The sequence below is a fragment of the Crinia signifera genome, unplaced genomic scaffold (genome assembly GCF_055691185.1).
Source record: "Crinia signifera unplaced genomic scaffold, ASM5569118v1 HAP2_SCAFFOLD_106, whole genome shotgun sequence".
Classification (NCBI taxonomy): domain Eukaryota; kingdom Metazoa; phylum Chordata; class Amphibia; order Anura; family Myobatrachidae; genus Crinia; species Crinia signifera.
In genome coordinates this window covers 76214-220392 of record NW_028142000.1, presented here as the reverse complement: position 1 = coordinate 220392, position 144179 = coordinate 76214, and the positions used below count along the sequence as shown (strand labels likewise).

Sequence of the window (144179 nt, the reverse complement as noted above, 5' to 3'; positions counted from 1 at the left end):
AGGAGAACAGGAACATCAGGTAACGGTCACACACCTGCACGCAGTCTGACAACATCACACTTGTACACACACTCACACATTGAACACATGTTGTGGGAGAATAAGTAGAAAATATTGGTACTGCTTTCCTAGCACGGCGCCCGTCTCATTGATTGTATGCCTTAAGTTTAAGGTACTTAAGGCATACAATCAACGCGATCGACCCGATTTTTTTTTTTTTATCTCATGGATCTTATGCATCCATGAGATAAAAAATCGTGAGCCCCCAATAACCATTGTTAACGCCACCAGCACTATCAACGCCAACCCGAAGCGTGGCGAGCACAGCGGTACGCGTCCTCCGACCCTTTCATACCCCCACTATCCACGTCGGCGTGGAGTTGATTTTATATAGTGTGGCGAGCCACCGAGCCCGAAGCGTGGCGTACGGATGCGGACTACTTTACATGTATTCCGCGTCCCCTCGCAGGGCTCGCTGCGCTCGCCACACTATATAAAATCAACTCCACGCTGATGTGGATAGTGGGGGTATGAAAAGGTCGGAGGACGCGTACCGCCGCCCCTCTCGGGCTCGCTGCGCTTGCCACGCTTCGGGTTGGCGTCAAAAGTGGGGTGGCGTTAACAATGGGGAGACCATTTCACCCATGAGGGGGGGTTAGCAATTAAAATTGGGGTTTTGGGGGCTTTTTACATTGATTCCAATGTAAAAATCTTGTTGATCGCGTCGGTTGCATCATCTCATGTATCTTATGCCGCACAAACACATAAGATGCATGAGATGCTTGAGATATCAGCCCCACACATACAATCTAGATCGTGGGCGCCGTGCTAGGAAAGCAGTACCAAAATATTTTTTGATAAATGGGCCCCTAGAAGTAATACAACTGGCAGCTGTATTCATCATTGACAAATGTAGTAAAATAACATTGACTTCCTTGTGAAATGTCCCCACAGAAAGAGCTTCAGAATCCGGAAGATGCCTGTGATGACATCATGATGTTAGAAGATGCCCAGCTTATTCCTTATCAAATTGGCGACGTCTTTATAAGTCATTCCCAGGAGGAAACTCAGGAGATGCTGGAAGCTGCAAAGGTTGGTATCTTGTGGAGGAAGAAGTGAACTGTTCATAGTATGCAGAAGCATTTATTCAGTGTCATTATTAATCATCAAAACACATCTAGAGGTCCTTAAGCTTTATGCAGTTCCTGTGTGTATGCATTTCCTTGTGTTGTATGATATCGCCCAGGCATTATGGAGTTTATCTTTCCTGGTTCATTTGTCTTCAAAGAATACTGCATTGTCCTGCTTACCTGCTGCCTGTCACATATACACTAAAGGGTCATGTTATAAATGGTAGACAATGTCTAGGTCGACACATTGACAAAAGGTCGACATGATTTTTTCACTATTTTTGGTGTCTGTCGACATGGACACCGTATAAGTGTGTGACTTCTGCACTTTTCATGCTTCAGGCACACTATTATATTCCCACTCTATATGAAAACTATTCAAGTTCCCAACCCTGCTCTTCACTGGGGTCAGACCGAGACCCGGAGTTTTTCCAGCTTTATAAAACCGGGCATTTTCCCAGGTCGTCAGTAAAAAAAGGGTATTATTCTTTGTATTGGAAGTGTGCTTTACTGCTGACTCGTTCTCAGAGTATGCGTATCTGAATACACCTGTTTTAGTTCTAGTGATAGACCTACATATACCAGCACTGACTGATACATTTAACATGAAGGCTTATCTGAGGAAGGTGTTACCAAGGATAGAGGAAAATAAAAACTGCTCTGACATGATGGTCAATGCCAAAATTCCATTGGCTTCATTTTCCAAAGACTTTTACAATATCAACCGGTGTCTCTAAGAAAGCCATGGTCATAGAAAATACTTACTGGAAAAAAAAAAAACACATGCATCTCTTATTTCTCTTGAAATATTATCGGGGCTATTGGCTATGCCCCTCCTCTCACTTCCTTTCTGTTCTTATTCGCACCCTGACTATTTTTTTCTCACTTCCTAATTTTTTTTTTCAACTTCCCAACCATTCCCATACTTTCCTTATACCATCTTATAAGTTGCATCAATATACGGTAGAAGCAACACAAATGTTTATACTATTTGGAAATGTACTTTATTTTAGGGATAGCCATCGTTGCCATTGCCATCGATGGCAATTCTGCAACTGACCATCGATTAGTGCTAATCTATGCTATGGATGACCATCGATATTTTTACATATCGATGGTCATCCATTGTGTTCGATTGATTGGTCTGTGAGGCAATCAAAACATGGGGGCTGGGCTTCGTGGGTGTCAGGGGCGGAGCTATGCTCCGTGTCCCGGCACTTTGAAAAAAAAAACGGCAAAACATCGTTTTGCTGTACCATCGATGGATGGAAATCATCTGCTTCTCCCCCACCGATGGCTAAAGTATTCGACATCGGCCATGAACCATCGATGATTTTGAATCATCGATGGCCATCCCTGCTTTATTTTCTATGCTTGTGACAGCATTGCATGCCGGCCTTGTTCTCTATTGCATTGTACACAGACTCACACTCTGTTCACCTGGAATTACCAGTTAATAACCATGACAGGGTATTGTCCAATCGCTGTGCCCAATTATCCCCCCACAAATGACATAACTCTCTTGTTGGATAAAATTGGCCACAGCAGCCATCTTTATTTAAACCATACAAATTTAACAATAAACCAAAACATTTCCCACGGAAGGTGGTCCCCGAGGCCCTCAATAAATCTCTCCACACCTCTGAGCACTTCCAGGAGTTGTTACCCCCAGCCGATAGCGATTGGCTCGAGGGCACCAATTGTCAACACCCAGTGCTCATTAATTAATCTCACCCAGGGGAGTCCAGCCCCCTCATGGGGCCCTCCCCGCCGCATAATTAAGCCTCAATGCCACCAACCTCGAGGACCCCCCTCCGCACAGGCCACTGTGACAAAAAGACATCCTATCAATAATTCTTCCTAAAAAACTATAAAATTAGGGAGGGTGGGTGGGAGCTGTTCAGAAAAATCTCCCAGTGACCCCTATTTCCTGCCTGCACTCAGCTTATATACCCTTACTACACCCCGTTAAGCCCCTCCCCCTATGACCCTCTCCTTAGACACCCCTTCTATGACTGTCTAGCTAGTAGCTCCCTCCAAACCCTGTCAGGGGAGCCTACCCCCAGGCTTTTGCCTCCAGTCCGGCTCCTACATGACAGGGTATTGTCCAATCGCTGTGCCCAATTATCCCCCCACAAATGACATAACTCTCTTGTTGGATAAAATTGGCCACAGCAGCCATCTTTATTTAAACCATACAAATTTAACAATAAACCAAAACATTTCCCACGGAAGGTGGTCCCCGAGGCCCTCAATAAATCTCTCCACACCTCTGAGCACTTCCAGGAGTTGTTACCCCCAGCCGATAGCGATTGGCTCGAGGGCACCAATTGTCAACACCCAGTGCTCATTAATTAATCTCACCCAGGGGAGTCCAGCCCCCTCATGGGGCCCTCCCCGCCGCATAATTAAGCCTCAATGCCACCAACCTCGAGGACCCCCCTCCGCCACCAAGCACGGGGTTAAACCCTTGACCCCGGGCGACCCCCCCACATCCGGAACGCTGTTTCTATTCCTTCCTGTAGTCCTAAGGACCACACATCTATCCCTATAGCGTTCAAATGCACACCGTCCCCTCTCCAAAAGGCACCGGTACCAGACTCGAGTTCCCTGTGCCTCACCACCACCGCGCCGTTTCTAGCCATAAAACGCCCAATTGCCCTGTTGACTTTTATCCGTGCCTTATTGATCTTGTCAGCCGACCTTGCATCTCTCCAATAACGGCGCGGCACAATATCCGACCAAACCGTGATCACTTCCGGGAACATTGCCCATAAACGTAAGAAATCAAACTTGATATCCCGTATCAACTCCCTAAATGGTCTGCCCCCAAGATCATTCCCTCCCACATGCAACACTAGTATGTCGGGAGCCCTATCGAGCCGAACAAAACGATGAAATTCCTGCAACCCTCCACTCCATACCATACCGCGCTTCCCCAGCCAGCGAACCACTGCCTCCTCTCTATCCAAACCTAGCTGGCGGCCGTTCGGTCTGACATCAGCCCGCAAAGCTCCCCAAAAGACATATGAATGTCCTAGAATCCAAATCAGGCACGGGGAATGCCCTGAAATAGAAAGAACACCGTCAGCCTCAACAATCACCTAACCGAACATAGGAACGAAAACGAGATGATTCCCACCGCCCAATACGCTTGATTATCTCATCTCCCAAACCCATCCTAGCAGCCTCAGTTGCGGCCCCAATGCGAAAAGAGTGACCCGCGTAGTCCTCCCCCTTGAGGCCCAACGTCCGCAGGACTGCTCTGAACACGCTAGTGAACTGGAACCGAGATAAAAAGGACCCATTCACACGCATCAGCAGAGGATCCCTCTCTCTGCCCACTCTGACTTCCTTAAATACCCGTACCCGAGCCACCGGGCACATTTCCGAGCCCGGCACAGAGAAAAGAACTAACTTCTTCCCCCTCCCTAATTGATCCGTCTTAGACCTCCTCACCACTAGCTCCACCCTATCCACGTATAAATCCACATCCTCTCCTAACAAACCTCCTGGCCTGGAGACGCTTGGACTCACGAGCTCACCAATCCGCAGTGCCCCAAAGAAGGCAAGCGAAAAAGCTGCCCCAAACAACCTTTCCTCAAAGTTGGAACTACAGACCTCTCTTAGCTTACTGCCCATATTCTGCAACAACTGGAAGGACACCGGCCTCCTCTGATCCTGCACTACATGCCCTTTCCTCCAGCCTTTTAAAGCCTGCGCAATCAGGAAATTCTTTGTGACATCAGGCCTCCCACCTGCACGAAACCCAAAAGCTAAGCCTGCCATACAGCGCGTGATCTTTGCCACTGACCAACCAATCTCCTTACAATGGCCTATGTATAACAAGACAGCCAATTCATCATCCTCCTCTCTAAGACCTACTACCTCACGCCATTCTATCCAGCTACGCCATTCCTGGTTGTATGCCGACCATGTATTTGGGGCCAAGGATTCCCTGATGAGCTGATCGACTACCCGTCCAGCAGAGCCCAGAGCCGACTGGGGAACCCGGTCCCCTCCCTGTCCGCCTCTGGCGCCAACTCCCGGAAACGATCCCACTGTGAACGAGATAAAGAATCCGCAATGCCGTTAGAGACACCGGGAACGTGCCTGGCCACAACCCACAAATTCAAAGCCAGACATTCCAATACCAACTGCTGCAAAATAGCAACCACTGGCGGTGAAGATGCCGACAATTGGTTGATAGCCATGACAACCCCTAAATTATCGCAGTAGAAACAAATCTTCCTATCGCGGAACAGTTCACCCCAAACGACAACTGCAACCAGAATAGGAAACAATTCCAGCAATGCTAAGTTTTTTACCAAGCCTCTCTGCACCCAAGACTCCGGCCACTGGCCCACACACCAATGTCCCTGGCAATAAGCCCCAAAACCGCCACTCCCAGCAGCGTCTGTGAAAAGGTCCAACTCTGTGGCCACGCAAGTGTCTGACATCCACAAGGCCCTGCCGTTAAAGGTTTCCAGAAAAGATGCCCACACCCGCAAGTCCCCTTTCAACTCACTGCCTAACCTGACAAAATGATGAGGAAGTACCACCCCTGCTGTTGCTGCTGCCAGCCTCCTGCTGAAAATGCGGCCCATCGGCATAATGCGACACGCAAAATTCAACTTACCCAGCAAGGACTGTAATTCCCTCAATCTAATTTTCTTCACCAGCAACGCCCTCCTAACTTCGGCCTTCAGACCCAACAATTTTTCCTCAGGCAAGCGGCACTCCATATTCACAGTATCAATGACTATACCCAAAAAACTGATCACCGTCGCAGGGCCCTCCGTCTTGCCTGGAGCAAGCGGGACCCCAAAGTCTGCCGACACCCTTTCAACAGTCCTCAACAATAAGTCACATACCCCGGTCCCCCCAGGACCGATACATAAGAAGTCATCTAGGTAATGAATAACTGAACTGCACCCAGAGACATCCTTAACCACCCACTCCAAAAAGGAACTAAAGGCCTCAAAATAAGCACACGACAAGGAGCACCCCATCGGTAAACATCGATCAACAAAAAACTCCCCATCCCAACAACAACCCAACAAACGCAAACTAGTTGGATGAACAGGCAGCAAACGGAATGCCGATTCAATATCCGTCTTTGCCAACATGGCCCCTTTCCCAAACCGCTTCACCCACTGAACAGCCGCGTCAAACGATGTATAAACCACCGAGCATATGTCGGGGTCAATGCCATCATTGACCGACGCCCCTTTTGGGAAGGACAAATGGTGAATAAGCCGAAATTTGTTCGCCTCCTTCTTTGGCACCACCCCCAACGGAGAGACTATCAAATCTGGCCATGGTGCCGCCTTAAACGGTCCCGCCATACGACCCAGCTGCACTTCCTTAAGCAGTTTTTCTTGTACCACTTCAGGATGCTCCCTAGCAGACTTCAAATTCCTCCTAAAACTCCCTGAAACCTGCACATCAGAAGGTATCTTAAAACCTTCCCTAAACCCCTCCTCCAACAAGGAGGCTGTCTGCTGGTCAGGATACCTACGCAGATAACCCAGCATCCTTTCCAGCCGAACCGGTGTCGCCCCCTTTGGAACTACCGTCTCGTGACTTCCCTCTAAAGCATTTATTTGCCCCATGGTTCCCTCCACAGGAGGAGCATTCATGTTTAAATTTGCATTTTGCTCCAAACCGGCATGCCCCATCATTAAAGGCAAAGCAGAGCCCCTTCTGCACGGCCATCCCACTTGTGGTCTCTCTCGGCCCCCCCCCATCCCCACGAAAGGGCTGCCCACTTTTTATGGGGGCCGTTACCTTCAACCATAAAGCAATGTCTTTATGATCCCAACGAATGTTGGGGCGAACCGCCTTCCTCTGCCTGAACTGTTCATCATACCTGAGCCAGGCCAAGCCCCCGTACACCCTATATGCCTCCCCTATCGCATCCATGTAACAAAATAAGCCTGAACAATTGTCAGGTGCCTTCTCCCCAATCACGCTGGCTAAAATAGCAAAGGCTTGTAACCAATTCGCGAATGACCGCGGTATCAGCCGATACCGCCGCCGTTCCTCCTCCTCTTTTTTCTCCTCCTTGCGGGGCCTATCCAGATTAAAACGCTCTAATGGGAGCAGTGAAAATATATCCACGTATTCCCCTTTCCAAATCTTCTCCCTCACCTCCTGCCTCAGGTGTGCCCCCAATGGCCCCTCAAAGCATACATACACCTCCCCTTTTGCAGTGTCACTAAGCCTTCCACTCTCCTCCTGCGTCACCACACTACCTCCTTCAGCCCCAGGCCCACTGCTCCCAAGCACCACACTGCTAACCGGCATCCCGCTGCTAACTGGCACCACACTGCTAACCGTCACCACACTGCTAACCGGCACCCCGCTGCTAACCGGCGCCCCACTGCTAACCGGCACACTACTACTGACTGGCACACTAATGTTAGCTGGTGTGCCCGAATTCTGTGGCGCCCATGCCGCCGCCGGCGACGGCCCCGCCCCCTGCCGCAAACCCACCAACCAATCTGCAAAACCACTCAATAGCTCAGTAAAGCCCCTATTCATCTCCCCTTGGAGGGCTAACCCTCCCCCCCCCTGACTTTGTGCTAAAGCATTAATAGACATAGAGACAGACTCACCAGGCTGCCTGGGGGCTGTGAACCCAGCAGCCGCAGGTCCAGTGTCCTGACGATTCCCAGCCAATGGGGAAGGACCAGGTATCTCTCCATCATCTGCAGACGCTGCCATCTCTCTTCTCCTGTCATCTCGACCCTCAGGTACAGCACCAGCCGGCGCGACCGCGTTGGGGGCGGAGCCAGCTGTGCGTCTCTCGCTCCGTGTACCAGGCCTGCGGTCCGCAGCCTGTACTTCTGCCCCCCTGGCACGACTCACCCCGCGCTGGGCAGCAGCATGCCCCGCATGCCCCGCCGCTCCCGGTCCAGAACCACGCACCGCCGGATCTTCGCGCACGTGGGGGGGATCCCCCCCACGCGGAGGGTTCCGCCTGCATGTAGGATTCCTCCCAGACCTGGTCCTGCGGGCGGAAGGTGCCCGGCCCGCAGCCTGGCCTGGAGGGTCCCTGACGGGGCTCCTTGAACGGCGCTGAACCCTGGGGGACACAGATGGGCTGAAGCGCTCCGGAGGCCTGGACCTCCGAGGCCGTGCGCCCGCTGGAGCAGCCTCCTGCGTTGCTGCTCCCAGTCCCCCCAGCAGACCTGACATCTGCTGCTGCAGCCACTCTGTCCCTCTGGTACCTGCTGCCTCCCTGAGGGCAGCCAGCGCTGCAGATACCTCAGCATCAGCGTTTGGGGAAGCCATGGGAGATGCAGTGCTGCTTAGCCGTTCAGAAAAATCTCCCAGTGACCCCTATTTCCTGCCTGCACTCAGCTTATATACCCTTACTACACCCCGTTAAGCCCCTCCCCCTATGACCCTCTCCTTAGACACCCCTTCTATGACTGTCTAGCTAGTAGCTCCCTCCAAACCCTGTCAGGGGAGCCTACCCCCAGGCTTTTGCCTCCAGTCCGGCTCCTACATTCTACTAAAAGCTGAACTCCTCCTTTGCAGAATGCTTTTATGTCAGATGTGTTTTCTTTTGTTGCTCAGCAGATAAGATACTTTCCATACATTAGATAACTGTACCTACACTGCAGATCTGTTGCATCTAAGGACAGTGTTAAACTGCAAATAAGCTGAACAATATATTACTATGAAGGGGAAGGCTCCATATACACTTTTATGGACACTTCACCATGATGTACTGCCAGAACCTTACATGATGCAGGGTAGAAAAACATTGCACCAAATGTAATAGGGTGGGAGAATCAGAAAAGTGAGAGATTTTGGGAGCGCTTTCCCTCTTGTTTTTAAAGCGGCAATCAATTACATGGCAAAATCCATGTGGTTTATCAGTGTAAATGATTGCTGCTTTAAAAGAAATGGGAAAACCTCTCTCAAACTCTCCCTTTCTGATTCTCACACCCTATTACATTTGGACCATTGTTTCCTATGTATGCTTCGCATAGTTTGGAGCATAAATAAGCACAATTCTGTTGATTTCTCAATTTTATTAACTCATAGTTGTGTACACACTGTACAAGCGATATATCTGTGAACGGTGGCGTCCACAGATATATCGTGTCAGATGTGCAACACAGCCGATGCCCGATTATATCTGAAGATCTAGGGGCATCCTGCTGTTTTTATGGGCGATCCACCGACTGCCCTTACAGCTGCCCGGGAGCTGCTGGTGATTGTCAGCTCAGTGGGCAAGCGCATGCAAATGTATGGAGAACACACTGCCCAATTGTTCTGCAGATTTATCTACCAGTGGTTACCCAGCTCTACACTACTGAATGGTTTATGTGACTATCTTGCTTTTTGGATGTTAACCCCTAATTGTGCTGACTAATGTCCAATCTACAAAGTTGATTGCTTCAATTTCAAATTAATTTTCATGTAACCATTGCAAAGTCTTGTGCTGTCCTGTGACACCAATAATAAAGTGTAAGTTCAGTTGGTCGGATGTCTTCTGTGATTCATGGCATGGGAGCTGGGCACTGTTATACACCTGGAATGAGTAAATGTGTTTTCTTACAGTTTTTATATCACTCTGTGGGGTTTATCTAGTAAGATGGATTTCTATCGAAGATGGATTGTTGCTATGGGCAGCCAATCAGAATTTATTTATTTAGCACCTTTTAGATCTGGAAGATTATGGTATCTGATTGGCTGTCCATAGCAACATCCCATCTTAGTAAATTAAGCGGTGTGTGTTAACATATTGTTCTTTCTTTCTATACCAGAAAGAATTGGAGGAAGAAATAAAATCTTTGCAGTCGAAAGTAGAATCTATACTTCGGGTTCTTGCAGATCTCAAAGTGCATCTTTACGCCAAGTTTGGAAACAATATCAACCTGGAGGCAGATGAGAGCTAAATAAAGTTTTTTTTTTTCTTTTATTTATTCCTCTTTTATTGATCATACACAAAAAAAAAAAGAATAGCTTATCTTCTTGTGTCTGTGGGATTGTATGATTAGTGCTTCTGCCTAAAAGCTTGTTACAGGTTGAGAATCCCTTATCCAATTTATTCCGAAAACTATGCATTCCAGAATTTTTTTTTTTTGCTGAAAACTTACTGGGGATATGTGTAACAGCACTACTGGGGACATGTGTAACAGCACTACTGGGGACATGTGTAACAGCACTACTGGGGACATGATATGAAACTGGCACTAAATATCTGCAAGGAAATGACTGGTTGGTATTCAGTGTCTGAGATTGTACACAAACTTTGTTTCATGATTTGAAACCTTGTTTTATACACACAAATATATTTTATTTGTGCATTTCATGTGTTTGATATGTTTTACAACATAATGCAAGATCATTGAAATATAAAAATATTCTGAAATATAGAAATAATCCTTTATCCAAAATTCTTCTGGTCCCGAGAATTTTGGATAAGGGTTACTCAACCTGTATCTCCAATGTGCTGACATCAAAAGATGAGTTAGTTCTCAGAGACAATCATTCTGAGGATCTGGCCAATCAATCCTTGAAACACCTGTCATAGCAATGATAACAAAGAATGTATCGGCAGGAAGAAACCTACAGATCCTTCTATCCTCTTTTGTGTGTTTTTTATTGTTTTAGATGAAAGCCCTGACAAATAGCCGTATAAAATCTTATTTTAAATTTCATTTAAAAACCCTCACTACACCCTGCTGGGATACTATTAACCCTTTGAGTGCAAACATAGATTATATTTCCTGTATAAGGTAAACCTTACAGGTCATTAGGTACACCCAGCTTTTGCCCCATTTCTTATGGGGGGGGGGGGGTCTGTGGGTGGGAGGGGTTAATTAGCTAGTATAGATAGTGGGGTAGGGGTAAGATGGGATCCAGGTATGTCTGAGTTGGGGATAGGTTACACAGGGTGGGGGTTATGGGAATTAGGAGCTTTGCTTTGGACAGTGTTTTTTTTTTTTTTGATGGTTAGGAATGTTTTTATAATATCCTGTTATCCTTTGATCTAAGGTACCCAAATGGTGCCTTCGATTACCAGCACTCCTAATTCCCTAATATAATGGACAAGTTACCCCTATATCTGCCATATGTACTTATTTACCAACCATGTATATTGTTAGCGACTACTTGGCTGTTGCATACTGTGTAGCTTTTTTTTTTTTTTTTTTTTTACAATACATCCTTTTATATGTTTGACTTTCCCATCATTGCTTTGCACCAGTACCATACAATATGGTTCTTCATTACAGTAGAACCTTAAGGTGCCCATACGCTACTGCAATGTATCACATCGATGTACAACAATTATGGAACAGTAATTAGCCTAGTCTTTCTATATTGGTGACAGGCGCTTCAAAGAGTGATCGGCCCTTATTCTGCAAAGGCAAATTCCTTCTCAAATGGACAAAACCATGTGCACTGCAGGTGGGGCAGATGTAACATGTGCAGAGAGAGTTACATTTGGGTGAGTTATTTTGTTTCTGTGCAGGGAAAATACTGACTGCTTTATTTTTACACTGCAATATAGATCTCACTTTGAAATAAAACCCCACCCAAATCTAATTCACTCTGCACAAGTGACATCTGCCCCCCCCCCCCCCCCCCCCCCTCTGCAGGGCACACAGTTTTGTCCATTTTCGAAGAAATTTGCCTTCACTGCAACGCCTTAATTAAGAACCTGCAGCTGGAAAAGTTCTGTATAGAGGTGCCATTCTCCTGTGTCTTCTTCCTCATTCCTCTGGTACTACAATGACCTTTAACCTGGGTACACAATGACAGACACCTCGCCCATTCAAGTGCACGTCTGTTATACTGTATATTGCAAGCCCATTGGCAATGTGTACCCCCAGGCTGGATGTAGCTCTACAGCTACCTATTGTAGGCAGAACTAAAGTTTTCATTGAGGTCTATTTTTACTGTAACCCTCACAACATTTGCAAAAAAGGTCATGTACATTGTGTCCATCTCACTGTTTTTGATTATTTAGCTATTGGAGAATGAATGGAACATCGTTCCCCTTGCATGAGTGCCATCTAGAGCAAAATAAATGACCTTGTTGATATGCCCGTTATTTTATAATGTCTATTAACTGTATGACCGTACTGGGAGCCCTTGCATTAGATTGTTCATACATGATGATCCGAGGACTCCATATTCTGTCCTGTAGCGTATACAGTATATGAGAAGCATTAGGAATAGTTTACCCATTTTTATTTTTATTGTTTAGTGACATCTAGGGTTATTCATTGTAAGCTATTACCAGTGCACTCGGTATTTACTAACCCAAGTATGAATGGTTGACATATCATCTTAATGAACAACAGGGTCTTGAGGTCCGTACGTACCACACAGTGCGACTTTGGCTATGAACAATTTGACTGTGTACAATTTCCATGGAACTCCCCAGAGGCCATAACCACTGATACGGACTACACCACTGATAATGACATTACACGCTCTGCAATTTTGACTAGGTACGAATTTGTTTATGTACAATTTTGACTAGATTGTACTATAGATTGTACACTTTCTAGTCAAAATTGTCTGTTTTTTTTTTTTCTTGAGATACCGACCGCACTGTATACACACAGTGCGATATGGACTATATAGTCTGTATCAGTAGTTCATATGATGTGATCAGGAAGTAGGGTACTTGTGTATTATCTGGGCGCCCAATTTTGTCATTGCACACCTAAAAATCGGTCGCATCACATCGCATGCGATGCAACGCGATTGGACCCGATTTTTCATTGTACAGGCACCCAGATGCCTGATTCCTATGGCAAATGCCCACCCAGACCCTGAAGCGTGGCGAGCGAAGCGGTACGCGTCCTCCGACCTTTTCATACCCCCACTATCCACGTCGGCGTGGAGTTGATTTTATATAGTGTGGCGATCCCGAAGCGTGGCGAGCGCACGTGGATTACTTCACATATATTTGCGGGGCTCGCCACGCTTCGGGCTCGGTGGCTCGCTGCGCTTGCCACACTATATAAAATCAACTCCACGCTGACGTGGATAGTGGGGGTATGAAAAGGTCGGAGGACGCATAACGCCGCCCCTCGCGGGATCACTGCACTTGCCACGCTTAGGGTTGGCGTTAACAATGGGGGGGGGGGGCATTTAACATAGTAATTACCCATCAGGGTGGGTGTACAATCAAAAATCGGGTCTGGGGAGGGCATTTAACATGGGAATAAGCCCGAATCGGGTATGATCACGTCGCACGCGACGCAATATAAAAATTGTACAGTCGGGTTTTAAAACCCCTGAAATCGGGTCCCATCGCATGCCTTAGTTAGTGGCATGCGATTCAAAAATCGTGCGCCCAGATAATACACAAGTAATGGAAGTAGTCTGACAATTAAAGACTGTCCTAAAATAGGTGGTTGATTACGTCTAGTGCTAATGGCACATGTGAATAGTATAGAATTGGCATATCCAAACTACGGCCATCCAGCTGTTGTGAAACTACACATCCCAGCATGCTTTGCAATAGTTTTAGCAATCTCTAATAGCAAAACTGTGGCAAGGAATGCTGGGACTTGTAGTTTCACAACAGCTGAAAGGGCCACAGTTTGGACATGCCTGGTATAGAAACATCAATTGTTAAATGGATATATGGGTGTTTTACTTGAGGCACTTCGCTAATTGAGATCTGTAAATATAAACTCTAATCACGTCTCCATTGAAATGAAAAATCAGCCATTGTACCAGGCAATTGGTTTAGCTATATAAATGTAATCCCTCACAAATTCCCACACACATGGGTGAGGGACCCAGAGATGACATTGTCACACCATAATGAGGTTATATTCAAAAAACTAGCAGCAATACAAAAAATATATACATTGTTAAATGTGACATACAGTATCATACATACATACATATATATACTCTTAGTATATCACTAGCATGCCGCACTGGGCTTCCCAGCTTATGATGGTTTTCTGGGGTGCCGCACCCTGCACCTAGATATAGTGCTAGGGACCCCCAATATACAGAGAAGCCTTGACGCGGCTTGGGGGCATAGCATACACCTGCGCAGGTATATGTAACCAATATCTCTGAATTCTATTATCATGTAGTGTTCTAGATTGGTTACTAGCATAGCTCAGTGTGCTGAGGAAAAAATGTCTTGTTTTACTTATCTTTAATGAACCCTTACATCATGAGATAAATACAGTGCTACTGCTTTAATAAGGATTTATTATAATTAATAAAGATAATGCTTTTATCATTGCAACAAGTGTGGTATATTATTTTAAGATCTATAATAAAGGCTAACTATGCCTCACCTCTATGAGGATAAGTATTGTCAATGACCATTAGAGGCAGCTAGATGGACCAAATTACTCCTTTGTGTGCTAAAATAGGTAAACAGAAACTGAAAGCAATTTCTGCAGGGACGCTGATCTGTTTCAAACTGGATATGGAGAGAGGGAGCTGTGAGGACAGATTGGAGGTAGGAGCAGATAGGGACTAGGGGTGGAGCGTTTGTGGGCTAAAAACTGTCACAGCTCAAAGTGAAAGTACATTGCAGAAGCTGTCACTGTGATGGGCTTTTATCTAGTGCAAAATAAGTGTGGTGCAGGCAACTAGCCCTCCCTTTCCCTTCTAACATAGGGACTGCATTCAGGTATACAGTTTAAAGGGAATTCCTCACCCCTATTAATATTACACCTTATGGAATTATAAACCATCTAGGGCAGTTGTTCCCAACCTCTGACCTCAAGTACCCCCAACAGTGCACGTTTTCCAGGTCTCCACACAGAATCACAAGTGAAATCATTAGCTCCACCTGTGGATCATCTAAAATATGTCTGATTAATGAGTGCGCCTTCCGAGAGACCTGGAAAACGTGCACTGTGTGGGGTCCTAAGGACCGACTTTAAGAACCTATGGTCTAGATCAGGGGTGGCCAAACCTGTCCTCGAGATCTACCAACGGTGCATGTTTTCCAGGCAACCTGTGGATCTATAGTACGAATGAATGCAGCAGGTTTTATAACATGGGTCTTCAAACTGCTGACCATAGCCATGTCAGCATTTTGTGTGCACCAAAGTTGTCACCATATGTATGGCAACCTATTGACTGTTAATCTAGGTTAACAGTCAATAGGTTGCCATACATATGGTGACAACTTTGGTGCACACAAAATGCTGACATGGCTATGGTTGACACATGTGTATTATCACGGCGCCCATCACATCGCATAACACTAATTAAGGTATGCGATGGCATGCGATGGGACCCGATTTCAGACTTTCCCCGGGCTGAGTATACAATTTTAATATCGCGTCGCATCGCATGCCATTATAATGGCATGTGATGCGACGCAACGCGATCATGCCAGATTTGGGCTTATTCCCATGTTAAATGCCCCCCCCAGACCCGATTTCGAATTGTATCCCCACCCTGATGGGTAATGAGTATTTTAAATGTTCCCCATTGTTAACGCCACCCCACTATCAACGCCAACCCGAAGCGTGGTGAGCGCAGCGAGCCCGCATGGGGCAGCGGTGCGCGTCCTCCGACCTTTTCATACCCCCACTATCCACGTCGGCGTGGAGTTGATTTTATATAGTGTGGCGAGTGCAGCGAGGGGATGCGCAATATATGTGAAGTCATCCGCGGCCCCTCGACTCCACACCGACGTGAATAGTGGGGGTATGAAAAGGTCGGAAGGACGCGTACCGCCGACCCTCGCGGGCTCGCTGCACTCGCCACGCTTCGGGTTCGCGTTGATAGTTAGGTGGCGTTAACAATGGGGGGGCATTTAACATAGTCATTACCCATCAGGGTGGTTGTACAATCAAAAATCGGGTCTGGTGAGGCATTTAAAATAGGAATCATGCATCTGGGTGCCTGTACAATTAAAGATCGGGTCCAATCGCATCGCATACGATGCAACGCGATTTTTGTTTGTACAATGCCCTACGATGGAAATCGTGGGCGCCGTGATAATACACAAGTACCCTTTTTTTTTACTTTTTCATATTTTACCATCCACATGACTGGGACAAACACAGGTTCATTTACTAAGATGGTATGTTGCTATGGACAACGAATCACATACTGTTCTCTTCTAGAACAGGGAATCAGGGGACTTTTTTACCTTTTACCCCAAAATATATTTAGATACCCGGATTTTACCCCTTAATTTAAAAGGAAGGAAATCATATAATTGTAATACACACTGTACCCCCAGAAATTGATGATATATCCTGCTAGTACAGTACAGAGCCTGGCAGCCATTGATGACCATGATGATGATGATGATTACCATGTATGGCTGTTTGTGGTACATGATAATCACCATCATCATCAATGGCTGCCAGGCTGTGTGTGGTATAGCCATTGATAATATGACCTCCAGGCAACTATTAGTGTCAGTATTACAAGATGATATACTGTAGTGACGGTCTGTTCAAATGTTCTCGACTAGAGATGGATATACCTTGACAGGAGCCTATAATCAGGCAAAGAAAATCGGCGCGGCAGTACATACTAAGCGCTGTCGAGATTGTGTAGCAAATAGTTCACTCTACTGAAGAAGCAAGCGGACTTGGAAGTGGGGCCATTGGTGAATTCAGGGGGGCACCATGGCACATTTCCTTTTGTAGCTGAGGACCCGTATCTCTAGCCCCCCAGGATCCGGAGATATTGCCTGGCAAAGCTGTAACATTTTTCCCATAGGATAATATGGGACCCCCACACCAGAAAATGCAGGGACTAGGCTGGTGTAAAAGGGGCCAACCCGGGAATGCATTTTCTGGTGTGAAAGTAGTATTATTTCATATAGCCGGGACCTGCAGTGCTCTGAATACAGGTAGACTCGGGATGGGGGATCTGTTGCACAAGACTGGGAGGTTTGAGTTGGTTGTAGGATAAATTGGCCCCCTGTTATATTGATTATTAGATATATTAATTCATTTATAAGTATTAGGGGTGTGCTACCACAGACAAACCTTCTTCTTCCAAATTATCCAGTGCTCTGAATACAGCCAGGCTCGGCCACTGTCAGTGGCTGTCACTTCTGCCTGGCGGTGGCTGTCCCCCATTTACCCAGAGCATGTATTCCCCCTTGGCAATGAGCATGGAACCTCTGGCAATGAGCATGGAACCCTTGGCAATGAGCATGTATATAAGCAGCACTTGCTGTATGCATAATTTTTAATAGGCCTTATGGTGTTTGGCATAATACGTAATGGACATAATGCGTGTATCTTAGCGTGTAATGGACATTATGGTGTAACTGTTTAATGCGCACCTTTGGGGCACAATGTCCCTTTTTATGAAGCGTATTGTAAATTTAGGCTTAATCTGTGTGCCATTATGTGAATTCTGGCTCAATCCGTGTGGCATTATGTGAATTCTGGCTCAATCCGTGTGGCATTACGTGAATTTTGGCACAATCTGTGTGGCATTACGTGAATTTTGGTTCCATCCATGAGTCATTATGTGAATTTTGACACAAACCATGTGGCGTTATGTCAATTTTGGCTCAATCCATTTGGCATTATGTGAATTTTGGCTCAATTCATGTGTTATTATGTGAATTTTGGCTCATTCCATTTGGCATCATGTGTAAGGGGCAAGTATAATGGGGTCTCGTATTCTGTTGCATAATGTGTAGAAGTTGTATATGGTGTGGTACACTACACTCAAGGACAAGCCCCCTGTTGGGTGGCCACACCCCCTTTTCTGGAGCGCGCCTTCGGTGCGCGCACAACTACATCCTTCACTTTTGTCGCCATGGTGGGCCTGCATACTTTAAATGCCAGGGCCTATTTTTAATCCTATTCTCACCCGCTCTCTTAGCATGTACACTGGCGCCACTAACACCGCCCCTCCCCCACCTAAACCCTCTTTTATCATGGTGCCCCCCCTGTCATTTTATCCTGGATCCGCCCCTGAGTGGGGCCCTGTTCTACACAAGGGCCTACCACTCTCCACCTCTGCAAGTCTGGACTCCAAGGACTAAACACAGACACACACAGCAGTGGAATTATTTCCTGATTATGTACCTGTTTAAATTGGAAAATTGGTTCTGAAATACCATCTGATGTAATGCTGTGTACACACGGGGGAGATATATTGCTCAGTTTCTCCTGTTTATCAGCGACCAGAGATGGTCGCTGATGAAAAAGAAACTGCCGGGTAAGCCCGGCAGTGGTAATCAGCTGGTCGCAGGTGCATGTTCCTGCGACCAGCGATCACCACAGGGGCAAAAACGGGAGCGCGCACCCGGCGATATATCGCCGGTGCACACTCCCATTGCAGGCAATATGGTCGCTCAGCGACCATATTTCCAGCAATTTTGGACAAAATCGCCCCCGTGTGTACGCACCTTAAGAGTGACAGTTCGAACTCAGAACATAGGGGACCTATTCAAGGCCACTCTTATGATAAAGGCTCTATAATAGAGAATTTTTCTCCTTTTGACCAAATACAAGGTCAAAACCAAATATAAATCTACCGTTAGAGGAATTCATCCCACACCATTGGATAATTAAAGAACATATGAAAATTCCCAGCCTAAAAGAGGCACAAATACATTTAAGATAATAAAAAAAACTCTGATAAAGTTCCTAACCGGAACGAAACACATTGGGTGCTGATCAAAATAAACGGAGAATCATTCCAGAAAATCAGAAGCTACAAGCATTTCTTTCTTTTATTCTGTTTTATTATATATTAGAATGGACATTACATATTGTACATAGAACGCTAGAGACACTATTGTGGGTAGTGGATATATATATATATATATATATATATTTAAACTAAATATATATTTTAAAGCCATAATCAATATTTGACTGAAGTATTAGTATAAAAAAGTAATAGTAAAAATATTAGAGAATTCTAAAAACAAGTAATTACGCTTAGACTGTCAGGCTAAATCTAGTATGGAAATACATTACATGCAGAGGTGTAACTAGAACTTTGTGGGCCCCATAGCAAAATTTATAATGGGGCCCCCCTAACTCAGGTCTCTACCATTGCGCGTCGCACCGTGAGTGAGACACACCGCATTATGAGACACACCGCAAAGCTCATTACACATTATGCGACACACCACAAAGCCCATTACACATTATGCGACACACCGCAAAGCCCGTTACACATTATATGACACACCGCAAAGCCCGTTACACATTATGGGACACACCGCAAATTCCATTACACATTATGCGACACACCGCAAAGCCCATCACACATTAAGCGACACACCGCAAATTCCATTACACATTATGCGACACACCGCAAAGCCCATTACACATTATGCAACAGTTACAAACTTACCAATGTTCTTTCTTCTTCTGTCCCACGCTGTTCCTCAGGCACCGCGGCTCGTCTGCATCACAGGTGTGGGAGTACGAGAGGCCTTTGTACCATCATATTACTGCTGGGCAGTACATGTGGCAGCATGGGGGTCCATTTAATAATGTGACAATAGCTCAGGGCTGGGCAACACCGGCCCTCCAGATGTTGATGAACTATGCATCCCAGCATGCCTTGCATCAGTTTCAGTATGGCCACATACCAAAACTAATGCAAAGCATCCTGGGATGTGTAGTTCATTAACATCTGGAGGGCCGATGTTGCCCAGCCCTGCAATAGCTGGAGTGGGGGAGCAGGTGTACGTGCTGCTGCAGGACCACCATCAGGTGGATAAATGGGACTGGTGCATCAGACCCAAAGACAAGGGGCATGGCAGGAGATTGTGGACCCAGATACAAAGCTCCTGAACTGCAGGAGACTGGAGACTGCTCTGACTGTCTCTGCTCTGAGTCAAGCAGATCGGGGACTGGCAGCCAAACACTTATCCCTTTCACACCACGTTGGTGAACCTGGTTTGTTCCCACATTGTCACCATCAATACAGTATGCTCATACCTCCCAACTTTGAGAGCTCAGCAGGCGGGACGCTGCTGCTGCGCACCGTAGGCGCGGTGAAATTTTCGGGGGCGTGGCCTATACTCGCAGCTCTCCCGCGAGGCCACGCCCCCATTTTGCCGCTATGGGGGCATGACCCAGAGGCTCTGTGAGCCTCTAGCCATGCCCCCAGCCCCCTGGCTGCGGGAATAGACGCTGTGCGCATGCGCACAGCGTTTATTCCCCGCTGCTTAGCAGCTGACAGGGGGGGACTCCCAACAGCCCCCCCACACTGCGGGACACTGCCGCCCGCGGGTGGGACAGCGGGACAGGCCCTGATAATCGGGACTGTCCCGATAAAATCGGGACTGTTGGGAGGTATGTATGCTTGGAGATTACATTATCTACAAGAATCCTTAGTCTGCCAATAAGGAGCCTTTTAGGTATGACCCAGGTCCACCTTTCACACAACAGCTAATCTGATTGTACGACGTGATACGGTCATATTGTCTACAGCATTTAGGTCTACACCACTAGGTCGACCTGCATTAAGGTCGACCTGCATTTAGGTAGACATGCATTTAGGTCGACATGCATTTAGGTCGACATGACTGAAGGTCGGCATGACTTAGGTCGCCAGGGTCATTAGGTCGCCAGGGTCATTAGGTCAACTTTTATAAGGTCATTAGGTCGCCATGGGGAAGGTCGACAAGGAAAAGGTTGACATGGGATCATTTGACTTTTTTTTGAGACGACATGTGCCGTCAGGCGGTATTTCATGCCCTACCATCCACTAGGGCGTGGTGGGAGAATAAAATAGTGTGCCGGAAAAATAACAAATTTCGACTTTTCCACTGTCGACCTAATGACCCTGTCGACCTTATACCTGTCGACCTAATGACCCTGTCGACCTAACACATGTCGACCAAATGATCCTGTCGACCTAATGACCCTGTCGACCTAAATGCAAGTCGACCTAATGGTGTGGACCTAATGCTTGTAGACCTAAATGCAGTCTGACGAATGATCCCATTCCTTGTACGACTGGGTAAACTCTTTCATGCTGAGCCAGGACCAGGGATGCACCAGCTTGTCCTAGCAATTACATGGGTCAGACAGTCAGTGTGAAAGGGGTATTATTGAGACAGCGCTGTGGCATTCGGTTTCCCCGTCAGCCGGCAGGAGGCTGGGGGAGGTGGCGGCCGTGGTGAGTGGCTGTGTCGGACACTGCCATCACAATTCACTGTCAGGATTCCTACCTTGGCTGCCCCTCACTGTCAGTCCCCCACTGCCGTGCCAGAGGCAGCTAGGCAGACTCGGAGACAAGACAATCCCTCGCAGACAGTCTCTCTTCCGGACTCGCATCCCCCTCCCATCCCCCCGCCCGGCTCCTCCCAGTCCTTACTCTCCCCTCCGGCGAGCTGCCCCATACAGGCGGCCGCGGCTCTCTTAAAAAAAAAAAACTTAAGCATGGTGCAGGGGAGTGCTTGCTGTCCATCGGGCCCACTCAGCCACAGAAGTTTATTGGGCGTGCCAGAAAAAGCAGGTGTTTCGAGGCGTTTGAATGGAGGGTGTGTGACGTTAGCTCTGGTTTTGATCAGGCTGATTTCCTTGCTGCCGCTGAGTCCAGGGCTACGCACAGGCTGCCCATAGTGATGAAATCATTTGATGGTGAGTGAGCTGCCCATTAGCAGGTTTGGGAAGGTAGGGATTGTACTCGGCGGCGGCTAACTATTAGCACCGTGCTACTAATTCACTGTCATGTGAGCAGATCTGAATCAGGCCCATGGCAGAGGAGGGAAAAGTTACCGGTGGAGGGATCTGTGCGCTTCTATCTATGTTGGTCACATTGAAGGGAAAGTAACATTGGCCTTATTGCTGCCTAAGAATAGTTCTGTTGCCCTTGGCAATGGTCAGGGGCGTAACTAGATATTCGTAGGCCCCATAGCAAACGTTTGTAAGGGCCCCCTATTTAGTAACTGATGGTAATAAATGTATGTAAAACATATTACTGTTGTGGGCGAGCCTGGTAATGCATATTAAAGATGGGCCCCCTTTAGCTCTGGGCCCCATAGCAGCTGCACCCCTTGCACCTATGTTAGTTATGCCCTTGGCGATGATGCAGCTGTACCCAAACTTTAAGCGCAATGCCGTGTATTTAGGGCCCTGTTATGTGAGATATACAGGGATGTGAACACGCGTGTGTGTGTCATTTCCTCACTTCTGTCATTCACCCATTTCTATACTGTATAACAATCTTTATTTTGTCCCTGATTTATTACCTGAATCCACTGCACCATTATAAAGCACATAGGGAAACAGTTACTAAGATGGGAGTTCGATTCCACATGGGATGTTCTAGAACAGGGGTGGGCAATGATTTTGGCTGGGGGGGCGCTTAATAAAACCAGTAAATATTCGAGGGCCGCATACATGGAAGCCGGGTGCCTTCCAGGTATTCCAGTTAAGGGACCCACATACAATTTTGCAGATGAGGCGGCACTCACAACAGCAAGAAAGTAGTCGACAGCCTTTATGTCGTCATCAAGGTTTCAAGATTTTATTACTTATCTCTTCTTCAGGATACAAATTACAAAGTGAATATAAGCATCTTAAACACCCCACACCATGTGCAAACAGCCACTGCCGTTGGAGCACGTCAGGGGACGACCACAATGACGTCACTTCTGAGCGCTACGCCAGCACGGCTGCATCTAATTACAACTAGATACAACAAAAACAAATACAAACATTTACAAAAGTTTTAAAATACGTAGAGAATTACAACATCAGTACCGGGCATATGCTAATCCATAATGCAACAATTATACATTTAATCATTAAATACGCCCATTTAAGATAGATAATCCAGACAGCTATTATAGGGTATATATTATAATGTGCTCGATTTACTATACGCAATACAAACATTGCGCAAACTGACAAGGTACATCCTGGCTGTACTGTTAGATACTTCATATAAAACAGTGGAGTCCAGCATACTCATTAACCCCTTCCTGACACAGCATGTTTTTGCCTTCCTGACAGAGCCCTTTTTTTCAAATCGGACATGTATCACTTAAGTGTGGATAACTTTTTTTTGCTTTTACTTATCCCAGTGATTTTGAGATTGTTTTCTCGTGACACATTGTACTTCAAGTTAGTGGTAAATTTGGGTCGATACAGTCTGTGTTTTTTTGTGAAAAATACCAAAATGTCGTAAAAAAATGGAAAATTTAGCAATTTGCAAAATGTTAAATTTTCTGCTTGTGAGACAAATAATCATACCACTCAAAATAGTTAATAACTAACATAGACCATATGTCTACTTTATGTTTCCATCATTATTTCAACTTCCTTTTAATTTTTTTGGACACTAGGAGGCTTACAATATGAATAGCAAATTCTCAAATTTTCAAGAAAATTTCAAACACTGATTTTTTTAGGGACCAGTTCAGTTCTGATGTGACTTTGAGGGACTTGTATGTGAGACACCCCCATAAATGATGCCATTTCAAAAACTGCACCCCTCACAGTATTCAAAACAGCATTTTGGAAGTTTGTGAACCCTTTAGGTGTTTCACAGGAATTAAAACAAAGTGTAGGTGAAATTTCAAAACTTCATTTTTTTTGCAGATTTGCAATTTTAATACATTTTTCTAAGGAACACAGTAGATTTTACTAGAGAAATGTGACTAAAAATTGATTCCCCCAATTCTTTTGTTTTCATAAATATCCTATACAGATGGGGCAGGTCCCATCCTTGCTGGCGGGTCGCCAGAACGTATGCGCTGGCGACCCGCCAGCAGCCTCGCCAGCGAGGAGACTGAGACGCGCGTGCGTCTCACGCGCACGCGCGTCTCAGTCTCCGTCGCTAGCGTGGCGGAAACCCTGTCCGTCTCCGCCTCAGGGAGACGGACGGGGTTAGGGGGGGGTTAGGGGGGATGCGGGCAGGCAGGGGGGACCCCGGGTTACCGCCGGCAAGCCGGCGGGGACCCGGGGAAACGTTTGGAAGCGCCGTCGGAAGGGGGCGCGCGCGCCTCTCTTGCGCGCGCGTCCCCTTCTCACGATCGCCATGGCGCTGGCGGGGGATGGCGGCTGGCGACGCCAGCGCCATCCCCTGCAAGGATGGGAACAGACCCATCTGTATGTGGCCCTAGTGTGCACGTTGACCAAACCACAGGCTTCATAATAGAAGGAGCACCTACTTGATTTTGGAGCCTCCTTTTTATGAGATTATTTTTTAGGCACCATGTAGGTTTCTAGGCACCATAAGATGCTAAAAGTTAGGAACCTCCCCCACAAGTGACCCCATTTTGCAAACTACACCCTTCAGGGAATTCATCTAGGGGTATAGTGTACATTTCAAACCCCCAGGGGTTTCACCAATTTTGATACAACTGGGCTGTGAAAATGAAAAAATTTAATTTTTCATTTTCACAGCTCAGTTGTATCAAAATTGGTGAAACCCCTGGGGGTTTGAAATGTACACTATACCCCTAGATGAATTCCCTAAAGGGTGTAGTTTGCAAAATGGGGTCACTTGTGGGGGGGTTCCACTGTATGGGTGCTTCAGGGGTCATTCAACCAGAATCTGTGCTGCAAAATCCAAATATCACTCCTTCCCTTCTGAGTCCTGCCATGCACCCAACTGGTATTTTTTGGTCACATGTGAGGCATTGCCATACTCGGGAGAAATTGGGGCACAGATTTTGGGGTGCTTTGTCTCCTTCATTCCTTGTGAAAATGAAAAATTTTGAGCCAGATCTGCATTTTTGTGTAAAAAAATTTAATTTTTTACACAAAAATGCAGTTCTGGCTCAAAATTTTTCATTTTCACAAGGAATGAAGGAGACAAAGCACCCCAAAATCTGTGCCCCAATTTCTCCCGAGTACGGCAATGCCTCATATGTGACCAGAAAATACCATTTGGGTGCATGGCAGGACTCAGAAGGGAAGGAGTGATATTTGGTGGTGGAATGAATGGTGGGTGCTATGTCACATTAGCAAGACCCCCGAAGCACCAATACAGTGGAACCCCCCACATGTGACCCCATTTTGCTCACCAGCTTTGGGAGGGGGGCTGGCGCTGCGGCTGGTGGGGGGGTGGGAGGGGTGCTGACGCTGCGGCAGCCGGGTGGGTGGGAGGGAGGGGGGGGCTGCCGGGTCGGAGGGGGGGGGGCTGGCGATCGGTGGTGATCGGTGCTGTACTTAACAGCACCGATCACCACCGATCACTGTGTTACCGAGCGGCTTAGCCGTCGGTAACACAGAAAACGCTGCAATTGGCTGTTCACATTTGAACAGCCAATCGCAGCGATCGCCGCGAGGGGGGATGTCTGCTGTCAGGGACAGCAGACATCTCCAAACTGTCACCGCGTCTATAGACGCGGTGACAGTTTAAAACCATGACGTATATATACGTCTTCGGTCGGGAAGTACCTCCCGACCATGACGTATATATACGTCATATGTCGGGAATATCTTTCTATCTATCTGTATATATATATATATATATATGTGTATATATATATATATATATGTGTATATATATATATATATATATATACACATATATATTTGTATATATGTATATATATATATGTGTATATATATATATACACACATATATATATATGTGTATATATATATATATACACACACATATATATATATATAATTCAGTACATTACATGTTAATTTATTTATTTTATTTGTGCTGCGGCTGGCGGGGGGGTGGGAGGGGGGGTGCGCTGCGTGCGCTGCGGCTGCCGGAAGGAGGGACTGCAGGGACTGCCGGGTGAGCTGCCGGGTGAGCTGCCGGGTGAGCTGCCGGGTGGGTGGGAGGGGGGGCTGGCGATCGGTGCTGTACTTAACAGCACCGATCACCACCGATCACTGTGTTACCGAGCGGCTTAGCCGCCGGTAACACAGGAAACGCTGTGATTGACTGTTCACATTTGAACAGCCAATCACAGCGATCGCCGACCGGGGGGGGGGGGCATCCCTGCCCCCCCTGGGCAGCGAGGGGGGATGTCTGCTGTCAGGGACAGCAGACATTTCCAAACTGTCACCGCGTCTATAGACGCGGTGACAGTTTAAAGCCATGACGTACATTTACGCCATGTGTCGGGAAGTACTTCCCGACCATGACGTAAATGTACGTCAAATGTCGGGAAGGGGTTAAGACCGCCCGGGGACAACCGGGATCGGGGTGGGATCCTCATCAAGCAATCTGTAAACCAAATGATCAGATAATTGTCTCTCAATTTCACATTTATAGGCAGAAAGATCTTGAATAACAATCGCCCCGCCTTTATCCACGGGGCGAATAATAATGTCATTGTAGGAGGATAAATCTTTTTAGTGCTTTGAACTCAATCCGGCTCAGATTATTACACCCATATTGCACCCATATTGCTGCTTTAAATGCTTAAATTGCACTACATGTAGATCACTCATTGCCAGGGGCGTAGCTAAGGGTTCATGGGCCCTGGTGCGAAAGGTCACATTGGGGCCCCCCTACATACAACAAAATTAAAATCTCGGTCTGTTTATATTTTAATACATCATTGCCAAGGGGGGTTAATGTCCGTTGCCATGGGTTCTTGCTCGTTGCCAAGGGGTTAATATGTGTTGCCAGGGGTTATTGGATGTTGCCAAGTGGTTAAATTTTTTTTTATCAGGGGTTAATGCTCGTTGCCAAGGGGGGTTTATTCCCATTGCCAGGGGTTCTAGCTCGTTGCCAAGGGGTTAATACGTATGTGCCCACCCCAGCCACCCGCCCGTACGCTGCTGTTGCTACCCCTGCCTTACCCTGCGCAGAGAGAGACAGACGCTAGAGTCATTTTTCACTTCCAGCGTCTCTGACAGGGAGCACAGCTCTGCAGCCGCGTTACCAGGAAGTGCAGAGCTGCGCTTCCTGTCAGACGCTAGAGGGGAATTATGACTTCTAGCGTCTGTCTCTGTTTGCAGGGGAAGGCAGGGGCAGTCGTAGCTGACGGGCTGGTGGCCGGAAACATAGGCGCACCGGCAGCTATTGCAGTGCTGCCGGCAGCCTAGTGAGAGCTGAGATGAGGACTCGGAGCGGAGGTATGACCTCTGAGTAACCAGGCCGGGCAGTGGCGGGGGCTGGGCCCCCTGGCTCAGGGGCCCGGTCACAGGTGCGACCGCTGCGACCCCTGTAGCTACGCCACTGCTCATTGCCGCCTCCAGCTTCAATCACCCCCGCAGTGGTAAGCCTATTAACATCAGGTATAGGGTATCATGCCAAACCAAATTCATTATATATATGATAATTTGCCCATGTAGCCATGTGGGCAAAACTGAATGTACCCTGCGAGAGCGGATGGCGGGCCACCGCTCCGCGATAAAAAAGGCCTTGGAAAAGTAGCCACTAAAAAAGGCCACTAATGTATCGTAGTACTGCCATGCTGTGTCCAGCCTTGGCAAAATGCCTTGCCACAGGCTGGTCACAGGTACTGATGTTGTAATTCTCTACGTATTTTAAAACTTTTGTAAATGTTTGTATTTGTTTTTGTTGTGTGTGTCTATATATAGACACACACACACACACACACACACACACACACAGTGTTACACGTGTGTGTGTGTGTGTATGTGTGTATATATCCAGCCGGCACTCTGCTCAATAAACACAACTTGGTCTGGAGCATGTCATCCACATTACAGCGGTAATATATCCCAGCACTCGGACATGCTTCATACGGACACTCAAAGAAATTAAATACTCAGACACTGAGGCTTGTCAGCAACGTTTCAATGCTCATCAAACATTGTCATCAGGCTGATGCACATAAAATAATTGCCTGTTCCTTACTTTGATTTTATTTATTAATAATTCTCTGTGCGGTGCGGTGTTCCTTGAGAGGGGGAAGCCAGGAGAGAGCTGCGTTTCTGCGTAGCAGCCGTTTTGCTGCCTCAAAGATTTGCCGGCCAAAACCCTACTGCGCCCGCCCTGCACAGAATTTCAGAGAGCCTGGGAGCGGACACGGTGACACTATTACTGCTGCCACCGCCGTTAACATGGCAAGCGGCCCGACTATAGCCGCTTGTCAGCGCCAGGACAGACATAACATAAGCTTTGCATTATGATTAGTTTTTTACTGCTTCCGTCGTTAATGTCCGTCTGTGTCTGCCGGGAGCGTGAGAGGGGACGCGGTGATGCGGCCGTGCCAACCAATGGCGGAGAGGCGGCTGCCGCATCGCCGCGTCCCCTCCCACGCTTCCAGTAATGCTGTGCGCGGCAGGCACAGAAGGGCATTAACGGCGGCGGCAGCAGTAAAAAAGTAATCATATTGCAAAGCTTATGTTATGTCTGTCATGGCGCTGACAAGCGGCTATAGTCGGGCCGCTTGTCATAGTAATATATGTCAGTGCGACGGGCCAGACCTAAGTGTCTCGCGGGCCGGGCCGCCTGTTGCCCACCTCTTTTCTAGAAGATAATAGACAATATCTGATTGGTTTCCCAGAGCAATATTCCATCTGAAATAGATCTCCCATCTTAGTACATGTCCCCTATAGAGTATGACACGATAGGCTACTTCATGTCTTTGTCTTACCTGAGGTCTTCCCGGCATTCTATAAACCTCTGGTGGTCACAGTGGGTGGAAGTGGTTCCTCACTCCATGTGGCATTACGTGAATTTTGGCTCAATCCGTGTGGCATTACGTGAATTTTGGCTCAATCCGTGTGGCATTATGTGAATTTTGGCTCCATCCATGAGTCATTATGTGAATTTTGACACAATCCATGTGGCGTTATGTCAAATTTGGCTCAATCCATTTGGCATTATGTGAATTTTGGCTCAATTCGTGTGTTATTATGTGAATTTTGTCACAATCCTTGTGGCACTATGTGATTTTTGACACAATCCATGTGGCATTATGTGAATTTTGGCTCATTCCATTTGGAATCATGTGTAAGGGGCAAGTATAATGGGGTCTCGTATTCTGTTGCATAATGTGTAGAAGTTGTATATGGTGTGGTACATTACACTCAAGGACACGCCCCCTGTTGGGTGGCCATACCCCCTTTTCTGGAGCGCGCCTTCGGTGCGCGCACAACTACATCCTTCACTTTTGTCGCCATGGTGGGCCTGCCTATTTTAAATGCCAGGGCATATTTTTAATCCTATTCTCACCCTCTCTCTGCCGCTCTCTTAGCATTTACACTGGCGCTACTAACACCGCCCCTCCCCCACCTAAACCCTCTTTTATCACGGTGCCCCCCCTGTTATTTTATCCTGGATCCGCCCCTGAGTGGGGCCCTGTTCTACACAAGGGCCTACCACTCTCCACCTCTGCAAGGCTGGACTCCAAGGACTAAACACAGACACACACAGCAGTGGAATTATTTCCTGATTATGTACCTGTTTAAATTGGAAAATTGGTTCTGAAATACCATCTGATGTAATGCTGTGTACACACGGGAGAGATACTGTATATTGCTCAGCCATATATTGCTGAGCAATATATGGCTGAGCAATATATTGCTCAGTTTCTCCTGTTCATCAGCGACCAGAGATGGTCGCTGATGAAAAAGAAACTGCCCGGGGAGCCGGCAGTGGTAATCAGCTGGTCCCAGGAGCATGTTCCTGCGACCAGCGATCACTACAGGGGTAAAAACGCAAGCGCACACCCGGCGATATATCGCCAGTGCACACTCCCATTGCGGGCAATATGGTCGCTCAGCAACCATATTTCCCTCGATTTTGGACAAAATCGCCCCCGTGTGTACGCACCTTAAGAGTGACAGTTCGAACTCAGAACATAGGGGACCTATTCAAGGCCACTCTTATGATAAAGGCTCTATAATAGAGAATTTTTCTCCTTTTGACCAAATACAAGGTCAAAACCATATATAAATCTACCGTTAGAGGAATTCATCCCACACCATTGGATAATTAAAGAACACATGAAAATTCCCAGCCTAAAAGGCACAAATACATTTAAGATAATAAAAAAACTCTGATAAAGTTCCTAACCGGAACGAAACACATTGGGGGTGACATTCTATGGTTTGCGCTAAATGCACATGTTTTTTTCGCGCACCACATCGCCGCAAATCGCACTTTTTAAAATCGCACTTTTCAGTCAAAATTCGCATATTTAATGTGATGCGTTTTTGAGGCTGAAAAGTGCGAAGTGGTGTGATTTGCGGCGAATTGGTGCGCTGTCTTTAGTCCTGAAAATGTGCGATTTTCATGTCTGAAAATCGCATATTTTCAGGAAAGCGCAAAAAAAAAAAAAAAAAACCAACGCGGGGTCCCCCGCCCGAGCATAACCTGCCCCGGGCTCACTGAGCCGGTGCTGGTGACATAAAATCAGGGTCCCCGACAAATAGGGGTCCCCTTGATTTCATGAAACCAGCACCAGGCTCAAGGTCCGGCGCTGGTTCCCAAAATACGGGGGACAAAATGACTGGGGGTCCCCCGTATTTTAAGAACCAGCACCGGACACAACCAGCCAGCAGGGTAATGCCACAGCCGGGGGAAACTTATTATATAAGCTCCCGCGGCCAAAGCATTAACCCCCTGGCTGGTCAGCATGGGCAGGGGTCCTGGGGAAGTGGGGACCCCCCAAATGAAGGGGTCCCCCCCCTCCAGGACTTACCAGCCCATGCTGATAGTCCGGGGCTGTCCCCGATGCCCCTGGGCGGTGGGCATCGGGCTGATGGCTTGTGTAAAAAAAAAGAATTAAAACTATTGTTTTGTACTGGCGAACTATGAGTCCCAGCAAGCCTACCCCGCATGCTGGGACTTGAAGAACCACAAGTCCCAGCATGCGGGGCATTAAAGGGCCCCTATTTGTCGGGGACCCTGATTTTATGTCACCAGCACCGGCTCAATGAGCCCGGGGCTGGTTATACTCTGGCGGGGGACCCCGCGCTCGTTTTTTTTTTATTTTAACCCTTTATTTTATTTTTTTACAGCAGAACCCTGCACAGAACATTGCGATCTGTGCAGGGTTCTGCCTATTTCGCCAAACAGAACCTGGTCTGAAATACGTGCGCTAATTAGACACCTAAAAAGTGCGATGTGCAAATGCGCATTGCATTAAATAAGCGACTTGTATACTTTTCTGTACGAAAACATCTGGATGCGATAAAAATGCGAATTAATCTCGCACTTTTACTCCGCATACCTTAACGCACATAATATGCGATTTCTGTCCCTTAGCGCATCCTATTAAATATGCGTTTTGATGGAAAAATGCGATATCGCCATTTTGTAGTCTAATTAACGCCAAAAAACGCAAATCGCATCCCATAGAATGTCACCCTGGGTGTTGATCAAAATAAACGGAGAATCATTCCAGAAAATCAGGAGCTACAAGTGTTTCTTTCTTTTATTCTATTTTATTATATATTAGAATGGACATTACATATTGTACATAGAACGCTAGAGACACTATTGTGGGTAGTGGATATATATATATATATATATATATATATATAGTCCACAGTGACCGGTACTCCCTAAGCATCCATCCAATGGTATCTTACCCGGTGCCTTCCTATTAGGAGCAAGTCCTTTGGATACAGGTTTGTAGGCAAGAAGGTGGCACTCCAGGATTTGAATGAGTGAAAAAAAAGCAATTTATTTGCTGTACAAGTCCTCCTGGAGGACGAAGTCCCCAGATGACGAAACCGGTTGGGCGTGGCCTAAACTGACAACGTTGTTTTGGAGTTCCTGACCACGGAGGCCCTGGCGGTGGCGAAAAGGCTGGTCCCGGCTATTCAAGTCGTTGGTGCACCGTGTTGGATATCACTGTGGCAAGCTGTTTGCTGTTATCTATGATGTATGTGAGCCTGCACTTTTAGTAAAATTTGTTTTACACTTTGCTCATATCTGCGCTTTTTCTCCAATTTCTTTCTACATATATATATATATATAAAAACAAATAACGGTGCGCGAATAGTCAATAATTAGAAAAGGTCTCTGCCAATAAGAGCTCAGTCATAAAGGTTTCCACTCAGGGACAAATTCCAAATATTAAAGGGGAACAAATATCCAAGAACAATGTTGTCCGTTTCAAATAGATTGCACTCAGTTCTTTATGGAAAACCGGCTGCTCCGTTTAACCCACGAGGGGTGTCCTGTATCCCACAGTCAAACAAATCTACAATAGAAAAAACGGGCGCTTCATAGTGCGATTATCAAATGTATAAAAAGTGTTTATTTTTTAAAACGATGTCCACCACAAAGGTCAGGGTGAACGTACCAAATATGGCGGTATACAATCACCGCAGAAGATAAAGCATAAAATCGGTGCACAGCACCGGGTTACCACTGCTGGAGCGGTCACTCTCGCCTGGGCTCCACAGTCTGAACTTCGCTAGGCCACGCCCCTACGCGTTTCGTCACGCTGGACTTCGTCAGAGGGCTGGCCTAGCAAAGCTCAGTCTCCTCATTTATAGCCACAACTCAGGTGTCATGTGTTCGAGCTAATGACCTCAGTACAACTCATCAGAGTTTTCTGCTGAGTGAACACCTGAGATTGCTGCTAGCAGCACAAACATTGTGTGTGTATCATCTCATTAATTTGAATGAACATACATTATTAGTACATGGTGAAAACTAACAATAATAATAATCACTGTAAAATACATATAGAAATGCACAGATTACTAGCAGACCCTGTATCGTATGGGATTCTGCCGAGAGACCCCACTAAGGAATACTTGGACGATCTTAGAGATCTCCTTAGGGAAGGCTTAAGAAATTCGGTTCTGTCAAAACAAGAATACGATTATATTTATAATGAGCAACCAAGGATTGCCACAATATATCATCTGCCGAAAGTTCACAAAAGCCAGACCTCACCCCCTGGACGCCCTATTGTATCGGGTGTGGATTCCCTGACGTCAAGGGTTTCCGAATATGTTGATATGCATCTTAACAAATATGTACCATCTTTGAAATCTTATGTTAAAGATTCTACTTCAGTTTTGCAACTTATGAAAAATGTTGTATGGAATGATGATGCCAGTTGGGGGACAATAGACGTTAACTCGTTGTACACATCTATCCCGCATGATAAGGGGTTAGACTGTATCAAAAAGGTTTTGTTGCGCGACAACGGGTTAACAAAAGAAAAAATAACGTTTATCCTACAATGTTTAAGATTTGTGTTAAAATACAATTATTTTACTTTTCTGGGGGTATACTATATACAAAACTGTGGGACGGCGATGGGGACAGTTTGTGCCCCGGGATTCGCTAATTTGTACCTCAGTATATGGGAGGAAGAATTCATTTATGAAAATAACCCATTTTCCATGTATCTTAAAACTTACAAGCGGTATATAGATGATATCGTGATAATATGGTCCGGCACGGAGGTGCAGTTTGGCGAATTTGTACAACACTTGAATATAAATGCGTACAATCTTTCTTTCACATCTAAATATGATAAAAACAGCATTGAGTTTTTAGATCTTACTCTAACGGCAAGGCAAGATACGGCCTCTAACAGTTGGTACATAGAAACATGTACCTTTTTCAAAAAAGTTGATTCCAACAACTATCTGGAATACGACAGTTGCCATTTGAAAAAATGGAAAGACAACTTGCCCTATTCCCAGCTCTTAAGACTTAGGCGCAACTGCAGTACCTTAGAACTGTTTGACCAGCAGACTGAAACTTACAGAATGCGATTTTCTGAGAAAGGGTACCCCACAGATATGGTAGAAGCTGCTGTCAATAAATGTAGAAGATTAGAACGGGCACAATTAATTGAATATAAACCTAAAGAGAAAAAACATTCTCGAGGCGAAGGCTTTTGTCCATTTGTCACAAATTACAACGTAAGAAACAAAGAAATACGTAATATATTAACAAAACACTGGCCTATCATTAAAATGGACCCCTATTTAAAAGATTTAGTAGGATATCGCCCCGAACTAGTCTTTAAACGAGCAAGCACCCTCAAAAACTGTTTAGCTCCAAGTCTGTTGCCTCTTGATATCCCGAAACAGTCCACCATTTACAACATGCCACCACCCCAGGGATTCTTTGAATGCGGGAAGTGCAAGATGTGCGCTCATTGCATCAAAGGAATGAAAGGTATAAAGGATAAAAATGGGAGAGAGATAAAAATCCGTGGTGTGATTAATTGTTTAACAACATATGTTGTCTATCTCCTTCTTTGTCCCTGTGGAGCCAAATATATCGGCCAAACAAAACGTATGCTAAAAATTCGCATACTAGAGCACTACCGCAATGTCAAAAATAAAGTAAGACATCACAGCGTACCACGTCATTTTGAAACCTGCCAGGCAGGTGATCCATCTGGTTTAAGATTCGTGGGTCTGGAGCATGTGAAGCTCGATATACGGGGAGGTAATAGAGATATTCTTCTTGCAAAAAAAGAATCATGGTGGATGTATTATTTAAACACTGTGGCGCCCCATGGAATGAATGATGGTCTAGAAATTACGCCTTTTCTGAAGTAGACAAGGATTGTTGTCGGGAATCTACTTCTTATCTTTCTTATCTTTTATATATATGTACATGCAAAATCGGGATCTATAATTATTTTTAAATAATAATTTTTAAATAATAATTTTTAAATAATCTTTCTTATATATGTTTTTTCTACCATTGATTGACGTGAATATGTAAATTTTATCATTGATATTAATTGTATCGTATGGATATATGCATCTTGCGTGGTATATTTATGCTATATGTATTTTACAGTGATTATTATTATTGTTAGTTTTCACCATGTACTAATAATGTATGTTCATTCAAATTAATGAGATGATACACACACAATGTTTGTGCTGCTAGCAGCAATCTCAGGTGTTCACTCAGCAGAAAACTCTGATGAGTTGTACTGAGGTCATTAGCTCGAACACATGACACCTGAGTTGTGGCTATAAATGAGGAGACTGAGCTTTGCTAGGCCAGCCCTCTGACGAAGTCCAGCGTGACGAAACGCGTAGGGGCGTGGCCTAGCGAAGTACAGACTGTGGAGCCCAGGCGAGAGTGACCGCTCCAGCAGTGGTAACCCGGTGCTGTGCACCGATTTTATGCTTTATCTTCTGCGGTGATTGTATACCGCCATATTTGGTACGTTCACCCTGACCTTTGTGGTGGACATCGTTTTAAAAAATAAACACTTTTTATACATTTGATAATCGCACTATGAAGCGCCCGTTTTTTCTATTGTAGATATATATATATATATTTAAACTAAATATATATTTTAAAGCCATAATCAATATTTGACTGAAGTATTAGTATAAAAAAGTAATACAGGTCGAGTATCCCGTATCCGAATATCCGTTATCCGAATTATTCCGAAATACGGACATTCCAGAAAGTGAAAAAAAAATTTTTTTTTGCTAAAAACTCACTGGGGACATTTGTAACAGCATCACTGGGGACATGATATGTAACTGGCACTACATATGTGCAAGACAATGATTGCTTGGCATTCAAATTCAGTGCTGAGATAGTACACACATTTTGTTTCACGTTTTGAAACCTTGTTTTTTGAACAATTAAAATATATTTGTGTGTATTTTATGTGGTAATAAACTATATTTGTGTGTATATTATGTGTTTATACAGCATAAATGCAAGATACTTCAAAATACATCATTGAAATATTAAAATATTCCGAAATACGGAATAATCCGTTATCCAAAATTCTCCTGGTCCCGAGCATTTTGGATAAGGGATACTCAACCTGTAGTAAAAATATTAGAGAATTCTAAAAACAAGTAATTACCCTTAGACTGTCAGGCGAAATCTAGTATGGAAATACATTACATGCAGAGGTGTAACTAGAACTTTGTGGGCCCCATAGCAAAATTTATAATGGGGCCCCCCTAACTCAGGTCTCTACCATTGCGCGTCGCACCGTGAGTGAGACACACCGCATTATGAAACACACCGCAAAGCTCATTACACATTATGCGACACACCACAAAGTCCATTACACATTATGCGACACACCGCAAAGCCTGTTACACATTATATGACACACCGCAAAGCCCGTTACACATTATGCGACACACCGAAAAGTCCATTACACATTATGCGACACACCACAAAGCCCATTACACATTATGCGACACACCACAAAGCCCATTACACATTATGCGACACACCGCAAAGCCCGTTACACATTATATGACACACTGCAAAGCCCGTTACACATTATGGGACACACCGAAAAGTCCATTACACATTATGCGACACACCGCAAAGCCCGTTACACATTATATGACACACTGCAAAGCCCGTTACACATTATGGGACACACCGAAAAGTCCATTACACATTATGCGACACACCGCAAAGCCCAGCACACATTATGCAACAGTTACAAACTTACCAATGTTCTTTCTTCTTCTGTCCCACGCTGTTCCTCAGGCACCGCGGCTCGTCTGCATCACAGGTGTGGGAGTACGAGAGGCCTTTGCACCATCACATTACTGCTGGGCAGTACATGTGGGAGCATGGGGGTCCATTTAATAATGTGACAATAGCTGGAGTGGGGGAGCAGGTGTACGTGCTGCTGCAGGACCACCATCAGGTGGATAAATGGGACTGGTGCATCAGACCCAAAAACAAGGGGCATGGCAGGAGATTGTGGACCCAGATACAAAGCTCCTGAACTGCAGGAGACTGGAGACTGCTGTTATTTCCGCCCCCCCTAGGACTGTCTCTGCTCTGAGTCAAGCAGATCGGGGACTGGCAGCCAAACACTTATCCCTTTCACACCACCTTGTTGAACCTGGTTTATTCCCACATTGTCACCATCAATACAGTATGCTTGGAGATTACATTATCTCCAAGAATCCTTAGTCTGCCAATAAGGAGCCTTTTAGGTATGACCCAGGTCCACCTTTCACACAACAGCTAATCTGATTGTACGACGTGATACGGTCATATTGTCTACAGCATTTAGGTCTACAAGCATTAGGTCTACACCACTAGGTCGACCTGCATTTAGGTAGACATGCATTTAGGTCGACATGACTGAAGGTCATTAGGTCAACTTTTATAAGGTCATTAGGTTGCCATGGGGAAGATCGGCAGGCAAAAGGTCGACATGGGATCATTTGACTTTTTTTTGAGCCGACATGTGCCGACAGGCGGTATTTCATGCCCTACAATCCACTAGGGCGTGGTGGGAGAATAAAATAGTGTGCCGAAAAAAAAAAACATGTCGACTTTTCCACTGTCGACCTAATGACCCTGTCGACCTAATGACCCTGTCGACCTAACACATGTCGACCTAATGACCCTGTCGACCTAACCCATGTCGACCTTCAGACAGGTCGACCTAAATGCAAGTCGACCTAATGGTGTGGACCTAATGCTTGTAGACCTAAATGCAGTCTGACGAATGATCCCATTCCTTGTACGACTGGGTAAACTCTTTCATGCTGAGCCAGGACCAGGGATGCACCAGCTTGTCCTAGCAATTACATGGGTCAGACAGTCAGTGTGAAAGGGGTATTATTGAGACAGCGCTGTGGCATTTTGAATTTGCAGGTCTCCTGAAGTAAATCGCAGCTCACGGACCGGCAGCCAATCAGGAGCGACTGCCGATCTGCGAGCAGGGATTAGTTCACTGACAGCAGTAGATTCAAAATGCTGCTGCCCTGTTTCTACAAGTGTGACACTACTGGGGAGCAGAGGAGCCTGGAGGGGAGGGGGTGGTTGCCGGGGACCGCAGCATGTGGAGGCGGCGGGGAAGGTTTCACCGTCAGCCGGCAGGAGGCTGGGGGAGGTGGCGGCCGTGGTGAGTGGCTGTGGCGGACACTGCCATCACAATTCACTCTCAGGATTCCTCCCTTGGCTGCCCCTCACTGTCAGTCCCCCACTGCCGTGCCAGAGGCAGCTAGGCAGACTCGTAGACAAGACAATCCCTCCTCGCAGACAGTCTCTCTTCTGGACTCGCGCCCCCTCCCATCCCCCCGCCCGGCTCCTCCCAGTCCTTACTCTCCCCTCCGGCGAGCTGCCCCATACAGGCGGCCGCGGCTCTCTTTAAAAAAAAAACTTAAGCATGGTGCAGGGGAGTGCTTGCTGTCCATCGGGCCCCCTCAGCCGCAGAAGTTCATTGGGAGTGCCAGAAAAAACGCAGGCGTGCCTAGGGAAAAAGCAGGTGTTTCGAGGCGTTTCAATGGAGGGTGTGTGACGTTAGCTCTGGCCTCGATCAGGCTGATTTCCTTGCAGCCGCTGAGTCCAGGGCTACGCACAGGCTGCCCATTGTGATGAAATCATTTGATGGTGAGTGAGCTGCCCATTAGCAGGTTTGGGAAGGTAGGAATTGTACTCGGCGGTGGCGGCTAACTATTAGCACCGTGCTACTAATTCACTGTCATGTGAGCAGATCTGAATCAGGCCCATGGCAGAGGAGGGAAAAGTCAACAGTGGAGGGATCTGTGCGCTTCTATCTATGTTGGTCACATTGAAGGGAAAGTAACATTGGCCTTATTGCTGCCTAAGAATAGTTCTGTTGCCCTTGGCAATGGTCAGGGGCGGAACAAGATATTCGTAGGCCCCATAGCAAACGTTTATAAGGGCCCCCTATTTAGTAACTGATGGTTATAAATGTATGTAAAACATATTACTGTTGTGGGCGAGCCTGGTAATGCATACTAAAGATGGGCAACCTTCATCTCTGGGCCCCATAGCAGCTGCACCCCTTGCACCTATGGTAGTTATGCCCTTGGCGATGATGCAGCTGTACCCAAACCTTAAGCGCAATGCCGTGTATTTAGGGCCCTGTTATGTGAGATATACAGGGATGTGTACACGCGTGTGTGTCATTTCCTCACTACTGTCATTCACCCATTTCTATACTGTATAACAATCTTTATTTTGTCCCTGATTTATTACCTGAATCCACTGCACCATTATAGAGCACATAGGGAAACAGTTACTAAGATGGGAGTTCGATTCCACATGGGATGTTCTAGAACAGGGGTGGGCAATAATTTTGGCTGGGGGGCCGCTTAATAAAACCAGTAAATATTTGAGGGCCGCATACATTATATATTGTATGTGTGTATATATATATATATATATATATATAAATATATATATATATAATACATAGCGAGCAGCACTCCTTCTCCAAATCGTCAGCCGGGTGCCTTCCAGGTATCCCAGCTAAGGGACCCACATACAATTTCGCAGATGAGGCGGCACAACAGCAAGAAAGTAGTCGACAGCCTTTCTGTCGTCATCAACATTTCGAGATTTTATTACTTATCTCTTCTTCAGGATACAAATTACAAAGTGAATATAAGCATCTTAAATACCCCACACCACGTGCAAACAGTCACTGCCATTGGAGCACGTCAGGGGACGCCCACAATGACGTCACTCCTGAGCGCTACGCCAGCACGGCTGCATCTAATTACAACTAGATACAACAAAAACAAATACAAACATTTACAAAAGTTTTAAAATACGTAGAGAATTACAACATCAGTACCGGGCATATGCATTTATAGATATATATAACACACCTCATATGTTGCTAATCCATAATGCAACAATTATACATTTAATCATTAAATACGCCCATTTAAGATAGATAATCCAGACAGCTATTATAGGGTATATATTATAATGTGCTCGATTTACTATACGCAATACAAACATTGCGCAAACTGACAAGGTACATCCTGGCTGTACTGTTAGATACTTCATATAAAACAGTGGAGTCCAGCATACTCATTAAGACTGCCCGGGGACAATGTCCCCAACCTGTGAATCCACATTGATTCACGCTGCAATAATTTCAATCCCCGATCACCCCGTCGCAGACTGCTGAGAATGTGGTCTATTATAATGTATCGTAGTACTGCCATGCTGTGTCCAGCCTCGGCAAAATGCCTTGCCACAGGCTGGTCACCGGTACCCTTTTCCAAGGCCTTTTTTATCGCAGAGCGGTGGCCCGCCATCCGCTCTCGCAGGGTACATTCAGTTTTGCCCACGTAGCATAACCAAATTATCATATATATAATGAATTTGGTTTGGCATGATACCCTATACCTGATGTTAATAGGCTTACCACTGCGGGGGTGATTGAAGCTGGAGGCGGCAATGAGTGATCTACATGTAGTGCAATTTAAGCGACCCCTCCCACGCTTTTAGTAATGCTGTGCGCGGCAGGCACAGAAGGGCATTAACAGCGTCGGCAGCAGTATAAAAGTAATCATATTGCAAAGCTTATGTTATGTCTGTCATGGCGCTGACAAGCGGCTATAGTCGGGCCGCTTGTCATAGTAATATATGTCAGTGTGACGGGCCAGACCTAAGTGTCATGCGGGCCGGGCCGCCTGTTGCCCACCTCTTTTCTAGAAGATAATAGACAATATCTGATTGGTTTCCCAGAGCAATATTCCATCTGAAATAGATCTCCCATCTTAGTAAATGTCCCCCATAGAGTATGACACGATAGGCTACTTCATGTCTTTGTCTTACCTGAGGTCTTCCCGGCATTCTATAAACCTCTGGTGGTCACAGTGGCTGGAAGTGGTTCCTCACTAGTGTTATATTTTGGCAGGAGATCCCATATACCCCATACACCCTCATATACCCTAATATACCCCCAAATACCGCCATACACCTATATATACCACCATACACCCCCATAAACCCTCATATACCGCCATACATGCCATACACCTCTATATACCACCATACACCCCCATAAACCCTCATTTACCGCTATACACCTCTATATACCCCCAAATACCGCCATACACCTCTATATACTATCATACACCCCCATATACCCTAATATACCCTCATATACCGCCATACACCTCTATACCACCATAGACCCTGATAAACCCTTATATACCGCCATACACCTCTATATACCACCATAGACCCCCATAAACCCTCATATACCGCCATACACCTCTATATACCACCATAGACCTGCAGATCTATACACCTGCCTTATTGCCACTTCTCCCCATACCTGGTGGTGTATCTGGCGGTGAGGCCATGGCCAGTTATACACATTATTCTCCTCTTGCTGATAGACCAGTGATGCTGTACATATACTGATGTGCACCACTGGCTGCTGGGGATCCCGCCCTGTCCAACAGATTTGTATTGGATAGAATTGTCTACTCATTGGCCAAATACACTGCACTTAGTGTGAGCGACCCGCCATCTGCTGTGGAACTACACATCCCAGCATGCCCTGCCATAGTTTGCAGTTTATGTGTCTCAGACTGTATGCCAGCTTCACCAACTCATCATGTTGCGAATCAGTTTCCATTGTTGAACAATATTACCAGGGCCGGTTCTAGGGCCATTCCAATGGATCATCACACCTGGATGCAGTGCAGCCAGTGGTGTATTTATAATGGGTGCCTCTGACCAGCATTCTGTACAGCTCCCTCCTCATCTGTTGGTTCCCGGTGTGACTCCGTTGGATCTTACATGGCTGCAGCTACACATGTAGACCTAAGGGCTTCAAGACATTAAAATAGGAGGCCCAGCCTGTGAGTTTGCCTCTAGTTACATACTGTAGGGGCAGATGGATTAAGATGGCTATAACGTTTTTAAAATAACGGGTCCTGCTTCTCCTGCATAACGTGGAGAAGCAGGCACCCGTTATGGGGAAATGTATTGACCCCCCCCTCCAGTCGATAAAGAGAGCCGTTATGCCCAGCGTTAATGGCTCTACTTAGAAACATAGAAACAGAATTTGACGATAGATCAGTACCATTTGGCCCATCTAGTCTGCCCCTTTTTTACCCTTCAGGTAATCTCAACCCTTTTTAATCCTTATTTCTTTGTAAGGATATTCATATGCCTATCCCAAGCATGTTTACATTGTTCTACTGTCTTAGCCTCTACCACCTCTGATGGGAGGCTATTCCACTTATCCACTACCCTTTCTGTGAAGTAATTCTTTCTAACATTTCCCCTGAACCTACCTCCCCCAGTTTCAGTGCATGTCATCGTGTTCTATTACTTCTTTTCCTTTGAAGAAAATTTTCTCTCCTGTACTATGTTAAAACCCTTGATATATTTGAAGATTTCTATCATGTCCCCCCTTTCCCTTCTCTGCTCCAAACTATACATGTTAAGATCTTTTAGTCTTTCCTGGTACGTTTTGTGATGTAGGCCATGCACCATTTTAGTTGCCCTTCTTTGTATTATTTATTTATTTATTTATTTACAGTTTCTTATATAGCGCAGCAGATTCCGTTGCGCTTTACAATAGTAGACAGTGATAAGACAAACTGGGTAACAACAGACAGACTCGGAGGTAGGAGGGCCCTGCTGCAAGCTTACAATCTATAGGGATTTGTACACTCTCTAATGTATTTATATCCTTCTGAAGATATGGTCTCCAGAACTGGACACAGTATTCCAGATGAGGCCGTACCAATGACCTATAAAGTGGCATTATTTCGTCTTTTTTCTGCTACTGATTCCTCTCCCTATGCAACATTGCTTTCCTGCCTTTAAGTCACTTGAAATAGTGACTCCTAGATCTCTTTCCTCCTCAGTAGTTTCCATTATAGTACCCTTGATACTATATTGAGCCTTTTAATACAAAGTTGTTTTTAGTATTGCACTTTTTATTTTTTTCCACCTCTCCTGCACTCCTTTCAAGTTCCTCCAATCCGCCAATGAATTGCTTAAACATCTCCCCATTTTTGCAAAGTCAGCCTTCCTAAAACCCAACACCTTAGTTTTTGTGTGACTGGAGTTGGACCCTGCCTTGATACTAAACCATACCGCTTGATGATCACTGGGTCCCAGGTTCTCACCCACATATACTGTATGTCTGATATCCTAATCCTGTCACCATTTGTGAGTATTAAATCCTTATCAGCAGCCCCGGAGGCGAAGTGCATGTGCACTCGTGCTTTCCCCAGGGCCGGCTCTAATGGGCATGCCAAGATCTCACTTTTATCATGAGATCTCCAGCGCAGCTTGGAGCCAGCAGCAGGGCTAGCGTTGTCCCCGAAGTGGGGGATAGGACAGCGCTAGCCCTGAGCTGGCGAAGCGGCTGTTAATACATCGCCCCGGCCGCTAATCACTGGGGGAATTTCAGGGGACAGCCACGCTGAGCGTAACTCGGCGGGCTGTCACCAGCGCAAATCAGGTGCGCTAGTAATACATTATGGAAAACGTAATTGCCCCCAGTTAACCAGCGTTCAGTGCATTTCTGCATTAACTCTGGTTAGTACATCTGCCCCATAATGATCTACAGACCACTTGTGGATCCTTACAGTATGTCAGTTAGGAATGAATGCAGCACATATTGGGGTAGGTGTATGAAGCAGTGATAAGGGAGATACGATAAGCCAGAGGAGAAGTTGCCCATGGCAACCAATCAGCTGCTCTGTATAATTTCATATTATGCAAATAAAAGATGTGACTTAAGTGACTGGTTGCCATGGGCCACTTCTACTCTGGCTCACTTCTCCTCCCTTATCACTGCTTCATACATCTTCCCCAGAATATGGTGTGAGTTAGTAATGACTGCACCTGTGTACTGGCTAGCATACTTGCCTACCACAACTGTCTCCTCTCTGGGAAAAGCCCGGAGATGAGACTCTCTGCAGCTTGTCTGGGGGGCAGATGCCGTGCCGTAAATGCCGTGATTCGCCGCTCTTCGAGGAGGGGGTGGTAATAAATGATGCGATTTGCGTCATTTTAGCTTCGCCCTCCGGGAGTGGGACCTGAATTTTGGGACCCTCCCAGACATTCCGAGATGGTACGTAAGTATGCTGGCTAGGCTTTGAGGAAAACATGCACTGCTAGGACCCTGAGGACTGACACTCAGGGGCACTGCAGAAGCCTTTCTCCCCAGCTCAGGACATAGTACTAAGCAGCATGTGCTGAGCTGGGGAGAGAGGCAGTTGCAGTGACAGTTGGTTCTCTCTCAACCTGCAATGAAGGAGGAGGAGCAGGACTCTCCAAAAGGCCCAGGTAGAAAGTACCCATCCCCCCCCCCCCCCCCCCACACACACCCTTCTGTGCCACTACTGACACTGAGAAGCACTGCACAGCTAAGGTAGTGACTGGTCTTAGTGTGATGTTGGATATGTGTAGGTATGCGCCAGCAGCGTGAGCACCAGGGTTGTGTCACACACATCACACACACTCGCGGACTGTTATTGTACAGAGTTTTATTGTACATTGGTTATCTATAGATAGATAGATAGATAGATCTATCTATAACTATGTACAATATTTACAATATTTACATATATACAAATATACACAAAGGTATACACTGTCCATGTCACCACCGACCAGCAGTAGAACGGATATATATACACAGTCTGATAAGGCAGTTCTGTATAAGCATCAATATAATGATGTTATAGGGTACATATCCCTCCACTTCTGGTAGCCCGATGTCAGGCGCCAAGTTGCCAATACCCGGGCCAACAGTATCTCAGGCTCCTCCTCCTCTATGGGGGTCAGGCTAGGTGTAAACCTGGGGAGCTTGCGCCTTCTGCTCTTTCTGGTGGTAAACCTATGGCGCTTGAGCCATCTGCTCCTTCTATGGCTAAACGCCGGTGGTGTGGAAATTATCTTCCACTTCCATAACAAATATCTCTGTTCTTCAGTGGGGAAATCGCCATCTCTATCACAGACATCGGCATTCTGGGATCTCGCAGGTGCAGCGCACTGCACATCAGCATCGTCATCACAGCACTTGCTAAGATAACAGCCCATCTTCACGGATAACGTCTTCCTTCATCCAGTTTCCGTGAAGATATGAGCCCAGAGCCAAACAGCTCAGACCATGTGATCAGTAGTGCACTGTGACATCATCACTCTGAGACAGCAGCACTCTCTGAAGCCTCAGAGTTTCTCACATTTGCATATGGCAAAATCCTTTAGATGTTAATGGACAATAGTATTTTGCGGTAGTTTTGTTAATTCATTTGCAGGCTTGCACAGGGTGGGTTCTCTTTCTAGGCAGCAGCCAGTGGTGTAACGATAGAAGGTGCAGGGGGTGCACCTGCCATTTAAGGGGGCCCGTGACCGTGGGCACAGCAAGGAACCCCTTGCACCAAGTATTTTTTTTTATCCACCACCGCGGTGTAGCCGGGTGTACTCCTTGCTAAGAGAAGCACTGCCGTGTCTTTTGTGGCTCCCCCCATCCCTGTCTCTCCGCCGGCGGGTCGGCAGCAGCAGCACCGGAAGATACACACAGTCACATTCACGGTGCTGGCTGCTTACAACCGCTCCGCCCACCTGCAAATAAGGGACAGGAGAGTGAGGTCCAATGAATAGCAGCGCCGGCAACTACAGCGCACCACTAGCTGGGGGGGGGGGGAGGCTACTGTATGCAATGGAGCCTCCTGGGGGAGTGGTGTTAGTGCCATGGAGCCTATTGGGGGGGGGGGGGAGATCAGGAAGTGGGGCTACTGCCATGGACCCTAATGGAGGGGGGGTACTATCTGCCACCCATGGAATTCTGCCCATGTGTTCCCCAGACATTGCTGCACTATATAGGGAGATCATATCATGCATGTACAGGGAGACATTGAATATATGCATGGATGTACGTATATACTGTATGTATGTATGTATGTATATATGTATGTATGTATGTATGAGGGAGACAGTTTATTTATTTATTTGGTACTTGTTTTCTAGCACGGGTCCCGTCGTGGTTAATTGCATACCTTAAGTTAAGGTAACTTAAGGTATGAGATTGACGCGACCGATGCAATATTAGGCTATTTTTAGCCTTTATTGCCGGCATGGATAAAATCTCGTTCATCGCGTCCATCGCATGCCATTATAATGGCATGCAATGCGACCGACGCGATCAACGCGATTTTACATACATGTATGGAACAATATGAAATGGCCCAATGGGCCCGATTTTTGGGTATTAAGTATGTGAAATGGCCCCACATTGTTAATGCCACCCCACTATTGACACCAACCCAAAGCGTGGCGAGCGTAATACCTGTGAAGTAATGCGCGTCCCCTCACAGGGCTCGCTGCGCTCGCCACGATCGCGTCGATTGCATTGCATGCGATTTGGTTGCATGTGATGCGATTAACGCGATTTTTTAGGTCCCGATCAATGCAATTAAAATCGCTGGTGCCGTGCTAGGAAACAAGTACCATTAATTAATTAATTTATTTCTTTATTAGCAGTTTCTTATATAGCGCAGCATATTCCGTTCCACTTTACAAAGGAGACAGGGATACAACAAACAGGGTATTTACAGACAGTCAAAATGTAGGAGGGCCCTGCTCGCAAGCTTACAATCTATAGGATGTAATATGTGTATGTATGTATGTATGTATGTATGAGGGATACAGTGTGTGTATGTATGTATGTATGTATGTATGTATGTATGAGGGAGACAGTGTGGGAGAAATTTACCAATATGAAAAACCTAGTTTTTCGTATTGGTATTTCCCCTACGACTGCATACGACTGTTTCAGTCGTATGCAAAGTCGTGTTCCGGAGGGGAATGTACAAAGCAGTCATATACGACTGCTTTGTAACCCTCCGATGTCGTAGGAATTCGTATTAGCTGGCCATATATACGGCCGCTAATACGAATTCGTACAGGCAGTCTGCACGGATCAGTCAGATCCGTGCAGGCTGCAAGGTGAAAAAAAAAATAGAAAAATTAAATAAATAAAAAAAAACAACAACGTGGGTTCCCCCCCCACAGCTGTAACCAGCACCAGGCTGAAAGAGCCGGGGACGGTAATTAAAAACCAGGGAACCCGACAAATAGGGGTTCCCCGATTTTTAACAACCAGCTCCAGGTCCGGGGCTGGTTCCCAAAATACGGGACACAAAATGAGTAGGGGTCCCCCGTATTTTAAGAAATAGCCCCAGGCCAAACCAGCCAGCAGGGTAATGTCACAGCCGGGGGACACTTATGATATAAGGTTCCGCGGCCAAAACATTAACCCTACCGACCAGTCAGCCTGGCCAGGGGCCCTGGGGGAGTGGGGACCCCCCCCCGATGAAGGGGTCCCCCCCTCCAGGACTTACCTGACCAGGCTGAAGCCTGGTGCTGTCCTCGATGCCCCTGGGCGGTGGGCATCGAGCTGATAGTGGTGTAAAAAAAAAGAATAATCTATTGTCTAATACTGGGGCACTATGAGTCCCAGCAAGCCTTCCCCACAAGCTGGGACTTGGAGAACCACAAGTCCCAGCCTGCGGGGCATTAAAGGGCCCGCTGGGTCTTGTAGGTCCCAGTAGCGCACGCAGGGGGGGGGGGGGTTTGAGTACCCAGAAACCCCCCCAGGAGTCTAAGGACACTAGGCTGAAAGCTGAGTGTCCCCTCTTTCCAAGGGTACAAGAATTTTAAAAATCGTCCCTGGGGAACCAGAGATATCTGACTTCAAAGCAGTGTTAATATCTGACTGCAAAGCCTGTTAATCGCTCTTCCTAGTCAGATATTTCAGGTGCTTTCTGACATAGAGGGTGACATTCTATGCTTTGCGCTAAATGCGCATGTTTTATTCGCGCACCACATCGCCGCAAATCGCATTTTTCTAAATCGCACTTTTCAGTCAAAATTCGATTATTTAATGTGATGCGCATTTGAGGCTGAAAAGTGTGAAGAGGTGCGAATTGCGGCGAAGAGGTGCGATTTTTAGTAACAAAAAAGTGCGATTTAAAGTAACAAAAAAATGCGAGTTCTTCCGCCGGTCATGTGCGAGTTTTGGACCAACCGGAGTGCGATTTACAAAACTGTCTCCGCATGACTAAGAACCCCCAAACCTATTGGCCCACCTATGTCCCCTCCATTATGCATCACACCCCCTATATAAAGGGGCATTGGCGCCATTTCACTCTTTGATAGGAAGTAAGGAGCATGGAGAGGAGCAGTGGAAGCGTGAGTTCAGGAAGAGGTGTTGGTGGCAGAGTGAGGAGTGGCAGAGGGAGCAGTGGCAGAGGGAGCAGTGGCAGAGGAAGCAGTGGCAGAGGGAGCAGTGGCAGAGGGAGCAGTGGCAGCAGCCAGTCAAGTGTGAGAGGCAGCAGTGTGGCAGGCAGCATGGCCACAGCAAGGCCAGCCTCAGCCCAGACCCTGGCCGTCCAGCCCCAGCAGGAGGAGGTGGAGGATCCGCTGGCATCCCCAAGCCCTAGACCATACCCCACACCAGCTGCAGGAGGGCCACATGTCAGAGGTGGAGGAAGATGCTGGTGAGGAGGAGGAAGACACTGGCATGGAGGAGGAGGAGGGCGACATGGCTGGTGGTGAAAATGAGGAGGAGGTGGTAGCTGGTCACACCAAAAGTGGCCGCATGGTCAGGTTTTCCTATGAAGAAAATGTGGCACTTGTCCGGGCTATCATGCCAGTGTTCGAGCGTCTGCTTGGCAAAAGCAATTACAAGACCACTGCCCAGCGCAAGCGGGCTATATGGAAGGACATCACCCAGGCGGTGAACGCTGTGAGTCAGCACAAGCGCCTGGTCCGCAATGTGAAAAAGCGCTTTAATGATATAAAACGCCAGTTAAAGCATAAAATGGCCCTGGAGATGGAGGAGGCCACCAGGACTGGTGGAGGAAGCCCCACCACTGTCAGCTACAATGCTTATGAGGTGAAGCTGAAGCGCATCATCCCCCCTGAGGTCCTGCCTGGCATGCATGTGGCGGATTCCGACAGGCCACAAACGCCACCGCGAGCTGGTAAGTGTGACCCCATGCAAACTTTAACATACATGCCAATGTATTATACCTGTAATGTGCACTTGTATTGTTATGCTTTGTAAAGTGCTGCTGTGGAACTACATAGCCCAGCAAGGTCATGTACAAGAAAATGGCTGCTCCTACTTTGAAATTGCTGATAATGCTGGGCCTTGTAGTTCCACAACTAATCTGATTGATTAACAGTGTACCATTCTTTGCAGCAGACTAACATGTATGTGTACAAAAACCCTGTGGTGTACTGGTGGTTTAGCTTCCATGCCAACATACCACCGATTATCCCATAGTTGTCATGTGTACACTAGTTTACTACTAAGTTTTAAATTAAATATTTGACTTAAAACCAAAAAAAGGGTGGTCCAGATATAATGCTGTCCTTTTCTATTGGGTATTGTCCATTATTGAGAATTCAATGCATGTTTTCAGAAAATGCTTATCCATTGCAAGGTCCATAATGCCTGGCCATCTTTCCTTGTACAGATTGTCCGTCCCGAAGTGCTGCAGCATCCAAGAGAAGAAGGTCCGTTGCTGCGGAATCTGCGGAAGCAGGTAAATGACTAAACAACACCCCATTACACATACAGTACACACACCCATGTCACATCAACAATATCTCACACTACATTCTGCTCCTGCTGCTACATTGCAACGGAAATGAGTGTAATCTGAGCTAGGCATGTGACATATTATTAATGTCAATGTTGCATGCTGTATCGGGGTACATGTGTAAGTGCATAACACCCCTAGGTATGGGCGTCAGCCATCTATAGCCCTATGTAAAAAAGTGTAGACGACAGTGTGGCCTATATATGCATCAATACTTACCTCTTCATCTGTATCCACAGGTGCTATACAACTAGGGAGCAACACAACAGATTCTTCAATAGTGGTGCTAGACGAAATGGACATCATTCTTGATCCGGTCGACACCTTTGCGGCAGAGGAACAAATGCAGACCTCGTCCCAGAGTGATCTTCCCCCAAGTGGGGTGTCTCCCAACCCACCCCCAACCACCCAGCAACCCCATACACCAGCTACAGCTTCCCAAGTAGCTAACTCCTTGGTTAATTTCAAGGACAAACAGCTAGAATTCATGGCCTCCCAAAGCCTCCAAATTGGTAATATACAGGGGTACATGCTTGACACCATCCTTCAGTTACGCAAAATTGCACATAGTGTACGGGTAGGTGTAGGCACTCAAGTGCGCATTGCCAACAGTATTGACACCCGTTTTGCAGAACTAACTGCTGCAATAAGGGAGCAGAATAGCCATATTGGGAGCCTGGCCCAAAGTCTCACAGCACTAACCCAAACATGCACAGCGCAGACCAATGCCCTACTAGCTATGCAGGCCCAAATACAGCAGCAGCAGGAAGGCAATGTGGGAGGTGGCACTACCTCAACCCTCAGCAGTGTATCCAGCACCCCAATAAGTGTCTCCCCCACTTCCCCACCCCGTCGTAGTGTGAGGACCCGTGGTGGGCTTAGTGCCGGCTCTAGAAGTGGTGTAGGGCTGCCTGATGCTGGCCGAAGGTAGCTGCTACATGAGTGTGTATACTTATTAAAATGCCAAAGATCTTTGTACATGGCCCCACAGTTGGTATTTTGCACATGTAAAAATGCAGAATGCTTTACACAAAAAAAAAGTAAAAGTTGCTAACCGCATACCATTGTGTTTGTGTCTTTTTCTCAATATAAATTAATGTGTGAATTATAACATATTGTAATGGTATATGACTATGGGATTGCAGTAAAGTAGTGTGGTATAACTCCTTGCCTGCCAAAGGTTGTGGATCTACATTTTCCAGCAGGCTCTGACACTCATGGTTTGGACTGTAATGGTTGTAGTGTGTCTGGGCATGCTGGCACATGTAGTTCCACAACACCAGTGAGCCATGTTTCACTGCAAACTTCATTCATACATGTACCAAGAGTACTTAGAAGGTAGATATCAGCAAGGGATAGGTCAGCACCACCATGTGCATCCGTTGTGGACTGGTGTTAGGTTAAATGTGGGTGGAAACAGATGGTATTGGTCAATAATTTGTTAATGAGTACACTTACAACACTTGTACATTTTGGAGTACAGGCCACATGTGCTTACCAGAAAAGTTACGCCTGCTGATGTATGTCCGCAACAACTTCTTTATAGCAAGTAACAGTTGAGTCAAATGCTTGGACAAAGTGGCCTGTGATACCACCAAGGCCCATGAGGTCACAGACTGAGTGGAGGCTGTGGACAAATAGGAGAGGGCACACATTAATTAGTGCTGGCCAGACACTACATAGTTGGCACCCACAAAATGGGACAAATCATATCTCACCTGCTCATATAACTCCTACAGGGTAATGGGGTTCAGCGTAACCATCCCCACAACCTGTTGATCCGACAGGTAGTCCAGGTACAGGTGAGCACCATACATACGTGGGGTACCCAGTAGTGGGGGGGCTACCAGCATCTTTTGCCCACCTTCCTCCCTCCTGCGTTGCTCCTCCAAATGGGACACATCACAGATAAGCAACTTTAAAATAGTCATAAAAATCTACATGATTTAAACCCTCACAGGTGTCCTTACTGATGTTGGGGTTAATGTAGGGGGGTTTGTGAGTGATAATGAAGGCACCTGTGTTGAAATTAACCATGTGTGCACTTGACCAAAATGAGTTCTGTGCAAATGGGTAAGAAATTAAAGGCGAGGACATCTAGGGTAATTTTCTCGGAAATATTACCAGTGCCACGCGCTAGCTCAGGGAGGCAGAGGGAGATCAGGGAGGTAAATGTGTGGCTTAAGGATTGGTGTAGGAAAGAGGGATTCGTGTTCATGGAACACTGGGCGGACTTCTCGGTCAGGCGCCATCTTTTTTGCCGTGATGGATTGCACCTGAACGAGGAGGGGGCTGCGGTGCTGGGGGGAAGGATGGTTAGAGGGTTGGAGGAGATTTTAAACTAGGCGATGGGGGGGTGGGGGCAGCAAGACATTATGGGACCATCAGGGAGAGAAGCCGGACTGGGATCAGGAATCATATGGGGGAAGGAGATGGGGGGGGGGGACGGAGACATAGACAAAGTCCTGGGACATAACAAGGGTATAATCGGGGGTAACTCTCAGGGTGCATCAGGAATGTCATGTAATAAAATGTTATGTTGTAACAGTCACGTTACCCCATTACAGTTCTTAGGTACAGATGATCTTAGTATACGGGAAGAAGGGAATGACAGAGGAAAAATTCCCGGAACTATGGAGAGGGCAGGCAGTGTGCATGGTGGGGAGGCCTGTAGAGAGTCTATTGAAGGGGAGAGTGAAAAGAGGAAGCTAGTAAAGAATTCAAATGGGTCCTGGGGCGAAACTAATCACAATATTAGAGCCATATCTAAAAATAAACATAAATTAAAATGCTTACTGGCTAATGCAAGAAGCTTAGTGAGTAAAATCGGGGAGCTTGAAACGGTGATCAGTAGGGATGACTACGACATCATTGGTATTACAGAAACATGGTGTAATGAGTCGCATGACTGGGCATTAAACATGGAGGGATATACACTCTACAGGAAAGACAGGGAAAATAGAAGGGGCGGGGGTGTGTGCCTATATGTAAATAATAACTTAACATCATGTGAGAAAAATATGAGCACAGACCTGGAAGACGACAACTCGGAGACAGTGTGGGCAGAGATAACCGACAATAATAAGAAACCAAAAAACAAATTTATAATAGGGGTATGCTATAGACCAGTGGTCTCCAACCTTTTTTGGGGTGTGAGCTACTCACGGCAAAATAAACCACCCGAAGAGCTACTAACATTAAAAAATAAAAATACGCCTAATAAACAAATATTGCCCTTTACACATTATGCCACACACTAATGTCCCTGACACATAATTCTTGATATATACCGCACTGTGTGCGCGCGCCGCAGGCGCGCCCCCAAAAAATAGGTCTAGCCACATGGCCACGCACCGTCCAATGAACATGGGGGTGTGATACACATATGCCACCAATAGTGCAGAGCCAGATACATGAATGGCCCCCACTGTGCCACATATGCCCTCAATGTTCCACATATGCCCCCACTGTGCCAGGTATGGCTCCCACTGTGCCAGGTATGCCTCCAGTGTGCCAGAAACAGGTATGCCCCCACTGTGCCAGGAATGTCCCCCACTGTGCCAGGTATGTCCCCCACTGTGCCACATATGCCTCCACTGTGCCACATATGCCCCCACTGTCCCAGAAACAGGTATGTCCCCCACTGTGTCAGGTGTGTCTCCCACTGTGCCACGTATGCCCCCAATGTGCCAAATATGCCCCCACTGTGCCAGGTATGGCTCCCACTGTGCCAGGTATGCCTCTAGTGTGCCACATATGCCTCCACTGTGCCAGAAACAGGTATGCCCCCACTGTGCCAGGAATGTCCCCCACTGTGCCAGGTATGTCCCCCACTGTGCCACATATGCCCCCAATGTGCCAAATATGCCCCCACTGTGCCAGGTATGGCTCCCACTGTGCCACGTATGCCCCCAGTGTGCCACATATGCCCCCAGTGTGCCACATATGCCCCCAGTGTGCCAGAAACAGGTATGCCCCCACTGTGCCAATAGCATCCGAACTCATTGTTATTGTTGTTCCTCCCCAACCCGCCAGCCAGCATTTTACTAAATCCCCAAAAAAATGCAGGCCAGCATATTTACCAGTTCCGTGGAATCATTATAATTAGAATCATAGCTGGAAGATAGAGGCTACTGGGAGCTGACACGGGGGTCGGTGATTCAGCTGCAAAGGAGCGCAGCACAAGCAAGTGTGGATAGAAGGCGTTCAATCTCCCGCTCACGCCGCAAAGTGACCTCACTTTACAGCCGGAGGTCACTTTAAAGCCGGAGGTCACTTTACAGACGGAGGTCACTTTACAGACGGAGGTTGACGTCCTGCCGCCTAGCGAGTACCGCTACTCGTCGGCGGATCAGCAGGAGGTCACTTGCCGCCAAGCGAGTTATGCAATCGCGGCAAAGGTCAGGCGAGCTACCGCAAAACACCGGGTGAGCTACCCGTCGCTCGCGAGCGACGGGTTGGCGATCCCTGCTATAGACCACCAAATATAAATGAAAGGGAAGAGTCTCTTCTTTTAAACCAAATCAAACAAGCATCAAATCAGGGTCAGGTATTAATTATGGGGGATTTTAATTTACCCGACATTGATTGGGAAAACGAAACAGGTAAATCAGCAAGAAGCAGTGGGTTCTTAAGCTTACTTAAAGACCAGTTTATTACACAAACGGTAGAAACTCCAACTCGTGATGAGGCGCTCTTGGACTTAGTATTAACAAATAACACAGACTTAGTTTCAAACACAAAAGTAATTGAACAATTAGGGAATAGTGATCACAATATGGTTTCACTGGAAATCAACTTCAGTAAATTACATCAAAAAGGATCTGCAAAAATACTAAACTTCAGAAAAGCGAACTTTGAATTATTCAGGGAAGCCCTAACAGGAATTGGGTGGGAAAAAATGCAGAGGAAATGTGGGATACTCTAAAAAAGGTGCTTGATTCACTAACTATTGAATACATTCCTAAAGTAACTAAAGGTAAATTCAACAAAAAAAAGCCACCATGGTTGGACAAAGAAGTAAGGTCAGCTATCAACAATAAAACCAGAGCCTTTAAATTCTATAAAAATAACTTGAATGAGGAGGCGTTCGCAAAATACAAAGAATCAAACAAAACTTGTAAAGGGGTAATCAAAGCAGCTAAAATATTATATGAAAAGTGCATAGCCACTGAAAGCAAAACCAACCCAAAGAAGTTTTTTAAATACATAAATAGTAAACGATTAATTAAGGAAAACATAGGCCCACTAACTGATACTAGTGGAAAAAGTGTTACTGAGGACAAGGGAAAAGCAAAACTGTTAAATGAGTTCTTCTCATCAGTATTTACTAAGGGAGAGCAGACTGTGGAATGAACATTTACCACAAACGGGACAAATAAGCCAGATCTCATTGTGGATTTCACGCCGAAGGAAATATCACTGAGGCTAAACAAACTCAAAACAAATAAATCACCAGGGCCAGATGGGATTCATCCGAGGGTATTAATGGAATTAAGGGATGAACTAGCTACCCCCCTACATTATATCTTTAGCAAGTCACTATCGTCAGGTATAGTACCAAAAGATTGGAGAATAGCAGAGGTAGTGCCAATATTCAAAAAAGGAAAAAAGGAAGATCCCGCTAATTACAGACCTGTTAGTTTAACATCAATTGTGGGTAAACTATTTGAAGGATTTTTAAGGGATGGTATCCAGGAATATTTAGATCATCACCGTCTACTCAGTACTAACCAACATGGGTTCGTGAAAAATCGTTCATGCCAAACTAATCTACTAGGGTTCTATGAAGAGGTTAGCAAAAACCTCGATAATGGAAATGCTGTAGATGTGATTTTCCTAGATTTCGCTAAAGCATTTGATACTGTCCCACACAAGAGATTGATTAATAAAATGGAAAACCTAGGATTGGCTGAAAATATCTGCAGATGGGTAGGGAATTGGCTATGTAATAGAGAACAAAGAGTGGTTGTGAATGGTGCCGTATCAGATATGATACCGGTACTAAGTGGAGTGCCCCAGGGTTCGGTTTTGGGGCCCATTTTGTTTAACATTTTTATTAACGATATTGGGATAGGGTTACTCAGCAATGTATCCATCTTTGCGGACGATACAAAACTTAGCAAAGTCATCAAATCACCAGAAGATGTCACCATGCTTCAAAATGATCTTGCAATTCTAGATGAGTGGGCAAAAAAATGGAAGATGAGGTTCAATGTAGATAAATGTAAGGTTATGCACCTTGGGAGACACAACCAGTGTGCAAGTTACAACCTTAGCGGAGAGGATCTGGGTAATTCCATACTTGAAAAGGATCTAGGAGTCCAAATAGACAGCAATCTAGGATGTAGTGCCCATTGTAATGTAGCTACAAAAAAGGCCAACAAAATTCTGGCATGTATTAAGAGGGGAATGGAAACTAGGGACTCAATGGTAATTATGCCACTATATAAAGCATTGGTGAGACCTCACCTAGAGTACGGAGTACAGTTCTGGGCCCCACACTATAAAAAGGACATTCGGGAGGCAGAGCCGCATGATGTACACAAACACCGTGCGGCTCATCTGTCCGGTCTGGTTTCGCGTGTCGGTTTGTTTTTTTGCAAAGACCCATCCCTGGACTACGTCGCCCTGGGACAGGTGAGTATGGTTTCCTTCCACAGCTTCCACCATGGATTTCGTCGGACTCCGGACGCCGACGCCATCGCCGACAGGGATGCCGACATGGAGCAGAACGCCGACACAGGACCAGGACATCAGGACCAGGGCTACCTACGGGATGAAGATAGGTAATTATCAGTATGTAAGGGCTTTGTATGTATTAAAGTTTTATTTTAAGTGTGTGTCAGTGTGTTTTATTTTACTATTTTTAATACTGTGGAAATACAAGACCCAACGGGCCCTTTAATGCCCCGCAGGCTGGGACTTGGGGTTCTCCAAGTCCCAGCTTGCGGGGGGAGGCTTGCTGGGACTCATAGTGCCCCAGTATTAGACAATAGATTATTCTTTTTTTTTTACAACACTATCAGCTCGATGCCCACCGCCCAGGGGCATCGAGGACAGCACCAGGCTTCAGCCTGGTCAGGTAAGTCCTGGAGGGAGGGGACCCCTTCATTGGGGGGGTCCCCACTCCCCCAGGGCCCCTGGCCAGGCTGACTGGTCGGTAGGGTTAATGTTTTGGCTGCGGGACCTTATATCATAAGTGTCCCCCAGGTATGGCATTACCCTGCTGGCTGGTTTGGCCTGGGGCTGGTTCTTAAAATATGGGGGATCCCTACTCAATTTGTCCCCCGTATTTTGGGAACCAGCCCCGGACCTGGAGCCTGGGGCTGGTTGTTAAAAATCGGGGAATCCCTATTTGTCGGGTTCCCTGATTTTTAATTACCGGCCCCGGCTCTTTCAGCCTGGTGCTGGTTACAGCTGTGGGGGGGACCCCACGCCGATTTTTTTTTTTCTATTTATTTATTTTTCTATTTTTTTTACACTAAAGCCTGCACGGATCTGAATGATCCGTGCAGGCTTAAAGCAAATACGACAGGGAAAGCAAGGTGTATTTTCCTGTCGTATTTGCGTGGGTGTTTTACACCACTTAGCAGCCGTATTATCAGTACGGCTGCTTAGTAAATCAGGAACCACCATTCTTTGCAGGAGCTGCTGAGTGGGTAGCGCCGGCCCTGTATGTATGTATGTATGTATGAGGGATACAGTTTGTGTATGTATGTATGTATGAGGGATACAGTTTGTCTATATATGTATTAGAGATGAGCGGGTTCGGATCCTAGAGATCCGAACCCCCCCGAACTTACCTGATCCGAGGCCGGATCCAGGGAGTTCGCTGGTTCCCGCCATCTTCCCGGGTCCAAAACAAGGGTGAAACGTCATCACCCTGCGTCGGATTCGGATCTCTATATAAAATCCGGCTCCGGCGCCATCTTTATTCTGCAAGTGGAAGTCAGACAGCACGGATGTGTCCGTGCTGTCTGCACAGGAAAAAAAACCTATGGGGACAAAAAAACACTGTGGGGGGGGGGGATATACTAAGGAGGGGCAATTAATGGGGGAACAATTAATTGGGGCTGCTCAAGGGGGACAATGTCGGAATCTAAAGGTACATTTACTAAGGGGGAACTAATGGTGCAGGAACTTTTGCACATCTACTAAGGGGGAACTAATGAGGGGGAAACTATACTAAGTGGAAACTATTCAGGTTACAACTACTAAGGTGGCATTACTAAGGCTACTACTAAGGGGGGCTGTTACAGTATATGCTACTACTGTTATATGGGACTACTGTGGGGGACATCTAATGGGCTCTCTTAATAAAAAATTTTTTTTTTACATTTATTACAGGGCTGCCCCGAATTAGTCCAGCTGTGCTGCCCAGTGTCCCGTACCCCCATTTTTAAATTGAAATAAAAAAGTTGTTTTTTTTCTTAACCTGCAAGGGGTGTTAAGTGTGCCGTATCAGTCCAGCTGTGATGCCCAGTGTCCCGTATCAGTCCAGGGGTGCGCCCATGTGTGCCGTATAATTAAATGGGTGCCCCCATGTGTTCCGTATCAGTCCAGGGGTGCCCCCATGTGTCCTGTATCAAACCAGGGGAGCTGCCTTTATTTTAATGAAAATAATAAAAAGGTGTTTTTTTTTGTTTGTTTTTTACTGCAAATTTTTACAGTTAAATGTGCTGTATCAGTCCAGGGGTGAGCCAAGAATGCCGTATAATTCAAGTCTGCCATATTATTCCAGGTGTGCTGCTCTTTTTTTTAATTAAAAGAATACAATTTTTTCTTTTTTTCACTGCAGGAATGTTGCCATGTTTGCCGTATAATACTATGTCTGCCGCCATGTGTGCTGTATCAGGTCAGGGGTGCCACCATCTGTGCCGTATAGTTCCTTGGGTAAGCCAAGTCTGCCAATTCATGGGGTGCTGTCAAGAGTGCCATATAAGAAAAAAAAAATTCTCTACTGTGATGACTGCGCCTAGAGCAGCAATAAAGATCACAAACAACAATAAGGGATAGTTCAGTCCCTCTACACAAATGATACAAAACAAGAAATGAGATGTGATCCTCGTGGCGCTCAGAATATATACAGAAAGAAAAAGATAGTCAAAAATAGTTACGTGCTTATATGCTCCATATGGCCCAGATGTAGTGTATGTCAGATTTTCATGGGTAATTCATACATAAAAAAAACAGATAAACAAGGACATATATAGTGTAATTTGTTTCTCAATGGTTCTTATTAGGACTATCTTCCCAGGAAGGACAAAATGAGGTTTTCCTCTGTATAGTGGTGATGTTATTCTTTAAAGGTTCACCTCCTGTGCAGGCAGTAATGAATGATGCTTACAATAAGCTTACACTCATAAAGATGGTACAAAACACATCAAGGTATCTTTCAGATGCTCACTTGTATGCTTACATTAGCCTCATGGTGGATCCTCATGTAACGGTTTCTTTTCAAAGAAGTAACGTCCAGGTAGAAATTAAAAACTTGGTGAAGTTTATTTTTAAAAAATAATTATAAAAGGAAGGGCTTGTTTTATAACAAATGGAGCTCAAACAGCCTTCTCCAACACAATAAAACACCAACGCGTTTCAACAGTGTCTGTCTTTATCAAGTGTGCCATATCAGTCCAGGGGTGATGCTAAATGTGCCGTATCAGTCCAGGGGTGATGCTACCTGTGCCGTATCAGTCCAGGGGTGATGCTAAATGTGCCGTATCAGTCCAGGGGTGATGCTAAATGTGCCGTATCAGTCCAGGGGTGATGCTACCTGTGCCATATCAGTCCAGGGGTGATGCTAGGTGTGCCGTATCAGTCCAGGGGTGATGCTAAATGTGCCGTATCAGTCCAGGGGTGATGCTACCTGTGCCTTATCAGTCCAGGGGTGATGCTAGGTGTGCCGTATCAGACTAGGGGGGATGCTAAGTGTGCTATATCAGTCCAGGGGTGATGCTAAATGTGCCGTATCAGTCCAGGGGTGATGCTACCTGTGCCATATCAGTCCAGGGGTAATTCTAGGTGTGCAGTATCAGCCTAGAGGGGATGCTAAGTGTGCCATATCAGTCTAGTGTTTGTGCCGCACACTTGTGTGGCTTATCATAGTTATCCAGCTACCTCGGTGCAACCTTTTGCCCTAAAAACAATATTGTGAGGTGTGAGCTGTTCAGAATAGACTGGAAATGAGTGTAAATGAATGTTATTGAGGTTAATATAGTGTAGGAGCAAAAAATAAAAACCAAAATTCTGCGATTTTAGCAGTTTTTATGCTTTTTTAACAAAAAATCAGAACCCAAAACCCAAAAAATCCAAACACAAAACATTTAGGAGGTGTTTTGCCAAAACCCATTAGAACCCAAAACCTCAAGGTAATCAGAACCCAAAACCCAAAACCCGGAAAGTGGCCGGTGCACATCTCTAGTTTTAAATCCTGCTTTACTAAATACAGTCACAACACTACATTTTCTAATCATATGAGATATAAGAGAACGTGCTTTCTTAGTGCATGCCACTAGATGGCGCCATTAGAGCAACTATATTTCCCTTCTGCAGCTCTGCTCCTCCTGTACCTTTAGGCATGATGATTTGGAACTAAAACATAAAAGTGACTATACAGTAATGCCCCTTTCAGACCGCACAAATTAAACGGTATATTGCCGTTTCTTTACCGTTTCAAAACGGTAATATGTGCGGTCTGAAAGGTCCAGAGTGAATTTACCGTTTTAAAATAACCGGTATTTTAAAACGGTAAAAAAGCAGGGTCCTACACGTTTCAGACCCGTTTTTTTTTTGTGGTCTGAACGGGTCTGAAACGGTACCCAGGCAGCAGTGAGCACTATTGGTCCCCAGCGCCTGCATATTTAATGAGCCAGCCGTTAATTACATATGGGCATATGTAATTAGCCGATAATTACATATGTGCATATGTAATTAGCCGCTCATTACATATGCGCATATGTAATGCTGGGCCGGCTCGTTAAATATGCAGGCACTGGGGACCAATAGTGCTCACTGCTGCACCCCCCCCCCCCAATGTGTTTAAGAAAACCCGCGTGCCTTACGATCCTGCCGGCTGTCGGCTCCTGTCGGCTTCTGCTGCTTGTAAAAAAAGTGTCTCTCGGAAAATGGCTGCCCCATAGGAAAGACTGTTTGAAAAAACTGTCTTTGGTATGGGGGCAGCCATATAAGCAGCAGGAGTCGGCAGGAGCCGACAGGAGCAGGAGCCGACAGGAGCAGGAGCCGACAGCTGGGGGTTTTCTTAAACACATTGGGGGGGGGGGGGTGTTAACTGTAACACGCTGCCACACAGCGTGTTATGGAGGGGGGGGGGGGGGTTGCTGAAGACCGCACTGGCTTTGATCCTGTTTTTGGAAAGTTTCCAAAAACGGGTCTGCCAGTGTAAAAAAACTGCACTTAAGCGGTAATATCCCGTTTAAGAGATGCGATGTGAAAGGGGTTTTACCTGGCAGACCCGTTTTTAGAAACATTTCAAAATACCTGGTCAAAGCCAGTTTTGCAGTCTGAAACGAGCATAAGTGTGACAGAGGGTGTCGCTATAGAGCTGAATGAGCGAACATCACTGGCATGCAATGCAGCGTAAACAACTTATTGGTATTCGGAAAATCACTCTAATTGTCTTCTAGTGGGCCTTATTCAGATCTGATCGCAGTACAATTGTTTTGGAAAATGGGCAAATGTATAGAGAGAGTTACATTTGTGTGAGTTATTTTGTTTCTGTGCAGGGTAAATACTGGCTGCATTATTCTTACACTGCAATTTAGATTTCAGTTTGAACACATCCCACCCAAATTTAACTCTCTCTGTACATGTTACATCTGCCCCACCTGCAGTGCACACAGTGGCGTAACTATGAATTATGTCTTGCTGGTCCCATCCCGGCTCCCTTGCTGGCTTCATTCTTCTGCTAGTGAGACGGACCAACACAAAATGTCCGCCCCCATACAGCAGACAGTTTCAGAGAACTGTCTGCTATATGGGGCGGACATTTTATTGTGGTCCGTCTCACTAGCAAAAGAATGAAGCCAGCAGGGGAGCCGGGACGGGACTAGTGAAGTCAGGTAAGGCTGCGGGTGGCGGATTGGCGGGCGGAAGATGGGCAGATGGGAGGGGGCTAACTATAGCACCACAGCCCCCCCGGCGCCCACACATGCACAGCGCCCCCCTGCGGCCGCGGGGGCTGCGGTGCTATAGTTACGCCTCTGAGTGCACATGGTTTTGCCCATTTTCCAAACAAATTTGTACTGAGCACAGATCTGAATAAGGCCCACTGTGTAACCTGCTTAACATTTCAGTTACCCTGCATAGAAAAAATATAAATGTATTTGCTCCCCTTGCTTTGCAACATTGTCTTTAACAAATATAAAGTTACTTGGGTACTTGTTTCCTAGCACGGCCACACCGATTCTAATCTGGGGCATCGGTCGCATCGCATGCGTGCTAAAAAATCGCATGCGATGGTCCCGAAGCGATGCCCCCGATTTCCCATAGGGAACAATGTTAAATGCCTCAATTTACCCAAATCAACAGGGAACAATGTTAATTGGTCCAGAAACCCCCCAAAACACCCCATAACAGTGAAATGGCCCCCCAAAATTAGTTAACGCCACCCCACGATCAACGTGAACCCGAAGCGTGGTGAGCGCAGCGAGCCCGCGAGGGGCGGCGGTATGCGTCCTCCGACCTTTTCATACCCCCACTATCCACGTCGGCGTGGAGTTGAGAATAGAAAGTGTGGCGAGCGCAGCGAGCCCGAACCGTGGCGAGCGCAGCGTGCCCCGCAAGTCCCCTCGCGGGCTTCACTGGTGTCCGTGGCGACGCGGACACCTGTGAAGCCCGCGAAGGGACGCGTTTACCTGTGAAGGTATCCGCGTCCCCTCGCGGGGCTCGCCACGCTTCGGGTTCACGTTGATCGTGGGGTGGCGTTAACTAATTTTGGGGGGCCATTTCACTGTTCAGGGGTGTTTTTGGGGGTTTCTGGACCATTTAACATTGTTCCCTGTTGATTTGGGTAAATTGAGGCATTTAACATTGTTCCCTGTGGGAAATCGGGGGCATCGCGTCGGGACCATTTAATGCTTATTTTGCCGCATGCGACGAGACCGACGCGATTTTTTAACTTTTCAATGCATTTCAATGGGAAATCGGGTCCATCGCGTCGGGGGCCATCGCATACCACTATTAAGGGCACAAGATCAATGCGATTGTGGCCGTGCTAGGAAACAAGTACCGTTACTTGCTTTTCCTGCTTTACTTCCAAATCAGAATCACCCTGTAATAATTATAAAAAACAACTGGCGCTAGACTGATATTTAGATATGTGTTGTTATTAGCGAAACACAGGGGCATGATTCAGACATGATCGTTAGGCTGCATATATTTGCAGCATAATGAGCAGGTTAATGCCACCCCGCTTCAGCCAGAAACACGCCAGCTCTGGTTGTGTTGACAAATCGGTTCCAGGTGAGCACCAGGGAGGCCCCTGATGTCAGTGCACGCAACCACATGACTTTGAGCATGAGTTTCGAACAGTTGTGGGTATCATATACTGTTCACTGGGGTACACCACCATGTTCCGTGTATACAGTGTGCAGCACAGGACCACCCAGGCCAGCACACTGCAGGGCCACACCCCCTCCTCAAATGACATGCCCCCCTCATGAGTCCACACCTCCCTGAGCACCCTCCAGGAAAAACACAAATCGGCACCCCTGCAGAGGGGGTGTGAGCAATCGCACCTGATCGCCACCCGATAGCGCCCCCTGTACGTTGTGTGCATGCTTTCTTCCATAAATAGTGGTGATTTTACATTCCTATGTAGAGGGGGCTGGCCACACCTCTCTGCATTACCATTTTTGGTGTGCAGATATGCAACAGGCTCCCTAGCCCTCCACCATTACCATGGCCTGGTACAGCTATAGGTGCCTCTGGACCTGATTGTCAGTTACACACATACACTCAGTATATACACTTGGTATATACACTTGATATACACTAAAGATGGAAAATTAATATTTAATGTAGCCACCCCCCCCCTTATTATAATGAGTATGCTTACTTACCTGATTTGTTTGTAACTATTGAATTTTAAATCATTACCATACTTTAGGAGAGAAGCAGGATATAAACATGCTTGCTTTATTTATAGACCGTTGTTAATTACCTGCAGACACAACTGCTTAATTAATGTATTATGTGGTCAGTAATTGCACAATGTTTGGTACGGGCCGCATTCAGGCGTTACTTGCATTAAAGAGGGAACTTGCCTCTGGCAGTGTTAACAGGGATCTGTTTTATATCACTATATAGTTACTGAGCCAACTGCTCAAATAGTGCGACTGTAAAGACAAGGTTATTGGAAACGGTTATTATCGTGAAGCATAAGACAAGGTGTGATTAAAGCATTGTAACCTGATAATGCTGTCATTAGTGAATTTCTTTTACAAGAATATGAAGAGACTTTAAGATGATAAGAAGGCTACAAAGGTTATTTACTAACAAAGTGCAAGTGTATAAATCCCACTTGTTTCGAGGAATCTCCTATATAGAAGCAAATGTCTGATTTATAGCTACCAGTCAGGGGCAAACGCAGGATTTTCAAAAGGGGGTTTCCAGAGAGGCGGAGCAAAGCACGGAGATGGACACTTAGGTGACCCAGTATATGCCGGGTCAGTTAAAGTATTAAAGATAGACCAAATGTATATAAATAATAATAATAATAATATACATACATACATACACACACACATAGAGGGCATCATACACACACACACACACATAGAGGGCATCAACAGCAGTGTAGACCCCTGGGCATAGCAATGTATTGGGGCACCTACCGATCCACCAGCGGTATCGGTGGGTGAAGCTTTGTTGTCCCGCAGGTGGTACGGGGTATTATATCAACCGCTCAGCATGTAGGGCCTGGATCAGTAATTTTCACTAATTACCCCTTTACTGCACAGATGGTGGGAGATTGGGTGGGAGAAGGGGGCATTGGGCTGAATGAAGGGGCCCTGATACATAACTTCCAGGGTGGTAGAGGATGTTTAATACGCAGAGGAGGGGTGTATAGTGGAGTGGGCTTATTATTCATAATTTTCTGGTGGGAGGACAGCTTGCTTGACTGCAGATATCTCCAGTTCCCAAAACCAGATTTCTTAGCTTTTGGAATTAAAAACAAGAGAATCCCACCTACCAAATGGTATTGGGGACTAGGGGATCAGAGTTCAGAAGGCAGAGCAATCTGCCCACGAGTATATAATACTACATACCAGGTGTGTGGAGCTGGAGCAGTAACCAGCTGCTGGAAGGCTGATATCTCTGGTTCTGGGCACAGTAGAGACCAGCTTCTAGTGTCCCTTAAAGGGGGAGAGTCCCAGATTTTGGGGTATAACCTCAGAAAAACTCTAAGTCAGACAGAACCTGAAATATCTGACTGGGAAGAGCAATTATCAGGCTTGGATGGGGACCACTGCTTTGAAGTCAGATATCTCCGGTTCCCATGGGCCAATTTTAAAAATTCTTGTACCCATGGAAAGAGGGGACCCTAAGCTTTCAGCCTAGGTCCCTTAGACTCCTGGGGGGGTTTCTGGGTACTCAGAAACCCCCCCTGCGTGCGCTACTGGCTCCTGGTCCCCACTGTCCTGTCAAAGATTTACACTAATTTACAAGTCTGTAATATATATATTTTCATCTGCCAGTCTCTTTAATAGGGGCCCCCAGTCTGAAGTGCCCCAGGCCCACATACCCTTAATCCATCTTTGCTCGCACCACAAAGCCCCCCTGCTGTGTCCTGCACCGCCGCCCGCCCTCTGTCTCTCCGCGTCCTGACTCATGCATGCCTTACATGGGCTCTTGCTAGCGACTACTACCTGTGCTCTCCACAGGTCCTCTGCACTGCCGCAAGGACTCAGCAGCTTTGGTGGTACATCAAGCGGCACTGCGCCTCTCTCTTTTCCTACCGCCTGGCCTGTGCACGGCAGGAAGAGAGAGAGAAGCAGCGCCGCTTGTTGTGAGGCAGGAGCAGAGCGAGAGAGATGCAGCACCGCTTAATGCAAGGCAGGAGCAGAGAGAGGCTCAGTGCTGCTTGATGTGTCACTGAAGCTGCTGACTGAAGCTGCAGAGAGACCATGTAGTGGTCGCCCGCAGCGAGCCCAAGTAAGCTGTCACATGTACGGAGACGGGAACAGTAGCACTGTGCACTGTGCAGTATTACATTCACCTCTGCACTGTTATAATTGGGATTTTAATCTCCCATTACATGACACACTGCAAGGAGCATGTGTGTTTATATATGGAGGGGGGGGGGGGGGGGGGCGCCGTGACATGAGCTTGCTCCGGGTGCTATGGCTTCATGCTACACCACTGTCTGGGACCCACAAATTTTTGCACCTAGCACGATCACTGGTTGTGTAAGGGGCGTTACGGTGTTTGGTATAATGTGTAAGGGGCATATTGTTTAAGGATCATTAATAATAATAAACTAACGAGGATAGCATGAATCAGGAATGGAAATATAGGGCTATGGATTGTTTGGTTAATCCCCCAAACCGGTTTCTTGCCTAGGGCCCCATTTATCCTAAATCCGTCTCTGCCTCCTTCCCACCACCCCTTCCTGCTCTCACAATCAAAGGCATGTCCCTCAAAACCTGCACATTCTACCTGCTATAGCATGTATTTGACCCTAAATTGTGGCCTGGAACTCATTTTAAAAAGAAAATTAGGGTCCCCGGTGACGAGCTCTTCTGACCCTGACATGAGCTGGCAATGGCGGGCAGGGGGAGGGAGACATGCAGGAGCGGTTAGGGAGATGGGGAGCAGCGGAGCCAGGCAGATGGTGACAGATTGTCACCTCAATCCATTTCACCTTGCCCCTCGTTACATTACCACATCCCATCGCCCTCTTCAAATCACCACCCCTCTCCCCCCCATCTTCTTGATCTTTCTCGCTCTCTAACACTTCCTTTTTCTCTAGCCTATGCTCTCTCTCTCCAACACTCCGTCACCCTCTCACCCCTTCTGTCTATCCTCTTTTTCTCGCCCCCTGCTCGCCGCTCTCTCCCTCTCTGACAGGCTCTCTCTTCCCCCTCTCTATCTGGTGCAGCCTCTCTCCCTAAAAAACACTTACTCCATCTTTATCCATCAATTGTGCACTGAAAATCTTCATTGAATTCTACTTTTAATTTAAAAAAAAGACTAATAAAAATTATTGTATGGACTTCGTTTTTATACATCATTTGAAATAACAGTTTAAGGAGGGTTGGAAAGATCACGTAACCCCACAAAGTGCCCAGGCCAGGGGCCACCACTAGGCAACTTTAGGCATTTGTCTGGGGCGCTGCCAACTGGAGGGCGGCACTTGGGCACTGGACCCCCCCTGGATCAAGGTAAGCAGTGCAACTCTCCCCCGCCCCCTGCTACCCCCATGGATTAACACAGCTGCCCTCGCCGCATCACATGCCAGCCCCTTTCCCCCGTGGAGCGATGCATCGCCAGCCCCTTCCCTCCCATGGAGCAATGCGGCAGCTGCACCACAACACACACACCCCCCCCCCCGCACGATCGCATAACACCCCCCCTGTGGAGCGACGTGGCGGCGGCTGCATCACCCCCTCCTGGGCCACTTCGGTGCCTTGCACCATCCCTGAAGGTGCCATCCCACAACTGACAGATGTCTGATTCAAACCTCTGGGTATAGGCACACTTGGATTTATACCATTCTTATTTAGAAATATATATCTGTGAAGTGACCCATTTACAACTTTTAAGTAATTTATTGTGCCACATAAACCAATCCGTTACACAATTTGTGTCCCATAGTTCCTTTTGCATCCGTCCCCCATTCTGCCTCCTTGTGCCTTTAAAATCCAAGTCTGACCTGATTACCCTGGCAGCTCCTCGGGAGAGCTCACATACTAAAATCCCTGGAAGCTGCAGGCGGAGGTTTTTTTTATTTCATTCATCCGCCTGGCTCTTAGTGCCCCTCCCTCCCCCTACATTGGATGTGATACGTCGCGGGTGCTGAGAAGCTCCCTCGATGTGCTGCTGATGACTGCACGTAAGATTTATCTTCTGTGCAGCACATATGCTCTCCAGCTCTGATCTGAACGCACGGGACCACGCATTGGATCAGATGTCATTCACATGCAATTTGGGCCGATTTCGCATGATTTCTTGGCCTGATTCGCAAGATTCGAGTGAAATCGGGCCCAAATCACATAGGTTATGGGAGCCTTGAATGTGCCGTTATGACTATCTGTTCCTCTTCTGCTTCTCAGAGCCTTTGTCTGTGCCCCTTCTACCTAAATGTGCCAATATATGTGTCCTTTCTGCCAGTTTTCCTTTCCGTATCCTCTCCTCCTGTTTTTTGTACTATCCTGTCTTTATTTCACTCCCTCTCTTCATGTTCCATCCCTTGCCCCCACCACTTGTATGCAACCTCACCTGTTTCAGTAGCACCCACAGCTTGTTCAATTCCCTGTGGTGCTTCAGTCAGTGCATCCCAATTGCCCGCTATTCAGTGTCCCACTGGTTCCCCATGAGTACAGCTGATACGCTTCTCATCTGTGCTAACCAAGCTAGTCACATAACGGTTTACTGCTGGCAGTGGCACCCGGCGTTAACTAACCTTCCTCCCACCCCCCTGACACCACTGGCCCAAGAGATCCAACTATGCCCATAAGCTCTCCACCTAGAGGAGTGTGGCTGATAGCTTCACCCCGCACTTCTCTTCTGCAAGTCTTATGTATTCACATTAGAAAAGAAAACACGGTTTGTGCGTGGGGGTGTCAGACATTTATGGCGTGCCTGGGCACACAACACACTCTCCCTTTGCCCACTAGGATTTAGCCTAGCTATGTCTAAATGGGCTACAAACTTGTGGTCTAAAGGACCTGGTTCTTTACGCAAGTGTCTTGTAAAATGTGATGTCCTTTTGCCCACTTGGATTTAGCCTGCTTATATAAAATGGGCTATGATCAAGTGGGCTGAAGGACCTGGTCCTTTACACCAGATGCTCATAAAATATCGGGTCCCTTTGCCCACTAGGATTCAGTCTACTTATATAAAATGGGCTATAATCAAGTGGCCTAAAGGACCCGGTCCTTTACACCAGATGCTCATAAAATATCAGGTCCCTTTGCCCACTTGGATTTAGCCTACTTATATAAAATGGGCTATAATCAAGTGGGCTGAAGGACCTGGTCCTTTACACCAGATGCTCATAAAATATCAGGTCCCTTTGCCCACTTGGATTTAGCCTACTTATATAAAATGGGCTATAATCATGTGGCCTAAAGGACCTGGTCCTTTACACCAGATGCTCATAAAATATCGGGTCCCTTTGCCCACTAGGATTCAGTCTACTTATATAAAATGGGCTATAATCAAGTGGCCTAAAGGACCTGGTCCTTTCACCAGATGCTCATAAACTAATTATTAACACTATAGTATCTCACTGGCGTGCCGCACTGGGCCTCCTAGCTTATGATAGTTTTTGGGGTGCCACACCCTGCACCTATATATAGCGCTAGGGACCCCCAATATACAGAGAAGCCTTGACGCGGCTTGGGGGCATATCATACACCTGCGCAGGTATATGTAACCAATATCTCTGAATTCTATTATCATGTAGTGTTCAAGATTGGTTACTATTACTTTTCAGTGTGCTGGAGGCAGGGGCGGATTGGGAATTAAAACCAGCCCGGGAAATATCTTGAGGCAGCCCCGGGGGGGGCGAGGCGGCGGGATGTTGCGCGGCGCAGGCGCGCCCGATTTTTTTTTGAGGCGTGGCCTAGCAATATGGGTGTGTGGCCTCTTTCAATGAGGCCACGCCCCATTTTGACGCTGTGGGGCATGGCTAGTGGCTCTGAGCTGCTGGCTATGTCCCCGGCAAGGACAGAGAGAGTGACAGCAGACAGAGAGTGACAGCGAGGACACAGAGAGAGCCACATATGTATATTGAGCATCACTGTGTGTGGCAAATGTATAATGGGCATCACGGTGTGTGGCCTATGTATAATGAGTCCATTATACATAGGTCACACACCGTGATGCCCATTATACATATGCCATACACCGTGATGCCCATTATACATAATTGAAATGTCAGCCGAGAGGGGAGCATGAGTGCGTTCTGCGCTGCGCTCTCCTCCTGTCCCTGTCTCTCAGCTCATCATCAGTAGTTCAGCTGCTAGCAGCCAGTGGTGGGTAAACGGTGCTGCCAGATGGTGTGCCCACAGTGCATTTGCAAGGCACAACTGGCACACAGATAGTTACGTCCCTGTGTGGGACACAGATCAGGCTGCTTCTGCCTCCACCCATACACATTATTATGTTTTTCACTAGTGTTTAATGACAGGGGGCATGTGTTGGGGTTGGTGCACTGCCCTCCCCTAAAACAACCACTGTCTGCCAAGATAATGATCTTTCTTTTACTTACCATGTTCTTGGTCTTCTTTCTTCTCCTTCTGTCTTTCTCTTTTCTTCTCCTTCTGTCTTCTAGGGCTCCTCGCTGTATGCTCCTCACTGAATGATGCAAAATGTGAAGAGGTGGGAGGGGGTCTCTTTTCAAGTGTAAAGGCCCCCCTCCACTAGTGCACTTTGGAATGTTTAATCCGATGCAGAGCAATCAAATTAAATCAAATTAAAATGTAAAATGGAGGTAGAATCTACCTTCATTTTACATTCCCTCTCCCCCAGGACCCAGATAGCAGCATATTCTACCAGGTACCAGCATCTTCTACATTCATACATACTACACCCACTGCCGCTCTCATTCATACATACTCCACACACTGCCGCCCTCATTCATACATTCTACACACACTGCCACCATCATTTATACATACTCCACACACTGCCGCCCTCATTCATACATACTACACACACACACTGCCGCCGTCATTTATACAAACTACACACACTGACGCCGTCATACATACATACATACTACACACTGCCACCCTCATTCATACATCCTACACACACTGTCGCCCTCATTCATACATACATACTACACCCACTGCCGCTCTCATTCATACATACTACACACACTGCCGCTCTCATACATACATACTACACCCACTGCCGCTCTCATTCATACATACTACACACACTGCCGCTCTCATTCATACATACTACACACACTGACGCTCTCATTTATACATACTACACACACTGCCTCCCTCATTCATACATTCCACACACACTATCACCCTCATTCATACATACTACACACACACACTGCCGCCGTCATTTATACAAACTACACACACTGACGCCGTCATACATACATACATACTACACACTGCCGCCCTCATTCATACATACATACATACTACACACACACACACTGCCGCCATCATTTATACAAACTACACACACTGACGCCATCATACATACATACATACATACTACACACTGCCACCCTCATTCATACATCCTACACACACTGTCGCTCTCATTCATACATACTACACACACTGACGCTCTCATTCATACTTACTACACCCACTGCCGCTCTCATTCATACATACTACATACACTGACGCTCTCATTCATACATACTACACCCACTGCCGCTCTCATTCATAAATACTGCACACACTGCCGCTCTCATTCATACATACTACACACACTGACGCTCTCATTCATACATACTACACACACTGACGCTCTCATTCATACATACTACACACACTGCCGCCATCATTTATACATACTCCACACACTGCTGCCCTCATTCATACATACTACACACACTGTCGCCCTCATTCATACTACACACACACACACTGCCGCCGTCATTTATACAAACTCCACACACTGACGCTGTCATACATACATACATACATACTACACACTGCCACCCTCATTCATACATCCTACACACACTGTCGTCCTCATTCATACATAAATACATACATACTATGTTCACATGTAGGAAGTGGTGCTTCCTCCTGCACCCACAGGAGACGGCGTGCACGAGAGGCAGATTCCTGGCACGGTCAGGAAGCTCCGGGTCCGCCACTGTATCCGGGTCCGACCTCGGCTGTCTTCCGGAGACCCAGCAGCAGCAGTGCTGCAATAAGCCCCACCGCCTTTTCCTACCGCAATAACTTCCCTCCTAGTCCGCCCGGTAGTACACTGCCCCCCCCCATCTGTCAGCCGGAAGGGGGATGACGGGAGCGACGGAGTTCCCATGGGCGGAAACAGACAGCTCCACTGAGCCGCGGCGCTGAGTAGACAGGGGAGCAAAGAAAAATAAGTAAATCAGGGTTGCCGACCCTCCCGGAATTTGCGGGAGTCTCCCGAAAATCGGGTCCTTCCTCCCGGCCCCCGGAAGGGTGGGCAACCCTCCCGGAATCAGGGGGACCCCCACTGAGCCCCCCGATCGCGGCATTTATATGCCGCAATCCGCGGGTCCCAGGGGAGGGGGCGGAGCTAAAACGGCACAATCGTGCCGTTTTAGCCCCGCCCCCTCCATGGATATCAGTTATTTAGGCTATTTCCCGTAATGGGGGCGGGGCTTAATGACGTCACGGTTAAGCCCCACCCCCAAAATTCGTACTGAAAGATTCCTCTCCGGGCTTCTCCCGGAGAGGATTTTTTGAAAGTCGGCAACCCTGAAGTAAATCAGTGCTCGAAGAAAGTGCCGGTGTACACATACACACACACACACACACACACACATATATATATTACACACTTCCCTGAGACCAAAAATTATTATTTCTGGCAGTGCCACTGCCATTTACCTGCCTCCTTTGGCCGCCCTCAGACCTGCTGCTGTCTGCCTGCTTCTAACGCTGCTGCTGACAGTCGGCTCACCTGCTGTTGCTCGAGTCTTCAGCTGCCGGGTGGAGGGGGAACGGGCGCTGGGAGGTGCAGCGCGTGCATGCGCAGCAGCCCTCCCGCGGCCATTTTTTATTTGGGAAAAGTGCCCCTTCAAATGAGTTGTGGGAAATGGCCCAGTTTTCCAGTGGGCCAATCCGCCCCTGCCGGAGCCTGTCTATTCAATGCCACCTCCGAACTGGGGCAAATGCAGAATTTTGTTGGGTGGGGGAAGGGGGGGGGGGGTTCTGTGCATGTATTGTATGTACTGTACATCATTACACACACACTTTTGTACACAGACATACTGTACATACATGCTGTACATACATACATACATACATACATGGCATACTTACAAAAACATCACACATACTACACACTACAGACACAGACAGTGCATATATCCACACTTCAAACACACACACATTAGCATAAAAAACATGACGCAACATATACATCCAAGCATACATAGCATACAGTACATACAATCATCAACACACATAGCATATACACACATTACTTACATATATCATATACATACATACATACATACATACATACAGCATATACACATGGCATGCATAGACACAGCATATACACACTGACACACACAAAGCATAACATAGCACACATATACAGCATGTACACAGACACACACAAATGCACACATCATGTACACACTGACACATATAGCATACAGACACACACACTCCCCTCTCAATATCATGAGGGCAAATGCCAGCATAATAACAAAGCCAATAACAAAGGCATTTAACACTCACCTTCCCTGCTTGCTTCAGGTTCTAAAGAAACTTCCTGCATCCCCCGGCCACATGGAGTACAGCCTGAGAGGAGCTGAGCTGCACGCTGCCTCCACAGCTAGCTCCCTCTGCTGTCAGCCAGCAGCACAGCAGTAAAAAAAAACTCACTGGGAGGAGGAAGCCGAAGCTGTCAGCTCTGTGAATCGGGCTGAAAGCACCGCGGGAGGTGCTGCGTGCGGCCGCACATGCGCACCTGCCCTACCGCGGCCATTTTTAGTTTGGTCACAGCTGAGGCCGGCCGCGGCCATCTTTGATTAGAGTATTTTGCTGCGGCCGGTAACCGCGGAGATGGCGGTTCGGCGGGCCGCGGCCCAGCCAGGGAGGGTGGGCGGCCGCTACAACTTTAAAATGTGCCGGTGGGCCAATCCGCCCCTGGCTGGAGGAACCAATGTCTTGTTACTTACTAAGTATTAACCCCTCCCTTGCATGCACCTGAAAAGTAGTACTGAACTAATTTTAGCATCTACCACTATCTGTATGTATGTTGTGAGAGGCAGAGAGGAGCTTGCATTAGGCGGAGATGCAGGTCCTGACATGCCACATGGAGTAGTCTGGGGTTGCTCCAAGGTAGGTAGCTCTTAGTTCAGATATATCAAGTAAGGAGCCGTTATCATGTGGCTTCTTGCTGACTAATTGTAGACGCAATTTAGGGTAACAGTGGTGTGGGGTGCGGTGCCCCTGGACTGGTTGGGCTGGGTGGCTTTAGTGCGGCATGCCCTTACATTCTATTAACACTTTTCCCTCACTGACACTATCTTTCTCTTATTTTAATTGCATTCCATTTTTTATTTTATCTCTCTCTTTATATATAGCTTTGCTTCCTATCACTAATTATTAACACTATAGTATTTCACTGGCGTGCCGCACTGGGCCTCCTAGCTTATGATAGTTTTTGGGGTGCCACACCCTGCACCTAGATATAGCGCTAGGGACCCCCAATATACAGAGAAGCCTTGACATGGCTTGGGGGCATATCATACACCTGCGCAGGTATATGTAACCAATATCTCTGAATTCTATTATCATGTAGTGTTCAAGATTGGTTACTATTACTATTCAGTGTGCTGGAGGAACCAATGTCTTGTTACTTACAGGCAATAAGATATATTGGGCACGGCAGGTGTTGAGAATGTATTCTGGCCCTCACAAGTGGTTCCCAGTAGTTCATTGTGGGTCCCAGCCAGTGTGCATCGCGTCATGGCGCCACGCAACACCCTCCCGCACTCAGGGGCTGTCCGCAGTGTTATAATTGTGAGGATGTACAGGAAGACGGTAACATGCACAGGGCTGAACTATTGGGGGCGGCTATAGCACTGACAAAGGTGGGGATTAGGAGGACGCATCAGAAGTTTTTGGGGAATAATGGTAGCAGAGTGGGTGATGACTGTCTGCTGGCTGTCAGAGGCGTAACTAGATATTCGTAGGTCCCATAACAAAGGTTTGTAAGGGCCCCCTATTTAGCAACTGATGGAGACATATGTATGTAAAACACATTACTTATACCCCTTTCAGACAGAAAAAAAGACCCGGGAATTTCCCTGGTCGAGGAGGGTAGACCCGGGTTTTTTTCTGTCTGATAGGGTCAAACCGGGTCTAAAATGCCAGGGCTTCAACCCAGGAATTTACCTGGGTTTTTCCCGGGTCTGTATTCCAAAAACCCGGGTCGCCGGCTGTCTGAAAGGAAACGACCCGGGTTTTTGGGATTATTACACATTGTTAGGCACTGATTGGCTCTCCTGGTGGGGCGCTGGCTGATTGGTTGTGAGGAAGGGCCTCTCTGATTGGCTGGGAGGGCATGGCAATGGGGCTGGCCTCTGAGGTCATTAGGGAGCTGAAGAAAGGATTGCATGGCCCACTGCTAGAAGCAAGAGGTGAGAGCTGCTGGCAGTGAGAGGGGAGGAGGATATCGGCAAACAGATGACTGGGACAGTCAAATACCCCTTTTACACCACCGAAAAATCCGGGTCAGTGGCGGGTCAGACCCAGATCTTCGGCGGTGTAAATCCCTAACACCGTGTCCCTTTACACGGGACTTCTACCCAGGTCCTGACCTGGGTAGAACACGGCTAGGACCTGGGTAGAGGGCGGTGTAAATGGGAACGCCTGGTCGGATGACCCGGCTCCCATTTACATGAATGGGGAACGTCCACAGGTTGGACGGATTGTCAGTCTGACACTGACAGCTGGCGCTGCTGTCTGCTATACTCTGCAGACAGCAGCGGCGGCGGGGGAGGGAGGTGAACGGATGCCTGTGTGCGGCATCCATTCACCTCCTGTCCAATGGCGGGGGGTGCGTGCGGGGACTGGGGGCAGCCTAGCAGCTTACCTTAGTGCTGGGCTGCCCCCAGCAGCGTTACGGGTACGGTGGCGTCGATCGGCGCTTGAAGATGACATCGCGCTGTCATCTTCAAGCGCCAGGAAGGGGCGGGAGGGGGGTGCGGCCGTTTAAGCCCGTCCGGTCAGTGGCGTAGCTATGGCTAGGCAGCCCCAGCCGTCGCGGGGGGGAGCCGGTGCCACTGGGGCGTAGCAGGGTCACGGCACTCTCAAAGCCGTGCAAGCTCTGCTCAGTGCTCTGCTGGGAGGAAGCTGGGTATATACTATTGAGCCGCCTGTAGATGGCGATGCAGCGCACACTGAGCTGAGCTCCTCGGCTGTCAGGAAGCTCCTCTCTCTGTCTCCAGGACATGGGGCTGCCTGATAGACGGAGCTATGAAGGGGTGACATGCTGATTACAGGTTTGTGTCCCTTGTTGTGGGTGCCAGTTGCAGGGGCATGGACAGGGGAGAAAAGTGTGGGCACCATTAATGTAAGCTGGCCCAGTGAGTACTATGTCTTGGTAGCTGCAGTGGGAAGGGGGAGGACTTGGTATATGGAAACTGGGTGCCCTCCATTGCTTGTGGGGGTTATTTGCTTTAGTATTGGTGTTTGTAAATATGCTGTATGTGTGTATGTATGTATACTTTTTGTGTATGCTCTGTGTGTCTATAGCTTGTGTATGTTTCTAAATATGCTGTATGTGTGCATGTTGTATGGTATCTGTGGTTGTATGCCATGTGTGTATGCTGTATGTGTGTGTGTGTGTGTGTGTGTGTGTATGTAAATATGCTGTGTGTGTGCATGTATGGTATCTGTACCAGTATGCCATGTGTGTGTCCGTGTATGTCCTTTGTGTCTAAGGTATGAGTGCTTTTATGTACTGTGTGTGAATGATATGTGCACGTGTGTGTGCGTGTCTGTATGGCATGTCCTGTGTGTATGTATGGCATGCGTGTGATTACTGTAGTGTGCATGTATGTCCTGTTTGTATATATGTATGGTATGTGCGTGTATATGATGTGTGTCTGTATGGTATATGTGCGTGTTTGTGATGTGTGTCTGTATATATGGTATGTGTGCATGTATGTCCTGTTTGTATATATATATGTATGGTATGTGCATGTATGTGATGTGTGTCTGTATATATGGTATGTCCTGTGTGTCTGCTATCTATTAGCCCCTGGTCCCTGGATGCCTGCGTTCAGTATAGCGACACTAGTATCCCTAATGCCTTTAGAAGAGCGGCCGCTGAACTTCAAATGAGTCAGGATGCCAATGCCGTAATACTGACAGGTAGAATCCCGATTGGTGAGTATGAAGGAAAGAGCGGAACGAGACAGCGAAATGCTATGGAGAGAGTGGGGGTGTGAAGGAGAGAGAAATAGAGAGACAGTGACGGAAAGAAAAAGAAAGTGTCAGAGAGAGAGAATCAGACCCTTTGGGCGAAATGTAATAGGGTGTGATTTTTTAGACATGTGCGATTTTTGGTCAAAAACGGCCGAAATCGCACATTTTCCGAAAATCGCACATTTAATAGGTTGAAAATCGCGGTAAAAAATCGCACTTTTTACCGCGAAATCGCACTTTTCTAAGTGCGATTTTTAGTCACATTTCAATTCGCATCCAGATGTTTTCCCATTATAAAGTATACAACTCGCAAATGTAATAGGGTGCGATTTTTGGTCAATGTTACCAAAAATCGCAAAAAAAATAGATCAGGTTCTGACAGGCGATTTTGACAGAACCATGCACAGATCATTGAGATCTGTGCATGGTTCTGTTAATAAAAATGTGTAAAAGTGTTTTTATAAAAAAAAAACGGCGTGGGGTCCCCCCTCCTAAGCATAACCAGCCCCGGGCTCATTGAGCCGGACCTGGTTCCAAAAATACGGGGGGACAAAAAGCATAGGGGTCCCCCGTATTTCTGAAACCAGCCCCGGACTCTTGGACCGGTCCTGGTTCCAAAAATACGGGGGACAAAAAATCTGGGGGTCCCCCGTATTTTGAAACCAGCACCGGGCTCCAACAGCCCGCGGTGTCATGCCACAGCCGGGGGACACTTTTTATACAAGGTCCCCCGGCCAAAACATGAGCACCGTGGCTGGTCAGCCTTGGACGGGGTACCTGGAGGAGTGGGGACCCCCCCAATAAAGGGGTCCCCCCCCCCCAGGCTTCACCCGTCCAGGGCTGAAGCCCGGGGCTGTCACCGGCGTCCGTGGCCAGTGGACGCCGGCCTGATAGGGTTAAATTCATCATACATATCATTACATTGCTTTTTACCGGCGAACTACAAGTGCCAGCAGACCTCCCCCGCATGCTGGGACTTGGAGAACCACAAGTCCCAGCATGCGGGGCATTAATGGGCCCGCTGGGACTTGTAGTCCACCTGTAAAAAGAATGTTTATAAAAAACACACACACAGAGAAGTACAAGTTTATTACACACACACACCTCAATTTTACACCAGCGTTACTTACCATTCCTGGATCCAGCGCTGGTCTGGCTGCTTTACAGCCGGCTCCCCCCGAACTGACAGGCAGCGGGGAGAAGCGGCTGTCTCCGTCGCTTCTAACAGCCTCTGTAGCGCTGTCCGAGTGCTACAGAGGCTGAGAGCGTGATTGGCTGAGCTACAGTATGCGTCTCCATGGAGACGCATAGCTCAGCCAATCAGGACTGAGCTATGCGTCTCCATGGAGACGCATACTGTAGCTCAGCCAATCACGCTCTCAGCCTCTGTAGCACTCGGACAGCGCTACAGAGGCTGTTAGAAGCGACGGAGACAGCCGCTTCTCCCCGCTGCCTGTCAGTTCGGGGGGAGCCGGCTGTAAAGCAGCCAGACCAGCGCTGGATCCAGGAATGGTAAGTAACGCTGGTGTAAAATTGAGGTGTGTGTGTGTAATAAACTTGTACTTCTCTGTGTGTGTGTTTTTTATAAACATTCTTTTTACAGGTGGACTACAAGTCCCAGCGGGCCCATTAATGCCCCGCATGCTGGGACTTGTGGTTCTCCAAGTCCCAGCATGCGGGGGAGGTCTGCTGGCACTTGTAGTTCGCCGGTAAAAAGCAATGTAATGTAGTGTGTAATGTATGATGAATTTAACCCTATCAGGCCGGCGTCCACTGGCCACGGACGCCGGTGACAGCCCCGGGCTTCAGCCCTGGACGGGTGAAGCCTGGGGGGGGGGGACCCCTTTATTGGGGGGGTCCCCACTCCTCCAGGTACCCCGTCCAAGGCTGACCAGCCACGGTGCTCATGTTTTGGCCGGGGGACCTTGTATAAAAAGTGTCCCCCGGCTGTGGCATGACACCGCGGGCTGTTGGAGCCCGGTGCTGGTTTCAAAATACGGGGGACCCCCAGATTTTTTGTCCCCCGTATTTTTGGAACCAGGACCGGTCCAAGAGTCCGGGGCTGGTTTCAGAAATACGGGGGACCCCTATGCTTTTTGTCCCCCCGTATTTTTGGAACCAGGTCCGGCTCAATGAGCCCGGGGCTGGTTATGCTTAGGAGGGGGGACCCCACGCCGTTTTTTTTTTAACTTTTTTTTTTTGGAACAAAATCGCATTTATGAAAATGCGCACATTTTCATGACTGAAAATGCGCACATTTTCATGACTAAAAATCGCGGCAAATCGCATTTTTTGCCGCTAATTCGCATCTCATTACATATGCGAATTCGCGGCAAAAAACGCGATTTTTAAAGGTGCGATTTGGTGCGATTTTTTTTTAGTCTAAAAATCGCACCCTATTACATTTCGCCCTTTATATATTTTGCAATGGGACCCACAAGGTTCTAGTTATGCTCCTGCACCCCAATTGTTTGCCCTGAGTTGCTGGCAGCAGCACCAGAGTACTCTGACCTATGATCATCCTTTTTCATCTCCCACAGCAGCAGCGTGTCTCCTGGGCAGCAGAACTTGCTGCTGCAGTGCAGACTCCACCCTTCCTGTCCTAGAGACCAACCAAGCTTTCACACGCGCAGAGCCAAGGAGGAGCGACCATCACAAAGCACCCGTCGTGACCTTCAAGATAATGGTTGTGACCCACTGCCATCCCCGCGCTTCAGTGTCCTCTCCTGACTGCAGTTCTAGCATCTGGTAAGATGTGTTTTGCTTGGTTTCGGGTCAGGAGATGGGGTAACTGGCGCTCATTTAGGGCACCCTCATATGTTTGTGTGCCAGGATGGTGCTCCCTTCCCAGAGGCTGCCCCGGTTCCTGCTGCTGGTCGTGCATGGGGTATAGAGGTGGTGTCAATGGTGCCTGCAGCAGCACTGGAAATAACTTTCAATATGGCAGCTTAAAGTGCAATGTATGTACACTTCTAAACCTAGTAGCTGCTATACCCCTTCCCTAGCCTCTGCACTGAATGCCCCTATCCTCCTTCTTGCCCCTGCTCCAGCTGATATTTAACCATACCCCTCGCTACCCCCAGTACTGCCTATCCCTAATCCACCTTGGCCTCTCCCTAACCCGTTACAGCATACTTACGGCTAATTGTTGGCTGTTGACATTCCGTTGTTGGCATCCTGATGTGTTTAAATGTTCCAGTTTCAGTGTTCTAATGGCAGTTGGGATGCCAGTGTCGATATACTGAACACCAGCAACCTGATTGCCTGGAAGCTGACCTCATTCAATATATATCGGGTTTCACCATGTGTGCATAATGTGTTATATTCTGTAATGGGCATTACGGTGTGTGGCATAATGTGTAATTGACTTTAAGGTGTGTGGTATAATGTGCAATGGGCATTACGTTGTGGCATAATGTGGCATAACTTTGAGTGGCATAATGTGTTATGGACATTACAATATGTGGCATAATGTGTAATGGGCTTTATGGTAAGGGGAATAATGTGTAAGGGTCATTATGGTGTGTAGTATAATATGTAATAGACATTACAGTGTGTGGCATATTGTCTAATAAGCATTGCCACACACCCTTTATGGAATGCTATAGGTTCCAAAAAATGGGAGGGGGGCACCAGATTTTTTTTGGCTGGGGGGGCAAAATTTCTAGTTACGCCACTGCGTCCGGTGTAAATGCCCATAAACGCCGGGTCGCACCCGGCTTCAACCAGGGTCCAAAAAGCCGGGTGCGACCCGGCGTTTTGGTCTAAAAGCATTCAAAGATGCCACAGTGTACTCAAACATTGCAAATATACTGACAGCCATGTGAGGTGACATGTACCTTCCAGTATATAAAAACAATAAAACTTGTTTACAACATATCCTTGTGTCATGCCATGGTTAATGCAATGCAGTGAGCAGTCACCACCCACTTTTGATGACCTCATCTCTGTGTGCATTTAAAACTGTCCTTTTCTTATGACACACAGAGTTTTGCAGGAAAAATCCAGCTTCTGTGTGAAAGGGGTCGACACGGGAAATACCCGGGTTTTTGCTCCTGTGTGAAAGGGGGTCAGCACCTTGCTGCCTAGTTCTACCCGGGTTTTTGTATCCGGGAAATACCTGGGTTTTTGGGATTTTTATGTCTGAAAGGGATATCAGACAGTAAAGATGGGCCCCCTTCAGCTCTGGGCCCCATAGCAGCTGCATCCCTTGCACCTATGGTAGTTACGCCCTTGATCATGTAATAGCACTGTATTAATCTTGTATCCCAGTAGCCACTAATACACATTATACAATTACATCCATTAGAATACTGTACCTCTCTGACTGTTTTGCTACATAATCTATGGTCTTCTCATGCGTCAGTCTTTGTTTTAGGTAATATTGAGATGAGAATATGTTACAGTGTGGCATAGGATCTCTGTTTAGGTGAGGCTGCTACTGTCTAGTCCACCAATTAATTGTCTTCCAGCAGGTGTCCCAGGCTGATGATGTACATCTAGATCAGGGGTGGGCAATTATTTCAGCTGGGGGTCCACTTAATACTTCCAGCAGATATTTGAGGGCCGCACTCTAGAAATAGGGTGTGTGGTCACTAAAAAGGCGGTATGTCTTCGAATGTATTGTAGCACACCATATACCCTTTTACACAACATGCAACACAATAGTAGGCCCCTTATACTTGCCTCTTACATATTATGCCATACAGACTGAGCCAAAAGTCACATTATGCCACACGGAATGAGTGAAATTTTACACCAAAGTAGTAAAAATTCACATTATTCCATGTCCCTCATATTTCCACACACCAGCCCCCATTAGTAATGCCTCACACCTGCCCCCATTAGTAATTCCACACACCTGCCCCCATTAGTAATGCCTCACACCTGCCCCCATTAGTAATGCCTCACACCTGCTCCCTCTTAGTTATTATACACATCTGCTCATGACCGTCACTCCGCCCCCTGGCATTGGCCTTCTCCAGTGCAGCATCGGCAAGTGTGTTTGCAGACCCCCCGCGGTCAGCAGGGATCTTCTAGTGTGTATGGGGCTTTAGCAGCACTGCCCAATGTCAAGGAGCAGAAGCAAGGCCAAATAAGGTATTAGCATGCATAAAGGGCACATAGGGGCTAGGGAAAACAGTGTAATCATGCCACTGTATAAATCATTGTTATGGCCTCATGTAGGATACAGTGTACGGTTCTGGTTACCATTTTTTGACTAGGATGTGATGTTAGATGAGGGCGGAAGTTGTTAGATGCCTTCACAGTGTTTTTTATTTCATTTGTAAGTTACGTAGGTGTAGGTTATATTCTTTTTTTGACTGGATTGTACTCTCACCAGTGGCGTAACTATAGCACCGCAGCCCCCGCGGTCGCACGGGGGGGGGGGGGCGCTGTGCATATGGGGGCGCCGGGGGGGCTGCGGTGCTATAGTAATCCCCCCGCCCCCCATCCCCCACAGGCTTACCTGTCCGCATGTCCCGGCTCCCCTCCTGGCTTCAATCAATGCTATGGAGACGGACTACGATAAAATGGCCGCCCCATAAAGCAGACTGTTCTCTGAAACTGTCTGCGGTATGGGGGCGGCCATTTTATCGTGGTCCGTCTGCATAGAATTAATTGAAGCCAGGAGGGGAGCCGGGACGCTCGTACAGGTAAGCATGCGGCAATGGGGGGAGGGGGCACTGGAGGGGGCACAGGCGGCCGGACGGGCGGGGAGGGGGGCGCCCCCCCCCCCCATTAACGGCAGGTGGGGGCGCCCCAAACAAAGCTACGCCACTGACTCTCACGGGCCCACTTCGCTCGCAACAGATTTATATTCGCCCACCAGGTATACGTGGACCCAGTACATGATGGGAAAAGTAAAAAAAACCAGTGGTACTCTGCCAGAGAAGGATGTGATAGGAGAATTCAGTTAATATGTTTAAAAATTGGAAAAACTATTTTATTAGAAAATAGTATACAGGGGTACAATCATTAATATAATGTCCTATAGTGGGCACAGATTGGACAGCCTCTGTGGGTGATCCGGAGTTATAATGAATAGACAGTAACCTCATCTGGGTCATTTACACCACAGGAGATCAGTTATAGGTTGAACTTGATGGACGAATGTCTTTTTTCACGTGCACAAACTATGTTACTATGTAAAATCCCGCCCCGTACAAGCCTGGGAATTGCTTAGTATAGGACTGCGAATAGCGGCAAATCTATTCACATGCGGCTCCCCATGAAATTATGGCTCCCACTGTGTGTGTAGCACCAGGCGCGCATGCAGGGGGGGTTTCCGAGTACCTGGAAACCCCTCCCCCCGATCTATCTGTGCATTTGATATATTTTACGTGGCTCAAGTGCCACGGATATTTAAGCGGCCGTTGCCCCTGCCCCATCCCCCGGCCTGAGGGAGCTGCTGCCGCATGCAAGCCCCTATCACTGCCAGGCATTACTGTTCCCATAGGACTTAGTGCTAAACGGTGCTGCAGCCGGGCTGGCCGGACTCCCGTAGGCAGTGACTGACTGCATGCAGGTCAGGGGTGGCGGCAATGGTGCGGTGGTGCAGCCAGGCTGGCCGGACTCCCGGAGGCAGTGACTGATGGCATGCAGGTCAGGGGTGGTGGCAATAGCGCAGTGGTGCAGCCGGACTCCTGGAGACAGTGGCTGATATGCAGGTCGGGGGTGGCGGCAATGGCGGCGGGTGGTAGAGGAGCACGGACAATGACCTGCTGGGTAAGTTTACACTGTTTAGTAAATAATCATGGCTGCATTTTTATGGGCGGCTGTGTGTACTTGCCTGTATGCTGCTGTGTGCGGGTATGTTTATTGCATTTGTTGGGAGGTTTAAGTATGTTGTGCGTTTTTGCTGTATGTACAGATGGAGCTAGACCCATCCTGGCAGGGAATGGCGCTGGCGACGCCAGCCGCCATCCCCCGCCAGCGCCATGTCGATGGCGAGAAGGGGACGCGCGCGCACGAGAGGCGCACGCGTCCCCTTCCGACGGCGCTTCCATCCGCTCCCCCGGGTCCCCGCCGGCTTGTCGGCGGTAACCCGGGTCCCCGCCACCTGCCCGCACCCCCCCCTAACCCCCCCTAACCCTGTCCATCTCCCTGAGGCGGAGACGGACAGGGTTTCCGTCGCCCCGCACGCGCGTCTCAGTCTGATGGATGGCGAGGCTGCTGGCGGATCGCCAGCGGGGACGTTCCTGCGATCCGCCAGCCAGGATGTATCCTGCCCCATCTGTATGTATGAATGTATGTATGTATGTATGTTTTTGCTGTATGGATGGATGTGTGTGTGCACCTGTAGTATGTATTTATATATTTAAACCACTGACTGTGTGTTTGTGTGTGTGTCTCCTTTGTGTATGTCTGTTTGTAAGTATACTGTGTATATGTTTGTACAGTTGTATGAATATTTACAAACTACAGTAGGGGACATGCTGTGATTTCATGATTAAGTTCCCCTTGGAGTTCTGATTTTGCTGAATATATGTGTGTGTGTGTATATGTATGGAAGGGATACTTACAGGATCCCTGCGCTCAGGATACCAGCGGTCACCTGACCGAGCCAGGCATCCCCATACTGTAAATCCCGACAGGGGCTCTTTCGGCAGCCTAGCCCTTTCTCGCCTGCAGTGGTGTAGCTAGGCGCCACGGTGCCCGGAGCAAGCCCCCCCCCCCCCCCCCCCCCCAATTTTTAGTATGCGGGGCTCTTGCGCGGTGATAAAGGGTGTGTGGCCTAACATTATACAGTAATGCCCATTGCACATTTTTGTGAACTTTGTAATAGCCATTACACATAAAGCCACATGGCATAATGCCAATTACACATAAAGCCACATGCCATAATGCCAATTACACATAAAGCCACACATGATGACCATTCCATACTATATAACAAATCGTAATGCCCATTACATACTATATGACAAACCGTAATGCCCATTACATACTATATAACACACCGTAATGCCCATTACATACTATATAACACACCGTAATGCCCATTACATACTATATAACAAACCGTAATGCCCATTACACATTTGACACATAATTGCCAAAAAATAGTGGGTCCCTGGGACCCCTCACGTCCAAAAAATGGGGTCATAATTGTGTTTTTCTGAGTCCCACACAATAGTGCCACTTGTGCACAGAGGCACCTTGACCTACTGTGCCAGGATTACGCACACCAGTGCCGTCTTTACACAATGGGCAGTTGCCTAAGGGCCCCAAGGATTCTAGGGGCCTACCCCAATGGCCAAGACGGCACTGCCCCAGGGATCTGCTGCGACTGGAAGCTTATTTGCCAGGTGTCGGGCAGGAAGCACCAGGCAGGCATCAGCCGCAGCCGCTTACCGAGACCTATACATGTTCCTGCAGTGCACAATGCACATCAGCCGGCCCCAACCTAAGATCTATAAGAGGGGGCGGGGACAGCAGGCTAAGCCACCAGCAGCGGTCGGACCTCTGTGTTGTGTCCCTGCCCTGCTTCTCACTGATAGCTGCCCTCCTGTCACTCTGCTCCCAGCTGCAGCCCTCGGTCCATGGCCCTGCCTACCTGGGGTCACTCTACTGCCACCACACTCGTCACCATTACACAAACAGTGTAATGTGACACAGAGCTGTCAGCAGGGAGATGACGGTAGCCACCATGGAGACTCCCAGCCTCTGCCACTAAAGGTGCCCAGCTCTCACATGTCATACACACGTACACTGCCAGGGTGCATGCCTGTCTCCCAGCCGCTGCCGGAAGCCGACGGCTGGAATCCTGTAGCTGTAGCGCTATTTTGCCCGGCAGCGGGAGGCGCTGCTGATTTTGAAAGGACACTGATTAGCTGAGAGAATTCAGCCAACCAACGTCTGGCCAGTCTTTTCAACATCAGCTTCCCACCCGCCGCCCTGCAACTAGCGCGGTGCTACAAGCTCAAAGCCCGGGGCAGCGTGCGGCAATGAATAGGCACCGGGGTGGGGGTGGTTCTGCCCACTGACCAGACAATGCTGCTGTCCTCCCCATCTGCCGCTCCTGACTCCCCCTCCCAGCCGGTGACTCCTGCGCCACCACGTTCCCGCGAAGCTGCCGCCCAGGAATCCATGTCGATCCTGCCAGTGCCCGACCAATCAGCGTGGGGCGTGTCCCAGGGGACCCACCCATTTTAAAAAATGGAGTCCCTGGTCAGATCATGTATGAGTTCATGTGTCCGGGACTCCGTCTCCAGCCGGCACAGCGGGGAATGGCGAGCGGGCGAATTGTGGGAGCAGGGCGGGGGAGCCGGCAGCAGAGTGCACGGCTCCGGCGCCAGGTTATATTACAGCGCCCGGAGCAAGTGCTCCGCCTGCTCCACCCTAGCTACGCCACTGCTCGCCTGCCCTCCTAACTCTCCCTTTTAGCAACCTAATCCTACCCCCCCATGCAGCCTGACCCTATTCCTCCCCTTAAGTGCATAACCCTGCAGCCTAAACCTACCCCCTTCTCCCTGCTCCGCAGCCTATCCCTATGTCCCCTCACTAGTGCCTATCCCTAACCTCCATTCCCTGGGCGCAAGCTAGCAGTCCCCACATACTTACTAATCGGGATGCAGGCTGTCAGGATTCCGTTGATGGCATCCTGATGGCCGGTTATATGAAGGCAGTAGGGATGCTGGCATACACTGAACACCGACATCCTGACCACCAGGATTCTGACCTTATCCCATACGGAAACCCCCCCATGAGAATCCTGCGTTTGCCCCTGCGTAGCCCAGGACCTACTCGGCGGCTGTGATACAAAGAGGCTGTTCTGGAGCGGAGCTGAGATGGCAATAGCCCATTGTAGCCTATGGCTATGGGATTGCACTGCCTGGGCTGCAGTGCGTTTGGCGGGGGGTCAGCGCTAACCGTGCAAGCGCAGACCCCCTGGCACCCGGCTCCGGACATCGCAGGGACGGACTCTTTTCGGAGCCCTGTCCCTGCGCCCTCAGGGATGATACATCCCTGTGATGTGTTTACAATGCGATCCTGGGCGGTAATATTCAGCCCAGATTGCATTGTAAATACGATCAATAATAAATGGGCCCCTTAGTCACCACCCAGTCAGAGGGAAATCCTGCCCTGAAAATGGCTTGTGAAAATCACATCAATCAGCGAATAGCTGGGTTTTCAGTCTGTGCGAAACCCAGATCCTACTGTGCGACAGAGACAGACTGATTGAGGCCGGAGCTGATGTCACAGGACCCTCCCTAAAATGTTTCGGCAGGCCAGTGGTTCCCCTGACACTCCCAGATAGTGGCTGGGTGACACCCCCCAAACATCGGCTTCCTGCCAGTCAAATAGCGATGAAAAGAAATGCTCATTTTTGTCGCTGTTTGGCTACAGGCAGGCGTACAGTGATCCATATGCACGTGCACAATGCTGAGGTCTTAATACCCCCAATGTGCAGGGCATAATTGTGAGGGGCTTAATGTGCAGGGCAGTACTGTGTGGGCAATACTGTGTGGGCAATACTGTGTGGGCATTATTGTGTGGGCAATACTGTGTGGGGCATTATTGTGTGGGCAATACTGTGTGGGGCAGTACTGTGTGGGGCATTATTGTGTGGGCAATACTGTGTGGGCATTATTGTGTGGGCAATACTGTGTGGGGCATTATTGTGTGGGCAATACTGTGTGGGGCAGTACTGTGTGGGGCATTATTATGTGGGGCAATACTGTGTGGGGCAATACTGTGTGGGGCATCATTGTGTGGGCAATACTGTGTGGGCAATACTGTGTGAGCAATACTGTGTGGGGCATTATTGCGTGGGCAATACTGTGTGGGACATTATTATGTGGGGCAATACTGTGTGGGGCATTATTGTGTGGGCAATACTGTGTGGGGCATTATTGTGTGGGGCATTATTGTGTGGGGCAATACTGTGTGGGCAGTACTGTGTGGGGCAATACTGTGTGGGCAATACTGTGTGGGGCAATACTGTGTGGGGCATAGTTTGCGGGTCATTGCTGTATAGGACATACTGTAGGGCCTAATTCAGCATGGATCACTAATATGAGAAGTTTCAGATGACTGTGAGTAGATTGCAGCTGCCAGGGGCGTAACTAGAGCATTCAGGGCCCCATAGCTAAATCCCCTTCCCCCTCATTACAATGCCTCTGGGGGGGTCAGAAAGTGATAGAGGATTTCATGGAAAAAGAGGGAGAGTAAAGGCCCCCATACATTAGGCCGACTTGTCCTAGGGACAAGTCGGACCCAATTTACCTGCGAGCCGCCCGGCAGCTCCCCGGGAGGCTCACATACAATTTGGCACTTGATGTGCCATTTTTTACATGGGATAAATCGCATGCGATTTATCCCATGTTAAAAAAAAAACCCCGGGGAGCTGCAGGGCGGTGAGGAGTAGTGGGGGCGGGCAGCGGCAGTAGTGGGGGCGGGCAGCGGCGGCGGATGCGGGGGTGGGGGCGGCCAGCGGTGTTGGGGGCGGCCAGCGGTGGTGGGCGGCCAGCGGTGGTGGTGGGCGGCCAGCGGTGGTGGGGGCGGGCGGCGGGTGCGGTGAGCGCTGCTGACCTGGCCGGGCAGTGTACTTACTTACACATAGCAGCAGCGGGGACGGGCAGCGTAGTGGCGGCTATTAGATTTTTAAAATACTTGTCAAATGACCGGCCGCTCTCTGATTGGCCGGAGAGCTCACAGCCAATCAGAGAGCGGCCGGTCATTTGACAAGTATTTTAAAAATATAATAGCCGCCACTGCGCTGCCCGTCCCCGCTGCTGCTATGTGATTGTGTAAGTAAGTACACTGCCCGGCCAGGTCAGCAGCGCTCACCGCACCCGCCGCCCGCCCCCACCACCGCTGGCCGCCGCCGCTGCCCGCCCGGTGTCTGCATGCATATGCCTGTCAGGTGGCAGGCATTTGCATACAGGGAGGTCGGACGTGATCGTATGTACAGACCGTCCGACCTCCCTGATCCGGTCCGATGCGCACGGGACCGCGCATCGGATCGGATCAGATATCACACACATACGATTTTGGGCCGATTTCATCCGATTATCGGCACAAAGTGCCGAAATCTGATGAAATCGGACCAAAATCGCATAGTGTATGGGGGCCTTAAGAGAGAGGTGGGGTGGTGTGAGAAAGGGATGAGACAGATAGAGGACATCAAGGAGAGAGACAGGGTGTCAGAGAGAGACGGAGGGATGCGACGAGTGAGAGAGAGAGTGTATAACAGAGGGAGAAAGAAAAAGAGGGGAGCAAGAGAGAAGGAGAGAGAGAGAGGATGTCAGTGACACAGACAGTACGATTCAAGGAGGGAGCGAGAGATGGGCAGCGTCATGGAGGGAGAGAGAGATGGGCAGCGTCAGGGAGGGAGAGAGAGATGGGCAGCGTCGGGGAGGGAGAGAGAGATGGGCAGCGTCGGGGAGGGAGAGAGAGATGGGCAGCATCAGGGAGGGAGAGGGAGATGGGCAGCGTCAGGGAGGGAGAGAGAGATGGGCAGCGTCAGGGAGGGAGAGAGAGATGGGCAGTGTCACGGAGGGAGAGAGAGATGGGCAGCTTCGGGGAGAGAGAGATGGGCAGCGTCGGGGAGGGAGAGAGAGATGGGCAGCATCGGGGAGGGGGAGAGCGATGGGCAGCGTCGGGGAGGGAGAGAGAGATGGGCAGCGTCGGGGAGGGAGAGAGAGATGGGAGAGTTGGGGAGACACAAAGAGTCATGAGAGAGAGTCAGTCAGGGGGCAGGCATAGACGGTGCAACAGAGCACGATATGGAGACATAGATGGACAGACATGCAAACAGACGGACAGATGGGTGGGAATGGGGTCTCACATTATTATTATTATTTATTAACAGTTTCTTATATAGCGCACACATATTCCATAACGTTTTACAGAGAATAGTTCACATCAGTCCCTGCCCCAGTGGAGCTTACAATCTATATTCCCTACCACATGCACACGCACACACAGACATTCTAGGGTTAATTTTGTTGGGAGCCAATTAACCTGCCAGTATATTTTTGGATTGTGGGAGGAAACCGGAGTACTTGGAGGAAACCACGCAAGTACGGGGAGAATATACAAACTCTGCACAGTTAGAGCCATGGTGAGAATCAAACCCATGACCTCAGTGCTGTGAGGCAGTAATGCTAACCATTACACCATCCGTACTGCCCAATTACATACTTATACTGCCTTCCTCATACATACATACATACATAAATCCACTGACTCCCTCATAAATACTGTACAAACATTTATTCACTGCCTCCCTCATACATACATAAATACATACATGCATGCATACATACATACATACATATATACATACACTGTCTCACTCATACATACATACATACATACATACATACATACATACATACACTGTCTCCCTCATACATACATACATACATACACTGTCTCCCTCATACATACATACATACATACATACATACATACATACATACATACATACACTGTCTCCCTCATACATACATACATACAGTACATACATACACTGTCTCCCTCATACATACATACATACATACATACATACATACATACATACACACACACACACACTGTATCCCTCATACATACATACATACATACATACATACACTGTCTCCCTCATACATACATACATACATACATACATACATACATTCATACAGTACATACAAAGTACATACATACACTGTCTCCCACATACATACATACTGTACATACATACATTCATACTGTACACTGTCTCCCTCATATACATACATACACATATTACATCCTATAGATTGTAAGCTTGCGAGCAGGGCCCTCCTACATTTTGACTGTCTGTAAATACCGTTTGTTGTATCCCTGTCTCCTTTGTAAAGCGGAACGGAATATGCTGCGCTATATAAGAAACTGTTAATAAATAAATGGTACTTGTTTCCTAGCACTGCACCAGCGATTTTAATTGCATTGATCGGGACCTAAAAAATCGCGTCGATTGCATCACATGCAACCAAATAGCATGCGATGCAATTGACGCGATCGTGGCGAGCGCAGCGCGCCACGCTTCGGGCACTTTATAATGTCAACTCCACGCCGACGTGGATAGTGGGGTTATGAAAAGTTCGGAGGACACGTACCACCGCCCCTCGCGGCCTCGCTGTGCTCACCACTCTTTGGGTTGGCGTCAATAGTGGGGTGGCGTTAACAATGTGGGGCCATTTCACATACTTAATACCCAAAAATCGGGCCCATTGGGCCATTTCATATTGTTCCATACATGTATGTAAAATCGCGTTGATCGCGTCGGTCGCATTGCATGCCATTATAATGGCATGGGATGGACGCGGTGAACGAGATTTTATCCATGCCGGCAATTAAGGCTAAAAATAGCCTAATATTGCGTCGGTCGCATCAATCACATACCTTAAGTTACCTTAACTTAAGGTATGCGATTAACCACGACGGGACCCGTGCTAGAAAACAAGTACCAAATAAATAAACTGTCTCCCTCATACATACATACATACATACATACATACACTGTCTCCCTCATACATACATACATACATACATACATACACTGTCTTCCTCATACATACATACATACATACATACACTGTCTCCCTCATACATACATACATACATACATACACTGTCTCCCTCATACATACATACATACATACATACATACATACATACATACATACATACACTGTCTCCCACATACATACATACATACATACACTGTCTCCCTCATACATACATACATACATACATACATACATACATACATACATACATACATACATACACTGTCTCCCTCATACATACATACATACATACATACATACATACATACACTGTCTCCCTCATCTCTTATATATTTGGCTACATCTGTCACTCAAAGTGTGCCTGAAGCTGTAACGCTGGGTGGAGCCTCTGACTCCCATGACTGACTCACACGACAGAGAATACATACATACATACATACATACATACACTGTCTTCCTCATACATACATACATACATACATACACTGTCTCCCTCATACATACATACATACATACATACACTGTCTCCCTCATACATACATACATACATACATACATACATACACTGTCTCCCACATACATACATACATACATACACTGTCTCCCTCATACATACATACATACATACATACATACATACATACATACACTGTCTCCCTCATACATACATACATACATACATACATACACTGTCTCCCTCATCTCTTATATATTTGGCTACATCTGTCACTCAAAGTGTGCCTGAAGCTGTAACGCTGGGTGGAGCCTCTGACTCCCATGACTGACTCACACGACAGAGAACCAGCCCAGTAAGCCCACAGTGCCTCTCCATGGCCCTTATTCTGGTTGGTGCGGTCGAGCTGCATATGCGGCTCCGACCGCACCAGACGAATCCCCGCCTACAAGACGGATCGGCACGGCCGTCCGTACACGGACGGCTGCCGATCCGCATGAAAATGGCGGGGCGTACGCCTCCACCATGGCCCTTATTTTGATCTGAGCGGTACGGCCCGCGTGCGGCCGTACCGCCGATGTTTACACTCTGCACATGCGCAGAGGTCACTCTGCGCATGTGCAGGGGAATTCGCCGAGTAAAAAATTTAGACGCCGCAAAGGGGGCGTATAGGGGTGTGAGGGGCTTAATAGCCTCATTACCCTATGTATACGCCCAGCGTTTCATGGGCGTTCCCATGCAAACGCGGGGCGTATGCATGGTAATGAGGCTATGACGCCAGTGATGGGGGCGGAAAGCTGACATCGCCGGATGTCAGCTGCCCGCCCCAATACAAGCTTTCACACGGACGATTGTCCGTGTGCTCTAAGCTTGCGTGAGCGGGGGGAGCGTGCGGCCCTGCCTTCGATGGTCATCGACCATCGAATGCAGGGGGCAGCTCCCAACATGGTGGAGGCGTACGCCCCGCCATTTTCATGCGGATCGGCAGCCGTCCGTGTACGGACGGCCGTGCCGATCCGTCTTGTAGGCGGGGATTCGTCTGGTGCGGTCGGAGCCGCATATGCGGCTCGACCGCACCAACCAGAATAAGGGCCCATGTTGGGAGCTGCCCCCTGCATTCGATGGTCGATGACCATCGAAGGCAGGGCCGCACGCTCCCCCCGCTCACGCAAGCTTAGAGCACACGGACAATCGTCCGTGTGAAAGCTTGTATTGGGGCGGGCAGCTGACATCCGGCGATGTCAGCTTTCCGCCCCCATCACTGGCGTCATAGCCTCATTACCATGCATACGCCCCGCGTTTGCATGGGAACGCCCATGAAACGCTGGGCGTATACATAGGGTAATGAGGCTATTAAGCCCCTCACACCCCTATACGCCCCCTTTGCGGCGTCTAAATTTTTTACTCGGCGAATTCCCCTGCACATGCGCAGAGTGACCTCTGCGCATGTGCAGAGTGTAAACATCGGCGGTACGGCCGCACGCGGGCCGTACCGCTCAGATCAAAATAAGGGCCCATATTACACAGCAAAGACACAGCTACTCACCAGACACACCAGGTGAGCGCCCCACACCTCCATACCTCCCAACATGACCCTCTCCAGGAGGGACAGAATGTTCTGTTTGTGGACTTCCATCTTAATTTATGATTGTCATCACCTGTTTTAAACAGGGTAATTGATAAGAAAGGTGTTTAAGCACAGGTGATGGTAATCCATAAATTAAGAAGAAAGTCCAGAAACAGAGCAATGTGTCCCTCCCCCCCCCCCATTCACGGCAAACCCCACGATTAAATGGCACATCCAAAACACTGACACGGCTATGGTCGACAATGAAAAAGGTTGAAATGAGTTTTTGAAGATTTATTTTTCTTTTTTGAATGTTTTCATATTCATTCTCATGTGTCGACATGGACACCAATGAAGTGCCACACTTATGTCAACATTTACATGTGTTGACCTTTCTGTGTTGATTTTTTCTTGTAGCAATTTTTTTACAGTGACAACTACTGTATGTGCACGTCAACCTACACATCATCAACCAATTCTTTGTATAATATATAACACCTGTTCTGTTTTACTGTAGGTGTTTTAAGTCAGATCTTTTACTGCTACTATTACTGTTTATGTAAATGCATTCTGAATGACAGCAACATCCTACTATCCTTCTACAAGAATATATAACCAACTAGGTGATTTATCGCGCCCCGTGCCCCCCCTCCCGCAATTCACGGACCCCCCGTGCACCCCCCCCCCACGATTCACGCCCCCTCCCACGATTCACGTCACCCCCCGCACACACACCCCTCCCGCAATTCGCAACCCCCCCTCCCGCAATTCAAGCCCCCTCCCACGCTTTGCGGACCCCCCCTCTCCCGCGATCCGCGGACACCTGCGCCCCCTCCCTCCCTTGATTCACGGCACCCCCCACACCCCTCCCACAATTCACGGCACCCCTAAGCCCCTCTTTAGTCCCCCGTATTCTCACACACCCCTATCACTACCCAGCTTCCTTCTCTCCTGAACCGTAACTTCCACCACTGGGGAGTCGCTGACGCTGTTTTGCCCACATGCCCCTATCATGCCTCATAGCCCAGCCTCCTGCTCTCATTTACCCTAACTCCCACACAGTAGGAAGAGACACTGACTCAGGGCCACCATCCTGTACTCCTGTACTGCCACACTGAACCCTCACCCACTGGCAGATGCTGCACAGTATCTCCCACCCTCCTCTTTAGTCCCCCTTATGTCCACACATCACTACCCAGCCTCCTGTTTTCCTGTGTCGTGACCTCCGCCAGTGGGGAGCCGCTGACTCAAAAACACCCTACTATACTATTGCACACACACAGCCCCCCCCCCACACCCACAAATGTCACTGTACCATCCACACTATCAATGTACATCTTACTCTGTAACCGCTTTTTAATTAAACAAAACAATACACACGCCCTTCCAAATCATATGCTCTCTATTTAACACATTTCACCTATAACTCAAGTTGCAATACAGGCCATCTTTCATACAATTCTAACCATCTTTCTCATATACAAATGTTCACAAATTAAGGAAGCGCAGCCCCTTATGACGGTGTGAAGAGCGCCCGTAGGGCGCGATGAATCACCTAGTACATACATACATACATACATACATACATACATACACTGCCTCCCTCATACATACATACATACATACATACATTCACTGTCTCCCTCATACATACATACATACATACATACATACAGTATATACGTACATCCATACATATATTCAATGTCTCCCTGTACATGCATGATATGATCTCCCTATATAGTGCTGCAATGTCTGGGGAACACATGGGCAGAATTCCATGGCTGACAGACAGTACCCCCCCCCCCCATTAGGGTCCATGGCAGTAGCCCCACTCCCTGATCCCCCCCCCCCCCCCCAATAGGCTCCATGGCACTAACACCACTCCCCCAGGAGGCTCCATTGCAGACAGTAGCCCCCCTCCCCCCAGCTAGGGGTGCGCTGTAGTTGCCGGCGCTGCTTTTCATAGGACCCCATGCTCCTGTCCCTTATTTGCAGGTGGGCGGAGCAGTTGTAAGCAGCCAGCACCGTGGATGTGACTTTGTGTATCTTCCGGCGCTGCTGCTGCCGACCCGCCGGCGGAGAGACAGGGACGGAAGGGAGCCACAAAAGACAGGGCAGTGCTTCTCTTAGCAAGGAGTACTGCTAACACCCGGCTCTACCGCGGTGGTGGAGAAAAAAAAATACTTGGTGCAGGGGGTTCCTTGCTGTGCCCACGGCCACGGGCCCCCTTAAATGGCAGGGCGGGCGGGCCCCATAGCAAGTGCACCCCCTGCACATTCTATCGTTACACCACTGGCTGCTGCCTAGAAAGAGAACCCGCCCCGTGCAAGCCTGCAAATTAATTATCAAAACTACCACAAAACGCTATTTTCCATAAACATCTAAAGGATTTTGCCATATGCAAATGTGAGAAACTCTGAGGCTTCACAGAGTGCTGCTGTCTCAGAGTGATGATGTCACAATGTACTACTGATCACATGGTCTGAGCTGTTTGGCTCTAGGCTCATATCTTCACGGAAACTGGATGAAGGAAGACGTTATCCGTGAAGATGGGCAGTTGTCTGACCAAGTGTTGTGATGACGATGCTGATGTGCAGTGCGCTGTACCTGTGAGATCCCAGAATGCTGATGTCTGTGTCAGAGATGGCGATTTCCCAACTGAGGATCAGAGATATTTGTTATGGAAGTGGAAGATAATTTCCACACCACCGGCATTTAGCAGCAGAAGGAGCAGATGGCTCAAGCGCCATAGGTTTACCACCAGAAAGAGCAGAAGGCGCAAGCTCCCCAGGTTTACACCTAGCCTGACCCCCATAGAGGAGGAGGAGGAGCCTGAGATACTGTTGGCCCGGGTATTGGCAACTTGGCGCCTGGCATCGGGCTACCAGAAGTGGAGGGATTTGTACCCTATAACATCATTATATTGATGCTTATGCTAAACTGCCTAATGCTGAACTGCCTAATCAGACTGTATATATATCCGTACTGCTGCTGGTCGGTGGTGACATGGAGTGTATACCTTTGTGTATATTTGTATATATGTAAATTTGTAAATATTGTAAATATTGTACATAGTTATAGATAGATCTATCTATCTATCTATCTATCTATCTATAGATAACCAATGTACAATAAAACTCTGTACAATAACAGTCCGTGAGTGTGTGTGATGTGTGTGACACAACCCTGGTGCATGCGCAGCTGGCGCATACCTACACATATCCGACATCACACTAAGACCAGTCACTACCTTTCCTGTGCAGTGCTTCTCAGTGTCAGTAGTGGCGCAGAAGGGTGTGTGTGTGTGTGTGTGTGGGGGGGGGGGGGGGGGGAGTGGGTACTTTCTGCCTGGGCCTGGGCCTGTTGGAGAGTCCTGCTCCTCCTCCTTCATTGCAGGTTGAGAGAGAACCAACTGTCACTGCAACTGCCTCTCTCCCCAGCTCAGCACATGCTGCTTAGTACTATGTCCTGAGCTGGGGAGAAAGGCTGCTGCAGCACCCCTGAGTGTCAGTCCTCAGGGTCCTTGCAGTGCATTTTTTCCTCAAAGCAAGCCAGCATACTTACGTACCATCTCGGAATGTCTGGGAGGGTCCCAAAAATCAGGTCCCACTCCCGGAGGGCGAGGCTAAAATGACGCAAATCGCATAATTTATTGCCACCCCCTCCTCGAAGAGCGGCGAATCACGGCATTTACGGCACGGCATCTGCCCCCCAGACAAGCTGCAGAGAGTCTCATCTCCGGGCTTTTCCCAGAGAGGAAACAGCTGTGGTAGGCAAGTATGCTAGCCAGTACACAGGTGTAGTCATTACTAACTTACACCATATTCTGGGGAAGATGTATGAAGCAGTGATAAGGGAGGAGAAGTGAGCCAGAGGAGAAGTGGCCCATGGCAACCAATCAGCACTTAAGTCACATCTTTTATTTGCATAATATGAAATTATACAGAGCAGCTGATTGGTTGCCATGGGCAACTTTTCCTCTGGCTTATCTTATCTTCCTTATCACTGCTTCATACACCTACCCTAATATGTGCTGCATTCATTGCTAACTGACATACTGTAGAGATCCACAAGTGGTCTGTAGATCATTATGGGGCAGATGTACTAACCAGAGTAAAGTGCAGAAATGCACTGAACGCTGGTTAACTGGGGGCAATTACGTTTTCCATAATGTATTACTAGCGCACCTAATGTGCGCTGGTGACAGCCCGCCGAGTTACGCTCAGCGTGGCTGTCCCCTGAAATCCCCCCCAGTGATTAGCGGCCGGGGCAATGTATTAACAGACGCCCAGGCGGCCCAGTCGCTTCGCCAGCTCAAGGCTAGCGCTGTCCTATCCCCCACTGCGGGGACAACGCTAGCCCTGCTGCTGGCTCCAAGCTGCGCTGGAGATCTCATGATAAAAGTGAGATTTTGCGCATGCCCATTAGAGCCGGCCCTGGGGAAAGCACGAGTACACATGCACTTGGCCGCCGGGGCTGCTGATAAGGATTTAATACTCACAAATGGTGACAGGATATCGGACATATATGTGGGTGAGAACCTGGGATCCAGTGATCATCAATTGGTATGGTTTAGTATCAAGGCAGGGTCCAACTCCAGTCACACAAAAACTAAGGTGTTGGATTTTAGGAAGGCTGACTTTGCAAAAATGGGGAGATGTTTAAGCGATTCATTAGCGGATTGGAGGAACTTGAAAGGAGTGCAGGAGAGGTGGAAAAAAATAAAAAGTGCAATACTAAAAACGACGGACCTTTGTATCAAAAGGCTCAATATAGTATCAAGGGTACTATAATGGAAACTACTGAGGAGGAAAGAGATCTAGGAGTCACTATTTCAAGTGACTTAAAGGCAGGAAAGCAATGTAGCAAAGCAATGAGGAAGGCTAGTCAGATGCTTGGTTGCATAGGGAGAGGAATCAGTAGCAGAAAAAAGACGAAATAATGCCACTTTATAGGTCATTGGTACGACCTCATCTGGAATACTGTGTCCAGTTCTGGAGACCATATCTTCAGAAGGATATAAATACATTAGAGAGTGTACAAAGAAGGGCAACTAAAATGGTGCATGGCCTACATCACAAAACCTACCTAAAAGACTAAAAGATCTTAACATGTATAGTTTGGAGCAGAGAAGGGAAAGGGGGGACATGATAGAAATCTTCAAATATTTCAAGGGTTTTAACATAGTACAGGAGGGAAATTTTCTTCAAAGAAAAAGAAGTAATATAACACGAGGACATGCACTGAAACTGGAGGGAGGTAGGTTCAGGGGAAATGGTAGAAAGAATTACTTCACAGAAAGGGTAGTGGAATAGCCTCCCATCAGAGGTGGTAGAGGCTAAGACAGTAGAACAATTTAAACATGCTTGGGATGGGCATATGAATATCCTTACAAAGAAATAAGGATTAAAAAGGGTTAAGATTACCTGAAGGGTAAAAAAGGGGCAGACTAGATGGGCCAAATGGTGCTGATCTGTCGTCAAATTCTATGTTTCTATGTTTCTAAGTAGAGCCATTAACGCTGGGCATAACGGCTCTCCTTATTGGCTGGGGGGGTCAATACATTTCACCATAACGGGTACCTGCTTCTCCACGTTATGCAGGAGAAGCAGGACCCGCTATTTTAAAAACGTTATAGCCATCTTAATACATCTGCCCCTACAGTATGTAACTAGAGGCAAACTCACAGGCTGGGCCTCCTATTTAATGTCTTGAAGCCCTTAGGTCTACATGTGTAGCTGCAGCCATGTAAGATCCAACGGAGTCACACCGGGAACTGACAGATGAGGAGGGAGCTGTACAGAATGCTGGTCAGAGGCACCCATTATAAATACACCACTGGCTGCACTGCACCCAGGTGTGATGATCCATTGGAATGGCCCTAGAGCCGGCCCTGGTCATATTGTTCAACAATGGAAACTGATTCGCAACATGATGAGTTGGTGAAGCTGGCATACAGTCTGAGACACCTAAACTGCAAACTATGGCAGGGCATGCTGGGATGTGTAGTTCCACAGCAGCTGGAGGGTCGCTTACACTAAGTGCAGTGTATTTGGCCAATGAGTAGACAATTCTATCCAATACAAATCTGTTGGACAGGGCGGGATCCCCAGAAGCCAATAGTGCACATCGGTGTATGTACAGCATCTGTGGTCTATCAGCAAGAGGAGAATAATGTGTATAACTGGCCATGGTCTCACAGCCAGATACACCACTAGGTATGGGGAGAAGTGGCAATAAGGCAGATGTATAGATCTGCGGGTCTATGGTGGTCAGGGCCGGTGCAAGGCATCTTGGCGCCCTAGGCAAACCTAAAGGATACCGCCCCCCCCCCCCCAACTTCACATTACGCAGGAGCTAAAAATCACATTACGTCACACAGTAGGAGACAAAAATACATTACACTGCACATTAGGAGCCAAAAATCACATTAAGTCACACAGTATGACCCAAAAATCACATTACGCCGCAAAGTAGGGGCCAATAATCACATTACACCGCACAGTAGGGGCTAAATATCATATTATGCTGCACAGTAGGGGCCAAAAATCACATTAAGTCACACAGTGGGAGCCAAACATCACATTCCGTGGCACAGTAGGGGCCAAAAATCACATTACACCACACAGTAGGGGCCAAAAATCACATTATGACACACAGAAGGAGCCAAAAATCACATTACATCGCACAGTAGAAGCAAAAAATCTGTGGCAGGAGAAGTTAACATTAGGCTGCGGTAGGGAAAGTGACGGCTAGATTGAGGCGGGGAAGGTGACATCTAAGCTGCGGCGGGGAAGGTGACAGCTAAGCTGCGGCGGAGAAGGTGACGGCTAAGCTGCTGCAGGGAAGGTGATGGCTAAGCTGCGGCGGGGAAGGTGGCGGCTATGTGCCAGGGGAAGTTAGTATTAGGCTGTGCCAGGGGAGGGATGGTATGGATAGGCTGTGACAGTTAAGGTGATAGCTAGGCTGCAGCAGGGGTTGTGATGGTTAGGCTGTGGTATGGGGGTTAAAGTTAGGCTGCACACTCCCTGCTATCTTCCATTTGTGCCACCATGGTCTGCCGCATTGGAATTACGCCACTGGCGTATTAGCTGGTAGCAGCGGGCGCACATAGAAATGTATGGACAATCAGTGATTGGCTGAGAGCTCTATTAGTCAGAGAGCTCTCAGCCAATCACTGGCTGTCTATTCATTTATATGTGCAGGGTGGGTGCATGATTACTACACTGGGAAGTGGGCACATAGCTAGTCCCCAGACCAGCAGCTGCCTACTACAGTGATTATTTAATAAGTACAGGCAGCAGCAGGACAGTCACACAGGCGAATCAAATGATGATGGTGGCATATTCTCCACGGGAGGATGAAAACACCGGTTTCCTCACTCACCAATCAGACAATGGCAGTGCCCCAGGATATCTACACATTTATGACCTGCAGGACCTCACCCAAGCTACCCTTAAGCAAACACAGTCAACCCATGAGAAAACTCAGACCACATGGGGACAAACATAGGCATTTGTTGCCTATGGATATTAAAAGAAGGTTCATCAACCTCAATAACAAGCTCCCAAGCAACCAGCCCACAGACTGCCTCATCGGTGACTCCAATGCATAGTGTCCATATGATGAGCAAGGAAGGACACAGGCGGCACACTCATGAGCAATGCTTCCTTGTTAATCTCCGGCGGGTGGCGGAGCCGCCGCCCGCCCAGCTACTCAGTGACACAGTCCGTGCTGCCAGCACAGACTGTGTCAGAGTAGCTGGGGGGGAGGGGGGCGGACGGCGGCTCCGCCACCCGCCGGAGATTAACAAGGAAGCATTGCTTTCTGAGTCGGAGCGTGCCGCCTGTGTGACTGTCCAGTCCAGCGCACCGGGTAGGGGGGCAGTGGATTGACCGGCTGGGGCTGGGGCGGCCGCCATCGAAGTTTCCCGCTGGCTGCTGTAAGCCTCATGACCGGGCGGCAGCCAGGGGTGGGGAGTGACTGTCTGTCAGCGGCAGGCCGGCAGCAAGGTACACATCGGGCTCCGGTGGGGGATATGGGGGGGGGATCTTACTTACCTAATAGCTGCTTGTTGTTGCTGCAGTCTGCAGATGATCGCTGACGCTGCAGGCAGCATCTTCTAGTTGTTCCTCCGGGCTCTCCTCTGCGTAGCTTCCTGCTGCTGCTGCCGGCATGCTGGCTGGCTGCAGCTCACTACCGCCCTCCAGTGGCCGGCGCCCTAGGCAAATGCCTAACCTTGCCTAGTGGTGGCGCCGGCCCTGATGGTGGTATATAGAGGTGTATGGCGGTATATGAGGGTTTATGGGGGTGTATGGCGGTATTTGGGGGTATATTAGGGTATATGGGGGTCTATGGTGGTATATAGAGGTGTATGGCATGTATGGCGGTATTTGAGGGTTTATGGGGGTCTATGGTGGTATATAGAGGTGTATGGCAGTATATGAGGGTATATCGTGGTATATAGAAGTGTATGGTGGTATATGAGGGTTTATGGGGTGTATGGTGGTATATAAAGGTGTATGGCGTATATGGCGGTATATGAGGGTTTATGGGGGTGTATGGTGGTATATAGAGGTGTATGGCATGTATGGCGGTATATGAGGGTTTATGGGGGTGTATGGTGGTATATAGAGATGTATGGTGGTATATAAGGGTTTATGGGGGTGTATGGTGGTATATAGAGGTGTATGGCGGTATTTGGGGGTGTATGGGGTATATGGGATCTCCTGCCAAAATATAACACTAGTGAGGAACCACTTCCAGCCACTGTGACCACCAGACGTTTATAAAAATGCCGGGAAGACCTCAGGTAAGACAAAGACATGAAGTAGCCTATCGTGTCATACTCTATGGGGGACATTTACTAAGATGGGAGTTCTATTTCAGATGGGATGTTGCTCTGGGAAACCAATCAGATATTGTCTATTATCTTCTAGAAAAGAGGTGGGCAACAGGCGGCCCGGCCCGCGAGACACTTAGGTCTGGCCCGTCGCACTGACATATATTACTATGACAAGCGGCCCGACTATAGCCGCTTGTCAGCGCCATGACAGACATAACATAAGCTTTGCAATATGATTACTTTTATACTGCTGCCGCCGCCGTTAATGCCCTTCTGTGCCTGCCACGCACAGCATTACTGGAAGCGTGGGAGGCGACGCGGCAGCCGCCTCTCCGCCATTGGTTGGCGCGGCCGCGTCACCGCGTCCCCTCTCACGCTCCCGGCAGACAAAGACGGACATTAACGGCGGAAGCAGTAAAAAAACTAATCATAATGCAAAGCTTATGTTATGTCTGTCCTGGCGCTGACAAGCGGCTATAGTCGGGCCGCTTGTCATGTTAACGGCGGTGGCAGCAGTAATAAAGTGTCACCGCGTCCCCTCTCACGCTTCCGGCAGACAAAGACGGACATTAACGGCGGCAGCAGTAAAAAACTAATCATAATGCAAATGTTATGTCTGTCCTGGCGCTGACAAGCGGCTATAGTCGGGCCGCTTGTCATGTTAACGGTGGTGGCAGCAGTTATAAAGTGTCACCGTGTCCCCTCCCAGGCTCCCTGAAATTCTGTGCAGGGCGGGTGCAGTAGGGTTTTGGCCGGCAAATCTTTGAGGCGGCAAAACGGCTGCTACGCAGTAACGCAGCTCTCTCCTGGCTTCCCCCTCTCAAGGAACACCACACCACACCGCACAGAGAATTAATAATAAATAAAATCAAAGTAAGGAACAGGCAATTATTTTATGTGCATCAGCCTGATGACAATGTTTGATGAGCATTGAAACGTTGCTGACAAGCCTCAGTGTCTGAGTATTTAATTTCTTTGAGTGTCCGTATGAAGCTGTCGGAGTGCTGGGATATATTACCGCTGTAATGTGGATGACATGCTCCGGACCAAGTTGTGTTTATTGAGCAGAGTGCCGGCTGGATATATACACACACATACACACACACGTGTAACACTGTATGTACGTACGTGTACACAAGTATGTATAGATGTGTATATATATATATATTATATATATATATTATATATATATATAATTTCGCAGATGAGGCGGCACTCACAATAGCAAGAAAGTAGTCGACAGCCTTTATGTCGTCATCAACGTTTCGAGATTTTATTACTTATCTCTTCTTCAGGATACAAATTACAAAGCGAATATAAGCATCTTAAATACCCCACACCACGTGCAAACAGCCACTGCCGTTGGAGCACGTCAGGGGACACCCACAATGACGTCACTCCTGAGCGCTACGCCATCACGGCTGCATCTAATTACAACTAGATACAACAAAAACAAATACAAACATTTACAAAAGTTTTAAAATATGTAGAGAATTACAACATCAGTACCTATATATCTATATGCATTTATAGATATATATAACACACAACAAAACCCGGGGGCCAGGTCGCCATGGCGACCAGATTCTGCTGACTGGCGACCAGATTTGCCAGGAAGCAGAACCCCCGGGAAGAGTGGTGGCTGCTGCTGGGAGATGGACAGGGAAAGGCAGGGAGCTGGCAGCAGCATCTCTGTAAGCAGTGGGTCCCCGTGGCTGGTTATCCTATCAACACTTGCAGCAGCCTTGGGTGCCCGTTTCAGACACGTAAAAAGATGGTGCCGCAGTGGGTTATGTTCAATATGTTCAATATAACAGCTAGCACGGCGGCAGCCCGGCAGAGCGGTGCAGAACTCTCCCGGCTGCCGCTGTATCAGAGCAGGTCAGCAGCGCGCCTATTTCAAAGCCCAAGCACGGCTCCCGATTAGCTTGTGTAATAGGCGCTCTGATGCAGCGGCAGCCGGGTGGGTTCTGCACCGCTCTGCCGGGCTGCCGCCGCGCTGGCTGTTATATTGAATTTAACCCACTGCGGCACCATCTTTTTACGTGTCTGAAACGGGCACCCAAGGCTGCTGCAAGTGTTGATAGGATAGCAAGCCACAGGGACCCGCTGCTTACAGAGACGCTGCTGCCAGCTCCCTGCCTCTCCCTGTCCGTCTCCCGTGTTTTACCGGGCTGCCACAATGCTGGCTGTTGTATTGAACATTATAACCCACCATGGGGACCTGCTGCTTATGCAGAGGGAGGCACCAGAGAACAGAGGCTCCCCCCCCCCGTCATTTTTTTCTCAATATGCCCCTGCCTGGCATCAAGCCACAAACCCATAGCAATGATCATGTAGGTGAGCAGCACTGTGACATAATATGCCATGGGCATTATGGCATGTGGTAATATATGTAATGGGCACTACGGTGTTTGGTTTACCGTGTAATGGGCATTAAGGTGTGTGGGGTATATGTAATGGGCATTATTGTGTGTGGTATAGTACGCAAAAGGTTTTTCAGTGTGTGGCATAATGTGTAATGGGCATTGTGGCATGTGGGTATGTGTGACATGTGTAATAGGCATAATGGTGTCACTTTTTGGCGCACACTGTCACTATTTTTTTCTGGCTCCTACATTTTCATCCTGGCTCCTAGATTTTTAATAAATTTGTCAAGCCCTGTGCTAATCCATAATGCAACAATTATACATTTAATCATTAAATACGCCCATTTAAGATAGATAATCCAGACAGCTATTATATGGTATATATTATAATGTGCTCGATTTACTATATGCAATACAAACATTGCGCAAACTTACAAGGTACATCCTGGCTGTAATGTTAGATACTTCATATAAAACAGTGGAGTCCAGCATACTCATTAAGACCGCCCGGGGACAATGTCCCCAACCTGTGAATCCACATTGATTCACGCTGCAATAATTTCAATCCCCGATCACCCCGTCGCAGACTGCTGGGAATGTGGTCTATTATAATGTATCGTAGTACTGCCATGCTGTGTCCAGCCTCGGCAAAATGCCTTGCCACAGGCTGGTCACTGGTACCCTTTTCCAAGGCCTTTTTATCGCGGAGCGGTGGCCCGCCATCCGCTCTCGCAGGGTACATTCAGTTTTGCCCACGTAACATAAGCTACATGGGCAAATTATCATATATATAAAGAATTTGGTTTGGCATGATACCCTATACCTGATGTTAATAGGCGTACCACTGCGGGGGTGATTGAAGCTGGAGGCGGCAATGAGTGATCTACATGTAGTGCAATTTAAGCATTTAAAGCAGCAATATGGGTGTAATAATCTGAGCCGGATTGAGTTCAAAGCACGAAAAGATTTATCCTCCTACAATGACATTATTATCCGCCCCGCGGATAAAGGCGGGGCGATTGTTATTCAAGATCTTTCTGCCTATAAATGTGAAATTGAGAGACAGTTATCTGATCATTTGGTTTACAGATTGCTTGATGAGGATCCCACCCCGATATTTAGTCGGGAATAAATGCAGTTTTGAAATTTGCTGTTGAAAATGGTGCCATATCGCAGGATTTGGCTAATGCATTGGTTCCATCAAGTCCAGTGGTCCCCTTGCTGTATACGTTGCCCAAGATCCACAAGGGTCTTGTGGATCCTCCTGGGCGACCGATTATTGCAGCAAGGGGATCACTTTTTCAAGTGGTGTCTACATATTTAGACACACTATTGCAACCGTGTATTATTAATAGCATTGGTCACATTAAAGACACCACTTGTTTTTTGAATGCCCTAGCATAGATTAAGGAGTTACCATCTAATTGTCTGCTATGTAGTGTAGACATTTCAAGTTTATACACGGTAATACCGAATGATGAGGGACTTGCTGCTGTACGGTCATTAATTAGTGATAATCCACTGTACAATGGGCCACCAGTTGGTGTGGATCTGGTTCTTACCAGGAATTATTTTTTGTATGACGGGAGATTTTATTTACAGACCTCGGGGTGTGCGATGGGGTCCAATGTGGCCCCATCGTACGCCAATGCCTATATGATGGTCGCGGAGCGCAACATCTTTTTTTGTGATAATATGGTAACACCCTATATTAAAATGTTTTCCCGTTATATTGATATTTTCATTATATGGCAGGGTACCGAGCAGCAGTTTGTCCAATTCATCGAAAAACACAACAGTACCAATAATCCTATTAAATTCACATTTTCAATCGATGCCTCATCTATCCATTTTTTGGACGTCAAGGTATCGATTGTAGATGGAACTGTATCCACTTCATTATTCAGTAAGCCAACTGATCGCAATGTGATGCTGCACGCAACAAGTTTTCATCCTAAATCCTGCAAATACAGTTTGCCTTATTCGCAATTCATTAGAGCGAAGAGGATTTGCAGTGAAGAGGACGATGCAGAACATCACATTGATGTCAAGATTGATAAGTTCCAAGCTCGCGGGTATGAACGCAAATTATTATTAAAATCAAAAGAAAAAGCGATGTTGATGCCCAGGAACCAATTACTCAATCCCAGAAAGAAGATAAATACTGACTCTATTAAGATGCCATGGGTAAATCATTTTAATACTCAAAGTAATAAGATTCGTCAAGTGACTAAGTCTTTGTGGGCAATTGTACAGTCCGATCCAGCCTTGGGTCTAGCGGAGACGCGTATTTTGCCCTGCTACACCCGGGGCAAAACGATCAGAGACTGGGTCATGAAGACTGATGTCACGGGTATTAATCAACAGCAAAGTGTTCAGGGTAATTTTCTGTCATCCAGGCCTGGCTGCTTTAAATGCTTAAATTGCACTACATGTAGATCACTCATTGCCGCCTCCAGCTTCAATCACCCCCGCAGTGGTAAGCCTATTAACATCAGGTATAGGGTATCATGCCAAACCAAATTCATTATATATATGATAATTTGCCCATGTAGCTTATGCTACGTGGGCAGAACTGAATGTACCCTGCGAGAGCGGATGGCGGGCCACCGCTCTGCGATAAAAAGGCCTTGGAAAAGGGTACCAGTGACCAGCCTGTGGCAAGGCATTTTGCCGAGGCTGGACACAGCATGGCAGTACTACGATACATTATAATAGACCACATTCCCAGCAGTCTGCGACGGGGTGATCGGGGATTGAAATTATTGCAGCGTGAATCAATGTGGATTCACAGGTTGGGGACATTGTCCCCGGGCGGTCTTAATGAGTATGCTGGACTCCACTGTTTTATATGAAGTATCTAACAGTACAGCCAGGATACCTTGTCAGTTTGCGCAATGTTTGTATTGCGTATAGTAAATCGAGCACATTATAATATATACCATATAATAGCTGTCTGGATTATCTATCTTAAATGGGCGTATTTAATGATTAAATGTATAATTGTTGCATTATGGATTAGCAACATATGAGGTGTGTTATATATATCTATAAATGCATATGCCCGGTACTGATGTTGTAATTCTCTACGTATTTTAAAACTTTTGTAAATGTTTGTATTTGTTTTTGTTGTATCTAGTTGTAATTAGATGCAGCCGTGATGGCGTAGTGCTCAGGAGTGACGTCATTGTGGGCGTCCCCTGACGTGCTCCAACGGCAGTGGCTGTTTGCACGTGGTGTGGGGTATTTAAGATGCTTATATTCGCTTTGTAATTTGTATCCTGAAGAAGAGATAAGTAATAAAATCTCGAAACGTTGATGACGACATAAAGGCTGTCGACTACTTTCTTGCTGTTGTGTGAGTGCCGCCTCATCTGCGAAATTGTATGTGGGTCCCTTAACTGGGATACCTGGAAGGCACCCGGCTGACGATTTGGAGAAGGAGTGCTGCTCGCTATGTATTATATATATATACACACACACATACAAGATATAATGTATGCGGCCCTCGAATATTTACTGGTTTTATTAAGCGGCCCCCCAGCCAACATAATTGCCCACCCCTGTTCTAGAACATCCCATGTGGAATCGAACTCCCATCTAAGTAACTGTTTCCCTATGTGCTCTATAATGGTGCAGTGGATTCAGGTAATAAATCAGGGACAAAATAAAGATTGTTACACAGTATAGAAATGGATGAATGACAGAAGTGAGGAAATGACACACACACGCGTGTACACATCCCTGTATATCTCACATAACAGGGCCCTAAATACACGGCACTGCGCTTAAGGTTTGGGTACAGCTGCATCATCGCCAAGGGCATAACTAACATAGGTGCAAGGGGTGCAGCTGCTATGGGGCCCAGAGCTAAAGGGGGCCCATATTTAATATGCATTACCAGGCTCGCCCACAACAGTAATATGTTTTACATACATTTATTACCATCAGTTACTAAATAGGGGGCCCTTACAAACGTTTGGTATGGGGCCTACGAATATCTAGTTACGCCCCTGACCATTGCCAAGGGCAACAGAACTATTCTTAGGCAGCAATAAGGCCAATGTTACTTTCCCTTCAATGTGACCAACATAGATAGAAGCTCACAGATCCCTCCACCGTTGACTTTTCCCTCCTCTGCCATGGGCCTGATTCAGATCTGCTCACATGACAGTGAATTAGTAGCACGGTGCTAATAGTTAGCCGCCGCCGCCGAGTACAATCCCTACCTTCCCAAACCTGCTAATGGGCAGCTCACTCACCATCAAATGATTTCACCACAATGGGCAGCCTGTGCCTAGCCCTGGACTCAGCGGCTGCAAGGAAATCAGCCTGATCGAGGCCAGAGCTAACGTCACACACCCTCCATTGAAACGCCTCGAAACACCTGCTTTTTCCCTAGGCACGCCTGCGTTTTTTTCTGGCACTCCCAATGAACTTCTGCGGCTGAGTGGGCTCGATGGACAGCAAGCAATCCCCTGCACCATGCTTAAGTTTTTTTTTTTTTTTTAAGAGATGTATGGGGCAGCTCGCCGGAGGGGAGAGTAAGGACTGGGAGGAGCCGGGCGGGGGGATGGGAGGGGGCGCGAGTCGGGAAGAGAGACTGTCTGCAAGGAGGAGGGATTGTCTTGTCTCCGAGTCTGCCTAGCTGCCTCTGGCACGGCAGTGGGGGACTGACAGTGAGGGGCAGCCAAGGGAGGAATCCTGACAGTGAATTGTGATGGCAGTGTCCGACACAGCCACTCACCACGGCCGCCACCTCCCCCAGCCTCCTGCCGGCTGACGGTGAAACCTTCCCCGCCGCCTCCACATGCTGCGGTCCCCGGCAACCACCCCCTCCCCTCCAGGCTCCTCTGCTCCCCAGTAGTGTCACACTTGTAGAAACAGGGCAGCAGCATTTTGAATCTACTGCTGTCAGTGAACTAATCCCTGCTCGCAGATCGGCAGTCTCTCCTGATTGGCTGCCGGGCCGTGAGCTGCGATTTACTTCAGGAGATCTGCAAATTCAAAATGCAGCAGCGCTGTCTCAATACCCCTTTCACACTGACTGTCTGACCCATGTAATTGCTAGGACAAGCTGGTGCATCCCTGGTCCTGGCTCAGCATGAAAGAGTTTACCCAGTCGTACAAGGAATGGGATCATTCGTCAGACTGCATTTAGGTCTACAAGCATTAGGTCCACACCATTAGGTCGACTTGCATTTAGGTCGACAGGGTCATTAGGTCGACAGGATCATTTGGTCGACATGTGTTAGGTCGACAGGGTCATTAGGTCGACAGTGGAAAAGTCGACATGTTTTTTTTTTTCCGGCACACTATTTTATTCTCCCACCATGCCCTAGTGGATGGTAGGGCATGAAATACCGCCTGTCAGCACATGTCGGCTCAAAAAAAAGTCAAATGATCCCATGTCGACCTTTTGCCTGTCGACCTTCCCCATGTCGACCTAATGACCTTATAAAAGTTGACCTAATGACCCTGGCGACCTAAGTCATGCCGACCTTCAGTCATGTCGACCTAAATGCATGTCTACCTAAATGCAGGTTTTTTCTTTATTGTTCAATGTTTGTTAAATGTCAATATGTGGTTTATATTTTCACTTAAATGGTTTTTATAAAGATATTAATAAAAGGTATATTTTAAGATACATTCCTTCTTCTCTTTAAAGTGCGCCAACAAAAAAGACAATCCTTCTCTGTCCCTTTTTTCTAAATGCAGGTCGACCTAGTGGTGTAGACCTAATGCTTGTAGACCTAAATGCTGTAGACAATATGACCGTATCACGTCGTACAATCAGATTAGCTGTTGTGTGAAAGGTGGACCTGGGTCATACCTAAAAGGCTCCTTATTGGCAGACTAAGGATTCTTGGAGATAATGTAATCTCCAAGCATACTGTATTGATGGTGACAATGTGGGAATAAACCAGGTTCACCAAGGTGGTGTGAAAGGGGTAAGTGTTTGGCTGCCAGTCCCCGATCTGCTTGACTCAGAGCAGAGACAGTCCTAGGGGGGTGGAAATAACAGCAGTCTCCAGTCTCCTGCAGTTCAGGAGCTTTGTATCTGGGTCCACAATCTCCTGCCATGCCCCTTGTTTTTGGGTCTGATGCACCAGTCCCATTTATCCACCTGATGGTGGTCCTGCAGCAGCACGTACACCTGCTCCCCCACTAAGGCTATTGTCACATTATTAAATGGACCCCATGCTCCCACATGTACTTCCCAGCAGTAATGTGATGGTGCAAAGGCCTCTCGTACTCCCACACCTGTGATGCAGACGAGCCGCGGTGCCTGAGGAACAGCGTGGGACACAAGAAGAAAGAACATTGGTAAGTTTGTAACTGTTGCATAATGTGTAATGGGCTTTGCGGTGTGTCGCATAATGTGTAACGGGCTTTGCGGTGTGTCGCATAATGTGTAATGGGCTTTGCGGTGTGTCGCATAATGTGTAACGGGCTTTGCGGTGTGTCGCATAATGTGTAATGGAATTTGCGGTGTGTCGCATAATGTGTGATGGGCTTTGCGGTGTGTCGCACAGTGGCGTAACTATAAATTTTGCTCCCCCCAGCCAAAATATTTTCTGGCGCCCCCCCACATACTGTCCCTTAGGGAACCTAAGTACCTTACACTATACACTCTATGGTTAGGGCTATAGGCTGCGGTGTGTGTGTGTGTATGGTTAGGGTTATAGGCTGCGGTGTGTGTATGGTTAGGGTTATAGGCTGCGGTGTGTGTGTGGTTAGTGTTATAGGCTGCGGTGTGTGTGTGTGTATGGTTAGTGTTATAGGCTGCGGTGTGTGTAAGGTTAGGGTTATAGGCTGCAATGTGTGTGTGTGGTTAGGGTTATAGGCTGCAGGGTGTGTGTATGGTTAGGGTTATAGGCTGCAGGGTGTGTGTATGGTTAGGGTTATAGGCTGCGGTCTGTGTGTGTGGTTAGTGTTATAGGCTGCGGTGTGTGTGTGTATGGTTAGTGTTATAGGCTGCGGTGTGTGTAAGGTTAGTGTTATAGGCTGCGGTGTGTGTGTGGTTAGTGTTATAGGCTGCGGTGTGTGTGTGTATGGTTAGTGTTATAGGCTGCGGTGTGTGTAAGGTTAGTGTTATAGGCTGCGGTGTGTGTATGGTTAGGGTTATATGCTGCAGGGTGTGTGTGTATGGTTAGGGTTATAGGCTGTGGGGTGTGTGTATGGTTAGTGTTATAGGCTGCGGGGTGTGAGTGTATGGTTAGGGTTATAGGCTGCGGTCTGTGTGTATGGTTAGGGTTATAGGCTGTGGTGCGTGAGTGTATGGTTAGGGTTATAGGCTGCGGTGTGTGTGTGTGGTTAGTGTTATAGGCTGCGGTGTGTGTGTATGGTTAGTGTTATAGGCTGCAGTGTGTGTGTATGGTTAGTGTTATAGGCTGCGGTGTGTGTATGGTTAGGGTTATAGGCTGCGGTATGTGTGTGTGGTTAGGGTTATAGGCTGTGGTGTGTGTATGGTTAGGGCTATAGGCTGCGGTGTGTGTGTGGTTAGGGTTATAGGCTGTGGTGTGTGTATGGTTAGGGTTATAGGCTGCGGGGTGTGTGTATGGTTAGGGTTATAGGCTGCAGGGTGTGTGTATGGTTAGAGTTATAGGCTGCGGTGTGTGTGTGTGTGTGGTTAGGGTTATAGGCTGCGGTGTGTGTTTGTGGTTAGGGTTATAGGCTGCGGTGTGTGTGTGTGCATGGTTAGGGTTATAGGCTGCGGTGTCTGTGTGTGGTTCGGAATATAGGCTGCGGTGTGTGTGTATGTGTATGGTTAGGGTTATAGGCTGCGGTGTCTGTGTGTGGTTAGGGATATAGGCTGCAGTGTGTGTGTGTATGTGTTCGGTTAGGGTTATAGGCTGCGGTGTCTGTGTGTGGTTAGGGATATAGGCTGCAGTGTGTGTGTGTATGTGTTCGGTTAGGGTTATAGGCTGCGGTGTGTGTGTGTGTGTGGTTAGGGTTATAGGCTGCAGGGGGGGTACAGTAGGTGTACACACTCACAGGCAAACTTGGTGCAGGTGTATTGGTGCAGTTATTGTACTTATCTGCTCCTGCAGAGGTCTCTCTGCTGGCTTGAAGTCTGCACAGCCGTGCAGTCTGGAGCAGGAGGGTTCTATTAGACAGGCAATGAAATAGCGCTGCAGGCGCTATGTGGAGACACCATCGGGCGGTGATTGACAGCTCCCCCATCATAATGGCACAGCGGGCTCCGTCTCCTCAGCTCCCCCGGCATAATGATACAGCGCGGACTCAGTCTCCTCAAAGCGGTTGCACATATAGCGCCAGGGCTCTCCTCAGTCACTACAGGAGGACGCTGATATGAGGTACACAGCAGGGGCACAGCAAACTGTGCGGTGTGTGTGTGGTTAGTGTTATAGGCTGCGGTGTGTGTGTGTGTATGGTTAGTGTAATAGGCTGCGGGGTGCGTGCTTGTATGGTTAGGGTTATAGGCTGCGGTGTGTGTATGGTTAGGGTTATAGGCTGCGGTGTGTGTATGGTTAGTGTTATGGGCTGCGGTGTGTGTAAGGTTAGGGTTATAGGCTGCGGTGTGTGTATGGTTAGGGTTATAGGCTGCAGGGTGTGTGTGTGTATGGTTAGGTTTATAGGCTGTGGGGTGTGTGTATGGTTAGTGTTATAGGCTGCGGGGTGTGAGTGTATGGTTAGGGTTATAGGCTGCGGTCTGTGTGTATGGTTAGGGTTAAAGGCTGTGGTGCGTGAGTGTATGGTTAGGGTTATAGGCTGCGGTGTGTGTGTGGTTAGTGTTATAGGCTGCGGTGTGTGTGTATGGTTAGTGTTATAGGCTGCAGTGTGTGTGTATGGTTAGTGTTATAGGCTGCGGTGTGTGTATGGTTAGGGTTATAGGCTGCGGTGTGTGTATGGTTAGGGTTATAGGCTGCGGTGTGTGTGTGTGTGGTTAGGGTTATAGGCTGTGGTGTGTGTATGGTTAGGGCTATAGGCTGCGGTGTGTGTGTGGTTAGGGTTATAGGCTGTGGTGTGTGTATGGTTAGGGTTATAGGCTGCGTGGTGTGTGTATGATTAGGGTTATAGACTGCAGGGTGTGTGTATGGTTAGAGTTATAGGCTGCGGTGTGTGTGTGTGTGGTTAGGGTTATAGGCTGCGGTGTGTGTGTGTGCATGGTTAGGGTTATAGGCTGCGGTGTCTGTGTGTGGTTCGGGATATAGGCTGCGGTGTGTGTGTGTGTGTATGTGTATGGTTAGGGTTATAGGCTGCGGTGTGTGTGTGTGTGCGCATGGTTAGGGTTATAGGTTGCGGTGTCTGTGTGTGGTTAGGGATATAGGCTGCAGTGTGTGTGTGTATGTGTTCGGTTAGGGTTATAGGCTGCGGTGTGTGTGTGTGTGTGGTTAGGGTTATAGGCTGCAGGGGGGGTACAGTAGGTGTACACACTCACAGGCAAACTTGGTGCAGGTGTATTGGTGCAGTTATTGTACTTATCTGCTCCTGCAGAGGTCTCTCTGCTGGCTTGAAGTCTGCACAGCCGTGCAGTCTGGATCAGGAGGGTTCTATTAGACAGGCAATGAAATAGCGCTGCAGGCGCTATGTGGAGACACCATCGGGCGGTGATTGACAGCTCCCCCATCATAATGGCACAGCGGGCTCCGTCTCCTCAGCTCCCCCGGCATAATGATACAGCGCGGACTCAGTCTCCTCAAAGCGGTTGCACATATAGCGCCAGGGCTCTCCTCAGTCACTACAGGAGGACGCTGATATGAGGTACACAGCACGGGCACAGCAAATTACAGTGCTGGGACCCCCCCCACAAGCAGCGCTACAATTGAGGGGCTAACTGCGCTGTCACTCAGAGATGTGACAGCGCAGGACCGCCTATACCTGGGGATGGTGGCTGCAGGGGACAAACAGCCTGCGGGCTGCTGCAGGGGTTGCCATGGAGAAGGTTGCCGAGCGCACCTCTCCAACACCTGTGGCCCCGGCTCCCCCCCGCCACCGCTGGGGCTGCCTCCCTTATACACATGACACACATAATGTTTGTTACACATACTGTATGTCGCACATTATTAATGCATTTATACTTGACACACATAATGCCCCTTACAGATATTGCGAACACTATTGCACAACCAACCCACCCGCAGACAGCACTCGCACAGCCACTGTGATCCTCTGCTTGGATACAGATGTTTCCTCATACATCTTGACTCAATAAGCCATGCAGCTCTTGGCCAGTTCTGCTAACGTTGGGTGCCTTTTTTGCTGAAAATGTATCTTATTTGCATTGTTATAACCAGCACACACAAGGAGCTTCCGATGATTCAAATGCTATGCGGCATGCCTATATTCTGTGTGCGACTGTGGCTGTACCTGCATATGGAATGCTATCTTACAGTGATTTCTATGAATACACTATTTCATATGCAGATTCAGCCTCACTCACACACAGAATATAGGCATGCTGCATATCATTTTAATCAGCAGAAGCTGCTGATGCCCCTGGGCGTTCCAAATGCCCTAGGCAATTGCCTAGTTTGCCTATGCCTAAGGCCGGCTCTGATTATTATCATCATCATGATTACTATTATTATTATTATAGCAGGGTTGCCAACCCTCCCGGAATGACGGGGAGGATCCCGAAAATCCCCCTACCGCCCTCATGTACCTGGTTGCAGAGAAGCTTTAAATTGCAGCGATTTGCGGCTTTTCTGCAGAAGGGGTGGGGCTAAATATGCAAATTGCACGTATTTGGCCCCACCCCCTCATCGGAGACCCGCATATTGCGGGATTTGCATTACTGGGGGCAAGGACTGATGATTTCTCCATCAGGCCCCACCCCAGAAGTGTTGCTGACAGTCTCCTCTCCGGGGTTCTCCTGGAGAGGAGACTGTAAAAGTCGGCATCTCTGTATTATAGTTCTGCACTAAAGCAAGAGAGTATTATTTTTGAGCCAACATATAAAATGCACCAAAGAGAACAAGAAATGCACCACAGAGAACAATAAAAATATAGGCTAGTCAATGCATGGGCAACAGTACAGGAAAAAAGAAAAATACATTTGTAAAATAACTGGTTGGTAAATACAATATAGCAGTCAAAATCTAAATATTTTTCTGCCCTCTGAATATGTGCCTAAATAATATATATGATGTATACAGCCTTGAGTATATTTCTATATGCATATTTATTTATACAAATCTAAGACAATTATTAAAATCAGAAGGATAGTATAGTAAAAATGCAAAGACATTGGAGTATAAATACTAAGTGGGGTGATTTCCTTTGCTTAATCCAGCAATATTATTATTAAATGCAAAACATGCTTAGCTATAATTTCAATATTATTGTAGTTTTAAATCCTGCTTTACTAAATAGTCACAACACTACATTTTCTAATCATGAGATATAAGAGAACGTGCTTTCTTAGTGCATGCCACTAGATGGCGTCATAAGAGCAACTATATTTCCCTTCTGCAGCTCTGCTCCTCCTGTACCTTTAGGCATGATGATTTGGAACTAAAACATAAAAGTGACTATACAGTAAGTGTGACAGAGGGTGTCGCTAGAGAGCTGAATGAGCGAACATCACTGGCATGCAATGCAGCGTAAACAACCTATTGGTATTCGGAAAATCGCTCTAATTGTCTTCTAGTGGGCCTTATTCAGATCTGATCGCAGTACAATTTTTTTGGAAAATGGGCAAAACCATGTGCACATGTATAGAGAGAGTTACATTTGTGTGAGTTATTTTGTTTCTGTGCAGGGTAAATACTGGCTGCATTATTCTTACACTGCAGTTTAGATTTCAGTTTGAACACACCCCACCCAAATTTAACTCTCTCTGTACATGTTACATCTGCCCCACCTGCAGTGCACATGGTTTTGCCCATTCTCCCAAACAAATTTGTACTGAGCACAGATCTGAATAAGGCCCAGTGTGTAACCTGCTTAACATTTCTGGACTACTGTGCATGCAAAAATAAACAGTATTTACCCTGCATAGAAAAAATATAAATGTATTTGCTCCCCTTGCTTTGCAACATTGTCTGTAACAAATATAAAGTTACTTGCTTTTCCTGCTTTACTTCCAAATCAGAATCACCCTGTAATAATTATAAAAGACATAAAAAAACAACTGGCACTAGACTGATATTTAGATATGTGTTGTTATTAGCGAAACACAGGGGCATGATTCAGACATGATCGCCAGGCTGCATATATTTGCAGCATAATGAGCAGGTTAATGCCACCCCGCTTCAGCCAGAAACACGCCAGCTCTGGTTGTGTTGACAAATCGGTTCCAGGTGAGCACCAGGGAGGCCCCTGATGTCAGTGCACCCAACCACGTGACTTTGAGCATGAGTTTCGAACAGTTGTGGGTATCATATACTGTTCACTGTGGTACACCACCGGTACAGCTATAGGTGCCTCTGGACCTGATTGTCAGTTACACACATACACTCAGTATATACACTTGATAAAATTTGTTAGCACAATCAGATTGTCAGGGCAGTGAATTTATGTAAGCATTGAAGCACATAAGGATAACTCTTACCAGGCAGTGGACAAGCAAGCAGAGACAGGGAAGTGTGGGAGTGCCACCGGACTCAAAAAGCATTTGCACTAAAGATGGAAAATTAATATTTAATGTAGCCCCCCACCATACGCCACCCCCCTTATTATAATGAGTATGCTTACTTACCTGATTTGTTTGTAACTATTGAATTTTAAATCATTACCATACTTTAGGAGAGAAGCAGAATATAAACATCCTTGCTTTATTTATAGACCGTCATTAATTACCTGCAGACACAACTGCTTAATTAATGTATTATATGGTCATTAATTGCACAATGTTTGGTACGGGCCGCATTCAGGCATTACTTGCATTAAAGTGGGAACTTGCCTCTGGCAATGTTAACAGGGATCTGTTTTATATCACTATATAGTTACAGAGCCATCTGCACAAATAGTGCGACTGTAAAGACAAGGTTATTGGAAACGGTTATTATCGTGAAGCATAAGACAAGGTGTGATTAAAGCATTGTAACCTGATAATGCCGTCATTAGTGAATTTCTTTTACAAGAATATGAAGAGACTTTAAGATGATAAGAAGGCTACAAAGGTTATTTACTAACAAAGTGCAAGTGTATAAATCCCACTTGTTTCGAGGAATCTCCTATATAGAAGCAAATGTCTGATTTATAGCTACCAGTTACTGTAAATGTTAAACTTTTAGAGTAAATAAATTCAGGAGTCATCTTCTTTTGACACCCCCAGAATGATGCTGTCTTTGGGTCTGATTCTTTGCAACTTTGTCTATTGCAAATATAAATGCAGAAGGAGGTGCCAGACATCCCCTCGCTGCATTTGCGATCCCATCGCTGTGACTGAGGTCACAGCCTGGGATTAACATCATCAAACAAAAGAGATGAAAAACCAGCGCTATGTTCTTAACCCCTTACCGCCGCAGCCTGTTTTTGCCTTCCTGACAGAGCCCTTTTTTTCAAATCTGACATGTATCACTTAAGTGGGGATAACTTTTTATTGCTTTTACTTATCCCAGTGTTTTTGAGATTGTTTTCTCGTGACACATTGTACTTTAAGTTAGTGGTAAATTTTGGTCGATACAGTCTGTGTTTATTTGTGAAAAATACCAAAATGTCATAAAAAAAATTGAAAATTTTGCAATTTGCAAAATGTTAGATTTTCTGCTTGTGAGACAAATAATCATACCACTCAAAATAGTTAATAACTAACAAAGACCATCTTTGCTGATGACACTAAACTGAGTAGAATTATTGAATCAACAGAGGATGTGAACATACTTCAAAATGATCTTAACAAACTAGATGAGTGGGCTAAAAAGTGGAAGATGAGGTTCAATGTGGATAAATGCAAGGTTATGCATCTCGGGAGACGTAACCAGTGTGTAAGTTACAACCTAAGCGGGGAGGCATTAGGTACTTCAGCACTTGAAAAGGATCTAGGAGTCCATATAGATAATAAGCTGGGGTGCAGTGTTCAATGTCACATTACAACAAAAAAGGCCAACAGAATTCTAGCATGTATTAAAAGGGGCATGGAAACTAGGGACTCAAAAGTAATTATGCCACTGTACAAGGCATTGGTTAGACCGCATCTTGAATATGGAGTACAGTTCTGGGCCCCACACTATAAAAAGGACATCATGGAATTGGAAAAAACCCAAAGAAGAGCAACAAAGCTTATCAGGGGAATGGAGAATTTAAGCTATGAGGAGAGATTAAGCAAGCTAGGACTATTTACACTTGAGAAGAGACGTTTAAGGGGGGACATGCTCAACATGTACAAATATATCAGGGGCCAATATAAGGAACTCTCAAGCACTCTTTTTACTGCAAGAAAGGAAACTAGGACACGAGGGCACGAATTTAGATTAGAGGAAAGAAAATTTCGTTCCCTCAAAAGAAAAAATTTCTTTACGGTCAGAGCAGTCAAACTTTGGAACTCTCTTCCTGGAGAGGTGGTGTTGGCAGATACAATAAATACGTTCAAAATAAGGTTGGACAAGCATTTATTGGATAAAAATATCCAGGGGTACTAATAAGAACCATATTCTGTCTTTTACAAGGGATAAGCTATTAAAACGTAGGTTGAACTAGATGGACGCAAGTCTTTATTCAGCCTTATCTACTATGTAACTATGTAACTATGTAACCATATGTCTACTTTATGTTACCATCATTATTTCAACCTCCTTTTAATTTTTTTGGACACTAGGGGGCAGCAGAGACAAAATTATACACAGAACACGGAAAACGCTGCAATTGACTGTTCACATTTGAACAGCCAATTGCAGCGATCGCCGATGGGGGGGGGCATCGCTGCCCCCCCTGGGCCACGAGGGAAGATGTCTGCTGTCAGGGACAGCAGCCATCGTCCCTTTGTCACCGCGTCTATAGACGCGGTGACAGTTTAAAGTCATGACGTACATTTATGCCATGCGTCGGGAAGTACATCCCGACCATGACGTAAATGTACGTCAAATGTCGGGAAGGGGTTAATTGCTCCGCCGTGAAATCCTATGGGTTCTGAGTGGCTTGACTATCTGTTGGAACCACACTTTATAGTTCAGACCCACATTCACATAGCAGTTTCTTTAGGGAAATATCCCAAGTCAAAACGCCATTTTTATATATTCGACACTTACTTAAGAATTCAGTCTCGCGTGCCCGTAACAGTTTTTTTTGACCAGTGATATTTTTCAATCAAGACAAGACAGGTGTAATCTGTATGAAATTTACTTAATGGTTCAATCTCGCTTCCCATAGCAGGTTCTTTTGGAAAACACAATCCAAATGCTTAAAGGTATAAAAGCATTTAATATCCACGAAATCACAAAAAACATGTATAAAACAAAGTTCACAAAAACACTGTTGAGGGGCGGGGTGGAAACCAGATGTAGGAGTGAGATGTTCCGGCCACCGGCGCTGCAGACGTGGCGGGCTGGGCTGGGATTACCATCATGACTGTTGGATGCAATGTTTCCCACAGGTGGATTCATCTGCAGAGACATTTGAATCAGCGTATACTGCTGAATGAGACACTTTGGGGGACCCCCTGGCCAGGGCTAAAGGGTCTGTCCCCAGCCCCCCTGGGCTGTGGGGGATGGGCTGATGCCAGTAAAGTGTAAAACACAGAATAAATAATTGGTTTCTGTTGTGGAACAACATGCTCCAGCAAGCCTCCACTGCATGCATGGACTTGGAGAACCACAAATCCCAGCATGCGGGGCATTAATGGGCCCTCAGGTTCTTGTAGTTCCACAACAAAACCAATACCTAAATAAAACACACAAACACAACGTAATAAAGTATAACTTTTATACACACCACACATACTGTATATACTTACCTATAGGGTCCACTGTAGGCCTGTCCTCTTCTACATGTAGAATCCATAAGGTACCGGTGAAAATAAATCATACTCACCACCCCATCCAGTGTAGATTGTGTCCTCTTTGGTCTATGGCGTTTGTCCCAATAATGCGTCGCAGCAAACCTGGTCGCACGGTGGCACATTAAGTCTGACAGTATGGCATAATATGGAGTTACAGGTGAGTGAAATAGCAGCGATTATGTCATTTTTTTTAATCACCGCTGCGCATGTGTCAGATGCACTACTTTATTGTACAACACTGAACTGTACAGTATGTTAAATAGACATTTTTGTCTGAAAATACTATTGCATAGACGTGTGTCTCATTATGCTATTTATTACAGGCTATGGGGATAAGTATACAGTATGGTCGAAGTACATATTGTAGCAGGCCAGACTCTGGTCTATGGCTACCATGTTTCAACTAGGGCTTCATGGGAACCCACATCTATGGAGCCAATGACAGGATAGTTTACACTTGTGTAAGGGAATCGCCGTATGTGCGTCCCATTACGCTATATACAGCATGAGCGACCAGACTCGAGCGCTAAGCGTGTTAACAATATAGCTACCGGGTTTCAGCCAAGGCTTCAAGGGAACCCACATCTTTGGAGATATCGACGGCATACAGTACTTTACACTTGTGTAAGGGCATTGCTGTACGTGCGTCCTATTACGCTACATTAGTTAAACACAGAATTATGCTACTGAAAGAATGACATACAGTAAGAGCAGGCCAGACTCGAGCACCAAGCGGGTTAACAAAATGGCTACTGGGTTTCAGCCAGGGCTTCATGGGAGCCCACATCTGTGAAGCTATTGATGGCATAGTTTACACTTGTGTAAGGGAATTGCTGTACGTGCATCTCATTACGTTACTCTAGTTAAACACAGAATTACGCTACTGTATGAATGACATAAAGTAAGAGCAGGCCAGATTCAAGAACTGAGCGGGTTAACAAAATGGCTACCGGGTTTCAGCCAGGGCTTCATGGGAGCCCACATATTTTATTAATGGCATAGTTTACACTTGTGAATGGGAAGGGTGGGTACAGATATGTTAGCTATAAGATGGTACCTTAAAGTTGAACTGCACCTCCAGTGACCTTCCCTTTTTTCTGGTAATGACTCCACTGGCTTTCCTAAACTATTGAAGAGAGACTAGATCTGTACCATTGGCATATTTATAACTAGCTGACCGGCCCGGCGTTGCCCGGGAAAACCTTGGGGTTTCTTTATTTCCAAAATTGCTGAAAAATGTCATCTTACAGTATGCTGTGACAAAGACCTAAGATTGTAATTTGTTATAGATTCCACCATAATGTTAGAATGTGTTTGCATTGATACTCAATGATGGCAATGAAATCAGGTGTGGTGTTGTTGTTTGAAACACCACACTCCTGAGTTGAAAACTTGTATGTGTTGATGAATTCCACATCCACTCCTCAGATTTAGCACCTACTGTATGACATATCCTCCAACATCTGAGGGTCAGAAATCGGTACAAAATTTAGAAAGGGACATGTCCACACCTCAATTTCTATACTTTCAATGGTACAGTTTCTAGGGTGTGTAATTACCGGCGCTGAGTGCGTGGGGTCCGGGGTGGGCGTTACTTACCGCGCCATAATTAATTAAAAATTCACTGCTCCCTGCCACTGCCACTCCCCTCACCGAACCTGCATGCAGCAGTCTCTGAGGTCTGGGGATCTATAAAGCACATGCACCGAGCATCTCTACCAAACAGTGGAGCAGCCCCTGAGTGTGGGAGCATGTCCTCGGGCCTGGCCACATGATGTCATGACGCGACGCACATTATCCGCACCACTGTAATGCACCACTGGGAATGGGTGCAATGGGCCAAATTCTTCCCTACACCCGCCGGACAAATCCACTGATCCAGCCATCACAATCATCAATGGATGCATTGATAAGGTTTGGAGTTTAAGAAGTTGAAGAATAAGACTGAAAAAAAGAATTGCCATGTTACAAAGTGTACAATTTACTCAATAAATCGTGAAAAAAATAAGTTCTGATTCAAACTGATAATTGTTTGGATGGGGTTGGTTGTGAAACAAATCTATAGGTGGGGGTATGGATATTGTGGGCATAATTGGTGTTTGTTACACCTACAGGGGGCCCTCAATTGATGGGATTTTCACTACAGTGTCACGGTCACAGTGTCACCATAGGGGGATTCCCAATTGGGGTCCAGGTGGTCTTTTAGGGACCCTTTACAATCCTGTAGGTCTCTTCTCCTTGAGCTTACAGTCTCCCTTAATGATAGTCAATCACTGAGGGAGACCGTAGGCTCCAGGAGAAGAGACCAACGGGATTGTAAAGGGGTCCCTAAAAGACCACCTGAACCCCAATTGGAAATCCCCCTACGGTGACACTGTAGTGAGAATTTCTCATCAACTGGGGACCCCCTGTAGGTGTACCAAACACCAATTATGCCCACAATATCCATACCCCCTCCACCTATCAGTGATCAGTTTGAATCAGAATTTATTTTTTAATCCTACTTTCATTTCTTGATTGTACTGTACTTCTATGTACACATATTTTTTTCACGATTTATTGAGTAAATTGTACACTATAACGTGACAAATCTTCATCTCAGTCTTATTCTTCAACTTCTTACACTCATAACATTCAAACAAATGCATGCAGCGCTCATGCCCATCGACCAAACATTATCTATGAACCAAAAGAGTCTGGGAAACCCTTAAGGCAGAGCAGTGCCTGATATCCAACTGACTAACAGGGTGAGTGCAGTGTACCCACTTTGTATTGATCAATGGGTGTATTGGCCAGGACAAAGATTTCTCAGTGCAACTGGCCGGGGAGCGCAGTGACGGGCTGGAGGACTGGAGAGACGGATATGGGGAACAAAGTAGAAACGGTACATTAGGTACAGTTTTTATTTGCCGGTACAGACGGTTAAATAAACGGCAAATTATTTTTTATGTGTTCTGTGTGTTTGTGTGTGTTGTACTGTTTTTGTGTGTGTGTTGTAGTGTATGTGGTTGTGTGTGTTGTATTGTATGTATCTGTCCAATGCGTAAGTGTGTGAGGTGTGCTACGTATATACAGTATGTGTGTGTTGTGTCTTTGTGTATCTGTGCAATGTTTAAGTGTGTGTTTTGTGTGTGTCGTACTGTTTTTTGGGTGTGTGTGGTGAATGTGGGTGTGTGTTGTGCTGTTAGAGGTATGTTATGTGTGTGTGTTGTGTGTATCTGCCCTATGTGTAAGTGCATAAGGTGTGCTATGTATAAATCTGTGTGTGTGTAGTGTGCTGTGTGTATCTGTGCAATGTTTAAGTGTGTGTTTTGTGTATTGTACTGTTTTTGGGGGGGTGTTGTAGTGAATGTGGGTGTGTGTTGTACTGTGAGTGTTGTGTTGTGTGTATCTGCCGAATGTGTAAGTTTGTGATGTGTGCTACGTATATATATGTGTGTGTAGTGTGCTTTGCGTATCCTGGCAATGTTTAAGTGTGTGTGTTCTGTGTGTTTGTTGTACTGTTTTTGGGTGTGTGTTGTAGTGTGTATGGATTTGTATTGTACTGCATGTGGTGTGTTGTGTGTGTGTGTATCTGTCCAATGTGTAAGTGTGTGAGGTGCTCTACGTATAAATGTGTGTGTTGTGTGCTATGTGTGCGTATGTGGTGTACTGTGTGTGCGTGTACAATGTGTATGTGTGTGTGTGTGTGTGTTTTGTGGTCTATGTATATCCTCAATTATTTCCTAATTGTTTAAAGCCTTCACCATAATGTTAGTTAATGTGCAGGCATGGGTGGGCAAACCCCATTTAAGAAGGATCGCCTATACAATGCAATCTGGGTGGAATATTACCTCCCAGGATCGCATTGTAATGTGCGAGCAAATCACTGGGATTTACCTTTCTGTACTCCCTCCCTGCTATGCCCTCAGCCAGGTGGTCTGCCAACAGTGTGGCCTGTATCCCATAGGCTACAACGGGCTACCGCCATCCCAGAATGGTGGTATCCCTGGATCCGATGCTGCCCGATATTGATACATCAGGCAGCATCACCTCCCCCAAGAAACCTGTGGGGAAGCTGCTACAAGTGAAGCAAGTGGAATCACAGCGGGAATCCTTCCATCTTGCATTCGGGGAATACTTAATATTTGCGGCTTTACCCTGAAAACGGGTGTTTTCGGGGTATTGACCACAAATTTTAAATGATAAATGGACCCCACTGCAAGCTAATTATGTGATCTGTATCCCATAAGCAAATGCCATATTCAACAACCATGAGCAGTATCCTGGTTAATCTGACAGTATTGCATCCTCCATAGAAACCTATTGGGGGTGACAGCTGCAAGTGAAATCAGATTTGATGCTGTCCCTCACATACATCATCAAATCAGTGGTTCCCAACCTCAATCCTCAAGTACCCCAGACAGTTTATGTTTTCCAGGTCCTCCTGCAGATCCTTTCATTCACTGACACATTAAAAACATGTACTGTTGCTGGTACTTGAGGACTGAGGTTGGGAACCACTGATTTGATGATCCTAAATACTTGTACACACACTCACACATTGAACACATGTTGTGGGAGAATAAGTAGAAAATATTGGTACTGCTTTCCTAGCACGGCGCCCGTCTCATTGATTGTATGCCTTAAGTTTAAGGTACTTAAGGCATACAATCAACGCGATGGACCCGATTTTTTTTTTTTTTATCTCATGGATCTTATGCATCCATGAGATAAAAAATCGTGAGCCCCCAATAACCATTGTTAACGCCACCAGCACTATCAACGCCAACCCGAAGCGTGGCGAGCACAGCGGTACGCGTCCTCCGACCCTTTCATACCCCCACTATCCACGTCGGCGTGGAGTTGATTTTATATAGTGTGGCGAGCCACCGAGCCCGAAGCGTGGCGTACGGATGCGGACTACTTTACATGTATTCCGCGTCCCCTCGCAGGGCTCGCTGCGCTCGCCACACTATATAAAATCAACTCCACGCTGATGTGGATAGTGGGGGTATGAAAAGGTCGGAGGACGCGTACCGCCGCCCCTCTCGGGCTCGCTGCGCTTGCCACGCTTCGGGTTGGCGTCAATAGTGGGGTGGCGTTAACAATGGGGAGACCATTTCACCCATGGGGGGGGTTAGCAATTAAAATTGGGGTTTTGGGGGCTTTTTACATTGATTCCAATGTAAAAATCTTGTCGATCGCGTCGGTTGCATCATCTCATGTATCTTATGCCGCACAAACACATAAGATGCATGAGATGCTTGAGATATCAGCCCCACACATACAATCTAGATCGTGGGCGCCGTGCTAGGAAAGCAGTACCAAAATATTTTTTGATAAATGGGCCCCTAGAAGTAATACAACTGGCAGCTGTATTCATCATTGACAAATGTAGTAAAATAACATTGACTTCCTTGTGAAATGTCCCCACAGAAAGAGCTTCAGAATCTGGAAGATGCCTGTGATGACATCATGATGTTAGAAGATGCCCAGCTTATTCCTTATCAAATTGGCGACGTCTTTATAAGTCATTCCCAGGAGGAAACTCAGGAGATGCTGGAAGCTGCAAAGGTTGGTATCTTGTGGAGGAAGAAGTGAACTGTTCATAGTATGCAGAAGCATTTATTCAGTGTCATTATTAATCATCAAAACACATCTAGAGGTCCTTAAGCTTTATGCAGTTCCTGTGTGTATGCATTTCCTTGTGTTGTATGATATCGCCCAGGCATTATGGAGTTTATCTTTCCTGGTTCATTTGTCTTCAAAGAATACTGCATTGTCCTGCTTACCTGCTGCCTGTCACATATACACTAAAGGGTCATGTTATAAATGGTAGACAATGTCTAGGTCGACACATTGACAAAAGGTCGACATGATTTTTTCACTATTTTTGGTGTCTGTCGACATGGACACCGTATAAGTGTGTGACTTCTGCACTTTTCATGCTTCAGGCACACTATTATATTCCCACTCTATATGAAAACTATTCAAGTTCCCAACCCTGCTCTTCACTGGGGTCAGACCGAGACCCGGAGTTTTTCCAGCTTTATAAAACCGGGCATTTTCCCAGGTCGTCAGTAAAAAAAGGGTATTATTCTTTGTATTGGAAGTGTGCTTTACTGCTGACTCGTTCTCAGAGTATGCGTATCTGAATACACCTGTTTTAGTTCTAGTGATAGACCTACATATACCAGCACTGACTGATACATTTAACATGAAGGCTTATCTGAGGAAGGTGTTACCAAGGATAGAGGAAAATAAAAACTGCTCTGACATGATGGTCAATGCCAAAATTCCATTGGCTTCATTTTCCAAAGACTTTTACAATATCAACCGGTGTCTCTAAGAAAGCCATGGTCATAGAAAATACTTACTGGATTTAGGCTGTGGGATGAGGTTAGTTGCCCATGGTAATTTACAATTGCCAGTGATGCTAGCAGTCATCCAGGATTTTTTTTTTCCTGCCCTGGGCAAAAATTTGGGTTTATTGAATTACCGTATATACTCGAGTATAAGCCGAGTTTTTCTGCCCAATTTAATGGGCAGAAAACACCCTACTCGGCTTATACTCGAGTCAAGTGCCTGCCCATAGCATTTAGCCCCATTCCGCTGAGCCGGCGGAACACTAGCTCCGGCGCAGACATACCACAAAGCGCCGGAGCTGTGCACTGCTGCTGCCGGCTCCCCCGCTGGCTCCCCCGCCCGCTCTGCCGCCCGTTCCCCCGGCTTCCCTACCTTGCCATTCTCCCGTCGGCGCTGTGCTGCAGCAGGACAGAGCAGGGGCCGGACACACGCAGGAGTGTCAGAGGTTGACACTTCCTGCCTGGTGCTCCGCTCCCTCTGCTCTGCTCCGTCCTGCATATTAAGTACCAGTATTAACTGGTACCCTGAATAAAGGTATTAAATAAAGTAAAATAAATTCTGGTGTGGGGGGGGGGGGGAACACTGAGGGGGCTCTGGGTACAGTATGTGCTGTAATAAATTACTGTACCTTTATGTTGTTTTTTTTACACACGTGTACTATGCATGTCTGTGTGTGTGTATGTGTAGTACAGCATGTTTGTGTGTGTATGTATACTGTGCAAGTGTGTGTATGCCTGTCAGCGAAGAACTCACAACGTATACAAATAATGCTGACAAAAACACACAAATGGTATACACACAGTTGACACAGACTGTGTCAACTGTGTGTATACCATTTGTGTGTTTTTGTCAGCATTGTTTGTATACGTTGTGAGTTCTTCGCTGTTTGTATGTATACTACCAGTAATACCGTATGTGTGTGTGTCCCGGCTTATACTCGAGTCAATAAGTTTTCCCAGATTTTTGGGGCAAAATTAGGGGCCTCGGCTTATATTCGGGTCGGCTTATACTCGAGTATATACGGTAATTGAATCAGACAAAAATCATGAGAAAAAAAAAAAAAACACATGCATCTCTTATTTCTCTTGAAATATTATCGGGGCTATTGGCTATGCCCCTCCTCTCACTTCCTTTCTGTTCTTATTCGCACCCTGACTATTTTTTTCTCACTTCCTAATTTTTTTTTTCAACTTCCCAACCATTCCCATACTTTCCTTATACCATCTTATAAGTTGCATCAATATACGGTAGAAGCAACACAAATGTTTATACTATTTGGAAATGTACTTTATTTTAGGGATAGCCATCGTTGCCATTGCCATCGATGGCAATTCTGCAACTGACCATCGATTAGTGCTAATCTATGCTATGGATGACCATCTATATTTTTACATATCGATGGTCATCCATTGTGTTCGATTGATTGGTCTGTGAGGCAATCAAAACATGGGGGCTGGGCTTCGTGGGTGTCAGGGGCGGAGCTATGCTCCGTGTCCCGGCACTTTGAAAAAAAAAACGGCAAAACATCGTTTTGCTGTACCATCGATGGATGGAAATCATCTGCTTCTCCCCCACCGATGGCTAAAGTATTCGACATCGGCCATGAACCATCGATGATTTTGAATCATCGATGGCCATCCCTGCTTTATTTTCTATGCTTGTGACAGCATTGCATGCCGGCCTTGTTCTCTATTGCATTGTACACAGACTCACACTCTGTTCACCTGGAATTACCAGTTAATAACCATTCTACTAAAAGCTGAACTCCTCCTTTGCAGAATGCTTTTATGTCAGATGTGTTTTCTTTTGTTGCTCAGCAGATAAGATACTTTCCATACATTAGATAACTGTACCTACACTGCAGATCTGTTGCATCTAAGGACAGTGATAAACTGCAAATAAGCTGAACAATATATTACTATGAAGGGGAAGGCTCCATATACACTTTTATGGACACTTCACCATGATGTACTGCCAGAACCTTACATGATGCAGGGTAGAAAAACATTGCACCAAATGTAATAGGGTGGGAGAATCAGAAAAGTGAGAAATTTTGGGAGCGCTTTCCCTCTTGTTTTTAAAGCGGCAATCAATTACATGGCAAAATCCATGTGGTTTATCAGTGTAAATGATTGCTGCTTTAAAAGAAATGGGAAAACCTCTCTCAAACTCTCCCTTTCTGATTCTCACACCCTATTACATTTGGACCATTGTTTCCTATGTATGCTTCGCATAGTTTGGAGCATAAATAAGCACAATTCTGTTGATTTCTCAATTTTATTAACTCATAGGTGTGTACACACTGTACAAGCGATATATCTGTGAACGGTGGCATCCACAGATATATCGTGTCAGATGTGCAACACAGCCGATGCCTGATTATATCTGAAGATCTAGGGGCATCCTGCTGTTTTTATGGGCGATCCACCGACTGCCCTTACAGCTGCCCGGGAGCTGCTGGTGATTGTCAGCTCAGTGGGCAAGCGCATGCAAATGTATGGAGAACACACTGCCCAATTGTTCTGCAGATTTATCTACCAGTGGTTACCCAGCTCTACACTACTGAATGGTTTATGTGACTATCTTGCTTTTTGGATGTTAACCCCTAATTGTGCTGACTAATGTCCAATCTACAAAGTTGATTGCTTCAATTTCAAATTAATTTTCATGTAACCATTGCAAAGTCTTGTGCTGTCCTGTGACACCAATAATAAAGTGTAAGTTCAGTTGGTCGGATGTCTTCTGTGATTCATGGCATGGGAGCTGGGCACTGTTATACACCTGGAATGAGTAAATGTGTTTTCTTACAGTTTTTATATCACTCTGTGGGGTTTATCTAGTAAGATGGATTTCTATCGAAGATGGATTGTTGCTATGGGCAGCCAATCAGAATTTATTTATTTAGCACCTTTTAGATCTGGAAGATTATGGTATCTGATTGGCTGTCCATAGCAACATCCCATCTTAGTAAATTAAGCGGTGTGTGTTAACATATTGTTCTTTCTTTCTATACCAGAAAGAATTGGAGGAAGAAATAAAATCTTTGCAGTCGAAAGTAGAATCTATACTTCGGGTTCTTGCAGATCTCAAAGTGCATCTTTACGCCAAGTTTGGAAACAATATCAACCTGGAGGCAGATGAGAGCTAAATAAAGTTTTTTTTTTTCTTTTATTTATTCCTCTTTTATTGATCATACACAAATAAAAAAAGAATAGCTTATCTTCTTGTGTCTGTGGGATTGTATGATTAGTGCTTCTGCCTAAAAGCTTGTTACAGGTTGAGAATCCCTTATCCAATTTATTCCGAAAACTATGCATTCCAGAATTTTTTTTTTTTGCTGAAAACTTACTGGGGATATGTGTAACAGCACTACTGGGGACATGTGTAACAGCACTACTGGGGACATGTGTAACAGCACTACTGGGGACATGATATGAAACTGGCACTAAATATCTGCAAGGAAATGACTGGTTGGTATTCAGTGTCTGAGATTGTACACAAACTTTGTTTCATGATTTGAAACCTTGTTTTATACACACAAATATATTTTATTTGTGCATTTCATGTGTTTGATATGTTTTACAACATAATGCAAGATCATTGAAATATAAAAATATTCTGAAATATAGAAATAATCCTTTATCCAAAATTCTTCTGGTCCCGAGAATTTTGGATAAGGGTTACTCAACCTGTATCTCCAATGTGCTGACATCAAAAGATGAGTTAGTTCTCAGAGACAATCATTCTGAGGATCTGGCCAATCAATCCTTGAAACACCTGTCATAGCAATGATAACAAAGAATGTATCGGCAGGAAGAAACCTACAGATCCTTCTATCCTCTTTTGTGTGTTTTTTATTGTTTTAGATGAAAGCCCTGACAAATAGCCGTATAAAATCTTATTTTAAATTTCATTTAAAAACCCTCACTACACCCTGCTGGGATACTATTAACCCTTTGAGTGCAAACATAGATTATATTTCCTGTATAAGGTAAACCTTACAGGTCATTAGGTACACCCAGCTTTTGCCCCATTTCTTATGGGGGGGGGGGGGTCTGTGGGTGGGAGGGGTTAATTAGCTAGTATAGATAGTGGGGTAGGGGTAAGATGGGATCCAGGTATGTCTGAGTTGGGGATAGGTTACACAGGGTGGGGGTTATGGGAATTAGGAGCTTTGCTTTGGACAGTGTTTTTTTTTTGATGGTTAGGAATGTTTTTATAATATCCTGTTATCCTTTGATCTAAGGTACCCAAATGGTGCCTTCGATTACCAGCACTCCTAATTCCCTAATATAATGGACAAGTTACCCCTATATCTGCCATATGTACTTATTTACCAACCATGTATATTGTTAGCGACTACTTGGCTGTTGCATACTGTGTAGCTTTTTTTTTTTTTTTTTTTTTTTTACAATACATCCTTTTATATGTTTGACTTTCCCATCATTGCTTTGCACCAGTACCATACAATATGGTTCTTCATTACAGTAGAACCTTAAGGTGCCCATACGCTACTGCAATGTATCACATCGATGTACAACAATTATGGAACAGTAATTAGCCTAGTCTTTCTATATTGGTGACAGGCGCTTCAAAGAGTGATCGGCCCTTATTCTGCAAAGGCAAATTCCTTCTCAAATGGACAAAACCATGTGCACTGCAGGTGGGGCAGATGTAACATGTGCAGAGAGAGTTACATTTGGGTGAGTTATTTTGTTTCTGTGCAGGGAAAATACTGACTGCTTTATTTTTACACTGCAATATAGATCTCACTTTGAAATAAAACCCCACCCAAATCTAATTCTCTCTGCACAAGTGACATCTGCCCCCCCCCCCCCCCCCCCTCTGCAGGGCACACGGTTTTGTCCATTTGAGAAGAAATTTGCCTTTGCGAGTGAACTAGAATAAGGGCCATCATCAACACTTCACTGCAACGCCTTAATTAAGAACCTGCAGCTGGAAAAGTTCTGTATAGAGGTGCCATTCTCCTGTGTCTTCTTCCTCATTCCTCTGGTACTACAATGACCTTTAACCTGGGTACACAATGACAGACACCTCGCCCATTCAAGTGCACGTCTGTTATACTGTATATTGCAAGCCCATTGGCAATGTGTACCCCCAGGCTGGATGTAGCTCTACAGCTACCTATTGTAGGCAGAACTAAAGTTTTCATTGAGGTCTATTTTTACTGTAACCCTCACAACATTTGCAAAAAAGGTCATGTACATTGTGTCCATCTCACTGTTTTTGATTATTTAGCTATTGGAGAATGAATGGGAACATCGTTCCCCTTGCATGAGTGCCATCTAGAGCAAAATAAATGACCTTGTTGATATGCCCGTTATTTTATAATGTCTATTAACTGTATGACCGTACTGGGAGCCCTTGCATTAGATTGTTCATACATGATGATCCGAGGACTCCATATTCTGTCCTGTAGCGTATACAGTATATGAGAAGCATTAGGAATAGTTTACCCATTTTTATTTTTATTGTTTAGTGACATCTAGGGTTATTCATTGTAAGCTATTACCAGTGCACTCGGTATTTACTAACCCAAGTATGAATGGTTGACATATCATCTTAATGAACAACAGGGTCTTGAGGTCCGTACGTACCACACAGTGCGACTTTGGCTATGAACAATTTGACTGTGTACAATTTCCATGGAACTCCCCAGAGGCCATAACCACTGATACGGACTACACCACTGATAATGACATTACACGCTCTGCAATTTTGACTAGGTACGAATTTGTTTATGTACAATTTTGACTAGATTGTACTATAGATTGTACACTTTCTAGTCAAAATTGTCTGTTTTTTTTTTTTCTTGAGATACCGACCGCACTGTATACACACAGTGCGATATGGACTATATAGTCTGTATCAGTAGTTCATATGATGTGATCAGGAAGTAGGGTACTTGTGTATTATCTGGGCGCCCAATTTTGTCATTGCACACCTAAAAATCGGTCGCATCACATCGCATGCGATGCAACGCGATTGGACCCGATTTTTCATTGTACAGGCACCCAGATGCCTGATTCCTATGGCAAATGCCCACCCAGACCCTGAAGCGTGGCGAGCGAAGCGGTACGCGTCCTCCGACCTTTTCATACCCCCACTATCCACGTCGGCGTGGAGTTGATTTTATATAGTGTGGCGATCCCGAAGCGTGGCGAGCGCACGTGGATTACTTCACATATATTTGCGGGGCTCGCCACGCTTCGGGCTCGGTGGCTCGCTGCGCTTGCCACACTATATAAAATCAACTCCACGCTGACGTGGATAGTGGGGGTATGAAAAGGTCGGAGGACGCATAACGCCGCCCCTCACGGGATCACTGCACTCGCCACGCTTAGGGTTGGCGTTAACAATGGGGGGGGGGGGGGGGCATTTAACATAGTAATTACCCATCAGGGTGGGTGTACAATCAAAAATCGGGTCTGGGGAGGGCATTTAACATGGGAATAAGCCCGAATCGGGTATGATCACGTCGCACGCGACGCAATATAAAAATTGTACAGTCGGGTTTTAAAACCCCTGAAATCGGGTCCCATCGCATGCCTTAGTTAGTGGCATGCGATTCAAAAATCGTGCGCCCAGATAATACACAAGTAATGGAAGTAGTCTGACAATTAAAGACTGTCCTAAAATAGGTGGTTGATTACGTCTAGTGCTAATGGCACATGTGAATAGTATAGAATTGGCATATCCAAACTACGGCCATCCAGCTGTTGTGAAACTACACATCCCAGCATGCTTTGCAATAGTTTTAGCATTCTCTAATAGCAAAACTGTGGCAAGGAATGCTGGGACTTGTAGTTTCACAACAGCTGAAAGGGCCACAGTTTGGACATGCCTGGTATAGAAACATCAATTGTTAAATGGATATATGGGTGTTTTACTTGAGGCACTTCGCTAATTGAGATCTGTAAATATAAACTCTAATCACGTCTCCATTGAAATGAAAAATCAGCCATTGTACCAGGCAATTGGTTTAGCTATATAAATGTAATCCCTCACAAATTCCCACACACATGGGTGAGGGACCCAGAGATGACATTGTCACACCATAATGAGGTTATATTCAAAAAACTAGCAGCAATACAAAAAATATATACATTGTTAAATGTGACATACAGTATCATACATACATACATATATATACTCTTAGTATATCACTAGCATGCCGCACTGGGCTTCCCAGCTTATGATGGTTTTCTGGGGTGCCGCACCCTGCACCTAGATATAGTGCTAGGGACCCCCAATATACAGAGAAGCCTTGACGCGGCTTGGGGGCATAGCATACACCTGCGCAGGTATATGTAACCAATATCTCTGAATTCTATTATCATGTAGTGTTCTAGATTGGTTACTAGCATAGCTCAGTGTGCTGAGGAAAAAATGTCTTGTTTTACTTATCTTTAATGAACCCTTACATCATGAGATAAATACAGTGCTACTGCTTTAATAAGGATTTATTATAATTAATAAAGATAATGCTTTTATCATTGCAACAAGTGTGGTATATTATTTTAAGATCTATAATAAAGGCTAACTATGCCTCACCTCTATGAGGATAAGTATTGTCAATGACCATTAGAGGCAGCTAGATGGACCAAATTACTCCTTTGTGTGCTAAAATAGGTAAACAGAAACTGAAAGCAATTTCTGCAGGGACGCTGATCTGTTTCAAACTGGATATGGAGAGAGGGAGCTGTGAGGACAGATTGGAGGTAGGAGCAGATAGGGACTAGGGGTGGGGTAGAGCTTTTGTGGGCTAAAAACTGTCACAGCTCAAAGTGAAAGTACATTGCAGAAGCTGTCACTGTGATGGGCTTTTATCTAGTGCAGAATAAGTGTGGTGCAGGCAACTAGCCCTCCCTTTCCCTTCTAACATAGGGACTGCATTCAGGTATACAGTTTAAAGGGAATTCCTCACCCCTATTAATATTACACCTTATGGAATTATAAACCATCTAGGGCAGTTGTTCCCAACCTCTGACCTCAAGTACCCCCAACAGTGCACGTTTTCCAGGTCTCCACACAGAATCACAAGTGAAATCATTAGCTCCACCTGTGGATCATCTAAAATATGTCTGATTAATGAGTGCGCCTTCCGAGAGACCTGGAAAACGTGCACTGTGTGGGGTCCTAAGGACCGACTTTAAGAACCTATGGTCTAGATCAGGGGTGGCCAAACCTGTCCTCGAGATCTACCAACGGTGCATGTTTTCCAGGCAACCTGTGGATCTATAGTACGAATGAATGCAGCAGGTTTTATAACATGGGTCTTCAAACTGCTGACCATAGCCATGTCAGCATTTTGTGTGCACCAAAGTTGTCACCATATGTATGGCAACCTATTGACTGTTAATCTAGGTTAACAGTCAATAGGTTGCCATACATATGGTGACAACTTTGGTGCACACAAAATGCTGACATGGCTATGGTTGACACATGTGTATTATCACGGCGCCCATCACATCGCATAACACTAATTAAGGTATGCGATGGCATGCGATGGGACCCGATTTCAGACTTTCCCCGGGCTGAGTATACAATTTTAATATCGCGTCGCATCGCATGCCATTATAATGGCATGTGATGCGACGCAACGCGATCATGCCAGATTTGGGCTTATTCCCATGTTAAATGCCCCCCCCCCAGACCCGATTTCGAATTGTATCCCCACCCTGATGGGTAATGAGTATTTTAAATGTTCCCTATTGTTAACGCCACCCCACTATCAACGCCAACCCGAAGCGTGGTGAGCGCAGCGAGCCCGCATGGGGCAGCGGTGCGCGTCCTCCGACCTTTTCATACCCCCACTATCCACGTCGGCGTGGAGTTGATTTTATATAGTGTGGCGAGTGCAGCGAGGGGATGCGCAATATATGTGAAGTCATCCGCGGCCCCTCGACTCCACAACGACGTGAATAGTGGGGGTATGAAAAGGTCGGAAGGACGCGTACCGCCGACCCTCGCGGGCTCGCTGCACTCGCCACGCTTCGGGTTCGCGTTGATAGTTAGGTGGCGTTAACAATGGGGGGGCATTTAACATAGTCATTACCCATCAGGGTGGTTGTACAATCAAAAATCGGGTCTGGTGAGGCATTTAAAATAGGAATCATGCATCTGGGTGCCTGTACAATTAAAGATCGGGTCCAATCGCATCGCATACGATGCAACGCGATTTTTGTTTGTACAATGCCCTACGATGGAAATCGTGGGCGCCGTGATAATACACAAGTACCCTTTTTTTTTACTTTTTCATATTTTACCATCCACATGACTGGGACAAACATAGGTTCATTTACTAAGATGGTATGTTGCTATGGACAACGAATCACATACTGTTCTCTTCTAGAACAGGGAATCAGGGGACTTTTTTACCTTTTACCCCAAAATATATTTAGATACCCGGATTTTACCCCTTAATTTAAAAGGAAGGAAATCATATAATTGTAATACACACTGTACCCCCAGAAATTGATGATATATCCTGCTAGTACAGTACAGAGCCTGGCAGCCATTGATGATGATGATGATGATGATGATGATGATTACCATGTATGGCTGTTTGTGGTACATGATAATCACCATCATCATCAATGGCTGCCAGGCTGTGTGTGGTATAGCCATTGATAATATGACCTCCAGGCAACTATTAGTGTCAGTATTTCAGGATGATATACTGTAGTGACGGTCTGTTCAAATGTTCTCGACTAGAGATGGATATACCTTGACAGGAGCCTATAATCAGGCAAAGAAAATCGGCGCGGCAGTACATACTAAGCGCTGTCGAGATTGTGTAGCAAACAGTTCACTCTACTGAAGAAGCAAGCGGACTTGGAAGTGGGGCCATTGGTGAATTCAGGGGGGCACCATGGCACATTTCCTTTTGTAGCTGAGGACCCGTATCTCTAGCCCCCCAGGATCCGGAGATATTGCCTGGCAAAGCTGTAACATTTTTCCCATAGGATAATATGGGACCCCCACACCAGAAAATGCAGTGACTAGGCTGGTGTAAAAGGGGCCAACCCGGGAATGCATTTTCTGGTGTGAAAGGAGTATTATTTCATATAGCCGGGACCTGCAGTGCTCTGAATACAGGTAGACTCGGGATGGGGGATCTGTTGCACAAGACTGGGAGGTTTGAGTTGGTTGTAGGATAAATTGGCCCCCTGTTATATTGATTATTAGATATATTAATTCATTTATAAGTATTAGGGGTGTGCTACCACAGACAAACCTTCTTCTTCCAAATTATCCAGTGCTCTGAATACAGCCAGGCTCGGCCACTGTCAGTGGCTGTCACTTCTGCCTGGCGGTGGCTGTCCCCCATTTACCCAGAGCATGTATTCCCCCTTGGCAATGAGCATGGAACCTCTGGCAATGAGCATGGAACCCTTGGCAATGAGCATGTATATAAGCAGCACTTGCTGTATGCATAATTTTTAATAGGCCTTATGGTGTTTGGCATAATACGTAATGGACATAATGCGTGTATCTTAGCGTGTAATGGACATTATGGTGTAACTGTTTAATGCGCACCTTTGGGGCACAATGTCCCTTTTTATGAAGCGTATTGTAAATTTAGGCTTAATCTGTGTGCCATTATGTGAATTCTGGCTCAATCCGTGTGGCATTATGTGAATTCTGGCTCAATCCGTGTGGCATTACGTGAATTTTGGCACAATCTGTGTGGCATTACGTGAATTTTGGTTCCATCCATGAGTCATTATGTGAATTTTGACACAAACCATGTGGCGTTATGTCAATTTTGTTCATGTGTTATTATGTGAATTTTGGCTCATTCCATTTGGCATCATGTGTAAGGGGCAAGTATAATGGGGTCTCGTATTCTGTTGCATAATGTGTAGAAGTTGTATATGGTGTGGTACACTACACTCAAGGACAAGCCCCCTGTTGGGTGGCCACACCCCCTTTTCTGGAGCGCGCCTTCGGTGCGCGCACAACTACATCCTTCACTTTTGTCGCCATGGTGGGCCTGCATACTTTAAATGCCAGGGCCTATTTTTAATCCTATTCTCACCCGCTCTCTTAGCATGTACACTGGCGCCACTAACACCGCCCCTCCCCCACCTAAACCCTCTTTTATCACGGTGCCCCCCCTGTCATTTTATCCTGGATCCGCCCCTGAGTGGGGCCCTGTTCTACACAAGGGCCTACCACTCTCCACCTCTGCAAGTCTGGACTCCAAGGACTAAACACAGACACACACAGCAGTGGAATTATTTCCTGATTATGTACCTGTTTAAATTGGAAAATTGGTTCTGAAATACCATCTGATGTAATGCTGTGTACACACGGGGGAGATATATTGCTCAGTTTCTCCTGTTTATCAGCGACCAGAGATGGTCGCTGATGAAAAAGAAACTGCCGGGTAAGCCCGGCAGTGGTAATCAGCTGGTCGCAGGTGCATGTTCCTGCGACCAGCGATCACCACAGGGGCAAAAACGGGAGCGCGCACCCGGCGATATATCGCCGGTGCACACTCCCATTGCAGGCAATATGGTCGCTCAGCGACCATATTTCCCGCAATTTTGGACAAAATCGCCCCCGTGTGTACGCACCTTAAGAGTGACAGTTCGAACTCAGAACATAGGGGACCTATTCAAGGCCACTCTTATGATAAAGGCTCTATAATAGAGAATTTTTCTCCTTTTGACCAAATACAAGGTCAAAACCAAATATAAATCTACCGTTAGAGGAATTCATCCCACCTCATTGGATAATTAAAGAACATATGAAAATTCCCAGCCTAAAAGGCACAAATACATTTAAGATAATAAAAAAAACTCTGATAAAGTTCCTAACCGGAACGAAACACATTGGGTGCTGATCAAAATAAACGGAGAATCATTCCAGAAAATCAGAAGCTACAAGCATTTCTTTCTTTTATTCTGTTTTATTATATATTAGAATGGACATTACATATTGTACATAGAACGCTAGAGACACTATTGTGGGTAGTGGATATATATATATATATATATTTAAACTAAATATATATTTTAAAGCCATAATCAATATTTGACTGAAGTATTAGTATAAAAAAGTAATAGTAAAAATATTAGAGAATTCTAAAAACAAGTAATTACGCTTAGACTGTCAGGCTAAATCTAGTATGGAAATACATTACATGCAGAGGTGTAACTAGAACTTTGTGGGCCCCATAGCAAAATTTATAATGGGGCCCCCCTAACTCAGGTCTCTACCATTGCGCGTCGCACCGTGAGTGAGACACACCGCATTATGAGACACACCGCAAAGCTCATTACACATTATGCGACACACCACAAAGCCCATTACACATTATGCGACACACCGCAAAGCCCGTTACACATTATATGACACACCGCAAAGCCCGTTACACATTATGGGACACACCGCAAATTCCATTACACATTATGCGACACACCGCAAAGCCCATCACACATTAAGCGACACACCGCAAATTCCATTACACATTATGCGACACACCGCAAAGCCCATTACACATTATGCAACAGTTACAAACTTACCAATGTTCTTTCTTCTTCTGTCCCACGCTGTTCCTCAGGCACCGGGGCTCGTCTGCATCACAGGTGTGGGAGTACGAGAGGCCTTTGTACCATCATATTACTGCTGGGCAGTACATGTGGCAGCATGGGGGTCCATTTAATAATGTGACAATAGCTCAGGGCTGGGCAACACCGGCCCTCCAGATGTTGATGAACTATGCATCCCAGCATGCCTTGCATCAGTTTCAGCATGGCCACATACCAAAACTAATGCAAAGCATCCTGGGATGTGTAGTTCATTAACATCTGGAGGGCCGATGTTGCCCAGCCCTGCAATAGCTGGAGTGGGGGAGCAGGTGTACGTGCTGCTGCAGGACCACCATCAGGTGGATAAATGGGACTGGTGCATCAGACCCAAAGACAAGGGGCATGGCAGGAGATTGTGGACCCAGATACAAAGCTCCTGAACTGCAGGAGACTGGAGACTGCTCTGACTGTCTCTGCTCTGAGTCAAGCAGATCGGGGACTGGCAGCCAAACACTTATCCCTTTCACACCACGTTGGTGAACCTGGTTTGTTCCCACATTGTCACCCTCAATACAGTATGCTCATACCTCCCAACTTTGAGAGCTCAGCAGGCGGGACGCTGCTGCTGCGCACCGTAGGCGCAGTGAAATTTTTGGGGGCGTGGCCTATACTCGCAGCTCTCCCGCGAGGCCACGCCCCCATTTTGCCGCTATGGGGGCATGACCCAGAGGCTCTGTGAGCCTCTAGCCATGCCCCCAGCCCCCTGGCTGCGGGAATAGACGCTGTGCGCATGCGCACAGCGTTTATTCCCCGCTGCTTAGCAGCTGACAGGGGGGGACTCCCAACAGCCCCCCCACACTGCGGGACACTGCCGCCCGCGGGTGGGACAGCGGGACAGGCCCTGATAATCGGGACTGTCCCGATAAAATCGGGACTGTTGGGAGGTATGTATGCTTGGAGATTACATTATCTCCAAGAATCCTTAGTCTGCCAATAAGGAGCCTTTTAGGTATGACCCAGGTCCACCTTTCACACAACAGCTAATCTGATTGTACGACGTGATACGGTCATATTGTCTACAGCATTTAGGTCTACACCACTAGGTCGACCTGCATTAAGGTCGACCTGCATTTAGGTAGACATGCATTTAGGTCGACATGCATTTAGGTCGACATGACTGAAGGTCGGCATGACTTAGGTCGCCAGGGTCATTAGGTCGCCAGGGTCATTAGGTCAACTTTTATAAGGTCATTAGGTCGCCATGGGGAAGGTCGACAAGGAAAAGGTTGACATGGGATCATTTGACTTTTTTTTGAGACGACATGTGCCGTCAGGCGGTATTTCATGCCCTACCATCCACTAGGGCGTGGTGGGAGAATAAAATAGTGTGCCGGAAAAATAACAAATTTCGACTTTTCCACTGTCGACCTAATGACCCTGTCGACCTTATACCTGTCGACCTAATGACCCTGTCGACCTAACACATGTTGACCAAATGATCCTGTCGACCTAACCCATGTCGACCTAAATGCAAGTCGACCTAATGGTGTGGACCTAATGCTTGTAGACCTAAATGCAGTCTGACGAATGATCCCATTCCTTGTACGACTGGGTAAACTCTTTCATGCTGAGCCAGGACCAGGGATGCACCAGCTTGTTCTAGCAATTACATGGGTCAGACAGTCAGTGTGAAAGGGGTATTATTGAGACAGCACTGTGGCATTCGGTTTCCCCGTCAGCCGGCAGGAGGCTGGGGGAGGTGGCGGCCGTGGTGAGTGGCTGTGTCGGACACTGCCATCACAATTCACTGTCAGGATTCCTACCTTGGCTGCCCCTCACTGTCAGTCCCCCACTGCCGTGCCAGAGGCAGCTAGGCAGACTCGGAGACAAGACAATCCCTCGCAGACAGTCTCTCTTCCGGACTCGCATCCCCCTCCCATCCCCCCGCCCGGCTCCTCCCAGTCCTTACTCTCCCCTCCGGCGAGCTGCCCCATACAGGCGGCCGCGGCTCTCTTAAAAAAAAAAAACTTAAGCATGGTGCAGGGGAGTGCTTGCTGTCCATCGGGCCCACTCAGCCACAGAAGTTTATTGGGCGTGCCAGAAAAAGCAGGTGTTTCGAGGCGTTTGAATGGAGGGTGTGTGACGTTAGCTCTGGTTTTGATCAGGCTGATTTCCTTGCTGCCGCTGAGTCCAGGGCTACGCACAGGCTGCCCATAGTGATGAAATCATTTGATGGTGAGTGAGCTGCCCATTAGCAGGTTTGGGAAGGTAGGGATTGTACTCGGCGGCGGCTAACTATTAGCACCGTGCTACTAATTCACTGTCATGTGAGCAGATCTGAATCAGGCCCATGGCAGAGGAGGGAAAAGTTACCGGTGGAGGGATCTGTGCGCTTCTATCTATGTTGGTCACATTGAAGGGAAAGTAACATTGGCCTTATTGCTGCCTAAGAATAGTTCTGTTGCCCTTGGCAATGGTCAGGGGCGTAACTAGATATTCGTAGGCCCCATAGCAAACGTTTGTAAGGGCCCCCTATTTAGTAACTGATGGTAATAAATGTATGTAAAACATATTACTGTTGTGGGCGAGCCTGGTAATGCATATTAAAGATGGGCCCCCTTTAGCTCTGGGCCCCATAGCAGCTGCACCCCTTGCACCTATGTTAGTTATGCCCTTGGCGATGATGCAGCTGTACCCAAACTTTAAGCGCAATGCCGTGTATTTAGGGCCCTGTTATGTGAGATATACAGGGATGTGAACACGCGTGTGTGTGTCATTTCCTCACTTCTGTCATTCACCCATTTCTATACTGTATAACAATCTTTATTTTGTCCCTGATTTATTACCTGAATCCACTGCACCATTATAAAGCACATAGGGAAACAGTTACTAAGATGGGAGTTCGATTCCACATGGGATGTTCTAGAACAGGGGTGGGCAATGATTTTGGCTGGGGGGGCGCTTAATAAAACCAGTAAATATTCGAGGGCCGCATACATGGAAGCCGGGTGCCTTCCAGGTATTCCAGTTAAGGGACCCACATACAATTTTGCAGATGAGGCGGCACTCACAACAGCAAGAAAGTAGTCGACAGCCTTTATGTCGTCATCAAGGTTTCAAGATTTTATTACTTATCTCTTCTTCAGGATACAAATTACAAAGTGAATATAAGCATCTTAAACACCCCACACCATGTGCAAACAGCCACTGCCGTTGGAGCACGTCAGGGGACGACCACAATGACTTCACTTCTGAGCGCTACGCCAGCACGGCTGCATCTAATTACAACTAGATACAACAAAAACAAATACAAACATTTACAAAAGTTTTAAAATACGTAGAGAATTACAACATCAGTACCGGGCATATGCTAATCCATAATGCAACAATTATACATTTAATCATTAAATACGCCCATTTAAGATAGATAATCCAGACAGCTATTATAGGGTATATATTATAATGTGCTCGATTTACTATACGCAATACAAACATTGCGCAAACTGACAAGGTACATCCTGGCTGTACTGTTAGATACTTCATATAAAACAGTGGAGTCCAGCATACTCATTAACCCCTTCCTGACACAGCATGTTTTTGCCTTCCTGACAGAGCCCTTTTTTTCAAATCGGACATGTATCACTTAAGTGTGGATAACTTTTTTTTGCTTTTACTTATCCCAGTGATTTTGAGATTGTTTTCTCGTGACACATTGTACTTCAAGTTAGTGGTAAATTTGGGTCGATACAGTCTGTGTTTTTTTGTGAAAAATACCAAAATGTCGTAAAAAAATGGAAAATTTAGCAATTTGCAAAATGTAAAATTTTCTGCTTGTGAGACAAATAATCATACCACTCAAAATAGTTAATAACTAACATAGACCATATGTCTACTTTATGTTTCCATCATTATTTCAACTTCCTTTTAATTTTTTTGGACACTAGGAGGCTTACAATATGAATAGCAAATTCTCAAATTTTCAAGAAAATTTCAAACACTGATTTTTTTAGGGACCAGTTCAGTTCTGATGTGACTTTGAGGGACTTGTATGTGAGACACCCCCATAAATGATGCCATTTCAAAAACTGCACCCCTCACAGTATTCAAAACAGCATTTTGGAAGTTTGTGAACCCTTTAGGTGTTTCACAGGAATTAAAACAAAGTGTAGGTGAAATTTCAAAACTTCATTTTTTTTGCAGATTTGCAATTTTAATACATTTTTCTAAGGAACACAGTAGATTTTACTAGAGAAATGTGACTAAAAATTGATTCCCCCAATTCTTTTGTTTTCATAAATATCCTATATGTGGCCCTAGTGTGCACGTTGACCAAACCACAGGCTTCATAATAGAAGGAGCACCTACTTGATTTTGGAGCCTCCTTTTTATGAGATTATTTTTTAGGCACCATGTAGGTTTCTAGGCACCATAAGATGCTAAAAGTTAGGAACCTCCCCCACAAGTGACCCCATTTTGCAAACTACACCCTTCAGGGAATTCATCTAGGGGTATAGTGTACATTTCAAACCCCCAGGGGTTTCACCAATTTTGATACAACTGGGCTGTGAAAATGAAAAAATTTAATTTTTCATTTTCACAGCTCAGTTGTATCAAAATTGGTGAAACCCCTGGGGGTTTGAAATGTACACTATACCCCTAGATGAATTCCCTAAAGGGTGTAGTTTGCAAAATGGGGTCACTTGTGGGGGGGTTCCACTGTATGGGTGCTTCAGGGGTCATTCAACCAGAATCTGTGCTGCAAAATCCAAATATCACTCCTTCCCTTCTGAGTCTTGCCATGCACTCAACTGGTATTTTTTGGTCACATGTGAGGCATTGCCATACTCGGGAGAAATTGGGGCACAGATTTTGGGGTGCTTTGTCTCCTTCATTCCTTGTGAAAATGAAAAATTTTGAGCCAGATCTGCATTTTTGTGTAAAAAAATGTAATTTT

The 144179-nt window shown here is 46.7% G+C and overlaps 2 protein-coding genes across 3 annotated transcripts; both read left to right on the top strand.

Moving 5' to 3' along the window:
- Positions 1-927: 927 nt before the first annotated feature.
- Positions 928-10071, top strand: LOC146052144 (prefoldin subunit 4-like). The gene is made up of 2 exons (XM_083167917.1): positions 928-1092; positions 9917-10071. The coding sequence occupies exons 1-2, from the start codon at positions 943-945 to the stop codon at positions 10046-10048; spliced, it is 282 nt and encodes a 93-aa protein (XP_083024043.1). The 5' UTR covers positions 928-942; the 3' UTR covers positions 10049-10071.
- A 65519-nt stretch (positions 10072-75590) lies between these two features.
- On the top strand, positions 75591-129882 carry LOC146052136 (prefoldin subunit 4-like). Of its 2 annotated transcripts, none has more exons than XM_083167911.1 (4): positions 75591-75731; positions 79200-79407; positions 125733-125870; positions 129679-129882. In XM_083167911.1, the coding sequence occupies exons 3-4, from the start codon at positions 125772-125774 to the stop codon at positions 129808-129810; spliced, it is 231 nt and encodes a 76-aa protein (XP_083024037.1). In that variant the 5' UTR covers positions 75591-75731; positions 79200-79407; positions 125733-125771; the 3' UTR covers positions 129811-129882. The 2 variants fall into 2 exon arrangements, with proteins under 2 accessions (XP_083024037.1, XP_083024038.1); XM_083167912.1 differs by having other exon boundaries at positions 75599-75731; positions 79203-79407.
- Positions 129883-144179: the final 14297 nt, after the last annotated feature.

Bases quoted from the DNA above. Each gene is read 5' to 3' on its own strand.
- LOC146052144 (XM_083167917.1), top strand. From the start codon at position 943: ATGTCCCCACAGAAAGAGCTTCAGAATCCGGAAGATGCCTGTGATGAC. The intron at 1,093-9,916 runs GTTGGTATCTTG...TTTCTATACCAG, and splicing joins AGATGCTGGAAGCTGCAAAG to AAAGAATTGGAGGAAGAAAT.
- LOC146052136 (XM_083167911.1), top strand. From the start codon at position 125,772: ATGATGTTAGAAGATGCCCAGCTTATTCCTTATCAAATTGGCGACGTC. The intron at 125,871-129,678 runs GTTGGTATCTTG...TTTCTATACCAG, and splicing joins AGATGCTGGAAGCTGCAAAG to AAAGAATTGGAGGAAGAAAT.